The 127194-nt window shown below is 44.5% G+C and overlaps 1 protein-coding gene across 1 annotated transcript; it reads left to right on the forward strand.

Annotated features, from left to right (window-relative positions):
- Positions 1 to 44056: 44056 nt before the first annotated feature.
- RBM44 (RNA binding motif protein 44) lies at positions 44057 to 121172 on the forward strand. Its single transcript, XM_044304752.1, has 10 exons — positions 44057 to 44288; positions 55922 to 55947; positions 74636 to 74729; positions 74822 to 74876; positions 87218 to 87300; positions 87590 to 87663; positions 90460 to 91768; positions 92684 to 92811; positions 92887 to 93027; positions 119866 to 121172. Exons 1-9 carry the CDS (start codon positions 44079 to 44081, stop codon positions 93011 to 93013), a joined length of 2106 nt encoding a protein of 701 aa, XP_044160687.1. The 5' UTR covers positions 44057 to 44078; the 3' UTR covers positions 93014 to 93027; positions 119866 to 121172.
- Positions 121173 to 127194: the final 6022 nt, after the last annotated feature.

Genomic DNA, 127194 nt, shown 5'->3' on the forward strand with positions numbered 1-127194 from the left:
TGATGCATATATGCGTGACTGTGCGCAGGGCTGCCACCTCCGGACCGCACATCTGCGTTAGGCGGTCCGGAGGTGGTTAAAATGTTATGGATTTCTGCACAAATTGGTCATAAAATGTGATCTGATCTTCATCTAAGTCACAACAATAGACAATCACAGTCTGCTTAAACTAATAACACACAAACAATTAAATGTTTACATGGTGTGTTCAATAAAAACATGGTAACATTCACAGTGCAGGTGGAAAAAGTATGTGAACCCCTAGACTAATGACATCTCCAAGAGTTAATTGAAGTGAAGTGTCAGCCAACTGGAGTCCCATCAATGAGATGAGATTGGAGGTGTTGGTTACAGCTGCCCTGCCCTATAAAAAAACACACACCAATTCTGGGTTTGCTTTTCACAAGAAGCATTGTCTGATGTGAATGATGCCTCGCACAAAAGAGCTCTCAGAAGACCTACGTTTAAGAATTGTTGACTTGCATAAAGCTAGAAAGGGTTATAAAAGTATCTCCGAAAGCCTTGCTATTCATCAGTCCACGGTAAGACAAATTGTCTATAAATGGAGAAAGTTCAGCACTGCTACTCTCCCTAGAAGTGGCCATCCTGTAAAGATGACTGCAAGAGCACAGCGCAGACTGCTCAACGAGGTGAAGAAGAATCCTAGAGTGTCAGCTAAAGACTTACAAAAGTCTCTGGCATATGCTAACATCCCTGTTAGCGAATCTATGAAACGTAAAACACTAAACAAGAATGGATTTCATGGGAGGATACCACAGAGGAAGCCACGGCTGTCCAAAAAAAAAAAAAACATTGCTGCACATTTACAGTTTGCACAAGAGCACCTGGATTTTCCACAGCAGTACTGGCAAAATATTCTATGGACAGTTGAAACCAAATTTGAGTTGTTTGGAAGAAACACACAACACTATGTGTGGAGAAAAAGAGGCACAGCACACTAACATCAAAACCTCATCCCAACTGTGAATTATGGTGGTGGGGGCATCATGGTTTGGGGCTGCTTTGCTGCATCAGGGCCTGGACAGATTGCTATCATCAAAGTAAAAATTAATTCCCAAGTTTATCAAGACATTTTTCAGGATAACTTAAGGCCATCTGTCCACCAGCTGAAGCTCAACAGAAGATGGGTGTTGCAACAGGACAGCGACCCAAAGCATAGAAGTAAATCCACAACCGAATGGCTTAAACAGAAGAAAATATGCCTTCTGGAGTGGCCCAGTCCTGACCTCAACCTGATTGAGATGCTGTGGCATGACCTCAAGAAAGCGATTCACACCAGACATCCCAAGAATATTGCTGAACTGAAACAGTTCTGTAAAGAGGAATGGTCAAGAATTGCTCCTGACCGTTGTGCATGTCTGATCTGCAACTACAGGAAACGTTTGGTTGAAGTTATTGCTGCCAAAGGAGGTTCAACCAGTTATTAAATCCAAGGGTTCACATACTTTTTCCACCTGCACTGTGAATGTTTACATGGTGTATTCAGTAAAAACATGGTAACATTTAATTCTTTGTGTGTTTATTAGTTTAAGCAGATTGATTGTCTATTGTTGTGACTTAGATGAAGATCAGATCACATTTTATGACCAATTTGTGCAGAGATACATATAATTCTATTTTCATGACTATGAAAATTGTAGATTCACACTGAAGGCATCAAAACTATGAATTAACACATGTGGCATTATATACATAACAAAAAAGTGTGAAACAACTGAAAATATGTCATATTCTAGGTTCTTCAAAGTAGCCACCTTTTGCTTTGATTACGGCTTTGCACACTCTTGGCATTCTTTTGATGAGCTTCAAGAGGTAGTCACCTGAAATAGTTTTCACTTCACAGGTGTACCCTGTCAGGTTTAATAAGTGGGATTTTTTGCCTTATAAATGGGGTTGGAGACCATCAGTTGCGTTGTGGAGAAGTCAGGTGGATACACAGCTGATAATCCTACTGAATAGACTGTTAGCTGCTTTTTTCTTGCCATAATACAAATTCTAAGTAAAGAAAAACAAGTGGCCATCATTACTTTAAGAAATGAAGGTCAGTCAGTCCGAAAAATTGGGGAAACTTTGAGAGTGTCCCCAAGTGCAGTCACAAAAACAATCAAGCGCTACAAAGAAACTGGCTCACGTGCGGACCGCCCCAGGAAAGGAAGACCAAGAGTCACCTCTGCTGCGGAGGATAAGTTCATCCGAGTCACCAGCCTCAGAAATTGCAGGTTAGCAGCAGCTCAGATTAGAGACCAGGTCAATGCCACACAGAGTTCTAGCAGCAGACACATCTCTAGAACAACTGTTAAGAGGAGACTGTGTGAATCAGGCCTTCATGGTAGAATATCTGCTAGGAAACCACTGCTAAGGACAGGCAACAAGCAGAAGAGACTTGTTTGGGCTAAAGAACACAAGGAATGGACATTAGACCAGTGGAAATCTGTGCTTTGGTCTGATGTGTCCAAATTTGAGATCTTTGGTTCCAACCACCGTGTCTTTGTGCGACGCAGAAAAGGTGAACGGATGGACTCTACATGCCTGGTTCCCACCGTGAAGCATGGAGGAGGAGGTGTGATGGTGTGGGAGTGCTTTGCTGGTGACACTGTTGGGGTTTATTCAAAATTGAAGGCATACTGTTTGAAATCTCTTTTTATTAGATAAGCGAGTAAACAATAATCATGTCGCATGTAGCGCAGTACAGCGACCGTCACATCACAATGAAATCTAGGCATGAATCAGCGAAGGTAGAACCTGACAGTACAGGCTAGGGTGTGACAACCACTTTTCTAGGGCTAATGGCCCCTGAAATGATTGATCTTACAATGCTTCTGGATACATTCAACACATAACACATCAATAGGGAGGGAGAAAGGGAGTAACAAACCCAACAGTGTGTCGACCCAAGGATGGAGATTATAATCTGCTCAGACATATCCATAAAGGTACTATTGTTTACAGATATCCATAGAGGTAATATTGTTTACTATATCAAAGGCATGGTATAGCATATCCGAACTATATCGCCATCAATGGACAAATTAGAGAGGAAAGAGAGAAGCGGGAAGCGGAAATGGAAGGGGTGTTGACCATCTATTGTGAAAGGTGACCATCCACCAGCAATGCTAGTCAGATTCCCACAGTCGGGAATTGAGAAGGTTTGATCTATAGTCAAGCCATGGTTGCCAAACCTGCAGAAATCTATTTCTATTGTGATAAGCCCAACCTATCAGCTCCTCCATCCGACATATTTGATGGACCCTGTCACGCCACATCCTCAGCGTTGGTGGATCAACTGTTCTCCATTTAACTGGAATCAAAAGTTTTGCAGCCATAAGTAAGTGAGTAGCTAAATTATTTTTCCCGGGTCGGAAATCGGAGGTGGGCATCCAAAGAAGTACTAGCGGAGCAGAGAGCTTCAAGGTCATTGTACAAATCAAGTTAATGGCAGATTCTACATCCACCCAGAAAGATTTGATGGCAGGACAGGACCACCAGATATGAGACATGGAACCAGTGGCAGCATGACATCTCCAGCAGAGATCCGTGGATAGCAGACGGATTTTAAAGAGGTACTCGGGTTCTATACCATTGCATCGCTGTTTTGACAGAATTTTCTTGGATTTTAATGCATTTGGAAAAACCGTGTGAGGATTTTTGAATCCAATTGCTTTCAGCATCACTGAACACAAGTTGAAGCTCTCTTCCCCACTCAGCGACCCAAGGTGGTGTGTTAGAGTCTCTCGCTTTTAGAATCTGCCTATATATGAGGGTAGTGCATTTATGGGGTAGGTGAGGGAGCAACACAAAATTCTCTAACCATGACGGATCAGGCAATGGGATGTACTTAGATGACATAAATTGCTTACAAGCGTTCTCAAAGTCGTTAATTTGGATAAAGTCTGTACCAAGAGCAGGAGCACCCGAGAGGGCAGTATAGAAATCGCATGAGGTCTGTATCCTCTTCATGTCTCCTACTCTGTGATGTGACATTGATAACCAGATATCTGATGGAGACTGAATACGTGGAAATATTAATGTGGGGATGACTGAGGGGGCTAGTGGGGAAATCTTGTCCTGAGTGGAAGTTAACCCCGAGAACCTATGGCAATATTGAAGCATCGCTTTGGTAAGTACGCTTACAATTTTGATTTCTTCTCCTGCTCTCTCGGGTGCCCATAGCCTATGAAACAGCTCCCTACCCAACAATGCTAATTCAAGGTCGATATGCATACAGTGTGTCTCTTGTCTGGCAAGCTTAAGCCATCTTTCCAGGCTAATGGCCTGTATGTATGTCAATAGGTCAGGGAGGGAAATACCCCCATATTTCTTCCTTCGGGAAAGGAGACGGAAGGACATTCTGGGGCTCTTCTTGTCCCAAAGGTACCTGCTCATAATAGATTGTAGTTTATTGAGGAAGCTCATCAGTATTGAGATGGGCAAGGCTCTCAAGGTATAGAGAATCAACGGCAGGATATATGTGGTGAGTACATTTTTCCGGCCTAACCAGGTCAGGAAAGGAGAGCTGCTCCTAGAGAGAATTGAGGTAACTTTGGCTAGCAGCGGGGGGAAATTAAAACTGAAGAGCAACTTGGGGTTTGTCGGGATCATCACTCCCAAATATTTTATTGCATGTGCTGGCCACTTAAATGGTGCAAGGGCTTTGACTTTAGTACGCAGGGCAGTAGGAAGGGAAATGCCAAGGGCCTCCGACTTATCAAAGTTAATCTTAAAATTGGAGATGACCCCAAAGGACTCAAAAACCTGCATAACCTCCGGCAACGCCTGTTCCGGATTAGATAGAAAGAGCAGCAGGTCATCCGCAAAGGCGGCCATCTTGTGGACGAAGTTACCTAGTTTCACCCCTTTAATCGTGGAAGATTGGCGGAATTTAAGCAGAAGTGTCTCTAGAGTGAGGACAAATAAGGTGGGGGATAATGGACAACCTTGGCGGGTGCCATTTCTAATTTGGAAGGCGTTCGATAGGGTGCCGTTGACTAGTATTCTCGCTGATGGTGCAGAGTAAAGTGTAAAAATAGCACTGATAAAGTCCTCTGGGAAACCAAAAGCTTGTAATACTTTACCCATGTAGGTCCCAGCTGACCCTATCGAACGCCTTTTCCGCATCAGTGCCTAAAAGCACAAGGGGAGAATTAGATTTGATGGAGTGGGTAATCGTATGTATAACTCTGCTGCATGTTATGCCTGCCCTCTCTACCTGAAACAAATCCTACTTGTTCTTCGCCCACAAGCCCAGGAAGCAACACCGACATCCTGCTGTTAAGCAATTTAGCCCACCACTTCAGGTCAGTATTCAGGAGCGAGATTGGCCTGTAACTTCCACATGCCTCTTTATCCTTCCCGTCTTTATGTATAATCGTGATGTGTGCTTCCTGAGCCTGTGGGGTCAGAGAGCCACCCCTAAGGAGAAGATTACAAGCTGAAGCAAAGTGAGGTACCAATATGTCTTTATATTTTTTATAATAAGAAATTGGAAAGCAGTCAGGCCCAGGGCTCCTACCTGAGGGGATGGACATAAGTACCTTTTCCACCTCTTCTAATGTGAACGGCTGAAGTATCCTATGTATGTCCTCCACGGCTAACCTTGGGATGTTGATGGAGCTGAGAAACTCAGATGAACGAGCCTCAATTTGCTGGTCAGTGAGGGGTACCGGGAGGTTATATAAGTTTGAGTAAAAGGAGCAAAACTCCTGGGCTATCGCCGGGGTATTGATGAGTCGGAGGCCCGAAGCAGATTTGATGGCCTGAATAAAGGATTTGTTCCTTTGGTTTTTAATAAGGTTGGAGACTAATTTAGAACCTCTGTTTCCATGAAGATATTGTTTGAATCGTAACGTCTTCAAGGCCCTAGCCGCCCTAATGTTCAAAAGGTCGATAACCTTAAGCCTTAGACACTTAAGTGACACCAGGTCCTCTTCTCTTTTTGTTTTCTTGTGGAGAATTTCTAGTGTGGAGATCTGTTGAAGGAGGGAATCTAGTTGTTTCTGTCTCCGTTTCTTGGCACTAGAGCCTAGACTAATGAGCTCCCCTCTGATTACAACCTTATGAGCCTCCCACAATGACGTCTCCCTAGTAAGTCCGCTAGTGTTCTCTAAGAAGTAATTAATGAGGCACTGTTCAATGGCCTTTTTATGGGATTCCTCCTCTAGGAGCGTCTCATTTAATCTCCAGACCCAGGTTCTCGGAGGCAGCTCATTGAATCTCACCCTCACACTCACCGGCGCATGGTCGGAAATGGTTATGTTACCAATCTTGGCTTCAGTAACCGAGGACAGTAGGTGATTTGCAAAGAAAATGTAATCTAAGCGCTGATATGAATTGTGCGTCAGTGAGTGGAAAGTGAAATCTATTCCCTCAGGATGGAGGATGCGCCAGACATCCGAGATCCCCAAGTCCCTTAGAGTAATAAGTAATTTCCTCAGCTGCCTACTTGAGGTGGGGCGACCTGTAGAGGTCGAGTCTACAGAAGGATCGAGTAAGATTAAGATCCCCACCCAGAATGAGGAATCCCTCCTTAAATGTTTTTAAGGCCTCCAGGGTGTGAAGCAACCAGGTGACCTGCCTACTATTTGGGGCATATAGGTTGGCTATAGTGAACATAGTGTTTGCAACTTTGCCCTTTAAGAAAAGAAAACGGCCATCAGGATCCGCTAATTTGGCCTCCAGGGTAAAGGGGAAGTTCTGACTTAGGGCTATAGAAACGCCTCTGGCAGCCGAGGAATAAGAGGCATGATGCCAGACGGGGAAAAGTTTATTTTCTGTTTTGGGTATATGTAGGTGTCTAAAATGGGTCTCCTGCAGAAGGACTAAGTCCGCTCCTTCTCTTCGAAGTGTATGGTATATTTGGCTCCTTTTCTGTGGCGTGTTGATGCCATTCACATTGAGGGATAATACCTTTATATCAGACATGGTGAAAATGGTTGGAACTTAGCAGTAAAGCTATGTGACCAGGAGAGGGCGACACAGGGTAACAATAAAACAACGAATATGAACACAACATTTAAAGAAGGGATTAAAGGTAAGTGCTATATAGGTTACAATTACCTAGAGGGTAAGGACCCTGGCGGGGGAAAACTAGTGTGTAGACACGCCAGAGCCCACACCCCAGCCCAAACGCAAAGAATAGGTATAGACAGTGGATTTGTATGAGCCCTGATCAAAACACAGACAGCAGGTTCTATATCCTAGATAGCAACCAGATGGTGGCTCAAGGACAGGTAAGGGTAGAGGGAAAAAGGCAAACTGAAAGGAGAAAGAGAGGAAAGAGGCACGGACAAACAAAAATTGTAAAGTATTCCAATGGCCCTTGTATCAGCATGGCATAATGAAGAAACAAGCATAAGAGGCATTGGCGCAAAGATATAGTAATCGGGCAGAGGGCATAAGACCTGAGTCCTGTGAAGCTGGAACGCAGCAACAGCGGAGACCCTTAACGATAGGCTCCGGTGGTCCGGAACAATGCGAAATCCCAGGAAAAGTCTCACAGGAGCAGGTTAGGTAATTCTTTTCTTCGGGGACTTCTTCTTTTGCGCTAAGCGCCAGCCCTCAGACTGTGGCAGGTCAGGAAGTTCTGTAGCTGGATCGCAGGGGAGCCACGACTGGATATCGAGAGCTTCTGTGCCCAGGGCCTCCCAAATAGGTGGCAGATCTTCTGGGAGTCTCACTGTGAATTGTTTACCTCCTATGGCGGTGCTAAGGCCAAACGGGAACAGCCATCTGACAGGTAGCTTCTTTTCTCTAAGCATCGATGTCAGTGGGCGCAGATTTCTGCGCTTAGCTAACGTGCTAGCCGCCAGGTCTTGGAATAGAAGCACTTTATGGCCGTCTAAGGAGGCATCCCCCTTCTCCCTTGCTGCTCTCAGGACAGCAGCGGTATCTAGAAAGTTCATGAGGGCGCAGACCACATCTCTAGGCGGCTCACCTGCGGGCGGCTTTGGTCTGAGCGCTCTTTCTATCACGATGGCGGCGGCCTGTTCTTCTCCTACAAGAGAGGCAAATATACCGCGCACAGTACCTGTCAGGTCCTCTGCTGGAACCGACTCAGGTATGCCCCTCAGGCGGACGTTTTTCCTCCGACCCCTATTTTCCTGGTCTTCCAGGTTAAGGAAAGCTGTATTAATCTTTTTAGATACGATCTTCAGATGGTCTTGAACTCCTGCTTCCCGTTGAATCATTTGGTCGTGGCTTTCCTCCAGGCTTTCCACTCGGTGGCCAAGCTGTAGAAACTCGGCCTTAATGTCCGATAGTTCCCTCATGACCGGAGTAAGGGCCTGGGCCAGGGACTGCTGGAGAAAGCTACGGGTGAGAGGTAGGGAGTCCGACTCACTTTTGCTGTAAGTTTCGGCATCAGAGCTGTCTGCGTCCGAATCGGCTCCTTCCCGCTCAGAGAGGTTACGCGCCTCACGCGCCATCTTGTCTCTCTCGGGATGCGTCGTAGATCTCCTGTTAAGGAACTTATTCAAGTCCCCCTGGGTTTTCTTTGTCTTCAAAGTGGCCCCGGAGGCATTGTCTTTGTCTCTGAGAGTTTTCCCCATCTTGAGATCAGTTTCCACTGAATAAAGCTAAAATATCTGGGCTAGTGGTGTGGAGCTCTTGTGCAGACGACCTACACCATGGCTAGCTGGCTCCGCCCCCCAATTGAAGGCATACTGAACCAGCATGGCTACCACAGCATCTTGCAGCGGCATGCTATTCCATCCGGTTTGGGTTTAGTTGGACCATCATTTATTTTACAACAGGACAATGACCCCAAACACACCTCCAGGCTGTGTAAGGGCTATTTGACCATGAAGGAGAGTGATGGGGTGCTGCGCCAGATGACCTGGACTCCAGTCACCAGACCTGAACCCAATCGAGATGTTTTGGGGTGAGCTGGACCGCAGAGTGAAGGCAAAGGGGCCAACAAGTGCTAAGCATCTCTGGGAACTCCTTCAAGACTGTTGAAAGACCATTTCAGGTGACTACCTCTTGAAGCTCATCAAGAGTGTGCAAAGCAGTAATCAAAGCAAAAGGTGGCTACTTTGAAGAACCTAGAATATTACATATTTTCAGTTGTTTTACCCTTTTTTGTTATGTATATAATTCCACATGTGTTAATTCATAGTTTTGATGCCTTCAGTGTGAATCTACAATTTTTATAGTCATGAAAATAAAGAAAACTCTTTGAGTAGGTGTCCAAACTTTTGGTCTGTACTGTGTGTGTGTGTGTGTGTGTGTATAATATATATATATATATATATATATATATATATATATATATATATATATATATATATATATATATATATATATATATAAAGGAAAACCACAGGCGGCACCACCCTCCAAATGTAGCGTAAAAAATGGGTGCAAAATCCAAGTACAGCAGCAGGTGCTTACCCAGTAGTAGAGAGAGAAAAATTGGACTGCACTCCAAGTGCAGTCCAATTTTTCTATCTCCTAATCTCTATCTCCTAATCTCTATCTCCTAATCTCTATCTCCTAATCTCTATCTCCTAATCTCTATCTCCTAATCTCTATCTCCTAATCTCTATCTCCTAATCTCTATCTCCTAATCTCTATCTCCTAATCTCTATCTCCTAATCTCTATCTCCTAATCTCTATCTCCTAATCTCTATCTCCTAATCTCTATCTCCTAATCTCTATCTCCTAATCTCTATCTCCTAATCTCTATCTCCTAATCTCTATCTCCTAATCTCTATCTCCTAATCTCTATCTCCTAATCTCTATCTCCTAATCTCTATCTCCTAATCTCTTATCTCCTAATCTCTTATCTCCTAATCTCTATCTCCTAATCTCTATCTCCTAATCTCTAATCTCTTTGGGCCTGTTGCTGGAACGTTCACTGGGTCCCCGGTATTATGGCAGTCCTAAGTGCTGGGGTGTACGGGACTGCACATTGTTGTGGACACTTTTGGGCCAGGTTTCTTCTATTGGCCCCAGGTTACAGAGTATATTTAGTTTCGTATACAATTTGTGTTATCTGCAAATGGGCAAAAGGTTGGGGGGGAGGGGGTTACATGGTGTTGGTGATCTGCAACAGATAACTGTACAACGCTATATTTCAGCAGGACAGGGCGCGGGTACTGTTTATAGACTGCTCTTCCTTTACTGGATGAGGGTAATAAGGCATCTGCTAGACAGTTATATTATCAAATAAAATGTGATGGGGCCGGCTATAAAGGTACTTAGTTGGAATGTGAGGGGAATGGCGGATGCCACCAAACGACAGGGTATCTTTCAATATTTGTCAAGGTTTCAACCTGCAATCTGCTGTCTACAGGAGACACACATGACCAAGCAAAGAATACATTTAATAAACAAGTCATGGATGGGGTACTCTGTGCATTCTGTCTTCTCCTCATATTCCAGGAGGGTTAGTATTTTGGTCAATAGAAATGTGAAATTTGAGTGTTTGAAAGAATGTGTAGATTTAGAAGGCAGATTTATAGGAGTTCACTGTAATTTGCAGGGAGTGAGAATGGTACTAGTGACAATCTACATACCACCTCCTTATTCTTCGGTACCTTTGAGATTGTTGCTGGAGTTTTTGGCAGACTATCCAGAAATTCCAGTGCTGATAGTAGGAGATCTCAATAATGTATTAAGCGAATCTTTAAACAGATGCCATGTATCAGTAAGGGATGGAAGTAATAATGAAACTCCCTTTGGTAGGCTAATAAAGGAAGTAGGGCTGACGGATGTTTGGAGAGAGGCACACCCTGCAGACAGATAGTATTTGTGTTGCTCATCGACCTATAGCTCCCTGTCGAATAGATATGGGTCTAGCGAATGCTCACATGTACCCACTTGTCCCAAAATCGAAGTATCTAGCCAGGACCCTGTCAGACCATTCTATATTCAGTGTAGAAATGGATATTTCTGGGGGAAGCCAGGTCGGGGACGAAGTACTGGCGTATGAACGCTTTTTGGTTGTCCCTGATAGGGGATACTACTGATATAGCACAATCCCTGAGGGAATATTTTGAATATAATGAAGGTTCGGCCTCTATACATACAATATGGGAGGCTATGAAAGCCTTTCTTAGAGGAACTCTGATTAGACCATTAGTAGGATTAAATCCCAATCTAAAGAAAAAGATATACAAGTACATGCAGATATGAGGATGGCAGAGGAAGCCTTTGTAAATGCACCTTTCACAGAGACGAGTAATTAGTTAAAAGCCAAGCAGGAGGAATTAAGGTCTCATCTCCTGCAGGTGGCCGAGAGGATGCGTCTCTTCTATAAACAACAATTTTTTGTGGAAGGAGAGAAAGTGGGGCATATGCTCTCAATGATAGCCAAAGCACAGCAGGGTTCTCCGTGTTTTACGGGTCTGGTTGACTCTAATGGAATCTTGATAAGAGATACTGGGAGTATTTTGAATATATTGGGAGACTTTTACTCTTCCTTAAATTCATCTAAGACAGCATGTACTGACTCAGATATTGACGGGTTTTTGCAGGGTCTGAATCTTCCTCGGCTGTCGCAGGAGGATAGGTCGTTACTAGATGCCCCAATTGAATTGGACGAATTAAGAGTAGCAATGTGTTCCATGGCCAATGATAAAGCACCGGGACTTGACGGTCTCCCTGTGGAGCTATACAAGGCTTTCGCGGACACATTGCTCCCTGAGTTGTTGAAAGTATTAAACCACTCTTTGGAAGTGGGTGAGCTACCGTCTTCCATGCAGGAGGCGTTGATAGTGGTCATTCCTAAGCCAGACAAGGACCACTCGCTGCCCGACTCCTATAGGCCAATGTTAAGATGCTGGGGAAGGTCTTGGCCAATCGTCTCTCTCTAAAGTTATATTGTCCATTATACACCCAGACCAGACTGGTTTTATGCCCTAAAAATCGACTTCAATTAATATAAGAAGAGTCTTCACTAGTCTACAAATACCCGCTGATAATGTGGGGGACAGGGCTATATTTTCTTTGGACGCAGCCAAGGCCTTCGACAGTATAGAGTGGTAGTTCCTGTGGCGCACTCTAGTGCATATGGGATTTGGGGGCACGTTCATTTCATGGGTGAAAGTGTTATACTCTAACCCAAAAGCGAGTATTAGGGCGAATGGAGGTGTGTCCACGAAATTCCATTTGAGGAGGGACACACGCCAAGGGTGCCCACTGTCGCCCCGGTTATTTGCAGTGGCCAGAACCTTTGGCAGCGGCAATACGCAAATCCCCTAATATTCGGGGCTTTAGATATGGGGCGGTACATAACAAAGTGGCGATGTACGCTGCTGATACTCTATTTTTGGGAGACACTGAATCCTCTCTGGTTAGTTATGTCTATCATTGACCAGTCAATTGTCTGGCTTGACCATAAACTGGCATAAATCTGTGCTAATGCTCTTTGATGGGCAAAGTCGCGTGTGATAACAGACCGGAACATCCCCTGCGTGGAATCCTTTTAAATATTTAGGAATATATAGGTCTCCCAAGATTAAGGAATTTGAGCGACTCAATTTTGAACCTCTGCTGCTTAAATTTCGGAACAAAATTAAGGCATGGTGCAAACTATATATCAGTGGCTGGTAAGATGAATCTTCAGATGGTTCTAATGCCTCAAATCATGGATGTCAAACTCATGGCCCTCCAGATGTTGCAAAACTACAACTCCCATCATTCCCTGATAGCTGTAGTATGCCCAGGCATGATGGGAGTTGTAGTTTTGCAACAGCTGGAGGGCCACGAGTTTGACATCCCTGCCTCAAATGCTATATATTTTGCAAAACTCCCCGGTATGGCTTCCAAAGGATAGATTTGACAAGATTGACTCTATTTTCCGGGAACTCATTTGGCGCAAGGGCCCATCTAGGATTAAATTGGAAACGCTGCAATACGCTAAATCAGAGGGGGACTGGCGGTGCCGAATCCCTGGCTATATTATCTGGCTGCTCAGAGTTAACACTTCAAGGGATGGTTAGACTCCGTGTCTAGGGATGTGATCTGCCAGATAATTCAATATCAATTGAAAAGCCGAGACCTTTTGTTGCTCCTGGAAGGTGCAGAAATATGTCAGGGAGGACCAATGGGTGCTTTAGGTTACACAATGTATAAAAACGTGGAGTAGGATAAAACAGTTAAAGGTTGAAGGAACTACGGAATATACTCCTTTATGGGGTAACCTAGCGTTACCAGAGTTTGTCTCCTTAGAAGGATTTGGGGATTGGAGATGGAAAGGGATACTAAGAATAGGCCATTTACTAGAGGGGGAAGCCTTTGCATCATTTACTAAATTGCAGGAATTGTATGGTATACCTAAAGGCCAATTTTATAAATATCTCCAAATATGCGACGCGTATAACACGAGAATTAAAAAACAATGTTAGAGTGTCAGAGAGATGCGGTCCTGCACCACGTTATCTCCAAAGGGGTGAGGAGAGGGATGATATCCATGACATATATAAATTACTACTAGATAATTATTTGATGTCTTACCCTTTGTCCAGGATGCGCAAGTGGGAACAAGATGTAGGGACTATTTCTAATGACCAATGGTCAGACATTCTGGAAGCGATACAGTTATCCTCCCTGAGCGAAGGGGGTAAGCTCTCGCAGCTGTTTATTGTCCACAGAGCCTATAAGACACCAGTCTTTTTACACCGCTTTGGGTATAGACTCAATGCTGATTGTCCACGGTGCTCAGTGGACTCCAGATCTTATACACATGCTGTGGAGCTGCGAGAAACTGAGGAGGTTCTGGAGGAAGGTACTGAAGGTCATACATAATGTGTATAAGGTGCAAATACCGTATGATCCTAAGGTGTGTGTTCTGGGCTGTGTGTCAGAGATTGCAACTAAACACGTGTATAAAGTAGCAGTGGGTCGGTTATTATATGTGCCAAGGAAGCTGATAGCCTTGCACTGGATACAGGCAGAACCTCCATCCCTTAGAGAATTTATACGCACAGTTGACACAATGCTGGTTTATGAAAAGTGGGTGTCCCACAAAATTTGAAAAGCTTTGGGACTTTTGGCTCTTGTTTAGGCATTTGAATAACAATATTTGGTAAGGATCACCAACACCAATGGGAGGGGGGGGGGGGGGCTAAAAGTTGTATCATGATATATGCTACAATGCTAGATTGTATGTGTTATTGGAAAAACCTTTCATTGCTATATTCTGCTGTAAGACTGTATTACGGTATTTGGCGATGTTAATAAAAAGGATCTGATTTTATTTTATTTTTTAAATTGCAGTCTTTGTGCTTGGACTCCCATATTGTTGAATGGATTAGGCAGTGGCTGAGGGACAGACAACAGAGGGTTGTAGTCAATGGGGTATATTCGGACCATGGTCTTGTTACCATTGGGTACCTCAGGGATCTGTTCTGGGACCCATATTGTTTAATATCTTTATCAGCAAAATTGCAGAAGGCCTCGATGGTAAGGTGTGTTTTTTTGCTGATGACACAAAGATTTGTAACAATGTTGATGTTCCTGGAGGGATGCACCAAATGGAACAGTTTTTAGGAAAACTAGAGGAATGGTCAAAAATCTGGCAACTAAAATTTAATGTTGATAAGTGCAGGATAATGCACCTGGGGCGTAAAAACCCAAGAGCCGAATATAAAATCAGTGATACAGTCCTAACCTCAGTATCTGAGGAAAGGGATTTAGGGGTCATTATTTCAGAAGACTTAAAGGTAGGAGACAGTGTCATAGAGCAGCAGGAAATGCTGGCAGAATGCTTGGGTGTATAGGGAGAGGCATTACCAGTAGAAAGAGGGAGGTTCTCATGCCGCTCTACAGAGCACTAGTGAGCCCTCATTTAGAGTATTGTGCGCAGTACTGGAGATCATATCTCCAGAAGGATATTGATACTTTGGAGAGAGTTCAGAGATGAGCTACTAAACTAGTACATGGATTGCAGGATAAAACTTACCAGGAAAGGTTAAAGGACTTATTTATTTTATTCCCCCCCCCCCCCCCCCCCCCATCCTTAACTGCCGCACGCAGGATTGCGTCCTGGCGGCGGCCCTGTTATTCCTACTGGGTGCGTCTACACATGCGCAGTGCGGGCCGGAAATCGGTACAGGAGTATTTTGTCACCAGCCTGCCAGCCAATGATCAGCGCTGGTAGGTTGGTGACTTTTAAAAAATCAAATCAGAAGCCATATAACACCTTATATTTATAGATACAGTGAGGAACAGAAGTATTTGAACACCCGGCGATTTTGCAAGTTCTCCCACTTAGAAATCATGGAGGGGTCTGAAATTCACATTGTGGGTGCATTCCCACTCTAAGAGACAGAATAAAAATTTTTTTTTCAGGAAATCACATTGTATGATTTTTAAAGAATGTATTTGTCTTCCACTGCTGAACATAAGTATTTGAACACCTGAGAAAATCAGTGTTAATATTTGGTACAGGAGCCTTTGTTTGCAAATACAGAGGTCCTGTAGTTCTTGACCAGGTTTGCACACACTGCAACAGGGATTTTGGCCCACTCCTCCACACAGATCTTCTCAAGATCTGTCAGATTTCGGGACTGTCGCTGAGCAACATGGAGTTTCAGCTCCCTCCAAAGATGTTCTATTGGATTTAGGTCTGGAGACTGGCTAGGCCACTCCAGAACCTTGATATGCTTCTTACGGAGCCACTCCTTGGTTATCCTGGCTGTGTGCTTTGGGTCGTTGTCATGTTGGAAGACCCAGCCACGACCCATCTTCAATGCTCTGACTGAGGGAAGGAGGTTGTTGCTCCAAATCTCACAATAAACGGCCCCATTCATCCTCTCCTTAATACAGTGCAGTCGTCCTGTCCCCTTCGCAGAAAAGCACCCCCAAAGCATGATGTTACCACCCCCATGCTTCACAGTAGGGATAATGTTCTTGGGATGCAACTCATCCTTCTTTTTCCTCCAAACACGACGAGTGAAGTTTAGACCAAAAAGTTCTACTTTGGTCTCATCTGACCACTTGACTTTCTCCCATGCCTCCTCTGAATCATCCAGATGGTCATTGGCAAACTTCAGACGGGCCTGGACATGTGATGACTTGAGCAGGAGAACCTTATGTGCAATGCATTATTTGAAACAATGACGGCATAGTGTTCTACCGACAGTGACCTTTGAAACTGTGGTCCCAGCTCTCTTCATGTCATTGACCAGCTCCTCCTTTGTAGTTCTGGGCTGATTCCTTACCTTTCTTATTATCAGTGACACCCCATGAGATGAGATCTTGCATGGAGCTCCAGTCTGAGGGAGACTGACAGTCGTCTTTAGCCTCTTCCATTTTCTAACAATTGCTCCAACAGTTGATCTATATTCACCAAGGTGCTTGGCAATTGCCCCATAGCCCTTTCCAGCCTTGTGGAGGTCCACAATTTTGTCTCTGGTGTCTTTTGACAGCTCTTTGGTCTTGCCCATGGTAGTAGTTGGCGTCTGACTGACTGTGGGGTGGACAAGTGTCTTTAAAGAGTTTAGACAGGTGCTACTAAGTTAGATTAATGAGTGGAGTAGAGATGGACTTTTTAAAGGCACAGTAACAGGTCTTTGAGAGCCAGAATTCTTGCTGTTTCTCAGGTGTTCAACTACTTATGTTCAGCAGTGCAAGACAAATAAATTCTTTAAAAATCATACAATGTGATTTCCTGAAATTTTTATTTCATTCTGTCTCTGAGTGGGAATGCACCTACAATGTGAATTTCAGACCCCTCCATGATTTCTAAGTGGGAGAACTTGCAAAATCGCAGGGTGTTCAAATACTTCTGTTCCTCACTGTATAAGGTGTTAAATGGCTTCTGTGCTCCTCTGCTGGTCCTTTTCGTCGGTTGGTCCCATCAGAGGAGCACACATCACAGTGAGTACACCAAACACTACACTTAGCCCCCAGATCACCCCAATTAACCCCTTGATCACCCTTGTCAATCACTAGTGAAAGGGAAAAAAGTGATCAGTGTAAACTCGCTTCTTTTTTTTCCACTAGTATTGACTGTTAGGTTTTAGGATTTTTTTTATTTTTGATCACTGCACAATCACTTTACAAGTGCTGCGGCGATAAAAAAAAATCAGTTTTTTTATATATATATATAATTTTTTTATCAATCGCAGCGGCTTCTGGTACTTCGTTAGCCTCCCATTTGTAAGACAGGCTTGCTTTCTCGTGCATGGCATTGGGGGACACAGCACCATGGGTATATGCCCAGCTGCCACTAGAAACAAAGTGTTGGCTCCACCCAGGTGGGCTATACCCCTCTGCCAGAGCCAAAAGAACTCAGTCTAGTTCTATTGTCCGTAGGAGGCAGACATGACCTGCTATTCTTTTTTTCGCAGGTCATCCTGCTAATTTTGTTTTCTTTATTTTCATTTTTTTCTTTTTTCTCTACAGGTTGCAGGGGTGGCTCCATCGTGCTCCACCTTAGTTGCCCCCCTGCGGGCACGTACTCAGGTACCCGGCAGCCACCCAGTCCCCACGTGACCTGCTTCCGCAGTGGAATTCCTGCGGACCCACGGCTTCTGTGTTGAGTCCGCCGAGGGGGTGGTCATGCTGCGCCTGAACACGTCGGAAGGTGAGTATGGCGGTCTCCCTATTCCCTTCCCTGTTCTCCTGAGTCTCTTTGTGGCCTGGCCCCTTGTTAGGCACTGCATGGTCCTGAAGGCTCTGTATCAGCTCTCCGGAGGTCATTTTTGGGCAGGGACTCCTGCATGGGGTGCGTTTTTTCATGGGGCCTGGCCCTTTAAGATGGCCGTTTTTTTCTTTTCAGCCTTCTCCACCTACCTGGCCTTTCCGGTCCTCCCGCATCGGCGCTGTCTCCCCTCTTCTGCTGCCGCCGGACGTCACCGCGATCGCGGACGCCCGTCTCCGGCAGCGTTTTTTGTTCACTCTGGGCCCCGGCTTTGTTCTGGCCTAGGCCGCAGGTCACGTGGGGCAAAGCTCCGGCTTCCCGGGCTTTTCTTTCTGCGTCCCTCCCCTCTGTGGGTGGTGCCCTGAGAGGCATTTGTTTCGCCCAATCCAGCGCGGGCTGCTAGGGAGGGGCGTTTTTTTCTTCTGAACTGCCGATTCCTTCCTGCTTCAGGCTCTGTCTGGTCGCCATCTTGCAGACTTCCCTGCGATCGGTTCTCTGGGACACAGCATCATTGGTTCTGGTAGGCAGCCTTTGGCTGACTCTTTTTTTTTCTTTGCAGGCTCCACCATCATCCGCCCTCATGTCTTCCTCTGGTCAGGCCCCTACTCCCTCCGCTGCCATTTCCACTCATTACGCCTGCTCTGTGTGTAATAGAGAGTTCCCATGCGGCCAGCCTACTTCCCTCTGTGTGCAGTGTCTCAACCCCAGTCCACCCCCGCGGCCCGCTCTTTGTCGGTTTTTCCGGAATGGGCTGCTACCCTATCCCAGGCCATAGGTAACTTTGCCAGCCTCTCCCAATTCCTGGCGCAGTCCTTGGACAGTCGGCCTGCCCAGATTGCAGCCGCCTCTGGCAGGGGCCCTCCCGCTGGTGATGCGCCTGGCGAAAGTTCCCGTTCTCGCTCTGGCACGCGGTCCCGCAAGCGACCTTGTACGGTCTCGGCTGGGTCCTACTCCTCAGCTACCCCGGATCACTCCCCGGTTAGGTCTGAGTCGGGCGAAATTTCTCAAGGCAGTCTGGGACGCGCCCATGCAGGACGTTCCTCCTTCCTCCTCCCAGGAGTCGGTGTCCTTGTGCCGTTCTAAACGGTCCACTGTGGTCTTCCCGAATCACGAGGATCTGGACGCACTTCTCGCTAAGGAGTGGCGTCACCCTGATCGACGCCTTCATCTTACCAAGGCCTCTGATGTCCCTTATCCTTTTTCAGTGGAATCTGTCAATCTCTGGACGGTTCCTCCTCAGGTAGACCCTCAGGTTGCTCGCCTGGCGAAAGCTGCTACACTTCCCCTGGCTGACACGGCTTCCTTGTCGGATCCCACTGACAAACGGGTCGACTCCTTGGCCAAGTCTGTTTTCGTAGCGGCGGGCGCTGCCATCCGCCCTGCGTTTGCCGCCTCCTGAGTGGCTAAGGGCCTGCGCTATCTGGGCAAAACAGCTTATCCGTGCCTTACCTCCAGACTCGGACCATGGGGATTTGGCAGTGCTTGCCTCTCAAATTTACCAGGCGTCAAAGTTTATTTGTGATGCATCTATGGAATCTGCCGGCCGTGCGGCCGCCAACTCTGTGGCCATCCGCTGCACCATCTGGCTTCGTTCTTGGGCGGCAGATTCTGCCTCCAAGAAAGCTCTAATTTTCCTTCCCTTTCCTTGTGGGAAGCGTTTGGAGGAGCTCATTTCGGAGGCCACTGGCCCCCCACCCTAAGAAGTTGTGCAGGGATTGCATTTCTAAGATTGTCCGGGAGGAACAGCCGTCCCTCATGGAAGAGATTAAGTCTCTGATGCGGGAAGAGATTAAATCCTCCTTTGCGGCTTTTTCCTCTCTTCAAACAGAAACCTGTTGTTTCGGAGCCCCCCGCCAAACACCACAAATCAAACGATTATATTTCTTCCGATTCTGAGGTTTATAGGGGATCGGCTTCCTCCTCTAGCCATATGGAGGATGAAGACAAGCTCTCTGATCGAGAATTTTCAGAAAACTGAAGGAAATTTTATTTTTCCTCTGAGGATATGCCCGAACTTTTAAAAGCCGTCAGAGCTACTATGGGAGTAGAGGAGGTGCCTTCTACTCCATAAGTACAGGATGAGATGTTTGGAGGTCTCAGGGTAAAGAAATCCAGAGTCTTCCCCATTAACGATAATATCAAGGGGATGATTTTGGATGAATGGGCAGATCCGGAGAAACGGCTAGGAGTTGCCAGATCCTTCCAAAACCGGCTTCTCTTTGATCAAGAAGAAGCTAAGACCTTCAATACCATCCCTAAAATTGGCGCCCAGGTAGCTAGGGTCAATAAAAAAAAACAGCCTACCATTTGAAGATGCCTCTCGGCTCAAAGATCCACTGGATAGAACAGCTGATGTCTTATTGAGAAGGTCCTGGGAGGCGGCCATGTTCACGCTTAAGTCGAACATAGCAGCCACATCAGTTGCCAGATCTATGTTCATCTGGCTCTCAGAGTTAGAGAATAGGGCCTCCAGCGATCCCTCAACAGATGAGCTTTTGAGTGCTATTCCCCTGTTAAAATCTGCTACAGCTATTTTAACGGACGCCTCCGCGGAGTCGGTACGTTTTTCAGCAAAGGATGCGGGTCTGTCCAATGCAGCTCGCCGTGCCTTGTGGGTGAAATGCTGGTCGGGGGACAAGGTGTCAAAATCCAGACTGTGGCATCCCCTTTTCTGGAGAGTATGTCTTCGGACCAGAATTAGAAAAGATCCTAGAAAGGGCCTCCGATAAAAAGGGTTTTCCGGAGGAAAAAGTCTATAAAAGGAAGTATCCCTTTCGTGCCCGTTCAAACCAAAGTAGTCAGTACACTGGTAAGGGCAAGTCGGGCCGTTTTGGTTACCCCAAAGGGGGGAGAGGTAGGGCTTCCGCTTCTGCCCCCCAAAAGGGAAATGGAAACCAGTGACATCAGGGTAGGGGGGAGATTGAGGATGTTTTTTCCCCGTTGGGAGGAGATATCCTCAAACTCCTGGGCTCTGAGGATTGTAGAGTCGGGTTACAGAATACAATTCTCGTATTCTCCCCCAAAAAGATTTCTAGTCACCAGGGATGCGATCCCAGACTTCAATCATCCTATTCTCGTGGGTATTCGGGAACTACTCGCAAAAGGGGTAGTGATGAAAGTGCCACGATCCGAACAAGGAAAGGGTTTCTATTCAAACCTCTTCCTAGTGAAGGAGGGATCCTATCGCACAATAATGAACTTAAAGCGCCTGAACAAGTATATAACCTATCAAAAATTCAGGATGGAGACCTTAAGATCTATAGTTCCTCTGCTCCAGAACAATTCAGTAATGTGCTCGGTCGATCTGACCGACGCCTACTATCATGTACCGCTACATCCCAGCTCCCAACGGTTTTTAAGGTTCGCGGTCAGAGACCATCTGGGCAGAATCCTCCATTACCAATTCACCTCTCTCCCCTTCGGCATATCATCAGCCCCTCGAGTTTTTACAAAACTAATGATCGAGGTAGTGGCTTATCTAAGGAAGGAAGGTCTGACAGTTTTTCCATACTTAGACGATTTTCTGATCTCAAACAGTTACGCTCTTCTACAGAGAGATCTAAATTTTTTCCGTCAAACCCTAGAGGGTCTGGGTTGGCTGATCAACATAAAAAAATCACAGTTAGATCCGACAACAAATATCCAGTTCCTGGGGGTTATTCTGGATTCCCAGAAGCAGATAACCTGTCTACCTCAGAGCAAAATACAGGACATCCAAAAGAAAATCTCCATCTTCAACTCAAAAAGTTTCTGCTCCATCAGAGACTCAATGAGTCTCCTGGGGATCCTCACATCCTGCATACCGTCCGTTCAGTGGTGTCAGATCCATTTCCGAACCCTGCAGATGTGGATCCTCAGGGTTTGGGACAGAAGGGAATCTTCCCTAGACCAAAGGGTGATCATCCCTCAGAGGATAAAAACCTCCCTTCTTTGGTGGAAAGACAGGCTCAATATCTCCAAGGGGGTGCAGTGGTCAAAGAATCCCTATGCCCAGATCACCATGGATGCAAGCCAGTACGGTTGGTTGGGGAGCGATGGTCGGAGACGTTTATTACCAGGGAGTCTGGCCAGAATCTTTCAGTCTCCAGTCATCAAATCTTCAAGAATTGATGTCAGTCTGGGAAACTCTAAGGCAAGCAAAGATTTATCTTCAGGGCCATCACGTAAGAGTCCTGTCAGACAATACGACAGTGATAAGGTATTTAAACCATCAGGGAGGCACGGGTTCAAGCAGCCTGCTGTATTTGTCGGCAAAGATATTCACCTGGGCCGAAGCGAATGTCCGGTCAGTGTCTGCAGTCCACCTGAAAGGGTCCCTAAATGTGGAAGCAGACTACCTAAGCCGGGCAAGGATAGATCACTCAGAATGGTCCTTAAACGAGGAAGTCTTCCTGATGATAGTGGACAAGTGGGGGAGACCAACAATAGATCTCTTTGCCACTCGAGTAAACTCAAAATTGCCAGTTTTTTGTTCCCTACATCCCAGAGACAGCCCGAGATTTCTGGACGCTTTCTCTTTCAGATGGAACCGGGGTCTCCATTACGCTTTCCCTCCTCTTCCGTTAATACTGAGGGTGGTACAGAAGATCATACAGGACAGTACTTCAGTCATACTAGTGACACCCTACTGGCCAAAGAGGAGCTGGTTCCCAGTCTTGTGGAACCTTGCCAGCGAAGATCCTTGGATTCTGCCAGAGAGACGAGACATCCTTCACCAGGGTCCGATTCTACACCCCGACCCGGACTTCCTCAACCTAGCAGCCTGGATCCTGAGACCCAGATCCCAAAGCATCAGGGACTATCGGATGCGGTAATTTCAACCCTAAAGGCTTGCAAAAAGAAAGTCACCTTTTCAATTTACCTAAAGATTTGGAAACGTTTCTGCTCGTGGTCAGGCTTGCCCTCACCGAATACCTCATCTCCAAACATCCAAATGATTCTGGACTTTTTACAAAAAGGCTTTGACATGGGGTTAAAACCATCCACACTCAGGGTACAGGTATCAGCCCTCAGTTGTTTTTACGACACCGAACTGGCGAACCATAGGTGGATAAAGCGATTCATGAAGGCAGTAACGTCCGACTCTAAGGTCTCAGGTACCTTCCTGGGATTTAGACATCGTCCTTAGGGGACTATTTCATCCTCCATTTGAACCTCTGAGTGACTGCTCTTTGAAGCAAAAATCCTACAAAACTGCTTTCCTGGTTGCCATCACTTCAGCCAGAAGAATAAGTGAACTACAGGCCCTTTCAATTAGAGAGCCTTACCTACAGGTCCTGGACGACAGGATAGTTCTAAAACTAGACCCGTGTTTTCTACCAAAAGTAGTCTCGAAGTTTCATAAGAACCAGGAGATCACTCTTCCCTCCTTGTTTAACAACCCATCTAATGATTGGGAATCTACCCTTTATTCACTTGATGTCAGACAGGCATTACTGGATTACCTAGAGACCACTAAAGACTTTAGGAAGTCAGACTGCCTCTTTATCCAGTTTGGAGGAAGAAACAAGGGTCAGAAAGTTTCCAAGTCCTCCATTACCAGATGGATCAAAGCTACTATCGCTTCTTGTTATTCCCTACAGAATCTTTCCTGCCCTGATAATATCAGTGCCCACTCTACCAGGGCAATGTCATCTCAAGCAGAAAGAGCGGGTGTCTCCCTTGAGGAGATCTGTAAGGCAGCCACTTGGTCCAGTATCCATACTTTTGCCAAACATTATAGATTGGACCTTTCAAAAAGACTGATATGTCTTTCGGACAAAAAGTCCTTAAGTCTGTGTTCCCCCCCATAGATTCATATTTGATATACCTCCTTGTATGGCCGTCGTGGTGATAATATGGAAAGCCGGAATTAGTACTTACCTGTAATTCATTTTCCATGAGATCACCACGACGGCCCGTATTTCCCTCCCTGTTAATTACCTGGGGGTTGATATGATGAAATATCTTCTCCTGTTTATTTATTTTTCACGTGTGTATCCACCACCCTTTACTCTGGTATTTTGGAAGCACTGGTGTTTGGTGGTGGGAGGGGAGTATTTAAACCTTTCTCTGCTTCCTGCCCCTACAGTGGTCAGGGGTCAATCTCCTTGTATGGCCGTCGTGGTGATCTCATGGAAAATGAATTACCAGTAAGTACTAACTCCAGCTTTTTTGCCAATATTGATCCCTAGCTAATTCACCTAAAGTTTGTAAGTGCTGATTATACTGCAAAGGAGTACATCCCAGTGAACCCTTCACTCCACACCATGACTTCATAAAAAGATTCCTGGCAGATCTATATAGGGGATATATCATGAAGTTGTGTTTTCTCTGTGTGTGCAGTGCTAATTTTCAGATTTTCTTATTTGCAGAATACGGACATATATCTGAATATATTAAGGAAAACCCTTCTCTTTTAATAGTTGATGATTGGGTGCAGCTGAAAAGTAAGTGGCAGCAGGATAGAGGCATCCATTTTATTTAAATCTAGTGTATTTCTACAATGGTTGGATTCCAGTATCTGAGAGGAGCCTTAAAGAGGTATTCCAATAACAAGTTATCCTCTATCCACAGGACTCGGGATCCTTATTCTGATGCTCAGTAGGGGTCCCAGTGGACCATTAACAATCTGCTAGATTATTCCCCCTCTAGTAAACAGGGAATTACTTATTACCTTAATATCCCTTATATATGCAACTGTCTTCAGAGGGTCTGGCCAATGCTAGGATGTTTTCATTGAAGACTCCTATTGAACTTAGTTTTTGTGATGTTGATGACCTATCCTGAGGATAGATAATCAGTTTCAGACTGGTCGAGGTCTGACTTCTGGCACCCCTCACTGATCAGCTGTTTGAGGGGCCGTGGTGCTAGTGCGAGATCTGCATACTCTTCAGTGTTTATCTGCAAACCGTCTACGTTGTAGTGGTGGAGCAGTTGTAATGACAATAACAAAAACAAAAATTCTTTAGCGCTAAGAGAAGATGCCACAGAGGAGGAAGAAAACACTAAAGAAAGTGTACAGCGCTTCCTGCTGCCGCCGCTGCTGTACAGTAATACACTATACGAGTGTATTACTGTACAGGAGCGGCGGCATGAAGTGCACGACGTCATAGCAACCAATGACGCCGTGCGCTCCTGCTCTGAACAGGAATCCAGGCCTTGTTACCACGGACCGTTCTCGGACGCGGAACACGGCCGTGTGCATTCGGCCTAAGAAGGAGGAACGTGTTAATAATTCCCTTATTGGACCATCTGTTAATCGTAGCAAGCTCAAAAAGAATCTTAGAAAACAATCTGTTCATAACCTGTCAGACGCTATATCAGACAGGATGAATAATAAACTGAAAAAAAATCAAACCCCTGTCCATCTCAGAGTTTAAAATTTTTAGCGGTCTGTCTACACAACTCTACAGAAGATTTTTTTTTTCTTCAAATCCAGAAAGTGATACGGATAAGCAAAAAAGTCCGAAAATTTCAGTCAGTCAGTCAGTATGCACAATCAGAGAGGCTATGAAGCTATAAGGCTCTTTAACCACCTCCCGACCGCTGTACGCACGGATGCGTCCGGGAAATGGTTGATTTACTCCTCCTGGACGCATCGGTGCACCATCTCGCGATAGCCGAGATTTCCTGTGAACGCGCGCACACAGGCACGTGCGCTCACAGGAACGGAAGGTAAGCAAGTGGATCTCCAGCCTGCCAGCGGCGATCGCTCGCTGGCAGGCTGGAGATGTGATTTTTTTTTTAACCCCTAACAGGTATATTAGATGCTGTTTTGATAACAGCGTCTAATATACCTGCTACCTGGTCCTCTAGTGGTCCCTTTTGTTAGGATCGACCACCAGAGGACACAGGTAGCTGTGTAAAGTAGCACCAAACACCACACTACACCCCCCCCCCCCCCCCCCCCCCTGTCACTTATTAACCCTTTATGAACCACTGATCACCCCATATAGACTCCCTGATCACCCCCCTGTCATTGATCACCCCCCCTGTAAGGCTCCATTCAGACGTCCGTATGATTTTTACGGATACATGGATCGGATCCGCAAAACGCATACGGATGTCTGAATGGAGCCTTACAGGGGGGTGATCAATGACAGGGAGGTGATCACCCATATAGATTCCCTGATCACCCCCCTGTCATTGATCACCCCCCTGTAAGGCTCCATTCAGACGTCCGTATGATTTTTACGGATCCACTGATACATGGATCGGATCCGCAAAACGCATACGGACGTCTGAATGGAGCCTTACAGGGGGGTGATCAATGACAAGGGGGTGATCACGCATATAGACTTCCTAATCACTTCCCTGTCATTGATCACCCCCCTGTAAGGCTCCATTCAGATGTCCGTATGTGTTTTGCGGATCCAATCCATGTATCAGTGGATCCGTAAAAATCATACGGACGTCTGAATGGAGAATGACAGGGGGGTGATCAGGGAGTCTATACATGAACTCACCTGAACTCACCATGAACTATACATGAACTCACATGAACTCACCATACCCCTCACGGAATCCAAATGCGTAACATTTTTTAGACATTTATATTCCAGACTTCTTCTCATGCTTTAGGGCCCCTAAAATGCCAGTGCAGTATAAATACCCCACATGTGACCCCATTTCGGAAAGAAGACACCCCAAGGTATTCCGTGAGGGGCATATTGAGCCCATGAAAGATTTACATTTTTGTCCCAAGTTAGCGCAAAGGGAGACTTTGTGAGAAAAAACAAACAAAAAAAAAATTTCCGCTAACTTGTGCCCAAAATAAAAAATTTCTATGAACTCGCCATGCCCCTCATTGAATACCTTGGGGTGTCTTATTTCCAAAGTGGGGTCACATGTGGGGTATTTATACTGCCCTGGCTTTTTAAGGGCCCTAAAGCATGAGAAGAAGTCTGGGATCCAAATGTCTAAAAATGCCCTCCTAAAAGGAATTTGGGCCCCTTTGCGCATCTAGGCTGCAAAAAAGTGTCACACATGTGGTATCGCCGTACTCAGGAGAAGTTGGGGAATGTGTTTTGGGGTGTCATTTTACATATACCCATGCTGGGTGAGATAAATATCTTGGTCAAATGCCAACTTTGTATAAAAAAAATGGGAAAAGTTGTCTTTTGCCAAGATATTTCTCTCACCCAGCATGGTTATATGTAAAATGACACTCCAAAACACATTCCCCAACTTCTCCTGAGTACGGCGATACCAGATGTGTGACACTTTTTTGCAGCCAAGGTGGGCAAAGGGGCACATATTCCAAAGTGCACCTTTCGGATTTCGCAGGCCATTTTTTACACATTTTGATTGCAAAGTACTTCTCACACATTTGGGCCCCTAAATTGCCAGGGCAGTATAACTACCCCACAAGTGACCCCATTTTGGAAAGAAGACACCCCAAGGTATTCCGTGAGGGGCATGGCGAGTTCCTAGAATTTTTTAATTTTTGTCGCAAGTTAGTGGAATATGAGACTTTGTAAGAAAAAAATAAATAAAAATCATTTTCCGCTAACTTGTGACAAAAAATAAAAAGTTCTATGAACTCACTATGCCCATCAGCGAATACCTTAGGGTGTCTACTTTCCGAAATGGGGTCATTTGTGGGATTTCTCTACTGTTTGGGCATTGTAGAACCTCAAGAAACACGACAGGTGCTCAGAAAGTCAGAGCTGCTTCAAAAAGCGGAAATTCACATTTTTGTACCATAGTTTGTAAACGCTATAACTTTTACCCAAACCATTTTTTTTTTTTTGCCCAAACATTTTTCTTTTTTTATCACAGACATGTAGAACAATAAATTTTGCGAAAAATGTATATATGGATGTCGGTTTTTTTTTAATGTTTACTTTCGATTAATAACAAAAAAAGTAAAAATGTCAGCAGCAATGAAATACCACCAAATGAAAGCTCTATTAGTGAGAAGAAAAGGAGGTCAAATTCATTTGGGTGGTAAGTTGCATGACCGAGCGATAAACGGTGAAAGTAGTGTAGTGCAGAAGTGTAAAAAGTGGCCTGGTCATTAAGGGGGTTTCAGCTAGCGGTGTTGAAGTGGTTAATCTCATGCATCCCAGCAGTAAGATCCGCCCAGTTCCACACTCGGATTCTCCAATAGGGTGTTTAAACAGAAGTCAGGACTCGTTAAAGGAGACAATCGAAATTCCCTTACGAATAAATCAGGCCTTACAGTGCGGGAAAAATTCCAGACCTTCGGATTATGGGGTTTCTTGGAATCGCGAACATCTGGATGTTATTACCACAGACGCGAGCCTTTGGGGGGGATGGGGAGCGCATTGCTCTCATCTCTTTCCAAGGACAATGTCCAAGGATCAGAGGTCTCCCTCTTCAAATCAGTGGGAATTGTCTGCAGTCTGGGAAGCTATAAAGGCATTGTCCCATTACATCGAAAGGAAAGACATTCAAAAGTTCACTCAAGATCACTACCGGTGGTACACCAAAAAGGATCCCTAAATACAAAGGTGGACTTCTTTAAAGGGATTCTGTCATCAAGATTTTCAATATGGAGCTGTTCATATTATCCTTTGTCTCCATTATCTAATTAAAAATATACTAGTTTTACCCCCACCTGTCCTTTCATTTTGGATAAAAAGCTGTTTTAATAATATGCTAATTACCTTACTAACCTGCCCAAGGGGCTAACCCTCCGGCCGTTTGTGCCCAGCCGCGCCCCTCATCTCGTAGCCCAGCGCCGCCCCACTGCTAATTATGCACTCCTCTCATCGCCGATGGTGCGCCGTAATATCATGCATGCACCCTAAATCCACTGGTCAGCGCCCACGGAAGAATTGCGCAGACAGCTGGTGCATGCTTCGTTCGCCGAGGCTGCTGCCAGCACACCGCGCGGGCGCTGACCAGTGGATTTAGGGCGCATCCGCGAGACTACGGTGCACCATCGGCGATGAGAGGAGTGCATAATTAGCAGTGGGGCGGCACAGGGCTATGAGATAAGGGATGCAGCTGGGCACAAACGGACAGAGGGACATCCCCTTTGGCACGCTAGTAAGGTAATTTAGCATATTAATAAAACCGATTTTTATCCAAAATGAAAGGACAGGTGGGGGTAAAACTAGTATATTTTTAATTAGATAATGGAGACTGAGAGGCTGATATGAACAGCTCCATATCGAAAATCTTGATGACAGAATCCCTTTAAGCAAAAATCCACTGAGGTCAACAGAATGAAGCCTAGAAAAGGAAGTTTTTCTCCAGATTACAGAATTATGGGGTGCACCCCTAGTGGATTTTTTTGCCTTAGCAGAAAGTTTTCTCAGGTGCAGCCGTGGTATGCCTGCTATTAGACAAGAGCGTAGACATTCAGAGATCTATACTCATATTGCTCCAACGCCGCAATACATCTATCCGCAATTGCATGTGGGTGCTGGGCATGATGGTGGCCTCAAGGCCATTCCCTTCGCTCAATTTCACATGAGGTGTTTTCAACGAGCCATTTTGTCATCTGGATCGCCGGATCCAGCTGTCCCTCCAAACACGTACAGCCCTCTGTTGGTGGACAGAGTCTGCACATCTGTTGGCTTGAAATCCTTCCTTCCAGTGATAGGGACGATCATTACAACAGACGCCAGCCTTGGTGGTTGGGGCAGAGTTCTTGCCACACGGACGGTCCAGGGTGTTTGGTCTCCATCACAGTCCAAACTTCCCATCAACATATGGGAACTCCAGGCCATCTATCTCTCCCTTGTCCATTGGACTCCACTTCTGCAGGGTCGTCCAATCGGGGTGCAGTCGGCAATGCCACAGCTGTGGCCTACATCAACCACCAAGGAGGGACTCGCAGCCTTCCGGTGATGCAAGAGTCTGCAAAGATTTTGCAGTGGTTCATCCCGGGAGTGGACAACTGGACGGCAGACTTTCTCAGCCGGACAACAGTGGACCCAGGGGAGTGGTCCCTCCATCCGGAGGTGTTCGAGGCCACCTGTCTCAGGTGGGGACGTCCGGAAGTGGACTTGATGGCGTCCAGGTTCAATCACAAGCTCCCGTGCTTCCTCTCTTGCGCAAGGGATCCAACGGCACACGGCGTGGATGCTCTCGTGGTGCCTTAGGACAGCTTTGTGTTTCTTTACGTGTTCCCACCGTTACCACTTCTACCTCGGATCATACGCAGAATCAGGAAGGAAGGCATCAAGTCGATCCTGATCGCCCCAGACTGGCCTTGACAAGCTTGGTACTCAGAACTCATTCTTCTGCTAGGAGATGCTTCGTGGCCTCTGCCAATCAGAACCGATCTACTCTCCCAGGGCCCAGTCTTCCATCAAAGTTTAGCTACGCTACGTTTAACAGCATTTCTGTTGAAATGCAGAGGTTTTTCTGATGCGGTCATTTGAACCATGATTAGGGCCAGGAAACCTTCCTCTTCTAGGATTTACTATCGGACCTGGAAATCCTTCTTGTGTTTCTGCGAGGAACGAGCTCTTCCTCCCAGGTGTTTTTCACTTCCGACGGTTCTAGCATTCCTTCAGTCAGGATTGGACCTGGGCATGGCTCTCAGTTCCCTCAAAGGGCAAGTCTCGGCCCTGTCCACCTTTTTCCAACTTACTCTAGCCGTCCTATAGTTCGGTCAAGACTTTCTTGCAAGGAGTAGCTCACACCGTTCCCCCATTACATTCTTGGGACCTGAATCTGGTTCTCGGGACACTCCAGACAGCACCGTTCGAACCTCTGAGTGAAGTTTCCGTCCGTCTACTTTCCTGGAAAGTGGCCTTTTTAGTTGCCATTACCTCTATTTAATGGGTTTCGGAACTGGCAGCTCTCTCCTACAAGGAACCCTTTTTGTGTTTCACCAAGATAAGGTGGTTCTTGGTCCAGTGCCAAATTATTATTATTTTTTTTTTTTTTTCTCCAATTGTTCATTTTTTTTTTCCCAAAGGTTGTTTCTGCCTTTCACGTGAATGAGGACATTGTTTTGCCCTCAGCCTTCTCATCCGCGGAGGTCTCCCTCCATCGTCTGGATGTAGTACGGGCCTTAGTGAGCTATCTGTTGGTGGTGGCCCCCTTTTAGAAGCATTGACGCTCTGTTCGTTATCTCGAAAGGCCCTCGTAAATGTTTGGCGGCTTCAAAGGTGACTATTGCTCGGTCAATTCGCTCGGCCATTGCTGAGGCATATCGTTCCAGGGACAAGGTTCCTCCACCCGGTATCACGGTTCACTCTACGAGAGCGGTCGGGGCTTCTTGGGCACACCTACACCCGCTTCTGTGTGTCAGTTGTGTAAAGTAGCGACTTGGTCCTCTCTACACACCTTTACAAAATTTTACAGGGTGCATTCTTTGGCCTCGGCGGATGCTTCTCTCGGCCGCAGGGTTCTGCAGGCCGCAGTTCAGTGACTTCCATAGAGAGTTGGTTTGGGAGAATTTTGTTTCCCTCCCCGGGGACTGCTTTAGGACGTCCTTTGGTCCTGTATCCCCCAATGATATGAGCGAGAAAATATGATTTTTGTGAACTCACCTGTAAAATCTCTTTATCGCTTGATTCATTGGGGGACACGGCACGCACCCACATATTGTTGTGAGGCAAGTGTGGTTCCTGTTCTGTCTGTTAGGACCTTCTGTTTGGTTCGGTCTCATGAGTGTACAGTTTTCTGTTGATTTTTACTTTAATTTGTTCTCTCCTACTGCTGGAGCACAAACTGCTCTCTCCAGGCTGGAGGGGGTATAGCCTGCAGGGGAGGAGCTAACAGTTTTCAGCCTAGTGTCGCCTCCTAGTGGCAGCAGCAAGCTATACCTACGGTCCTGTGTCCCCCAATGAATCAAGCGAGAGAGAGATTTTACAGGACAGGTGAGTTCACAAAAATCTCATTTTACACTGCACTTCTGAGACGACAGGCAGTGTAATGGAGAAGAAGCGGCACTCACATGGAGCTGATTGGTCGGGATATCGCATGCAGGACCCATGCTGATCTGATACTGATGACCTAGCCTGATGATAGGTCATCAATATATATGGCAGGAGGGGATTGGAAAAAGCTGCTTCTCACTGGAGAGGCTTTCTGGGATTTTACTTTGAATACAGTTGCACCATATGGGTTGACTCAAAGATCGGAGTCATTATACTGTTATTAAGTTGCAGACATTTGTAGATATTTTCATATTTCTAGCATATTTTGAAATGGTCTTTACCTGTTTGCATACACAAGTGCTGCTGGTTACGTAGACGGCCTCGAGAAGGTAGAACTGTTGAGGTAACAATTAGTCTCATTAGTGGAGTGAGTATGTATTCAGTAGCACATTATTATTCACAACATGACTGAAGTCACAGAGATCTAAACGCCCAACCGTTACTTGGATGTGCAGACCATATTTGTAATCTGAGGTTTTTCCCCTAATAAAGCTTTGTTTATAATTTGCTACTTGTGATTGCTAGATAGCCCCTACAGTGAACTAGGAGCACTATTTCACCCAGGACACTTCATGTAATTACACTACAATGTAGATGGCATGCAGGTAAACATTGGAGAGAACGTAGATTTCATGCTAGCACCGCAGCCCCTTCAGACAACGGAGTCGGACGTCCACCAGGCACTTTTTGAAGGTCTTGTTATCAAGGGGTTAAGCAAATTAAAAAGGGAATATCGAAGGCTGTCTAGTAAGGAAATACGTTTTGCCACTCTGGATACTTTACAGATGTATTTAGCTGATGCTGAGCAGCAGAGTGCCAGTTTATTTCAGAAGACCCAAATCTGGGGCACTCAGCCATAAATGGTGCATATGGCACTCAGCCATAAAAAGTCCACAGTCAGTGTTTGGAAGATAGGTACAGGCTGTCTTCTGGATAAGTAGTTTCAGGTTGGAAACTTTTTTTTTTTTAAGCTACTGTCAATTCATAAAATTATTTCCTACGTCTAAATTTTTTGCAAGCTGGCCTGTATTACAGGGAACCAGCTGCACTATTCTGGTCTCTAGTGACATAACTGCTGATTTCAGCGGTCTGACACTTCTGTTATGGCAGTCAGTACTTTTTGAGTACTTCCTTGCCGAACCCTGCAGTGCGCACCAGTGCTACGCGGGAGATGAGGCTCGCTGCCCCCTCCTCCATATAATTGACCGGTTGCTTTCCTATACACAACCGGAAGTAAACCTGTCATTTGTTGTCTGGAGGTGGAGGCAATGAGCCTCATCGGTCTCATGTCCCTCGTAGTACTGACTGTCACCACATAAGTGACAGACCGCTGAAATCATGCCACTACACTATGCTGCCCTTGATGGGGGAAATGTAGTGCAGCTGACAGGTTGCCTTTAAAACGCATGAATGGAAGGATGTAATGACAATATCCCAACAAGCACTCTGGGTATGATTAAATAAAAATGTTTTCTTTTTAAATTGTTTTTTTGTGGTTTGTAATTGTTTGCTTACTACTTTAAAAATTCTGTCTCTTTAAATCAGTTGAAAGTACAGATATAATTGAGAGCTCAAGTAACACCTACTCCTTCTCCATGGAAAAGTCACCAAGTCGTGAAGATAACTGTAGTACGAGCTACACCCAGGATTACTGTGACAGGATGCTGCGGAGCTTTGGACACACCGCTCTCAACCCTCTGAGTGACACCTTGTGGTTTGAAGGGGCTAATGACTTAAAGAAAGCAGACTTAGATGCAAGGAATTCAAATGCGGGTGCTTGTGATGCAAAATTATTGCAATTAGAAATGTGGAACACCTCAAAAATTGGGCAACATAAAATTGCATTTGACACTGAGAACAATAAGGACTCTTCAAGTCCTGTCTTTTCTTTGGATGTTCCAAATAATAAGGACACTGCATTTGTTACATCAGATGTAACAAAAGAACCATTAACCGAGAAGCAGTTTAATAATTACCGAGTGGTGTCCAAAGAGTCTTCTGAATGTGACTTGTCTCGTCACATGAAACTTAAGACGAACCAGACTTCTAAGGAACGCGAATATTCAGTTTCCAGTTATGAAAATGCTAAAATTATTGATAGAAATTTTGTTACTGATAATCTTGTAGACTATGATTGTTCTTCGGTTGATGATGAAACCTTTTTCTCTGTTAAAAGTGGCAGTTTTTACAGTAGGTCCAGTTCACAGTGTTCCTTGGATGACAGTACAGATGTGGAGCAGTGTGATTTTGAAGAAGCGCTTGAAGACCTTTCAAGTTCCTCACTGTACAGACAATCTCGCTGTGGTGATGTTCAGTCTCCAATGTGGGACCTAACCAATGAACAAATAACTTTTGTAGAGAGAAATTCTATGCGTAGTAAAGCCAAACAGAAGAACGTGTCATGTAATACTGATATTTCATGGGTGTCGTTGTCTTATGATAAAGAAACTCAGACCAATGAAATAACCACTCAAGATACTGGACTAAATACAGACCCAATAGGTGTATTATTCTCACAGACTCGGGTAAGTAGCTGCAGTATATAGTACAATTCAGCTAAAACAGTTCTGCTTTGGTCAGACCCCAAAAGTTGTAGTTTCCTTTGTATAAAAAAAACACCCCTTCCCCTAAAAAAAAAACACACAAAGTTGTGAAAAGTAGGGGGGAAAAAAAACCTGAAATATTATTAGGTATCGCAGTGTTCGTACCGACTTGCGCTATAAAAAATATCACGTGATCTACCCCCTCAGGTGACGGACTAATAAAATAAAATATGGGCCAAAACAATTTTTTTGGTCACCTTTTCACAAAAATACCAAGCAAAGTCATATGCACCCCAAAATAGTTGTCACCTCATCACGCAAAAAAGGAGTCCCTACATGAGATAATTGCACCAAAAAAATAAAATAAAATTTGGCTTTCAGAAAATGGAGACACTAAAACATTTTATTTTTTCTAAAATGCTTTTATTGTGTAAAACTGAAATTTAAATAAGTAGACCTATTGGGTATCTCTGCGTTTGTAACAATCTGCTCTATAAAAAATATCCCATGATCTACCCAGAAGTGTAAATCCAGTGAAATTTTTTTTTTTCTAAACAACCAGTTTTTGGTCACCTTGCCCCATAAAGTATAATATATTGAATGATCAAAAAAATCATATGTACCCAAAAATGGTACCAATAAAATGTGGTACTGCGCGTATGTATGTGTGTGTATATATATATATATATATATATATATATATATATATATATATATATATATATATATATATATAAATACTGGGCACTCTTCAAATATATGTACCTCACAATTTATTAAATGACATAGCATGGGCAGACAATTCATAAAACACTAGGGAGGTCTGATTTGAATACAAATCAGAATCGGAACCTGCGCTGATTCCAATCTGTGTCCGAGTATTAGCTCACAGTACGAGAGATAGGGGAAAAGAAAGTTTCACAATTTTCTAGTGAGAAAGACAAGAAAGGATGTATTCACAGTAGTTTTTCTGGTGGTTACCTTATTTGACAGGTAATTTATCTGTCCGTGGAGTATAATTCTTTTCGGATCCGGTGGGTTGGTTTACAGGTCGCCTTCAAGTTCAACCTCTAGTGTGGGTGGTGCTCCGGCCGGCAGCAAATCACTCACACGAGGGAACCCTAGTTGGAGTCCGGGAGCTTGGCGTGTGACGTCACCGCACTTGAGTATGGAAGCCTTCAGGGGACAAATTCAATCCGACGCGTTTCTGAGCCTAAACGGGCTCCTCAGGTCTCCGGTTTAGACAGAAATGGCTTGGGGTATAAGAAATCCTTTTAGTTGGCAAAAACGATGTCCATAGGGGGATTCTTTGCACCTAAAAGAATCCCCCTATGCAAAGAATCCCCCTATGGACATCGTTTTTGCCAACTAAAAGGATTTCTTATACCCCAAGCCATTTCTGTCTAAACCGGAGACCTGAGGCGCTTTGATACAGATGTACTAAAGGGGCGCATGACGCTCATCTGAACTTACAGTCCAGCGCTGCAAAGGGAACCGGCAAATACAACAAGCGCCGGAGCTCATATATACTGAGCGGAGCTTGAAAGACAGGAGGGGAAAGGATCGAATTAAACACCGATCAGAAATACAATCCCTAAAGGCATCGGTATAACAGCGGAACCTTGCATTGCAATCTAACAGTGAGTAACAGCGGGACGCCGCATGAGTTAAATCACTGTAATTCACCAGCTGCACTATCGTCTTGTTGCTTGGAGGATACATCTACTGTGGGTTCTATATACCTGCAATATAGACTGCATTCCAACTAAAGCTGAACGGACATCCACATTAAGTCTTTCCCACTTACATCGTTTGGAGGCTATTATATATTAAGGCTCTTTATTTTTCACAACCTACCCAGATTTTACACAGTTATTTTATATATGTAATAATAAGTGTGTTTTATGAATTGTCTGCCCATGCTATGTCATTTAATAAATTGTGAGCTACATATATTTGAAGAGTGCCCAGTATTTTACTTATATATTCTTTTAAAAGGAAGGGTGATTCCTTTTTTACTGAGAGCACCTTCTTCATTGTTTGCGCCAATCCTGTGCGTCACTTCTTGAAAGCTTTTTCATATATATTTTATTTTTATTTTTTTCAAAAATGGCTTATATAAAATTGAAGCAAAAGAAAAAAGTAGACCTATTTGATATTGTCGTGCCCGTAACAACCTGCTCTCTAAAAATGGCACATGATCTAACCTGTAAAGTGAACATTGTGTGTGTGTGTGTGTGTGTGTGTGTGTGTATATATATATATATATATATATATATATATTTACTGTCCCAGAACAGACCTTTTTTTGTTACTTTGTCTCACAGAAAGCGTTATATAGAGTCATCAAAAATTATATGTACCCCAAAGTAATACCGATAAAACTGTCATCTTATCCCGTAGATTTCAAAACTGTCATTTTTTGGGGAGTTTCTACTGTAGGGGTGCATCAGGGGGTCTTCAAATGTGACATTGGTCTCTAAAATAACAGTCAAGCAAAATCTGCTTTCAAAATCTATATGGTGCTTCTTTTCTTCTGCGCCCTGCTGTGTGCCCATACATCAGTTTACCACCACATGTGGGGTGTTTCTGTAAACCGCAGAATCAGGGTAATAAATATTGAGTTTTGTTTGGCTGTTAACCACTTCACATCTGGGCCATTTGCCCACTTCCTGACCAGGCCTAATTTTGCAAATCTGACGCATCTAATTTTATGTGGTGGTAACTTGGGAACACTTTTACTTATCCAAGCCATTCAGAGATTATTTTTCTCGTTACACATTGTACTTCATGTTGTTCATAAATTTGAGTCAATATATTTCACCTTTATTTATGATAAAATCCCAAATTTACCAAAAATTTTGAAAAATTCGCAATTTTCTAAATTTCTATTTCTCTGCTTTTAAAACAAAGTGATACCTCATAAAATATTTATTACTTTACATTCCCCATATGTCTTCTTTATGTCGGCATCATTTTGGAAATGTCATTTTATTTTTTTAGGACGTTAGAAGGCTTAGAATTTTAGAAGCAATTCTTTTTAAGGTCTGAAGTCACTTTGTGGGCCTTACATAGTAAATACCCCCTATAAATGACCACATTGTAGAAACTACATCCCTCAAGTTACTTAAAACTGATTTTACAAACTTTGTTAACCCTTTAGGCGTTCCACAAGAATTATAGTAAAATGGAGATCAAATTTTTAAATTTCACTTTTTTGATAGATTTTCAATATTAATCCATTTTTTATTTAACACATCGAGGGTTAACAGCCAAACAAAACAATATTTATTACCCTGATTCTGCGGTTTAGAGAAACACCCCACATGTGGTCATAAACTGCTGTATGGGCAAATGGCAGGGCGCAGAAGAAAAGGAGCGCCACATGATTTTTGGAAGGCAGATTTTGCTGAACTGGTTTTTAGATGCCATGTCCCATTTGAAGCCCGCCCTGATGCACCCTTACAGTAGAAACTCCCAAAAAGTGACCCCATTTTGGAAACTAGGGGAAAAGGTGCCAGTTTTATTGGTACTATTTTTGGGTACATATGATTCTTTTTTTTTTTTGAGCATTCATTATAACACTTTATGGGGCAAAGTTACCCCAAAAAATTGGTTGTTTTGGCAGTTTTTATTTATTTTTACATTACAGCGTTTACCTGAGGGGTTAGGTCATGTGACATTTTTATAGAGCAGATCGTTACGAACATGGCGATACCGAATATGTCTACTTTTTCTTAAAGGGCTTCTGTCAGCCCACTAAACTGTTTTTTTTGTTTTGTTTACTAATAATCCCTATACTGCGAGCTGTGCATACATAAGTTAAATAATCATTTTGGTTCAGTAGAATTTGATAAAAAGCTATTTTTAAAATATGCAAATTACCTTGCTACCAGCAAGTAGGGCGGCTACTTGCTGGTAGCAGCCGCATCCTCCGATCCTAATGACGCCCCCTCCGCATTGTGGTTGGCAGGGCCAGGGAACGGAATCGTTCTCTGCTGGCCCTGCCTGTTTGCATTCAAAATCTGGCGCCTGCGCCGCGGCCGTACCTATCTTCAATCTGCGCAGGCGCACTGAGAGGCGGCCGCTCCACCCTCAATGCGCCTGCGCCGATGATGTCACATCTACACCAGGCGCATTGAGGATGGAGCGGTCGCCTCTGTGTGCCTGCGCAGATTGAAGATAGGTACGGCCGCGGCGCAGGCGCCAGATATTGAATGCAAACAGGCAGGGCCAGCAGAGAACGGCGGTGGTCCAGCGAAACAGAGGAAGGACTGATCAGACCAGCCTGCCGGATCCGTCCTGCCGCAAGTGTGAAAGTAGCCTAACAAAGCAAGGGTTAACAGCCAAACAAAACTCTATTTATTACCCTGATTCTGTAGTTTACTGAAACACCCCATATGTTGTTGTAAACTGCTGTACGGGCACACGGCAGGGCGAAGAAGAAGAAAAAGTAACGCCGTATGATTTTTGGAAGGCAGATTTCACTGGGGTAATTTTGATTTGCCGTGTCACATTTGAAGACCCCCTGATGCACCCCTAGAGTGGAAGCCCCATTTTGGAAAATACACCCCTCAAGGTATTCAAAACGTATTTTACAAACTTTGTTAACCCTTTTAGATGTTCCACAAGAATTAATTGAAAATGTTACCGAAATTTCAGAATTTCACTTTTTGGCAGATTTTCTATTTAACCTCTTTAGGGGACCAGGCCATTTTTTGCAAATCTGACCAGTGTCACTTTATGTGGTGATAACTTTAAAACGCTTTGACTTATCCAGGCCATTCTGAGATAGTTTTTTCGTCACCTATTGTACTTTTTTTTAAAAAAAATACCAAATTTACCCCAAATTTTGAAAAATACCAATTTTTTTTGTTTCAGTTTCTCTACTTCTATAATACATAGTAATACCTCCAAAAGTTATTACTTTACATTCCCCTTATGTCTACTTCATGTTTCGATTACTTTGGAAATGACATTTTATTTTTTGGTGATGTTACAAGGCTTAGAAGTTTAGAAGCAAATCTTGAAATTTTTCAGAAATTTTCAAAAACCCACTTTTTAAGGACCAGTTCAGGTCTGAAGTCACTTTGTGAGGCTTACATAATAGAAACCACCCAAAAACTACACTCCTCAAGGTATTCAAAACTGATTTTACAAACTTTGTTAACCCTTTAGGTGTTCCACAAGAATTAATGGAAAATAGAGATACAATTTCAAAATTTCACTTTTTTGAAAGGTTTTCCATTTTAATAATTTTTTTCCAGTTACAAAGCAAGGGTTAACAGCCAAACAAAACTCAATATTTATGGCCCTGATTCTGTACTTTACAGAAACACCCCATATGTGGTTGTAAACTGCTGTACGGGCACAGAAGGAAAGGAATGCCATAAGGCTTTTGGAAGGCAGATTTTGCTGGACTGTTTTTTTTTTTTTGTTTTTTTTACACCATGTCCCATTTGAAGCCCCCCTGATGCACTCCTAGAGTAGAAACTCCCCAAAAGTGACCCCATTTTAGAAACTACAGGATAGGGTGGCAGTTTTGTTGGTACTAGTTTTAGGTTGCATATGATTTTTGGTTGCTCTATATTACACTTTTTGTTGGGCAAGGTAACAAGAAATAGCTGTTTTGGCACAGTTTTTTTATTTTTTTTATTTACATTTATCTGACAGGTTAGATCATGTGTTGTCACGGACGCGGCAATACCTAAAAAAAAAATATATATATATAATACAAATTTTTTTATTTAAGTTTTACACAAGAACAGCTTTTTTTAAAAAAAAAAAAAGGGTTAGTGTCTCCATATTCTGAGCCATACTTTTATTTAATTTTTTGGGCGATTTGTCTCAGGGACTCATTTTTTGCGGGATGAGGTGACTGGTACTATTTTGGCAGACATACACCTTTTTGATCGCTTGCTGTTGTACTTTTTGTGATGTAAGGTGACAAAAAAATTATTATTTTTTTACGGTGTTTATCTGAGGGGTTAGGTCATGTGATATGTTTATAGAGCCGGTCGATACGAACGCGGCAATACCCGATGTGTACTTTTTTTTTTTCAATTTTTTTTTTTTTTGGTCCCACTTTGGGACTTCAACTTTTGGGGTCTGATCTTCTTTACAATGCATTCCAATACTTCTGTATTGGAATGCATTGGCTGTATGATTAATACAGTGTGTATTACTCATACAGCTTCCTGCCTGTGAGATCCAGGGGGCTGGATCTCACAGGCTTATCACCGGAAGGCAGCGCCATTGCCTAAGGAATGTATTGTGCTGCCTTCCATGCCATCGGGTCCCCCTTACAGCTGCACGGGGACCCGATGGCATCGCCGCCGCAACCTTCTGTAAAAGCCACCCGTCCGCACATTGAACCAAGGTTCCAGCTCAATGATTTGAGTAGGCAACTTGTTCCAATCACTACCCGCCACGCGTCCTTAAGAGGTTAAAACCATATTTTTTTTTCGATAGCAAAGAAAGGGTTAACAGCCAAACAAAACTCAAAATTTATTACCCCGATTCTGTACTTTACAGAAACACCCCATATGTTGTCGTAAACTGCTGTACGGGCACATTTTTCTGGGGGGGGGGGGGGGGTCTGGTGTCTGAAAGATGGAACACCCAAAGTTTTAGATAAGTTTTAGTTTAGGGGGGAAAAAAAAACTTTTCCCTTCTTTCCCTGCCTAACAGTGCCTCTCCCTCACTGACCCTAACCTACCTGGATGGCGATGGGTGCAGGAGGGTAATGGATGGCGATTAGGGGGAGCTGGTGCTCGTGCAGAACAGGAAGAGGAGGGGAGAGAGGAGCACAGGAAGTTTGAATCTCGCTCCTCTCCCCTGCACACCAATCAGCACCCTGGACAGTGGTGTTCAGCACCAGGGCCAGCACCGCCTCTTCAAATCTTCGTACTGCGATTGGTGGTGTATAATCACGCCACCGATCGCAGTCTTTTTCCGGTTCATCGGGTCACCGGAGACCCGAATGGACCGGAAACGCAGAAAACCGCAGGTCTAAATTTACCTGCAGTTTTCTGCGATCGCCGAATGAAAAATTAGTTTTGAGGGGGTGTGACAGAAGCCCTTTAACCCCTTAAGGACTCAGGGCGTACCGGTACGTTCTCACTTTTAATCGGGTTTCCGGTGCCGCGGGGGTTAATCGGGGAAACCGTTCCGATTAACCCCCGCGGCACCGGAATCCCGATTTAAAGTTAGGACGTACCGGTACGCCCTGAGTCCTTAAGGACTCGGGGAAATAGGGCGTACCGCTACGTCCTTAAGGGGTTAAAGGGCTTCTGTCACACACACGACTATTCCTCTTTAAAGAAGCCAATGAAATTAAAAAATTGGAGGGGGTTATCCATTTTTGCTGCAGTATTTCTAAATGGAAACTGAAAAATACTGAAGACAATACAGATGGTGTGAAATAGAAAATGCTGAATTAACTCAGCACCTGATTAAAAAAAAAAAAAATGAGCAAATACGCAAGTCTGAATTCTTTGTGTATGTTTAATATTGGAATAATTGTTCATGGCCAGATATGTTCATTTTCAGGTGAAAACCTAAACTGTATTTTACTTACTAGGCTACAGCACTAAAAGACAAGAAACTCGCCAAAGACGTGGAAGAAGTGAAGGGGTATGTATCATGACAACGAAGGTAACTGTTGTCCTTTTACAACTATGGGGCTGCCAACAGCACAGGTACAGCAGAGAATGGAGGTAGTTTGCTTCCTAATAATGGCGCCTCCCCTTACTTCCAAATATTTTTTAGTTAGTCTTAACAACTTTCAGTGTTCTTTAGGCCTCATGCACATGACCGTTGGGCGGCCGTGGCCATATCCCGGCCCGCAAACAGCGGGTCGGGAATCCACGGCCGCTAGCCGTGTGCATCACGGATGCGGACCCATTCACTTGAATGGGACCGCAATTCCAGAGATGCCGAATAGTCACGGAACTACGGAGTGCTTCCGTGGTGTTTCTTTCCGCTTTTCCTCACCACAAAAAAATGACATGTAATTTTTTATTTTATTTTTTTGCGGTGCGGACAGACCATGGACCCATTCAATTTGAATGGGTCCGGCCCGCTGCACGGATGTTGCCCGTGCATTGGGGACCACAATTGCTGTCCCCAATGCACAGAACGGCTATGTCCATGAGGCCTTACTCTACAGACTACTGCTCTCTGCCTCACACTGAATCCATCAGAGAACTGCTTTGACGGCTTGATCTGTAGCCCTTTAACAAGATTTTATGTTACCATCTTGTTTTAATTGGACCCCTTTAGAAAAAAAGATAGGGACAACCACTTTAACCCTTTCGCTAAGGGCCAATGAGGATACCAGTAATTGAATTCTATACGCTGGGTCTCTGCCTTTTTTTTTTTTTTTTCATTGATTCTCTAATTTTTTTATAAAATGTGATCAAAAAGTCAAACACACTCCAAATGTTATCAATAAAAACTACAGACCATCCCGCAAAAAATTAGCCCCCACACAGCTCAGTAGATATAACTGTAAAAAAGTTATGGGGGTCAGAATATGGTGGTGATAAAAAAAAAAATGTTTCAACGTTTTTACCGTATTTTTCGCCGTATAAGACGCACTTTTTCCCCCCCAAAAGTGGGGGGGAAATAGCAGTGCGTCTTATACGGCGAATGTAGCCGATTTTGCTTAGTTTTCAATGATACACCCGCCGCGATGCCGTGCGGCGGGTATATCAGCTGTGAGGGAGGAGGGGCTGGGGGCCGGCGTCTGCATTTATAATGACAGCGGGGCCCGTGCAGTGACTGTATTCTACTACACGGGCCCCGCTTACTGTACAATCATATCCCTAATACCGTAGTTAATTGTTGTGTGCACTGCATGTAAAAGCATAATGAGCGATGATGAGCGCTATTACTTACAATTAGAAGCGCTTGCCGTTCGGAGCAGGGAGGAGGCAGGAGGCAGGCCGGGAGGACGGGCGCTGGCAGTGTGAGTCATACGTCACGCGCCTGCGCCGCCTGCTTCATGAATGAAGCAGGCGGCGTGGGCGCATGACGGATGACTCTCACTGCCAGCGCCCGTCCTCCCGGCCTGCCTCCTGCCTCCTCCCTCCTCCCTGCTCCGAACGGCAAGCGCTTCTAATTGTAAGTAATAGCGCTCATCATCGCTCATTATGCTTTTACATGCAGTGCACACAACAATTAACTACGGTATTAGGGATATGATTGTACAGTAAGCGGGGCCCGTGTAGTAGAATACAGTCACTGCACGGGCCCCGCTGTCATTATAAATGCAGATGCGACCCCCACCCCCATTATAAAAGCAAATGCGACCCCCACACTTATGGAGGGGATCTGTGGATGACACATAGCATAAGATGCTATATATGTGTCATCCACAGATCCCCACCATAACTGTCATACACAGATCCTCATAACAGCGCCATCCAGAGAGGATCCCCTATAAGTGTCACCCACAGATCCCCCATAACAGTGCGTCATCCACAGATCCCCATAACAGTGCATCACCCACAGACCACAATTAGTTCAAAATATTTTTTTTCTTATTTTCCTCCCCAAAAACCTAGGTGCGTCTTATACGCCGGTGCGTCTTATACGGCGAAAAATACGGTAATTTATTCTTACACTACTTAGAAAGTTTTTCCACAACGGGAACACTATGGACAAAACCTGTAAAACGGTGGGGGAATTGCATTCCAATTCCACCCCATTTGGAATTTTACGGCTTCCCACTACATTGTATGCCATATATGGTGGCAATAGAAAGTAGAACTTGTCATATATGGTGGCTCGAGAAAGATGGGGAAGAAAAATAAAAAATAAAAGCAGAGGAGCATTTTAGATAAAGGAAGATGGCCTTCACCATAGAAAAAGTATCAGTTCGGTAAAAGTACATTTCATTAGTTACTTATTGTTCCTTGTATCATCTGCAGGTATTGAATGATTTAACCATTAGCTAAATTAAAGTTTTTCTTCCATAGAACTGGGGGGAGCTCATCTCCTGAAGATCTTCTGCAGAGAGCAGTGAAGGCTGAGCTTCAGCTTGTCGACGTACAGCGTTGGCTGTGTTGGCAAATGTGCTGGAAAACTCAGCAGCAAACTATAGAGAAACAGTCATTCTTTAACTTGCCTAAAGAACCTTCAGAACCGTCGATCCAGTCAACCTCCATGACAAATTTCAGCCTCTCATCAGCTCTTGCTGAAGTGGAAGAGAAGTATCAGGAAATGAGGGCAAAAATTCAGTCTGGCATCCCACTTGATACACTAGTTTCTCTCCCTATGCAAGTAAGTGCAATTATGCATTTTTCTTTAAATCTTTAAAAAAAAAATTTTTGTTTTATGTGTATTTATTTTAGAGAATTACTTGTCACCTCCTTGACACTATATCATTATAATATACCATATTAGCGAATATAACGGCTGTTTACACAATCTGTATCCCATTCACGGAGGAAGAGGTTTTTGTGAGCTTATGATGGCTTTGAATAAAATTCCATGCTCTATTGTGCAAGACGCCTGACGCTTGAGTATTTCGGGCCCCCAGAGTGCTCCCCTCCTCCCTCCCCTTCTCAGGTTACCTTGAGCGATTTCCCCCCGGAGGCATTGTCACCTCCATGCGCCTTTTTCCTGTTGGGAGTGCAGGGCCCTTCCTCCTTCTCAGCGTTCCTGCTCCTTTGCTCCGCTGGGGCCACTGCTAATTGAGGCCCGGCTTCTCTGCGGCCTACTTCCACATCGGCTCCCCGCGGGTTCTTCTCTGCCAGCCTGCATCTCCGTTTGGCCGGGGCTTTAGCGACAGCTCTGTTTTCCCGCAGGCGGGAAGGAGGAGGTGCTGAGGCCTCTTTAGCAGGGACTGCAGAAGGGTCGGGCCTGCGCTTCCCTGCAGTTTCGCCAGGGACTGACTCCACCTCAGCGGGACTCTGGCTCAAGGCACCTCTGGACAAGCTGCATTGAGGGACACAGGCTGGGTAAGCTCTATCTCCCATTCGTACAGGGTTTAACCTACCCCCTCATCCTCCTACCTTTCACTACAGTGTACTGATTATGTCCGAGCCCAGGCCCCAAAGCAGGTGCGCCATTTTGCTTGTGCTTCTTGTCGCTCAAAATTTCCATTTGGTCAGTTAGATCCCCTCTTCTCTTCATGCTCTGCTCCAGCGCCAAGTGGCTCTGCACCTGACCCAGTTGCCCATACTGCCCAGCCTATGGTATAGCCGGAGTGGGCGCTCTCCCTGTCAAAGATGGTACAGGAAGTCTCCCATACCAATACAGCCATTGTGGAAATACTGGGGTGCATGTCCACAAGGCCATCCTCTGGCCGGTCCGACTCTAGGGATCCTGGGGCTCATTCCCATTGCGACCGTCCCGCTAAACGAGCCAGACCATACTCCCCCAAAAGGGTGTCTGCGTCTCCCGTTTCCTCTGCCTCTCCGCCAACTCCCAGAGAGTCTCACTCCGAGTGTCCTCCTTGGGAGAGGCATGTTCCGAGGAGAGGTTTTCAGATGAGGATTTTCTCTCCTGAGGGTCAGTCTTCAAAGCTCTCCTCCATGGTCGACAATCTCATTAGAGCGGTTATAGAGACCTTACAGATTGAGGAGCCCGCACCATCGGCCGGCTTGGATTTTTCCTTTAGGAGGTCCCGTTGCTTGCCCAAATGTTTCCCCAACCACCAGGATTTTGATTCCTCTTTACAAGGAGTGGAAGTTTCCTGATGGACGTTTTGCCTTGTTGGGAAATCTATCCGTTCAAGGTGTGTGGTCACGAAGAGCGCTCTCTCCCAATCAACATTCTGGAATTGAGAGCGATTAGTTTCTCTCTCCTGCATTGGACCGACCATCTCTGGGGATGTCTGGTTTGAATTCAGTCCGACAACTCCACTGCTGTGGAGTACCTCCAATCACCATGGCGGCGCCCAGCAGCTGTCGGCAGTTCACATCCCCAGCATTAACAACTGGATCGCCGACTTCCTCAGCCGGGAGCGTCTCGATCCCGGCGAATGGGCTCTTCACCCGCAAGTTTTTCTAGCCATCTGTGAGCGATTGGTTCGGCCGGATGTGGATCTCATGGCCTCCCGCTTCAACCACAAGGTCGAGAATTTAGTTGCGCAGGCCAGGGATCCCATGGCCCTAGCGTACGACACCCTAGTGATTCCATGGAGTTAGTTCACGTTTCCTTCAGGGCTGTGGAGTAGGTAGATAAATGCTCTGAATTCTTTCGTTTTTGGTACTTCCGACTCCTCTGTATTTAATATGCAAATGTATTTTATACATTCCTTGAAGGAAAGAAAGGCAACATACATCATGTCATTACCACAGAAGTACTGGCTAGGAAGCTGCTGCCTTCTACTTTGTGTGCTGATCTTCTGCTGAAGATAGGGCAGTGGGAGGATGCGGGGGAAGGGGCATTTATTTTAAAACATGATTTTCCTAGTAGAATCCCATAGTGATGTTTAAAGTTTAAGCTAACAATCTGAGTTTGCAAGTTTTTATAGCCTTAGCTGAATGACAGCAGTTTTTCAAATGGTTTTACAGCTTCAGTCTTGAACTATTGACTATCCATTCCCTTCACTTATACAAGTGTCTAGTCCTGCAAAAAACATATTTAGGCCTTGTGATGAATATCACCCCTCGTGCCCGCTGACGTCCACCACGTCGGGCTCACGAGACCTGGTATGATCACAGGGTTTACCAAAAACGTGAAGTTATGCCCTCCAGAGGAGCACGTAAGGTCAGGCTGGTATAGTTTACACACACAAACCTCCTGTCCACGCGGGCACAGAGAAGGCAACAAGCTGAGAGAGCCTTTTCACTGCCGCAGTGAAAACAGCACGCCCTCAGCCCGGGTAACTGCCACCAGTTCTCGTTTGATATAAGCCAGGTCCGCTAACAGGATTATATAGGGTCAGAAACCAACCCGCGGTAGCTTATAACTAGGCCAAAACACTGACGTGGGGATTCGTGTTCGGGATACAAGATGGCACAAGATTAAATTATAGATTTAATTGCCGTAAGAGCACACTAGATATAACACAATATATACAGTGGTCTGAGGTTACAGATACAGGTTATATGGTTACAACAGGGTTAACCAGTGTAAGTCAGTTACCGAGTATGATGAAAGTTCCTTTGAGATGTTCTTTGCTGGAGTCCACATGAAGGACCGTGAACTCAGCTATTTCCTGGGTCCCTCTAAACACATGTGTAGGATGTGACCCCTGTTCAGAGAAAGACGCGCCTACTTGCTGGCACCAGACTTTTAACCTGCAGCCGGCCCCTCAACTCCCTGCCTCAGGGAGGGGTCCACTCCCCCTCTTCTGGGCTGGCAGCAAATGACCCACAAAACCCTTTAGGGTTCATAGCTCCAGACCAGAGAGTCACAGGGAGATGGTTCTGGGACTAATGGACCTGCCTGGGTTCCGGCTACAAGTAGAGCCCAAACCTGTTACCGTTATGTGGTTTCTATGGGGAGATATGGGTATCTCCCTACCCCGACTGTGTCCCAGTAAACAAAGACCATGGGAACGTACCTCGTGGCCACCGGGACACAAATATGTATCTGTATCTAAATTCCTTATGGAAGGTAGGTGCCAACATGTCTGGGAAGTCTCATTGATCCTGGGGAAGGGCAGATACCCCATGCTGGGGGTTTTCCTGCAAGATTCAGTTGGCTCCAAACTGGTGCACAGAGGTGTGACCTTCTCCTTGAAGCCTGGACCCCCTGGGGCCTCTGCTCTTGCCAACTGGGTGTGGAAACCCATTTTGCATGTACACTGAACATGCCAAGAGGTGCATCAAATTACCCTCAGGGCTGGGGCCTTAAAGCAGGGCCCTCCTGTGGAGCTCCCTACCTCTGCTGTCTGTCAGCACATGGGGGGTGTGAGGACATGGCCGACAGTAGATATTAATCCATATTCCTCACAGGCCTCATGCACACGAGCGTATTTTGTTTCCATGTCCGCTCCAATTTTTTTGCAGATAGGATGTGGACCCATTCATTTCAATGGGTCCGCAAAAAAAGCGGACAGCACACAGTGTGCTGTCCGCATCAGTATGTCCGTTCCGTTGGACGGACATGCACTATTTTTTTTCTAGTTTGCAGACAAGGATAGGCATTATTACAATAGATCCGCAAAAAAAAAAGGGATCCGTAAAAAAAAAAGCATGCCATACGAAACGTCATCTATTTTTTTTTTATGCTGACCGCAAAAGACATACGGTCGTGTGCTTGAGGCCTTACTTAATCAGTTATCAGTGAGAGGCTAGGTTAACCATGGGCCTGTAACAGTGGAACACAACGCAATGGAAAGTATAAGTATTGCCGCTGTTATGGGGGGGGGTAGATCTGTGGATGACACATAAGATGCTATTTATGTGTCATCCACAGATGCCCCCACAATGATCCCCCATGACTGTGCCGCCCACAGATGCCCCTATGACGGTGCCGCCCACATATATTTTTTCTTATTTTCCTCCTAAAAAACCTAGGTGCGTCTTATGGGCGAAAAATACGGTAATGAATTATAACGTTTTGTGAATTGGGACGTTTAAACTTGCTTTTTTTAATTTTTATTCCAATTTAAATCTGGCAGGAGTCGGTTCATTTTTTTCCGACTCCAGATACCCAAAATTGCCTCCGACTCCTCGTCTCCGATTTTACAGCCCTGGTTTCCTTACGTGTTCCCTCCTCTTCCTCTCATTCTGCGTCTCCTCCAGAAGATCAGGTCTGAAGGTCTGCCTGTCATTCTCGTGGCCCCCGTTTGGCCACGGCAAGTGTGGCACGCATCTCTTGTTGCAGGGACTGATCTTCCACCCGAATTTAGGGTCTCTCTATTCCTCCGTTCCGCCGTTTTCTTTAAAAAAAGCACTTTTATATTTATGCAAATGAGCCTCTAGGTGCTATGTGGGCGTCTTTTCAGCACCTAGAGGCTCCGTCTACCTTCATAAACTGCCGCCCAGCTCCTCGCTCCAGCACGCCCATCTCCTAGTGAAATCGATCCTCCCCCTGCTTCTGGCGTCCGAAATCTCGCGCCTGCGCCGTTCGTCTCTGCATTAGGCGCAGTCAATGTCTGACGCGAGATTTATGTCGGACGCCAGAAGCAGGGGGGAGGATCGATTTCACTAGGAGATGGGCGTGCTGGAGCGAGGAGCTGGGCGGCAGTTTATGAAGGTAGACGGAGCCTCTAGGTGCTGAAAAGACGCCCACATAGCACCTAGAGGCTCATTTGCATAAATATAAAAGTGCTTTTTTTAAAGAAAACGGCGGAACGGAGGATTATAATACTTGGCTTGTATGGTACATCAGACACTAGCGGATCGCTAATGTCTGAAAACGAAATGTGTCCACAGCAAGTGGTAGAAACCCTTTAACGGCATGGCTGTTGAAGCCGCCGTACTAAGAGCTCGGGGTTTCTCGGATGCTGTTGTCCAGACCATGAATTGTGCCAGAAAGCCGCCGTCTTCCCGAATCTACCACTGGACCTTGAACTCCTACTTTAGTTGGTGGGAGCGTCACCAGCTGTCTCCCATTGGTTTCTCGTTGCCCCGACTCTAGTCTTTCCTGCAGTCGGGCATGGACTTGGGGCTGGCATGAAAGGGCAAGTTTTGTGTCTCTCCATTCTTTTTCAGCAGAACTTGGCTTCACTTTCTGCAGTTCGGACCTTTCTGCAGGGGGTTGCGCACACTGCACCCCCTTTCCGTCCTCTGTTGAATCCTTGGGATCTTAACCTAGTGCTCAGCACTTTCTAGTCTTCACTGAGCCTTTGCAGCAGGTGTCGCTTCACTTCCATCCGTAGGGTGTCGGAACTCGCGACTCTTTCCGGTCGGTCGCCCTTCCTGATCCTACATCAGGTCAAAGTAGTCTTTCGCCCTGTTCAAATTCTTTCTTCCGAAGATTGTGTCGGCATTCCATCTCAATAAAGAGATCATTCTCCCTTCATTTTGTCCTGACAGTCTCATCCTCGTGAGCATTCGCTCCACTCTCTGGATTCGGTACGAGCCATTTACATCTATTTGTCCCAGACGTCATCCTTCCGGCGGACGGATTCCCTGTTCGTCATTCGAGGGGCCAAGACGAGGGCTGGCTGCGTCTAAAACTTCCATTTTCCGATGGATTTGTTTGGCCACTGTGGAAGCGTATTGCGTCAGTGACCGGGCCCCACCCTTGTGGCTTACTGCTCATTCTGCTCGGGCAGTGGGGGCCTCTTGGGCAGTGCATCACGGGGCTTCAGCCCATCAGGTATGCGAGGCAGCTACCTGGTTGTCTTTGCACACCTTTTCTAAATTTTACAGAGTACACACCTTTGCGTCTGCTGACGCTTCTCTGGGGCGTAGAGTTTTGCAGATGACGGTTCTCTGATTGGCTGGAGGGTTCTTGTTAATGCCCACCCTTGGGACTGCTCTGTAACGTCCCATGGCCAAGCCTGTGTCCCCCAATGATACGGATGAGAAAACTAGATTTTTATACTTTCCCTAAAATCTGTTTCTCTTCCATTCATTGGGGGGACAAACTGTTCTTTCTGGCCTGCGTGGTTCTGGGTTTCTAAATAGTTTGGTTTTCTTATTTTTATTTTATTTTTTCCTTGCTTCTCCTACTGCTTTTGCACTAACTGATTTAGTTTAGTCCCTGTAGGAAGGGTATAGTTGAAGGGAGGAGCTCACACTTTTGTGCTTAGTGTCCGCCTCCTAGTGGTAACAGCTATACCCATGGTCAAGCCTGTGTCCTCCAATGAATGGAAGAGAAACAGATTGTACGGTAAGTACAAAAATCTATCTTTTTTTTTTTTTTTTTACTCCCTATCTTCCCTGAGCCAAAATTCACATAGATGTATGAGGGCTTGTTTTTGGGGGACAAATTGCATATAATGTAGTGGGAAGCTGGAAAAAAAATCTAAATAGTGTGAAATAGGTATTCAGCCTCAGTTTGAAGAGATTTGTTGTCACAGCGTTCATCATGCAGTAAAACTAACTTTTGCTCTTTATTCTCCAGGTCAGCATGATTATGGAGATACCACATATAGTTTTTCTTGCGCTTTAAGGGCTCATGCACACGGCCGTTGCCTGGCTGTGGCTGTATTGCGGCCTGCATACGGTAGGTCCGCAATACACTGCCACCGGCCGTGTGCATCACGAATCGCGGACCCATTCACTTCAATGGATCCTGGAGATGAGGTACGGAGGCAAGGATCGGAAGCACTACGGAGTGGGTTTACTGTACGTGCCTCCGCACTGCAAATAAGTAGTGCATGCACTACTATTTTGCGGTGCGGACAGATCACGGACCCAATCAAGTTGAATTAGCCTGGATATGTCTGCGGCAGCCGCACGGATGTTGCCGTGCATTGGGGGCCGCAAAATAGCAGCACAGCGGCCGTGTGCATGAGCCCTAATACTGAAATAAATAGAAACTTGAAAAAAATGAATTTGTTTTCATCGCCATATTCTGACCCCCAAAACTTTTTTATAGTTATGTCTTCGGAGATGTGAGGGCGGATTTATTGCGGGACGATTTGTAGTTTTTGTTAATATTATTTTGGGGTGTGTACGACTTTTTGATCACTTTCTATCTAACTTTTTGGGAGATAGTGATGAAAAGCCATTTTTTTTCCCATTACGCCATTCAATGTATGGGACATGTTTTTTTTTATATTTTAATAGTATGGGCGTTTTCTCATGAGGTGATACCTGTAAAAGGGGATTATTAATCACCAATATTTATGCAAATATCGATAAATTAATATTCATAAATAGGAGGAGCCATCTATTAATGACTCCGCCTATTTATACCTTTATATAACAACAATACAATGCTTTGACTATACTTTGCCTTACACTAATCACTATGCTAGCTGCATGCGCCTTACTAAACTATCATTAATAACACGTTACACAGATAGTTGTACATAAAACACAGTATTTATTAAAACCTAATACACTAGGCACGCAATGCACTAACAATACAGCACTAAATATACAGTACTCAACTACACTACACTACACTACACTACACGTTCCCAAATTCCACCCATAAACTAACTATACAGTTCACACATACACATATTAACAGCCCGCCCACCTGGTTCTATTTACTATCTCTATGGGGTACGATAAGGGTTAACAGTGGTCTTACAGGGGTGTAAGCAGACCACAAACACAAGTAGATCAGGGAAGGGTTAACAATGGGGGGTGATCAGGGCTGTGCAGCAATTCAGGGGTTAATACCCTGCAAGTGTACAGTGAGGGGGTGTGTGGCAGGGCAGCATGCAGGGGTTCTGTGCTGCAGGGGTTGCCATCAGGGGTTATTGCAATGGGATGTGTTGGTGGCAGGGAAGGGGTTATAGGGGGTATGTGAGGGGTAGATAGGGGCTAGACAGGTAGATACTTAATCCTTCCAGAGTTAGTAGGCCTTTTCCAGGTGGTCATCATGTACCTGCTCTCTCCCATGTGTCTCTAATTCTAGTCTGGTTGCAAGAGAGCCTCTTCCTTGCTTGGGGCTCCTATATCAGCCTCAGAAACAGCCCACCTCCCCCCTCCTCGGGGATGTGACATCATAGTGTGCCTTCCTCAAATCCCCAGAGTCCTCCCCCCTAGTCCCAAAATGCTGGGAGTAGAAGCATGGCGCAGAGGATGTCTTTGGTTAGAAAACGCCCTGACAAAGTGCCAGAGTGTCTGTCTGATTGTTTGGGGCCTGAACAAAAGAGGACTAGATACTAATCAGCTGTTATCCTACAGGCTATCAGCACAAGTTTTACTCTAAACATGGGGGATTAACTGTTAAGAGTTCATAGGGAATTGAATACACTTCCCTATATATATATATATATATATATATATATATATATATATACTTATTTGGGGGCTCATATTTTCCACAGGGGCCACAATGAGTCCCTGTAGACTACTAGGGGCAGGGCACATCTGCGTACATCGTCCTATGACGTGGCAGTCAGTGCATGCATATATATCACACATGCACGCACTTATTTGCATGCATGTATGGATATATATATATGCATACGTCTCAACCCTTCCTCAACAATACCCAAGATGATGATTTTTTTATTTATTTTACAACTACAACTTTTTTTTTTTTTTTTTTTTAGGTCCCCAATTGGACCACAACATGCAATCATCAGATTGCAATTATCATATACAGAAATGGCTATATTACAATTCAGTGCGGGCAACCAGCTGGCCTGAATTATAATAAGCTAGTTATGAGCCGGGTTGCCTAGTACCCTGACTTTCAAGGAACGTCTTCCCCTGATCTCCTCCCGGTGAAAGCGTTCCTGCCCATGAAGCGCACATTTCCTGCTTCTCAGATGACATGGTCACACCCACAGGGGCATCTGCGTGTGAAACAGTAGGCATCCAGTAGCTGTGGTAGTCGCTCCACTCCGGATTGGGCACCATCTTTATAGACCTGACATCCGCCATACATGTACGGTGGATGTTGTGAAGGGCTTACTATTGCATACCATGTAGTGAGAAGCTAGAAAAAAAATGGGGTGGAAATTGAGGTAAAATTTTTTATTTGTTTCAACAGCTTTCACTATGGGGTAAAACCCACATGTTCCCTTCATTCTTTGTGTCAGTAGGATTACAGTAATACCACATTTGTAAAGTGTTTTTTTTTTTTTTTGGGGTGTATGTTTTAATACTGAAAAAAAGCTTATCTTTGGAAGAAAAATTATTCTTTAGATATTCTGATCCGCATACATTTTTTTTTTTAAATGTTTGTCTACGGAGATGAGTGAATGCTCATATTTTTGTGCTTTGTACTTTAAATTAGGCGTATCCTCTAGCAGAGCAGGGGATATCAAGACTGGTGCAGAAAGTGCCAGTCTTGCTGAATCTCCCCAAAGTGCACACAGGTATGTTTGGAATGCATTTGTGATCTTCTGTGGGCCAATGCTGTTAGCCGTTTTGGTGTCTGTCTCCAAAGCCGAATGGAGACTAAACTGATGCATTCTGAGCTGATCCTTTTCTATTCAGAATGCAAACTGATCCGTTTTGGACCGCTTGTGAGAGCCCTGAACGGATCTTGCGAACGGAAAGCCAAAACGAGAGTGTGAAAGTACACTCCTTCCCGACCTGCGCCGTTATAAGACGGCGCTGGCCGGGTCTTTAAAGATAGCCGCCTGCTGCTTCTAGCAGATACCCGCGGCTCATGTCCGCAACCAGCAATAATGCAGATCGCAGACATTTAACCCCTCAGATGCCATCATCAATCCTGACCACGGCATCTTAGTGTGTGAAACACCGGAAGCGTGCACTTCCGGTGATGCTCCTATTTTACCCGTGTGGAAATCGGAGGAGCCGAAGCGTGTATGCAGCAGCCCGGGTCTTTGTGAATGACAGGAGGCTGTTGCATAGTATTTCCTATGGAGCCCTTGCCTGTTAATAGGGCTCCAAAGGAAACAAGCAATTTTCTCAGACTCCAATGCTAGTGCATTGGGGTCTAAGAGAACAGCAATCTAATGATTACTTGTTATAGTTCCCTATGGGAACTATAAAAGTGTGTATTAAAAATACACGCTTCCGTTCACGAACAACTCGGTTCACGAACAGAAAAGTTCATAAAAATATGCTCTGGTTCACGAACTCCGCCTCGGTTCACGAACAGGAGCCGCGGCCATTTTAATGCTATTTCCAGGCTGTCACGTGGTCGTGATTTCCTGTAGGAAGACCGTGGAGAGAAGAAGAGACACAGAAAGAAGTACTGTGAGTACTCTGCAAACATTTTAAGTGATTTTTTTATTTTTGGTGTGCTTTTTAGCACATACTGTACTGTACTACAGTACTGTACTTACTGTATTGTACAGTTCCCCCAGATGTCCTTATGGAGGGGGACTCTCCCCCCAAACAATAACGGCCTCCCACCTGCCTTCCTCCATGCCAGAAGTCATCTCAAGCAAGGTTAGTGTCCTCTCTTTATACATTACTATACTGTACTAATGTGTATTGTAATTTGTTTCATATTTTTGTGCTTCAAAAACCCCCAAAAAAAGGTCAGCACGGATTAACCGGATTTACATTGAACCCTATGGGAAAATGTGCCTCGGTTCGCGACCAGAGTCAGTTCACGAATTAAGTTCGTGAACCGAGGTATCACTGTATATATATATCCCCCATCTTAACACAAAATAAAAGAACTAGAAAAATGAAAAAAATGCACATCGTGGGTGTCGCAATGTGCGAAAACGCACATAGTATAAAAATATATTCCGCAAAACAGAAAAAAGCGTCTAAATGGCTAATTCGCCATTTTTGGTCACTTCATTTTATAAAGAAAAAAAGTTAATAAAAATTTATCAAAAAGTCATACACACCCCAGAATGCTATGAATAAAAAGTTCAGATCGCCCCACAAAAAGAGCCCCCATACAGCTCCGTACACATAATGACATAAAAGTTTTATAGTGGTCAAAATACAGCGACAAAAAAAATAAATCAAAATGCAAGAAAAACTATACATATAAGGTATCGCCAGATTCGTACTGACCTGTAGAATAAAAGTAACCATAAAAGTCAGTTTTATCATACATCGAACTTCGTAAATAAACAAAAAAAAACGTAAAACTGTGGTGGAATGGTGGTGTGTGTTTTTATTTTTTTTGCAATTTCACCTAATTTGTAATTTTTTTCCCCCGCTTCCCACTACATCATATGCAATATTAAATCATGGCGTTGGACAGTACAACTTGTCCTGCAAAAATCAAGCCCTCATATGGCTATGTGAACAGACAAATATAAAAGTTATGGCTCTGGGAAGGCAGGGAGCGCAAAACAAAAAAAAACTCCGGGGGTTGAAAGGGTTAAGGGCACACAACAGATTTTTTGTGGACCGAATTGCACATTCTGTACATAGTTTTTCCTGGATAATCGGAAAAGCACTAACCTGAATAATGTATTATTTTTTTTATTTCAGCTCACTACAGTTAAAACGTCTACTGAGTAAGTACATTAAAGTAAAATAAGGGTTTGTGTGGGCGGCTTCAACTAAGATGATGCAGATCTTTTTAATGTTTTCTTTTTTGTGATTCTAAATGGTATTTGCTTGATTATAAGGGCTGATTCATACATCTGCCATTAGTTTTCCGTTCTAATCAATCAGAAGAACAGAAAAATGAAAAATAACTGATCCATCTTAATTTTTAGCATTGTTTGTATCAGTTCTGTCTGTTATTTTTGACAGGAGAAAGTCTACCATCAAAAATAACTGATCACAACTAATGTTCAAGACAGATTATTTTATTTTCATTTTTCTGGTCTCCTGATTACATGGGAACTTAACAAAAAAACAAAAACTTAAAGCATGCAAAGTCATAGTGCCTCTGAGAAAAAGACACTCAGTTTACATAACATGTTACCAGGGTTTTCTGTAGTCATTTTCATGCAGGATTGTTCGGATATACATTTATAATGTTGATTTTGCTGTGGATTTCAACCCTATACATTAAAGGGGGTAAATCGAAGGTAAAATCTTCAATATTTGTAAATCTGCAGCATGCTTGATTTTCTGTGCCGTTTTTTTTTCTTTTTTTTTTTAAACCATTTTTACATGTATTGTGCTGTAATATGGTGCAGATTTGTAATATGGAATGTGCACCACAAATGTGGCGTGTATGAACTCCCCGTACGTGTCTTAAAGGGTTTGTCTCACTTCAGCAAGTGGCATTTATCATGTAGAGAAAGTTAATACACGGCACTTACTAATGTATTGCGATTATCCATATTGCCTCCTTTGCTGGCTGGATTCATTTTTCCATCACATTATATACACTGTTCGTTTCCATGGTCACGACCACCCTTCAATCCATCAGCTGTGGCCATGCTTGCACACTATAGGAAAAAGCACTATAGGCTGGTGCTCATTTCTATAGTGTGCAAGCACGGCCACTGCTGATGGATTGCAGGGTGGTTGTAACCCCCATGTATAATGTGATGGAAAAATGAATAGAGCCGTCACAGGAAGCAATGTGGAAAATCACAATACATTAGTAAGTGCCTTAAATGCTATTTGCTGAAGAGAGACAACCCCTTTTTAAAGAGGTTAGCCTACAGTTTTAAAAAAAGTAAAATAACTGAAGTAATGCAAACTAATATTTTCGCTACATTAATGCATAAACAGCTGCTCTTTAGAGTAATTTTTACACTTTTTCGTTTTGTTAGGCTACTTTCACTCTAGCGTTCGGGGCTCCGCTTGTGAGTTCAGTCTGGCAGCGTTTGGGCTCCGCTCCGCTCCGCTCAGCAGACGGACACCTGAACCCTGCTTGCAGCGTTCGGGTGTCCGCCTGGCCGTGCGGAGGCAAACGGATCCGTCTAGACTTACAATGTAAGTCAATGGGGACGGATCCGTTTGAATTTGACACTATATGGCTCAATTTTCAAATGGATCCATCCCCCATTGACTTTCAATGTAAAGTCTGGACGGATCCGTCTGAAGCTACTTTCACACTTAGAATTTTTTCTACAATATAATGCAGACGGATCCGTTCTGATCGGATCCCATCGTCTGCACTATATGAGCGGATCCGTCTGAGCAGACCCCAGACGGATCCAATCTGAACGCAAATGTGAAAGTAGCCTAACTCATCTGCCGTTCTGGTCTCTTCACCTTCATGAATATCCCAGGAGCGCAGCGCAGTCAGCTCTTGTGAATTCGTTCTTCCCTTGTATCAAAATAGTCCCTCAAACACACAGACCCAGCAATTCCACTAATAGCACTATTGCTTTCCTTCTCGGTTGTCTAGCGAGAGATACGGCTATGTATTTAGAGGTAGGGATGAATGAAATGTGTCTGGGTCACTTCACCTACATCACTATCAGATCTATATGCCAGCACTGAGAGGAGAAAGAAGGAAAACCTCTGAGCATGACAGCCCACCACTGTGGAATAGGTAGACCAGAATTTCAGCCACAGGACAAATCGCAGGGAGCGCGAGAGAGGAGAATGTAATGTAGATTTTTTTTTTTTATAATTATTTTGTGTGTATTTTGCAATAAGTTATTTTGAAATGCCATATTCATTGTATAATAATACCTTGTGTGAGATAACCTTTAACACATCAAAAACTGAAAAATTGGTCAGAAAATATACAGTACATTTTTCTTTGTCATAATTTTTATTTTACTGTGGTAACCTTCTTATCCACTGTCAGATTTGCCATGGAAGAAATCTGCTGCAGAAACTCTCGTTTCTGCTGTGAATTAACACCATTGTCATTCAGTGGCGTTAATCCGCAGGTTTTCCATGCAAAATTTGTGGCCATAATGAACTTTTTGTGGATCTTTAGCAACCATTTTTCCTCATACGCTGCATGATCTTGGTGCTGACAGCTGGAAAATACTATATTTGGTTCACATATTCACTAAGCTTCTCATAATGCATTCTTGTCATTTACTGTGAAGCATACAGTGCCTCATTATTGCTGCAGCTTGTACTGCAGTAGTAAGAATGGTTTGTCCCTCTGCAGGCAAACTTCCCAAATCTGCATTCAGAAATGTTGCATTGTGCTGATGAGTATAGCAAGCAGCATGATTGGTACATTTACAGAATACGGTATTTTGTATGTGGTGCCTGCATTTCTGTTTGCTGGGCAGCTGCAGGGAATTTGACTTCTCCGCAAGGTCATACACTGCCTGTCCAAAAAAAGTCGCCACCAAAAAAAAGCTGTGCCATCAGGGAAGAACAAATCCATTGATGGAATAACCTGGCCATTCAGTATGACCTCATTCTTGGAGCACATACTGTTTCTGAACCTAGACCTGACCAACTGCAGCAACCCCAGATCATAGTACTGCCCCCACAGGCTTGTACAGTAGGCACTAGACATGATGGGTGCATCACTTCATCTGCCTCTCTTCTTACCCTGATGCGCCCATCACTCTGCAACAGGGTAAATCTGGACCAGAGTCCAATCTTTATGCTCCCTAGAAAATTGAAGCCATTTTTTCTGGTTTGCCTCACTGATTGTGGTTTTCTTACGGCTACACAGCTGTTCAGTCCCAATCCCTTGAGTTCCCTTTGCATTGTGCATGTGGAAATGCTCTTACTTTCACTTGTTAAAACCACCCTAAATTAGGGCATTTTAGATACACTCTGGTGTTCCAGATCAATGTACCCCCCCCCCCCCCAGGAGTTAATATCCACGCGTGGCTGAGAGACTAGACACTGACACAAAAGTTGGTCAAAGCAATCTCTAACTTTATTACATGGGCTGAGCGTATATGAATCTTCAGAAGAGGGCAGTCCTCTCTGAGGCTAAAACATTGTTTCATTGGTCAAAAAGGAAAAAGTGATAAGAGAAACAGAGATAACACTTCAACATCTGCGCAGTGAGTACCACTTTGGAATGTGAACTAATGTAAACATCTGGTTACCATCGCCATTTTGTAATGGAGTTTATTCTAACAAGAATACTGCCTACGTCATATGTGACACTTTAAAGAGGTGCTTCTCTATAGGCAGTGAATAATATATACATATCATCAAGCCATATGATTGGCTTACGCATTCCACCTGTTCATGCATAAGGCAATGCCTGACACTCTATGGCAGTGGTCCCCAACCTTTTTTGCACCAAGGACCAGTTTCATGTCAGACAATTTTCCCAGGGACCGGGGAGGGGGGGTGTTAGGTCTTGGGCGGGGCTTAGGGGGTGATGGTCGGCGCTGACTGATTCACGCGCAAAACACAAGGTTCATGTTAAAATAGATAACTATTACATTTATTATTTAAATGTGACTCAAAACTGACTAGGGTCTCTGCTGCACTGCTGATATTTTCAAGGTGACATGAAAAAGGAACTGCAGGTCATTTCCTCCCCCCCGCCTTCATGTTCATTTCCATTGGTGGGGCAATGAGACCTAACCAATCCCTCCCTCACTAGCCCTTTTCAGCTTTTATATTGGTGGCAGTGGCTGGCCGGCATCACAGTTGGAAGGAACACTCTCCTTCCGACCCGCTGACAATAATAACCACGTCGGCCACATGAGGGGCCGACGTGGTTATTATTGCCAAAGTTTTGTCAGTCGCCCCCTTTCTCACTATATTTCATTTTGCCCCCACTCCTATATATTTCATTTTTTGCCCCTCTCTGTATATATTTAATTTTCATTTTGCCCCCTCATTATTTGCTGCCCCTGCCCTCATATGGCCGACGTGGGTCCCCCTTTCTGAATTCAGACATTAGTGCCGGTTATTATAATGTGATATGATATTAGGGCAGGGGCAGCAAATAATGAGGGGGCAAAATGAAAAGCAAATATATAAAGAATGGGGGCTAAATGAAATATAGGTAGAGGGGCCACTGACAAAACTTTGGCAATAATAAACCAGTTAACCCTCCACCTATATTTCATTTTGCCCCCATTCTCTATATATTTCAGTTTTTGCTCCTCATTATTTGCTGTATCTGCCCTGCCCTCATATGGCCGATGCGGGCTCACCCCTTTCTGAATTCAAACATTAGTGCCACTGATCATCATCTCCCCCCCCCCCCCCCCCCGTACTTGCAGGCTGTGGCGGGCTTCAGTTCGGTGCGCAATCCCGTGGCTCTGCCTGCGGGATTGCCGTGTCATTCCAGCAGTGATCCCGCGAGACCCGCAGCAGGAGGTCACGGGTCTCACGGGATTATAACAGGTTATGAAGCGCAGCGCAGGCGGGCTCAAAATATAAGGAGGGCCCGGCCGCCGCACTGAAAAAAAAAGCACTTGCGGGGCTACAGGCCCTCCCCCCTGCCTTGGCGTCTCCCCTCCTCTGTATTGCCGCGGCCCGGCAAACAATCTTCCAAGGCCCGGTCCTGGGCCGCGGCCCGGTGGTTGGGGACCGCTGCTCTATGGAACACATGTAGAAAGATGAGAAATCAGACACTTCCCACAGCACAGCTCTTTGCCCCCCTCTCTCTCCTCTCCAGTCTTGAAACAAAGAGGGGGGTGGGTGGGCACTTGGAAGTAGAAAAAGTTAACTCATTACAATCCTAGATATACAAAATATAGAATAAAATTCTCCCATCTTTAACACACTATTAAACATAGCCCTGAGTTCTACTGTTGTTTTTCTTCGATTTGATTTCACCAAATGTTTGTGATTGTGTTGTGCCGATCACCATCATTCAGGATTTTTTTCCTGCCACATTTCTTCCTCGAATAAGATGGGTCCCCGCTATCCTTCCAGTTTTTAATAATGCGTTAGACAGTTCTTAACCCAATTTTAGTAGTTTCTGCAATCTCCTTAGATGTTTTCTCTGCTTGATGCATGCCAATGATTTGACCCTTCTCAAACAGACTAACATCTTTTCCACGACCACGAGATGTGTTTTTACGACATGGTGGTTTAACTTCTTTCCGACCGCCTAACGCACGGATGCGTCCTGGCGGCGGTCGATTCATTCCTCCTGGACGCATCCGTGCGTCATCTCGTGAGACACGAGATTTCGGTCTGAGCCGTCCCACGCATGCGCATTGCGGGCCGGCAAAAGTTAACCCCTTAAGGACCAGGCTCATTTTCACCTTAAGGACCAGGCCATTTTTTGCAAATCTGACCAGTGTCACTTTAAGTGCTGATAACTTTAAAACGCTTTTACTTATACAGGCCATTCTGAGATTGTTTTTTCGTCACATATTGTACTTCATGACACTGGTAAAATAAAGTCAAAAAAATTAATTTTTTTGCATAATAAAATACCTAATTTACCAAAAATTTGGAAAAATTAGCAAATTTCAAAGTTTCAGTTTCTCTACTTCTGTAATACATAGTAATACCCCCAAAAATTATGATGACTTAACATTCCCCATATGTCTACTTCATGTTTGAATTATTTTGGGAATGATATTTTATTTTTTGGGGATGTTACAAGGCTTAGAAGTTTAGAAGCAAATCTTGAAATTTTTCAGAAATTTACAAAAACCCAATTTTTTGGGACCACTACAGGTCTGAAGTCACTTTGCGAGGCTTACATAATAGAAACCGCCCAAAAATGACCCCATTCTATAAACTACACCCCTCAAGGTATTCAAAACTGATTTTACAAACTCCGTTAACCCTTTAGGTGTTGCACAAGAGTTATTGGCAAATGGGGATGAAATTTGAGAATTTCATTTTTTTCCCTAATTTTCCATTTTAACCCATTTTTTCCACTAACAAAGCAAGGGTTAACAGCCAAACAAGACTGTATCTTTATTGCCCTGACTCTGCCGTTTACAGAAACACCCCATATGTGGCCGTAAACTACTGTACGGCCACACAGCGGGGCGTAGAGTGAAAGGTGCGCTGTATGGTTTTTGGAAGCCAGATTTTGCTGGACAGTTTTTTTGACACCATGTCCCATTTGAAGCCCCCTGATGCACCCCTAGAGTAGAAACTCCATAAAAGTGACCCCATCTAAGAAACTACACCCCTCAAGGTATTCAAAACTGATTTTACAAACTTTGTTAACCCTTTAGGTGTTGCGCAAGATTTAATGGAAAATAGAGATACAATTTCAAAATTTCACTTTTTTGGCAAATTTTCCATTTTATTATTTTTTTCCCAGTTACAAAGCAAGGGTTAACAGCCAAACAAAACTCATTATTTATGGCCCTGATTCTGTAGTTTACAGAAACACCTCATATGTGGTTGTAAACCGCTGTACGGGCACACGGCAGGGCGCAGAAGGAAAGGAATGCCATACGGTTTTTGGAAGGCAGATTTTGCTGGACTGGTTTTTTGACACCATGTCCCATTTGAAGCCCCCTGATGCACCCCTAGAGTAGAAACTCCATAAAAGTGACCCCATCTAAGAAACTACACCCCTCAAGGTATTTAAAACTGATTTTACAAACTTTGTTAACCCTTTAGGTGTTGCACAAGATTTAATGGAAAATAGAGATACAATTTCAAAATTTCACTTTTTTGGCAGATTTTCCATTTTAATATTTTTTTCCCAGTTACAAAGCAAGGGTTAACAGCCAAACAAAACTCATTATTTATGGCCCTGATTCTGTAGTTTACAGAAACACCTCATATGTGGTTGTAAACCGCTGTACGGGCACACGGCAGGGCGCAGAAGGAAAGGAATGCCATACGGTTTTTGGAAGGCAGATTTTGCTGGACTGGTTTTTTGACACCATGTCCCATTTGAAGCCCCCCTGATGCACCCCCAGAGTAGAAACTCCAAAAAAGTGACCCCATTTTATAAAGTACGGAATAGGGTGGCAGTATTGTTGGTACTAGTTTAGGGTACATATAATTTTTGGTTGCTCTATATTACACTTTTTGTGCGGCAAGGTAACAAGAAATAGCTTTTTTGGCACGTTTTTTGTTGTTGTTATTTACAACATTCATCTGACAGGTTAGATCATGTGGTAATTTTATAGAGCAGGTTGTCACGGACGCAGCGATACCTAATATGTATACAATTTTTTTTATTTATGTAAGTTTTATGGTTCAATAAGATTTTATTATAATTATCAATTACAATCATAAGAGAACAACACAAATTGCAGTATACATATCGCATACAAAGATACATTGCGACAGGCAATCATGAACCGCAGTACAGCATAAAGGACAAGGTATAAGCATGTATCTGAATAACAAACAGTCAGCTGACAAAAAGTCAACAGAAACAAAGGCCCTGAAGGGCTATATAAGGCCTCAAACCAATGATGTACAGGCCAATAATTCTAGACAAACTTGACATATAAGGGGGGGAGACAGGAAGACACACAAGAGGAGGGGGGGGGGGGAAGAAATCATAGGGCATAACTAGAGAATGGCTAGGTATTATTAAGGAGGAGAATCAGGGAGTACCCCAGATGCCAACCAAACCGCAAATGACGTAGATGATCTAAACCTGGACCATGGCTCCCAACCCGTAAGAAACGCCGGAATCTTGTTGAGATCAGCGGCACACATCTCCTCCCTGTGTATCAGCTCCTCCAATGCAGAGGTCCAAGTAATCCTTTTCAACCTCTCGGTTGACTTCCAATTGCGTGGGATGATTTGCCTCATGGCCAGAATGAAGAGCCGCAATGAACCTTTCTTAACCTGTGAGATCCGCCCCGGGAAAATACATAGCAGAGCGATGGAAGGGGAAAATGCTATGGAGGCCCGGAATAGAAAATTATAGAGCTTGAAGACATCTATCCATAGTGGGTTAAGCCTCGGACAATCCCACCATATATGGGTCATAGTCCCCCTAGCACCATGGCACCGCCAACATAGATCAGAAACCGAGGGGAAGAGTCGATGCAGTTTCTCCGGTGTCCGATTCCATCTGGTAAGTATTTTATAATTGAGTTCTTGTAAATTACACGATATAGAGATCTTATGCGTAAAAAGCAATGCACGTTTCCATTGATCCCCAGTAAAAGTAACACCCAATTCCGTCTCCCAATCAAGCATAAACTTGAGTTTGGGGTAGGAATCCACAGATTGGCTGCCCTCAGTCACCTCGGCGTTCAGCATGATGTAAAGTAAGGAAATAGCATGGCCAGGGGCCGCCTGAGCAACACAGCTTTTCAAAATCTGTTAGAGATGTGTGGGACCGCAAACCAGGCATCAGAGAACCAACAAATCCCCTGAGTTGAAAATAAAGGAACCATCTTCCAGGAGAAGAAGGGAGTATGTGCGATAGGTCTTCGAGAGGGCGTATCCCAGTAGAAAAACAGACGTCTCTCAGTCTGACAGTCGATGTGTGGTTAGTTCGGAGGGCGGGCACCTGTCTCAGTCCCATAGGTAAATCTGGATGGTCAGTGAGCATAGAGAGGGGACCTGGGATCTTAGCCAAATTTAGTTTAGGCGCAAACTTTATCCATGAGGCTGCTAAAGTAGGGAGAAGCATATCAGATTGGGCATGCGGGAGGTTGCATAGGGAGTTAGGGGGCAGCCAAAATATGCCTGTTGCAAGGTGGGGATTTGTAACATGCTCAATTTCTACCCAAATCTTGGTATTCTTATTGTGAAAAAGATCTAAGACGCAGTTCAAGACTGCAGCCCTATAATAAGTCAAAAAGTTAGGTAAACCTGTCCCTCCCTTTAATTTAGGGCGAGTCAAAAGACTATGACCAAGCCGAGCTCTGGATTGATTCCACACGAATTGAGAAGCCAAGCGCCGGAGGCGAGTAAAGTAGATCAGGGGGATTTTACATGGAATAGTTTGAAATAAATAAAGCAGGCGCGGTAATATGTCCATTTTAAGGGTATTAATTTTACCAAACCAAGAGATTCGTAGGGGCAACCATTTTTGAAGGCTCTCTGTAATGGATTTGAGGAGAGGAGTATAATTCAGTTTAAATAGGTGTGACGGATTGGCAGGTATGTGAACTCCCAAATATTTAATAGAATCTTCCGCCCATTTAAAGGAGAAGGATTCTCCAAGGGATTGCACTTCCCTATGGGGAAGGTTAATATTCAGAATTTCGGACTTGTGTACATTAACTTTGAAGTTACTGACGCGTCCAAATATACCAAATTCCTTGAGAACGGACGGAAGGCCTATTCTGGGGGACGTAAGGTATAAAAGCAAGTCGTCCGCAAACAACGATAACTTATGTTCGGTTTGTCCTATTCGAAAGCCTTTGATTGCTGAGTTTGCCCTAAGGGCGTTGGCCAGGGACTCCATAGTCAGTATATATAAAAACGGGGACAAGGGACAACCTTGGCGTGTACCGTTTCTAATCTGAAACGGTGAGGATAGAGTGCCATTGACCCGCACACATGCTGAAGGTGTAGAATAAAGAGCCATGATACGCTGGAGCATCTTGACACCTAGGCCTAGGTGGACTAGGGTTTCAGCTAGAAACCTCCAGTCCACCCGGTCAAATGCCTTCTCGGCATCAATCGATAGAAGACATAAGGGTGATTTATATTGCCTAGCTCTGGCTATGAGCCCCAGGGACTTCAGAGTATTATCGCGGGCCTCTCGGCCGGGGACAAATCCCACCTGTTCCTTATGAACACTGCCAGGGATGTGTGGGCGCAATCGTATGGCTAAAATCTTAGCAAACATCTTCAGGTCGACATTGAGAATAGAAATGGGCCTGTAGTTTCCACAAACCGTAGGATCTCTACCCGGTTTAGGGATGACTACTACGTGTGCCTGTAGGGCCTGATATGGAAAGGGACATATAGCAGAGATAGAATTAAAGGTCTCAGTAAGAACTGGAGCTAAGTCCTCTGCCAGGACTTTGTAAAAACGGGGGGTGAACCCATCAGGACCCGGGCATTTCCCTATTTGCAGGTCCTGGATTGCTGCTTTAATTTCTGATATGGAAAGATCCCTCTCCAGGTCAGAAGATGTCACCGTATCAAAGGGCTTGGGACCGTGGGAGGCAATGTACTGACGTATGTCCTTCGGCGGAAGTGCCGAAGACATGTCTCGGGAGGCCTGCAAGTCTTAAAGGGCAGAGTAATAATTTTTAAATTCCGTGGAGATCGCTGAAGGGGCATGGACCAAACAATTTGTGGATGTATTAATAGCCTGCACGTGTGTTGCTAGGGGTTTGGGATGGAGGGCTCGTGCTAACCATTTGCCACTTTTATCCCCATACTCATAAAAAACATGTCTAACTCTATCCCTGGTGCATAAGGATTTCTGATCTAATATCTTTAAGATCTGCTGACGAAGGGAAGAAATGTCCGCCCTCAGGGAATCCGTAGGAGACAGCTTATTCCGCTCCTCACTCCGAGAAAGCTCAGAGAAAAGATTGGACAGTTTCAAGGTACGCTCTTTTTTCAACCTCGTCCCGTGTGAGATAAAGAGGCCTCGTAACACGCATTTGAGGGCTTCCCATTTTATCGGTTGAGCAGTAGTGTCGGATTCGTGGTTTACAGAAAAATCCGCCACGGCTTTCCTGACGTCAGCCATACACACCCCATCGTTCAGCAGATTGTCGTTTAGCCGCCATGAGGACGCCCCATTTCCTAGCGTGGAACCCTTCAGGAGACCATATACAGGGGCATGGTCGGACCACACGATAGTGTCTATGGAGCATTTGGGATCAAGGTCAAGCAGTTTCTGCGATATGAAAAGATGATCCAGCCTGCCGTAGCTATTATGACTATGGGAAAAATGGGTATAATCTCTGATGCCTGGGTGCAGGACCCGCCACATATCCACCAGACCAAGGACCCCTAAGTCCTTTTGGAGCTGACGTACCGACACCGAGGAAACCGAGGACTTACCAGTGGATGAGTCAAGGGTCGGGTCCATTACTAAGTTAAAGTCGCCACCTACGATGATCGGGGAACCATCCGCGAATTTAGCCACTTTCTTCAAGACCTTGGTCCCGAATGCGGATTGACCCTGGTTGGGGAAATACACGTTAGCAATTGAAATAACAGATTGGTCAACCGAGATCTTTAGAAAGAGATATCTGCCTCTAGGATCCATCTCAGAGGATAATACTGAGTGGCGGAGGTGTCTATGCAAAGCAATAGACACCCCGGCCACTTTTCTCTCAGGATTGGGAGCATGAAACCAGGTTGGGTAATATTTAGATTCATATTTCGGAATAGCAGTAGCTTTAAAGTGCGTTTCTTGCAACAAAGCGATCAATACCCTTTTCCTATGTAATCTATACAGGACCTGACTCCTTTTTTGTGGTACATTGAAACCCCTAACATTGTAGGTACAAAAGGAAAGAGGTGCCATCTCTCTGGATCTCTAGGGAAACCTGTATGGGAAGAGGGATAGGGAGGAACACTAGGGAGGGATGTGACAAATGGGACTAGGGACTAATACACTGAATACAGGACTAGACAAGACACATATTTATGTAAGTTTTATACAATAACTTCATTTTTAAAACCAAAAAATTGTTTAGTGTCTCCATAGTCCGAGAGCCATAGTTTTTTCAGTTTTTGGGCGATTATCTTGAGTAGGGTCTAATTTTTTGCGGGATGAGATGACAGTTTGATTGGCACTATTTTGGGGTGCATGTGACTTTTTGATCGCTTGCTATTACACTTTTTGTGACGTAAGATGGCAAAAAATTGCTTTTTTTACACAGTTTTATTTTTATTTTTTTTACGGTGGTCACCTGAGGAGTTAGGTCATGTGATATTTTTATAGAGCCGGTCCATACGGACGCGGCAATACCTAATATGTATACTTTATTTTTATTTATGTAGGTTTTACACAATGATTTTATTTTTGAAACAAAAAAAATGATGTTTTAGTGTTTCCATAGTCTAAGAGCCATAGTTTTTTCAGTTTTTGGGCGATTATCTTGAGTAGGGTCTCATTTTTTGCGGGATGAGATGACGGTTTGATTGGTACTATTTTGGCGTACATGCGACTTTTTTGATCACTTTTATTACTTTTTTTGGGAAGTAAGGTGGGCAAAATTTCAATTTTCTCATAGTTTTTATTTTTTTATTTTTATGGCGTTCACTGTGCGGGGAAAGTAACATGACCGTTTTATAGATCAGGTCGTTACGGACGCGGCGATACCTAATATGTGTAGTTTATTTTATTTTTTTAATTTTTATTCAGTGATAAATGTTTTTTTTTTTATCTTAACTTTTTTCACTTTATTTATTTTTTTGACCCAGACCCACTTGGTTCTTGAAGATCCAGTGGGTCTGATGTCTGTAAAATACAGTACAGAACCTATTTAGGTATCTGTACTGTATTTTACTTACACTGAACAGATCTATGCTTTCAGCACAGATCTGTTCAGCACCATGGACAGCAGGACGCCTGAGCAGGCGTCCTGTTGCCATGGGAACCTTCCCCGTCTGCCACAACTTCGCAGACGGGGAAGGGTGAGGACTGGGGTGTCTGGGGGCTCTCTCCCTCTCCCATCGGGGGGCTGCAAAGGCACAGCAGCCCCCCGATCGGAGAGGGAGGGAGCTCCCTCTTACTGTTAACCTTTTCCATACAGCGGTCCGTACGGACCGCTGTATGGAAAGGGTTAAACGGCTGACATCGCATCAATGATTTCAGCCGGCATCCTGTTCAAATTAACCCCTGCGGCGCCGGAATGCCGATTTTAAAGTCAGGACGTACCGGTACGTCCTCGGTCCTTAAGGACTCGGGAAATAGGGCGTACCGGTACGTCCTCGGTCCTTAAGGGGTTAAAGAACAATTTCGTCACCAGCCTCCCAGCCAATGATCGTTGCTGGCAGGCTGGCGATTTTCAAAAACTCAAATCAGAAGCCATCTTACACCTTATATTTATAAATATAAGGTGTTAAATGGCTTCTCTGCTCCTCTGCTGGTCCTTTTCGTCGGTTGGTCTCAGCAGAGGAGCAGGCATCACAGTGAGTAGCCACCAAACACCACACTTAGCCCCAGATCACCCCAATTAACCCCTTGATCGCCCCTGTCAATCACCTAGTGAAAGGGAAAAAAGTGATCAGTGCAAACTGTCACTTTTTTTTTCACTGGTATTGACCGTTAGGTTTTAGGATAGTTTAGGCCCCTTGGTTAGGTAGTTTAGGGATCAGTTAGCGCCCAGCCCACCGCACCGCAGTCCCTTATTCGCTGATTAGCATATCGCTAATCAGCTTTTGTACTTTTATAGTATCTGTAAGTGATCAAAACTGATCACGGTCAGATCTATAATAGTATTAGTGTCACCTTAGCTCGCCCTCTACCCAAATCGCAGTGTTTGCCCGATCAGGCCTGATCGGTCGCCCACACGTGCGTTCACCCACGCCCGCCCCACCGCAGTGACAAAAAATATATACTTTTTTGATCACTTTACAAGCACTGCGGCGATAAAAAAAAAATCAGTTTTGATATTTTTATCAATCGCAGCGGCCTCCGGTACTTTGCTAGCCTCCCATTTGTAAGACAGGCTTGCTTTTTTTCTTGGGTAGTCTCAGGGAATACCCCTAAATTTAGTAGTCCAAATGTCAAACAGGGGGTATTCTTCTGAAGAGGCCTACAGGCTTCTGACCCAGTCGGATGAGGAATGGGAACCCTCATCTGACGAATCCAGCGGGTCAGTATATGAACCTGTAGAAAGCAGTGGCAGTCTGACCCAAAGTTCGGACGAGGAGGTTGAGGTCCCTGATAGCACCAGGCGTACCCGGCCCCGTGTCGCTAGACCACAGGTTGCGCAGGATCCGCTTCAAGGGCAGCAGAGTGGGGCTGGCGCTGGCGGATTACGTGGTGAGGCATACACCAGCAGCGCAGCCCATCCTGGACCTAGTACCAGCACTGCCGTACAACATGGTGAAGTGGCGAGCACCAGAAGGGCAGTTGAAGCTGGTACGGTGGCACGTGCAATAGTTACCCCGTCGCAGCCACCGCACAGACAAGCCCGTACAGTCCCTGAGGTTTTGGCAAACCCTGAATGGCAGTCCCTAACTTCAGCCGCACCTGTAGTTCCCCCTTTCACCGCCCAGTCTGGAGTTCGGGTTGAGACAGCTCAGATCGGTTCGGCACTGGGATTTTTTGAGCTGTTCTTGAATGCGGAGCTCTTGGACATAGTCGTGGCATGAACAAATCGGTATGCCACTCAATTTATAGCCGCCAACCCGGGAAGCTTTTATGCCCAGCCTTTCCGGTGGAAACCAGTCCCAAGTTTCCGAAATTAAATTTTTTCTGGGCCTTCTCAACATGGGTCTAACCAAAAAGCATGAATTGCGGTCATATTGGTCCACAAACCCAATTCATCACATGCCCATGTTCTCTGCTGCTATGTCCAGGACACGATTTGAGAACATCCTGCATTTCCTGCACTTTAGCGACAACACCACCTCCCGTCCCAGAGGCCACCCAGCTTTTGACCGACTCCACAAAATTCGGCCCCTCATAGACCACTTCAACCAGAAATTTGCAGATTTGTATACCCCTGAGCAAAACATCTGCGTAGACAAGTCCCTAATACATTTTACCGGGCACCTTGGCTTCAAACAATACATCCCAAGCAAGCGCGCCCGGTATGGGGTCAAATTGTATAAGCTCTGTGATAGGGCCACAGGCTATACCCACAAATTTCGGATCTATGAGGGTAAAGATCAGACCCTGGAGCCGGTCGGTTGCCTTGACTACCTGGGGAGCAGTGGGAAGACAGTCTGGGACTTGGTGTCACCCTTATTTGGCAAGGGGTACCATCTTTCTGTGGACAATTTTTACACAAGTGTGCCCCTCTTTAGGCATTTGTTTTTAGAACAGATTGGCTGCTGTGGCACCCCGCGACCTAGTCGCCGTGGCTTCCCCCAATGGCTCGTTACCACCCGCCCCGGGAGCCGCACGGACGGTAAGTATACTGCTCCCCCACTACACTTTACCATGGCTGCCAGGACTTTAGCGTCCCGGCAGCCATGGTAACCATTCAGAAAAAGCTAAACGTCGGATCCGGCAATGCACCGAAACGACATTTAGCTTAAGTCCGGATCAATGCCTTTCAATGGGCATTAATTCCGGATCCGGCCTTGCGGCAAGTTTTCAGTATTTTTGGCCGGAGCAAAAAGCGCAGCATGCTGCGGTATTTTCTCCGGCCAAAAAACTTTCCGGTCCGGAACTGAAGACATCCTGATGCATCCTGAACGGATTTCTCTCCATTCAGAATGCATTAGGATAAAACTGATCAGGATTCTTCCGGCATAGAGCCCCGACGACTGAACTCTATGCCGGAAGAAAAGAACGCAAGTGTGAAAGAGCTCTTATGATTGCGGAGACCCTCAAATGCCAGGGCAGTACAAACACCCCACAAATGACCCCACTTTGGAAAGAAGACACCCCAAGGTATTTGCTGAGGGGCATAGTGAGTCAATGAAAGATTTAAAATTTTGTCTCAAGTTAGCGGAAAGGGAGACTTTGTGAGAATAAAATTCAATTTCCGCTAACTTGTGCCCCAAAATTTTTTTTCCTATGAACTCTGCATGCCCCTCATTGAATTTCTTGGGGTGTCTTCTTTCCAAAATGGGGTCTATTTATACTGCCCTGGCTTTTTAGGGGCCCTAAAGCGTGAGAAGAAGTCTGGGATCCAAATATCTAAAAATGCCCTCCTAAAAGGAATTTGGGCACCTTTCGGATCTAGGCTGCAAAAAAGTGTCACACATGTGGTATCGCCGTACTCAGGAGAAGTAGGGCAATGTGTTTTGGGGTGTCATTTTACATATACCCATGCTGGGTGAGAGAAATATCTTGGTCAAATGCCAACTTTGTATAAAAAAAATTAAAAAGTTGTATTTTGCAGAGATATTTATCTCACCCAGCATGGGTATATGTAAAATGCCACCCCAAAACACATTGCCCTACTTCTTCTGAGTACTTCAATACCACATGTGTGACACTTTTTTGCAGCCTAGGTGGGCAAAGGGGCCCACATTCCAAAGAGCACCTTTCGGATTTCACAGGCCATTTTTTACAGATTTTGATTTCAAACTACTTTGCACGCATTTGGGCCCCTAAAATGCCAGGGCAGTATAACTACCGTATTTTTCGCCCTATAAGACGCACCGGCCTATAAGACGCACCTAGGTTTTTGAGGAGGAAAATAAGAAAAAAAATATTTTGAACCAAAAGGTGTGCTTTTGGTGGGTTTTGAACTAATTGTGGTCTGTGGATGGCACTGTTATGGGGGATCTGTGGGTGACGCACTGTTATGGGGGATCTGTGGGTGACGCACTGTTATGGGGGATCTGTGGGTGACGCACTGTTATGGGGGATCTGTGGGTGACGCACTGTTATGGGGGATCTGTGGGTGACGCACTGTTATGGGGGATCTGTGGGTGACGCACTGTTATGGGGGATCTGTGGGTGACGCACTGTTATGGGGGATCTGTGGGTGACACTTATGGGGGATCTGTGGGTGGCTCTTATTGGGGTCTCTGTGTATGACAGTTATGGGGGGGATCTGTGGATGACACATAGCATCTTATGCTATGTGTCATCCACAGATCCCCTCCATAAGTGTCCCTGTAGTGAATGACCCTCAATACAGGGCTGGGGGCCGGCATCTGGCTTTATAATGACAGCGGGGCCCATGCAGTGACTGTATTCTACTACACGGGCCCCGCTCACTGTATAATCGTATGTCTAATAGTAAATAGTTATGTGCATAATCGCATAATGAGCGGAGTACTTACAACTACAAGAGCTCGCCGAGAGGAGGAGGCAGGAGGCAGGCCGGGAGGACAGGCACTGGCAGCGTGAGTCATACGTCATGCGCCCACGCCGCCTGCTTCATTCATAAAGTGGGCAGCGCAGGCGCGTGATGTATGACTCACACACTGCCAGCGCCCCGTCCTCCCAGCCTGCCTCCTCCCGGCGAGCGTTTGTAGTTGTAAGTACTCCGCTCATTATGCGATTATGTACATAACTATTTACTATTAGACATACGATTATACAGTGAGCGGGGCCCGTGTAGTAGAATAGTCACTGCACGGGCCCCGCTGTCATTATAAAAGCAGACGCCGGCCCCCAGCCCCTCCTCCCTCACAGCTGATACACCCGCCGCGCGGCATCGTGGCGGGTGTATCATTGAAAATCGCAAAATAATTTGCGCGAAAATTCGCAAATCGCAAAATAAGCTGCATTCGCCGTATAAGACGCACTGCTATTTTCCCCCCACTTTCGGGGGGGGAAAAAGTGCGTCTTATATGGCGAAAAATACGGTACCCCACAAGTGACCCCATTTTGGAGAGAAGACACCCCAAGGTATTTCATGATGGGCATAGTGAGTTCATGGAAGTTTTTATTTTTTGTCACAAGTTAGTGGAATATGAGACTTTGTAAGGAAAAAAAAAAGAAGAAAATTCATCATTTTCCGCTAACTTGTGACAAAAAATAAAAAGTTCTATGAACTCACTATGCCCATCAGCGAATACCTTAGGGTGTCTACTTTCCGAAATGGGGTCATTTGTGGGGTTTTTCTACTGTCTGGGCATTGTAGAACCTCAGGAAACATGACAGGTGCTCAGAAAGTCAGAGCTGCTTTAAAAAGCAGAAATTCACATTTTTGTACCATAGTTTGTAAACGCTATAACTTTTACCCAAACCATTTATTTATTTATTTTACCCAAACATGTTTTTTTTTTTGTTTTTTATCAAAGACTTGTAGAACAATAAATTTAGCGAAAAATTTATATATGGAGGTCGTTTTTTTGTTTTTTTTTATTACAACTGAAAGTGAAAAATGTCGTTTTTTTGTTTGTTTTTTTGTGCAAAAATTTCGTTAAATTTTGATTAATAACAAAAAAAGTTAAAATGTCAGCAGCAATAAAATACCACCAAATGAAAGCTCTATTAATGAGAAAAAAAGGAGGTAAAATTCATTTGGGTGGTAAGTTGTATGACCGAGCAATAAACGGTGACAGTAGTGTAGTGCCGAAGTGTAAAAAGTGGTCTGGTCATTAAGGATGTTTAAGCTAGGGGGGCTGAGGTGGTTAAGAAATGGGAAGCAACTCATTGCTCCAGTTGGGGCTAAATAACTTATTGCCAGCTGAAAGATGAAATCGCCCATGCAGTAATTATCCAATAGGAGGCTCATAACTATTTGCTTAGTTAAATCCAGGTGGCGACTTTTTTTTTTTTTTTTTTTTGGACAGGCAGTGTATTTCTTGGCTTATAACGTTTCCTAATGTGATTTCTATTACATGGTAATAAAATGCCTATCCTAAAAGGCAAAAAATTGCACCAAAGAGCCTCAAACATTGTAGCTTTTGGCTTCATAAATTTCTTTGTCTTTTTTATAGTAACTTGCTGAAGGAGACATCTGGGGACAAAGAAAGACAGGATGACCCTGATGTTCCAGCAGAGGACTTTAATGGATCCAGGTTTATGAAAAATGTACTTCCTACCTAATGTTTATTTTTTTTAAGTCAATCCCCCCCCCCTTCCCTCCCTTTTTTCCCCCTAACCTGTGCATTTTACTTTTTTAGGATCTAGAAACGCCATTTATGCCTTGTGGGGATAATTGTGAGCAGAAACCAAGTGGTGGGTCTAATATAAATTTATGTATATTTTATGTATAAATGGCCTATATATATCGCAAGTAATTCTCTGCTTGTTCTCTGTGGGCTGGCGAATCAGAATAAGTGGCACCCCTCTCACTGGGCCGTTGCTTTTCTTTGCGTTCCTTTCCAGTAATGTTCTTAATTTTCATCTACTCTGAATAGCTGTCTGTGTTTGAAAAAGGACCATTGTGATTTAAAGCGACCCTCAAGGTCCAAATAAAAATGTCAAATTAGCAAGAGAATGTATAGTGCACCTAACTTGTGTCGTTCATTTCACTGAATGAGGTGCAGATCTGCCTATTCCCAGTCCCCTCTCCTGTCACCCAAGATGGCTGTGTCACTTCTCAGACTTACCTGATGCGCACTGTTTATTAGTAGTCCAGGTCACTTCCTGCTTGTCCAGCGCTGCACACAGGAGCAGCACTGGCCAATCCGAGAGCTCAGTCTGCCGGTACAGTGTGTACCTTATAGTCTGGGTACCGATGCAGCCATCTTGGATGACAGAAAATGGGCCCAGGAGCTGGCGGATCCGCAGCTTAATCAGTTAATTAGAGGGCACAGTGTAGGTGTACTATACATTTCCTAGCTAATTTGAATTTTTTTTTTTGAAGGGTTGCTTTAATAAAATATGACACATTTGTGGATTGTATGGATAATACAGCACCATTAAAAATCTAGTTCTTTGGTTGCAATTGCGGGTTGGGATCCTACTCTTGTACCATAACCTCTTGAAATTGAAATCCTATGATGTCCAGTTCTATCAGCATAGCGTATGCCTAAGACCTCATGCACACGACCGTTTTTTTTCACGGTCCGAAAAAACGGGGTCCGTGATCCGTGACCGTTTTTTCGTCCGTGGGTCTTCCTTGATTTTTGGAGGATCCACGGACATGAAAAAAAAGTCGTTTTGGCGTCCGCCTGGCCGTGCGGAGCCAAACGGATCCGTCCTGAATTACAATGCAAGTCAATGGGGACGGATCCGTTTGAAAATTGAGCCACAGTGTGTCATCTTCAAACGGATCCGTCCCCATTGACTTACATTATAAGTCTGGACGGATCCGCTTGCCTCCGCACGGCCAGGCGGACACCCGAACATAACTTGAAGCGTCCCCATCACCATGGGAACGCTTCTGTGTTAGAATATACTGTCGGAAATGAGCTACTTCGTGAAACTCATTTCCGACAGTATATTCTAACACAGAGGCGTTCCCATGGTGATGGGGACGCTTCAGGTTAGAATACACTGCAAACTTGGTACAAGACTGCCCCCTGCTGCCTGGCACCACCCGATCTCTTACAGGGGGATATGATAGCACAATTAACCTCTTCAGGTGCGGCACCTAAAGGGGTTAATTGTACTATCATATTCTCCTGTAAGAGATCAGGGCTGCCAGGCAGCAGGGGGCAGACCCCCCCCTCCCCAGTTTGAATATCGTTGGTGGCACAGTGTGTGCCCATCGCCCCCCCCTTCCTCCCTCTATAGTTAAAAATCGTTGGTGGCACAGTGTGTGCCCATCGCCCCCCCCTTCCTCCCTCTATAGTTAAAAATCGTTGGTGGCACAGTGTGTGCCCATCGCCCCCCCCCCTTCCTCCCTCTATAGTTAAAAATCGTTGGTGGCACAGTGTGCGCCCACCATCGCCCCCCCCCCCCCCCCCCCCCCATCATTGGTGGCAGCGGAGTTCCTAATCGCTGGGGCTCCGATCGGTAACCATGGCAACCAGGAAGCTACAGCATCCCTGGTTGCCATGGTTACTTAGCAATAGTACAATTGTAGAAGATTCATACTTACCTGCCTGCTGCTGCGATGTCTGTGACCGGCCGGGAACTCCACCTACTGGTAAGTGAAAGGTCTGTGCGGTGCATTGCTAAAGAACTGTCACTTACCAGTAGGAGGAGCTCCCGGCCGGTCACAGACATCGCAGCAGCAAGCAGGTAAGTATGAATCTTCTACTATTGTACTATTGCTAAGTAACCATGGCAACCAGGGCTGCAGTAGCTTCCTGGTTGCCATGGTTACCGATCGGAGCCCCAGCGATTAAACTGGGACTCCGATCGGAACTCCGCTGCCACCAATGATGGGGGGGGGAGATGGAGGGGGGCGATGGTGGGCGCACACTGTGCCACCAACGATTTTTAACTATAGAGGGAGGAAGGGGGGGGCGATGGGCACACACTGTGCCACCAACGATTTTTAACTATAGAGGGAGGAAGGGGGGGGAGATGGGCACACACTGTGCCACCAACGATTTTTAACTATAGAGGGAGGAAGGGGGGGGCCATGGGCACACACTGTGCCACCAACGATTTTTAACTATAGAGGGAGGAAGGGGTGGGGCGATGGGCACACACTGTGCCACCAACGATTTTTAACTATAGAGGGAGGAAGGGGGGGGCGATGGGCACACACTGTGCCACCAACGATATTCAAACTGGGGAGGGGGGGGTCTGCCCCCTGCTGCCTGGCAGCCCTGATCTCTTACAGGAGAATATGATAGTACAATTAACCCCTTTAGGTGCCGCACCTGAAGAGGTTAATTGTGCTATCATATCCCCCTGTAAGAGATCGGGTGGTGCCAGGCAGCAGGGGGCAGTCTTGTACCAAGTTTGCAGTGTATTCTAACTAGAAGCGTCCCCATCACCATGGGAACGCTTCTGTGTTAGAATATACTGTTCTGGTTCTGACAAAGCTGCCAGTTCAGTTGATGTACTGCTCCAAATTAATTAATTAAGATACGTGCACGGAGAGATCAGACAGACAACTCACTACATGGAGTTAATCAGTATCTCTGGTTTATTTCTGAAAACAACATGGGTTTCATGAGAGGAGGGAGTGGGAGGGGGGTGAAAGATAAAGTATATATTTTCTATTGGCTATGAACTCTCTACTTTTCTGTAACCTTGACGGCCAGAGGAAATTCCTTCTCCCTCCCCCCCTTGTTCCTGGGTGAAACCGTTACTTCTTTCTTTGTAGCTGCTTGCTTGAGCTGAACAGAAACCACAAAGAAACACATGATAAAAACACAAAGTAAGATTCTAGTTTATAGGTGTTGGCTGAATGCCTGGCCACCATCTTAGCTCAACAAGCAAGTATCCATTTTGTATCAATAGTCCATAACAGTCCCCCCTTGGAGACTTGATTGTAGACTTTCCCTTCGCCTAGCGAATCCCCTGGGCATACCATTCGTATCCTCTTCACCCGCAGTGGCGACAACCTACCCCTTATAGGTAGGCTCCCGGTTGCTCGGACTTGTGGTAATACCCTGGGATTCATCTCACCCTATCTCAGCCAGGCATCATTGTGAGGAGGGGGAGCTGTGTTGAACGATGTTTCCTTCTGTCCTTCCTCATCGTAGAGGAGCATAATAGGTCGTTCATCAGTTTTCTTCATTCTTTTTGAAAAGCGGGTCACACAAATAAGAACGAGCTTAATCACTACATATATCACCAATATTATTAGGGCTACCTGCAATATTACCTGGACAATTCCCATGAGCCAACCCCCAATACCTTTGAACCAGTTATTGGGGTTAAGGGAAGAGAAGGTATCAGACCACCATGTATCTTTACCAGCTTTATGTGCGTCCAGCCATTTATCTCTTAAATCCGCCATTTCCTCTATACCCACCTTAACTTGCAAATTACCCTGTGGGTCTATGTAATGGCAACAAGAGGGTCCCACAACCTGGCACATACCTCCATCTTTAGCTGTAACATAATCTAGAACTAATGTGTGTTGGTTGGTGACAATGATTAACTGGTTTTGCACAATGTTTGAGGTATTCATAAGTCTCATCACTTCCCATATTTGGTCATCCAGGTAGTCTGTTGCTACTACCAGATGATCCCACATCTGCGCTATCATGGGATATATGAAGATGGAACTAACAATTTTGTTGGTAATGCTCATCTCTACTACATGTGGCTTGCCATTTGGTCTGGGTGTGTTATCTTTGGCCCTATGATACAAGGTGTGTTTAGGTACTGCATTTATGCCAATTTCAGAGTGTGGTACTATAAAGGTGGCAGGAGTAAGCCTGGCAATGGTGCACAGTCCTGTGACATTCTTGGATAACCATTTGTACACTTTGTGTCCACAAACTAAGTATATGTCGTCTGGAACTGCTACTGCTGTGCCATTGAATAATCGGGTAATTAGTTTGGCTAATTGTGTCCCTTTCGCCAACTCATATCCTTTTAACTGACTTTCGGTGTCGTTAGCTAATATACCTGTCAGGAGATCCTGTACAGTACGGTTGTTACAGGGCAGATCCTTTCCGTTCTCAGCATCTACACCAATACACTGCACGTGGCTGTCTGTTTTTGAATCATTGCAACCTGAGTGTATGTGTGGACTAAATGTCATACCTTTGGTTTGTACTTGGAGACAATAACAGTGTGTCCAGCTAGAAAAACATGTGACATTAGCCCAGTGTCCCTCTTGCCAAGGAGTAGAGCTATAATCTACCGAGGGGCCTGATCTGTTTATCATGAGCCATGGGGCATCTGCCCACCCTGCAACAGGTAAGGCTACTTCCCTGTCCTTGTTTGTACTGGATTTAACTTGGTGTATGCTAGTGAGAAATATGGTAGAATTAGACAGGTCAATCAGTTCAGAAAGGTCCACGGGAATTGCAACATAAGGCATACTGGTTGAACTCACGGGACTGTGGGTACAGATCCAACAATCTCTGAGTGTCTCAACCCCTGGACTAGAATTTGATGGTGCCGTGTCAGTGAATTGTCCCATTCATCACCCAGTGGTGTGAACACTGCTGATATGCCCACTGTCAAAGTCATGATCAGTATGTGAATCCTCATGGCTTATTGTTCCAGGATCGTCGGGACAGCCTTTACTCTTTTACAATGTGAGGCGTGGATCCAGGTAAGCCTCCATCGAGTTTCACAGAGGTCGGGGTAGTCAGCAACACCTGGTACGGCCCCTCGTATCGTGGTTCGAGGGTGTTTCTAACGTGTTTCTTGACCAGCACCCACTCTCCAGGTTTGAGAGTGTGTATTCCCTCTAGGGAGTCAGGATCTGGAATGGAAGAGAAAACTTGTGCACATATGTTAGACAATTGTTTACTATGGGCAATCACATATTTAGCAACAGATTCATAATGCATTTGCAATTGCTGTGGGAAGTACTGTCCCATCCTAGGCCGTGTCCTAAACAAAATTTTGTGTGTGGAGGCCTAGGGGTGTGTCTAACTGAAAATAGTGCTATTGGCAGGCATTGTACCCAACTGAGCCCTGTCTCCCCAGTCATTTTCAGCATCTTGGACTTCAGTACCCCATTCAGTCGTTTGACTTTGTCGCCGCTTTGGGGTCTGTAGGGTGTGTGATAGGCTAAGTGTGACCCTACCATCTTCCAGACTTCTTGGGTTAATCTAGCAGTGAATGCTGGGCCCTGATCACTCTCAATGACCTCAGGTACTCCGAACCTACAGACAAGCTCCTGCATCAGTTTTTTTGCAGTAGTGGTTGCTGTCTGGTTTCGGACGGGGTAGGCTTCTGGCCACCCAGAGAACAAGTCTATCACTACTAGCACATATTGAAACCCTTGGCACATTGGCATCTGGATGTGGTCAATTTGAATCCGTTGGAACGGGTACTGGGCTTTGGGGAGACATTTGGTTGGTGTAGGCTCAGGTCTTCCCGGGTTGCACTGCGCACAGATGAGGCAAGACTGAGTATGCCTCACCAGGACAGGGGTTATCCCTGGGGCCATTGTCTATTAGTTCTTTCATGATGGTCTTAGATTGGTGGGTGGGCCCATGAGCTATTGAAGCTATCAGAGGATAGAGAGCTTTGGGCAGAGATGCTCTCCTTCCTTGGGTCCACAGTCCAGATTCTTTCTCTTCTTGGGCTGACTCTTTTAGCCAATCCAATTTTTCTTGTGGTGTGGCCTGTTTCTGTATTTGTTTCAGGAGGTCCCATGTGATTTCTTCTTGTTCCAGGTCTTCCTGTGTTATCATAATCTGGTCTGACTGGACTCTTTCCTCTTTCACTGCTGCTTCCTTGGCCGCTTGGTCAGCTAGGGCTTTTCCTCTGGCTTCAGAGGTGTCAGCTCGAGTGTGCCTGTAGATCAATAAAATCTTCAGATTCTCCAGTATACTCCCCCCTTGGAAGAGGAAGGAGTGCAGCAGGATTGAGGATGTGGCACCTCTGAATGGCGACATTATCTGGCAGAAGCAAACTACACGGAAGCCGGAGGTGGCGCTGTGCAGTGAGGTGTTTAGGTTGAGTCTGCTGGAGGATGGCAGAAATGTCATGGGGAGCCAGAATAGTGAGGGGATGACCCAGCACAACGTCAGATGTGACGTTTAGAAGAGAGCTGGCAGCATGGATAGCTCTGACACAGGAAGGGGCTTCTCTGGCTACTGGGTCCAGTCTCTTTGTATGGTAGGACTTTGGGGTCCTTCAGGGTCACAGTGACTGGTGGGACACTGAGGTATCCAATATCCTGGGGTCCTCTGGCCCAGAGAGTATTGGGGATGAGGTGCAAAATGGTTTGCAGCGAATCCCCTTGCTCATATAAATCAGTGCAGAATTTTATTGTCAGACATCCGGCAGCCGTGGGTGTCACATAATTTGAGTGAAAACCACAAAGACCAAGAAGCGAGACAGTTTCTTATCAGAAAGAGGAGCTTAAACTAACACAGCAGAAACTAACATTTCTGTGAAAAGAAAAAAGGTGGGGGTCAACTGATCCCCCGCAGCTGTCCTGCAATGTGGTGGAATGATCTGCATGGAATGATCTGCAAATTTAGCTTTTGTCCATTTCTGTAGTTGTTCTATAAAGAATTCTCCAGACTCATGATCTTGGGGGTCAAAGTTAGCACCTTTTAAGTTCAGGGATGTGGATTTGATCCATTATCAGTGAGGAGTATTCACCTGTCTTGTTTTCCACTATACTTTGCAGGTCCGACCATGTGCACCCATAGGTTTGATGCACTTGGGACAGCTTCCTGAAAAAGGGCATGGGATGGGTCTCAGGGTCAGGCAGTAAATTCACTATGGTTAATAACTGTTGTGGGGTGAAAGACACATATTTTGGTGGTCCCTGTGGCCGGTTAAGTGCTAGGGCTTCTTTCAGTGTCTCAAGGTTTCCCTGCTCAATTTTCTGTAAGTTCTTTTGTAACTCTGTAATCCGACCCTGCAGTATTTGATCTTGTGAACGTCGTGATGGGCGCACGGTCATGGGTACAGTCCACTGTGGTGCCAGGGGTAAAGTTGGCGGATCCCCGTAGTCTGTCGGGGTACCCCGCGAAGGAGTCTGCATATTACCCGGTGCATTTTGTATGCCCATTGTGGATTCTGCAGCACCGTCTGCATCCCCCTGTTCTGCTTCATCAGGTTGCCCCCCTACCATTATAGGAGTAAGGGTGGCAGGTGAGTGGGGTAGCATGAATGTACCGTCCGGGTTTATCATCGGGTACAAGGTAGTAGGAAGGGGCAAGGGTGACATAGGAGTGACGGGGGGGGTCCGGACCGAATGATATTAAAGGTCCGTTCATGGGCGTTGCCTGGGGACAAGATGGCGCTGTAGCTAACACGGGAAGTGATGGGACGTGCCGGGGAGTAGTTACCAAGGTGTGGTTTTGTGGGTGGGGAACCCCACAGGGAAGGCACGTATCACGGGAGGAGGGATTCTGTTGACCACATGTTTTGCAGGTCCACCCACCTGCTTTCTTCCCGGCGCCATTATAGGGTGGTGGCAATTCATGTATCAATGCAACACCAGGCTTACAGAAATATCTCTGTCTTTTCTCATCAAAATTTAGTTCCCCCCCGGTCTGTTCAAATTCTTTACTACAGTCCAACCACACACGGACCATGTCTGTCAATTAATCATCTTCTAACTTCCCTCTCTTCTCGTTTAACAGCACTTGCCAGGTAGCACTACATAGGATGCCTCCTTTACAGACACCTTTAACTCTTCTCCAACTTACTTAATCCTTTTATGAGGATGCCTCCTTTACAGACACCTTTAACTCTTCTCCAACTTACTTAATCCTTTTATGAAACGTTTGCCTCTCCTGTCCGCCACGTACTGTTCAGGTGAACAGTAACCCTTCGGGACACTTTCCTCATTTCCCATTATCTCTCGTACCTACTGAAGCCGCCTAAAGACCTCTGCATAGAGTAATCACTGGACGTGAAGACCTTTGAGTCCCGGTCAGCACACTCTGGGCTACCGCGAACCGCTCTCCACCCATCTGTGATCGTCCCCTTTATGGAGATTCGAGTCAGACACCGGGCTGAACTCCGATACAGGAACACAGGAGAACTCCGTGTCTCAGTCAATGATACTTGTCAACAGGGTCTTCACAACTTATAGGCACAACACAGTACATCAAGACTTTAAGAAAACATATGGGGTTCTTACTTTCATGCCCTCGAGGACGTCCCAGACTGCTTCCGCACCCCTCCCTCAGACGAACACCAAGAGGCTACACCAGGGGACACTTTATAGGCAAGATGACTCAATTTTCCTACCTCATATCACGGGTTGCGATCCCGGTGTCCGTTAGTGCGCCTCTCCTCGTCTGGTCTCTGGGGGTACGGGAACAGAGGGTCCAATCCTCGAGCCCCACGTTGGGTGCCAAAATTGTTCTGGTTCTGACAAAGCTGCCAGTTCAGTTGATGTACTGCTCCAAATTAATTAATTAAGATACGTGCACGGAGAGATCAGACAGACAACTCACTACATGGAGTTAATCAGTATCTCTGGTTTATTTCTGAAAACAACATGGGTTTCATGAGAGGAGGGAGTGGGAGGGGGGTGAAAGATAAAGTATATATTTTCTATTGGCTATGAACTCTCTACTTTTCTGTAACCTTGACGGCCAGAGGAAATTCCTTCTCCCTCCCCCCCTTGTTCCTGGGTGAAACCGTTACTTCTTTCTTTGTAGCTGCTTGCTTGAGCTGAACAGAAACCACAAAGAAACACATGATAAAAACACAAAGTAAGATTCTAGTTTATAGGTGTTGGCTGAATGCCTGGCCACCATCTTAGCTCAACAAGCAAGTATCCATTTTGTATCAATAGTCCATAACAATACTGTCGGAAATGAGTTTTCACGAAGTGAAAACTTAGATCAGAAAAAGCTTTTATGCAGACGGATCTTCGGATCCGTCTGTATGAAAGCAACCTACGGCCACGGATCACGGACACGGATGCCAATCTTGTGTGCATCCGTGTTCTTTCACGGACCCATTGACTTGAATGGGTCTGTGAACCGTTGTCCGTCAAAAAAATAGGACAGGTCATATTTTTTTGATGGACAGGATACACGGATCACGGCCTCGGCTGCAAAACGGTGCATTTTCCGATTTTTCCACGGACCCATTGAAAGTCAATGGGTCCGCGAAAAAAAACGGAAAACGGCACAACGGCCACGGATGCACACAACGGTCGTGTGCATGAGGCCTAAAACAGTACAGGACAATAAAACGAGTGCCTACAGCATATGGGACATATTGGCAATATTCTAGTACAGTACACTAAAGCAGTCCTGAGAAATCAACCCATAAGGAACACAACTTGGAACCTTTACTACTAGCACCCCTTATCATATACGCTCCATTCTTTAATATCTGTAACTAATTTATGAATAAACTCCTGTATAGATGGGGGAATTTTATCTGTCTAGTGTTGCACTTGTATAGTGGTATTCTTATCATGTAAGGTAATGGTATATTGCTAGGATAAGCCATCACTTTATAAGCAGTGGGGATCCGACCGACCTCCTGGAACCCCAAGCATCCTGATTTAGCACTGAATCTTCATCTGCAGAATGGCGCTTCTGTGAAGGGAACTGCAGTACAGCCTCATTCAGGTGAATCGTGTCGGCTGCAGAGTGCCCTGGCGCACAGGAATGTGGATGTGCAGGGAAAACTGCAGAGCTAAATCAGCACTTAAAGGGGTTGTCCAAGTTATATTTATTGATGACCTAGCCTCAGGATAGGTCATCAATATCAGATCATCTGGGGTCCGACACCCGGCACCCCTCAGATCAGCTGTTTGAAGAGAAGGCGTGCGCGGTGTCAGCGCTGCCTCCTCTTCACTGTTTACCTTCTAGCAGTTGCATCTGCAGTGGTGAGCAGGTGTAATTACACCCAAGCCTTCCTATTGAAATTAATGGGACGGCTTGGGTGTAATTACACCTGCTCACCACTGCAGATTCAAACAGCTGATCGGAGGGGGTGCCGGGTGTCGGACCCCCGCCGATCTGATATTGATGACCTATCCTGAGGATAGGTAATCAATAAATATAACTTGGGCAACCCCTTTAAGGGCTCATTTAGACAAACATAAGGGCTCCGTGCCTGTATTGCAGACCACAAATGGCGGGTCCGCTGTATACGGGCACTCCTTGCTGCAGACCTATGGACTTAAATGGATCCGCAAGATATGGTGAACGATAGGCATGTCCTATCTTTTGCGGAGCGGAGGTACGGATTGGATGCCCACAGAAACGCTCAGAAGTGCTACCGTGGGCTTTCGGGTGTGCACATGGCCAGTGCCCGTATATTGCGGTCTGCAGCACGGACACAAAGCCCTTATGTCTGAATGAGCCCTAAAGTGAATGGGAGCAGCACTCCAGTAAGCACCTCCATATATCTACTACACAATAGGTGGAGCTGTGTAGTTCTGGCTCTGGAGCTACTCCCGAACAGCTGATTGGTGAAGGTGCAGGGTGTTGGGCCCCTGCTGATCAGATCTTAATGGACTAAGCTGATGATATGCCATTAGTATAAAAGTGGACCACTCTGGTTTTAAAATGATCATTTATGACGGTAGTCACAGACTACCACCCTTAAAACATAGCCTTTATTGTATATCATTAAAAATCCAAATAACCCATATTAAAATAACATGTAGAAAAGAATGGGGGGAAAAATCATAAATTTTAAATGAATAAACTAACATCAATAGGCGGGTGTGGACCAGGTATATTAAACTGATGGGCTCTGACCCTAGAGATAGTATACCCTGCCTGCCCAAAAATCCTTCTTTTTGGTTACTGTGTGCTACTCATCATTGTAGCGATAGTTCTGGTCAGCATATATTAGCTGGTATCTTATCCCTCAATCAGGGCCATCTTAGGGCGCTCAGGAGGTTCCTGATACGGGATCGCCCCTATCGGGGCGGCTATTCTGTTTGCAGGCAGGGTAAACTATCTATAGGGCCAGCACCCATCGGTTTAATATACCTGGTCGACACCCGCTTATTGATTTCCCAGAGTATTGAGTATTTACTCATTAAAATTTGATGAAATATAGATAGATAGATAGATAGATAGATAAATTATATAGATAGATAGATAAATTATATATATATATTATTTTTTCATTCTTTCTTACATGTTATATAATATGGGTTATTTGGGTTTTTAATGATATAAAATAAAGGCTATGTTTTAAGGGTGGTAGTCTGTGAACTACTGATTTTCTGTATACCACCTTTGTTATATTGTACCCACAGACGGGTTTTTGTCTGAACTGTGAATTCATTTATGACGGTAGCTGTAATTCTGAAATGTATTTCTTTTTACTTTTTATTGCTCCCATTTTCAGTTCTGGGCTGTGATCACATGAACAGTACACGCGGCTTTTTCTTATTTCCGGTGATGTTATGTTCATGGGCGCGGCAGTGATCAGGGATGGTCTATGTAACTAGCTGGGCAGGAAAGTCTTTAAATGAGGTGTTTGGGACGGGCTGCCGGAGCTGTAGCAGAGCATGGAGAAGTGCATCATGGGTTTGGTTAGATTGAGCAATGGAAAGTACTACATGCAGGATGTAAGCAATATGTACATATGGGTCAGGAGAGTCCAAATAGAAAAAAAAAAAAGCACGGTGAAGATGTACATGAGGTAAGCAACTACATGAGTAGATCTGTTAAAACTATGATAATCTAACAAATCTTAATTTCAGTCTAACCTAAAATACTAATAATAAAAAAGGCTGTTTTGGACTGTTCGTTATAAACCTGATATGACTGTTAATATATGAAATGAAAGTGTTTATTACTTGAATTTTCTAAAACAGTATGATGTGGAAGTGTGGCAAATTAAAGGGGTTTTTCAACCTCCAAAAATAATTAGTGGCAGCCAGTAAACTGTTTCAAAAGGTGTGCTTCTTTTCTTAGTCACTCTGTTCTGTTTTTTTTTTTGTTTTTTTTAAATGACTGCAAAATTCTTTTGATTATTACATTTAATTCCTTTGTCTTTGGCTAGCTGTAATGTTTAATTTTAGCATCTGTATGTTTCATGTGTGATTGTGGTTGTTTTTTCTTTTCTTTTTCTTTTTTAAGAAATCCATTCTACGGAGCATTTGTCAGAGAAACCTAGCCATTACTACGTCCATGTGGGGAATATAGCTCACGGTGTTACAGAGGTATGCATATAGAATTATCGGCATCCTATATATTCCATACCCTTACCCTTTAGCTTGAGGATACTGCTAGGGTTTGTTAGGAGATTCGTCCAGGATGACAAAATATAGGATTTATTGGGGCTTACATCTGAAAAATGTACTTTATGGTGTGTCTGCCATGCAGCTAGCATTTTTTTGTGACAGCTAAAAAATTGTTTTGTAGTCCGCTGGTATACCTGTAAATGATTTAAAAAAAAAATTTTTTGTGGCTTTCCTTATTTTTCTCTTTATTGAATATATTACGCTGTAGGTTGAACTGATGGATCTCTTCCAAAAATACAATGTATCTAGTATTTTCCTTGAGGCATCTTCTCTGACTTGCAGGTAAAGTGTTGGCATTTTATATTTCATTGTAAAATACTGAGAAAATAGGGAGGCTCAACACTCTAGATGAACGGATAGCGGTGGGTTCGCTGCTGATTGGGTCACTCACCCAATTGTGAAATGAAAAATTGTAACAAGGAAGAGCAGGCACACCACCTACTGGAAAATGAGTGGACCACTGGAAATACTCTATTGAAATTATTATAAAATTTTATTCTGAGATATCACACATAAAATGGCCAGTAAATTACTCTAAACAATAAACAATAAAATACATTGAGATAAAATTGATATAAAAAGAAAATATCACATAAAAGCCAAGATTGGTATGTAGTCTCCTGAAATTATGTCTCTAAGACATAATTTCAGGAGACTACATACCAATCTTGGCTTTTATGTGATATTTTCTTTTTATATCAATTTTATCTCAATGTATTTTATTGTTTAGAGTAATTTACTGGCCATTTTATGTGTGATATCTCAGAATAAAATTTTATAATAATTTCAATAGAGTATTTCCAGTGGTCCACTCATTTTCCAGAAGGTGGTGTGCCTGCTCTTCCTTGTTACAATTTTATATTTCATAATAGTCTGTTTTATATTGTACTCTAAGTGTGGAAGAAGACGACTGCTGAATCTTATATAGCGGCACTTTACAAATAAACAGGTCCATGTACAAACAAAATCATTACATAGTAACGGACTAACCAACTGTACAATACAAGTGAGGGTCCTGCTGGCAGGGTTTTACAGTTTGTGGAGATATATGGTGGTACAAAAGGTAAAAAGTGGCCAGGGTCACATCTACATTGTGAACTCTGACACTTTAATCCGGTCACTGTATCCAGCATGCCAGCATTCAGCCAGTAAAAAAAATGGTACATGCAAAAAAAAATTGTACGAACAAAATTTGGCATACATGCTGGAAAGCGGCCGGATTACCTCCACATCGCATTGCAGTGAATGGGGATTCAACGGTGCACAGTGTTATCCAGCTATGTCAGATACAATGATCTCTGTTGGAACAGACTGCTGGAGTTCAAAGAAGTGGCTCCTTAAAATGGCTTTGATTGCCTTACCAGTAGCCGCTCCTCCTAATTTAGGGCCTTTGCTGACCTGTTTCAATAGTCGGGGAATGCATTCTAATTTAAGCCCCTGGCCTTGTGGCCTTCTGGGACCTGTGATTGCAGGCCGCGGCAAATGCGTATGGGGCCTAGTTTCTTGGATCCCAGTGGTGTTTTCCCTCTGCAGCCATAACCCCCCCTCCCCCATTTTTTTTCTTGCTCTTGGAGTCCTGGTGGGTAAAGTTGCTACCTTCGAGGGTAGAGGACTTGTCTTTTCCAGCAGCCCACTTTCAGAAATCCTTGTTGGAGTCGCTCCTTTCTCCTCTCTGGGTGGTTGACATCAACATCATGGTGAGGCTTCTTACAATGCCTCTACCCTTAATATTTCAAAGGCTTTCTTTTTTTCCACCCTTTCTCCTCCAGCATGAATAGAAGAGGCCTCTCCCCAGGACCTCCCTCTTTAGATCCTTTCCCCTTATTTTGCAGCCTTGCTTCACCACAACTTTACAGCTCCAGAGATTAGGCAATAAATGGAGGGGGTAGCTCGACATTTTTCTTAGCGGATGTCACACGGACAGCATATGGAATGGTTTTCCTTGGTGGTCAATTTTATTTTTTAAGGGGAGAGGCAGGTTTATGAAAACAAAGCTTGCTCTAGTGTGCCAGATTTTATTTTTCAGGTGTTTTTCTCCATAGGTTAGACACTTAAAGGCTATGTACACCTTTTGGAGTCAATTGTTTTTCTTTGATTGCATTTCACTTATTTTTGGCTAAAAATCATATTTTCAATTGGTCTTTATTAAAAATATTGAGCTGTTCAGCCACAAAGGGTTAACTGTTTTCCTAGCTCTGTTAGTGGTACATTTACTTTATCATGGTCATCTAATAACCCTTATCTCTAAACTAATAAGAGGTCATAAACACTTATTTAAGCCACAATCTTATCAGTAAGATGAGAACTGAGCTATAATGAGTGTTTATAATGTGAGAGAGCAGAGATAAGAAGTCCATCTACTTCTCAGATGATGGAAAAGGCAAAAAATCCACAGGAGCTGGTAGAGCATGTCAGCTCTGTACACAAAAAAGGATTCCATATTGTTAATAAAGACCAATTGTAAAAATGAGTTTTAGCTTAAAATAAGTATAATGCAATCATAAAAATTTCCCCCAAATGTGTACATAGCCTTTAATGATCTGATTTGCACCTATTCTGTTTTTTGACCCACACCTGGTTTTGGCTCACAATAACTGAAATGTGAACCCAGCTTTTCTTCAGCCATTTTTTTGATGGCGAGTGGTGCAGCTCCTCAGTCTACAGAGCCAAAATACTTATATTATTTTGTCCGCCCTACAAATAATAAAGTAATGGCTATTAAACCATCATTTGTGCAATATCACAAAAAACAGTTTAGTCCAGGGATCATCAACCTACGTCACTCTAGCTGTTCTGACACTGCAATTCCCAGGATGCTCCATTCACTTCTGGGGAGGTGCTGAGAAAAGCTGAGCAAGTCAGCATGCTGGTAGTTGCAGTTTCACAACAACTGGTGTGTCGGAGGTTGCTGACTCCTGGTCTAGTCCCTTAGGTCCAGAACACTGTGGTCATTAAGGAGTTAAACGTTAAAAATGTCTGAAAAAAAATTGTTTAAAATTACATGATTAAAAAAAAATAAAAAAATTTAAGGTTTGATCGCGATTACTGTTTTACATGTTGCTTATTTTTCTTCTCAAGTTATGCGGTACTGACTTTCTCTAAGTCAGAAGAAGCAGAAGCCGCCATAAGAGAGATGGATGGGAAGATGTTGTATGGCAAAAAGTTTAAAGTTCGTTCCATCAGGACCACCAATTACAATCTTTCAGTAGCATTTCAAAAAATAAAATCTGTTTCTAGAGAGATCCCTCCAGAAGGAAAAGGATTTCATTCCACCAAGCAAAAAGAAAGTTTGGTGCTAGAGCCACCAAAGAGTGACTGTACCCAGTCCGTCCAGGTCCCGAGTGATCACACCCAGTCCGTCCAGGTCCCGAGTGATCACACCCAGTCCGTCCAGGTCCCGAGTGATCACACCCAGTCCGTCCAGGTCCCGAGTGATCACACCCAGTCCGTCCAGGTCCCGAGTGATCACACCCAGTCCGTCCAGGTCCCGAGTGATCACACCCAGTCCGTCCAGGTCCCGAGTGATCACACCCATGTCGCATCAGTTGGAAATTTGCCCAATGCGTTTGTTAATTTCCCAAGCAATAAATGTTATCCTTTCACGAATACAAACCAAGGAATTCCGGCTGCTCCACCGAGCACTACTTCTGGCTGCTCTAACTTTATGCCTCCAGGTTATCAGTGCATGTTGCAGTCGCATCAGTCACACTTGATATCATACAACAACATGCCAAATTTTATGTATGTTCCTTTTTCTTATCCTTTATATCAGATGCCTAACCACCTTCCTTTTCAGCCTTCTGTGGCACAACCTAATAACTATGTACCAGGTATTAACATGGCATCTAACATACATATTGCAGTTGATAAAGATGCTGGCTATCCTGCACGTGCAAAGCCAGTGAGATCCATTCATAGAATATACAGAAAAAGCAGCTCTCAGACTTCACCATCCATTGTGCAGAGCAAGTTGACCTCCTCAAATGACCAAACCAAATTATTGGAAAGAGACATTGGTGCAAAGTTTGTGGAAGATAAACCTGCAATTGTAAAACCTGCCAACGAACCAGCACTATCTTGTACCACATCAAGCAATGCAGAACTTCACCATTCAGAATCTGCATCTCAAGACAATCCTCTTAAACTGTCAGCTACTACTGCAAGCGTTTGTGGTGTAGGAAATACTGTCACTGACAATTTAGCGTCTTGTGATGGACCATCAAACTTCAAATCTGCAGCTCCTTTAAGATGTCCAACATTTGTTCCGCCTAGTGTCACAATTCCTGAAACCATTAAGCCATCTGTAAATCGCAGCTCAGCAGATCAGACTGAAGTTAAATCTACTATCACATCAAAGCAAGGAGATTCTCTGCCAACTAGAATAACGGTAACATAAAACCTATCCGTGGCATACATTGTGGAATATCCAGATTTAATTATTTTTTTTGCTCCATAAGATGTATAGAGGAGGAAAATAAGAAACAAATTATATTTTTCATCAGACCTCTATTCCTCCTCAAATCAGACCCCCATTCTTTCTTATACTGCAGATCAGACCCGTATCATACCCCCATTCCTTCTCAAACCTCTGTATGAGACCCCCAAGCTCCATCAGACAAATTAACTTGCCTCTTCTGCTCTGACAATTGCAACTCCCTTGTCGTTTCCTGGCCTGAGCTGCACTGTGACCTTGGGTTGCACAGCGTCAGGTCATAGTGCACACCTACATACACTAGGTCCTGATGCGATGCTGTATGCAGTCAGAACATGTGCGGTGCCCAAAAGAAGACCAGGGAGCGGTGAGTACAGCCAGAGCAGTGCTTTACTTACCGCTCCCTGCATACCAATGACTGCTTCCACCCCCCCCCCCCCCCCCCTTGCATTTGAAGGGGGAGTGAGTCTTATAGTCTGAAAAAATGCTGTAATGATGCATTTTAATTCCCTCTGATCATCAACAGTTGTTTACCTGCCTGTTTATTAACATAGCTGTCAAAGCAGCTTTCCCCTCCCTAGTTGTCAGCTGCTGGTATTGCCATGTATAATGATATGGGGTGGGTTAGTTTGTCAGTTTTTCCAGCACTAGTTGTAGTATGAGGCCCAAGGGGTTTTTGCACAATAATACAGAATATTGAGGGAAATTATATGTATGCTATAAAAGATAGTTGCATAAGATTCTTTGGCTCTGCCACCCGGCAACACAGAATTTTACTGACCTTATCAAATATCATATAGTACATATATAGTGTGTAAAGAATGCACTATTGCAGTAATACCTTATCTAATTAGAATTTCTTATCCTAAGGATTGGGGTGTATACCCACGACTTACATCTTCTGAGCTTCCAATCACCATCATTCCTAACCAGTTAAACTTCTCCCAGTTCAAAAAGGTTGTAAAGCATCTGTCAGAACTGCACAAAGGTGCTAAGAGGTGAGTCATTAATGTTCACTTGTTAAGTTCAAATTCATTCATTTTTTTAATAAAAAATAAAAAATTTATTTCTAGAGACCAGATTGTCAGGACACTGGAAGAAGTTAGAATGAACAGAGGAGGGACCTTTGGTGGTTTGACCATTCCAGAAATTATATATGCTGCATCTTCAAAGTTAGCTGGACATATTCCTCCAGCATAAAAGTTACATGACAGGTATTACTTTGTAGGATTTGTTTAGAGCTTAGGGTGGTCGGTTACTCTAAGGCCTCTTTCAGACGGGCGTTGCGGGAACACCCGCGATTTTTCCGTGCGAGTGCAAAACATCGCGCAGAAGTTCGGGCTGGGGATTGATGTTCTGAAGATTGTATTATTTTCCCTTATAACATAGTTATAAGGGAAAATAATAGCATTCTGAATACAGAATGCATCGTAAAATAGCGCTGGAGGGGTTACAAAAAAAATAGAAAATTATTTAATGCACCTTGGTCCACTTGATCGCGTAGCCCGGCATCTCTTCTGTCTCCTTTGCGGAACAGGACCTGTGGTGACATCACTCCGGTCATCACATGATCCATCACCATGGTAAAAGATCATGTGATGACCGGAGTGACGTCACCACTGAACAGGACCTGACTAGATGCCGGGCAGCGCGATCAAGTGGACTAAGGTGAGTTAAATTATTTTTTATTTAACCCCTCCAGCGCTATTTTACTATGCATTCTGTATTCAGAATGCTATTATTTTCCCTTATAACCATTCATTTCTATGAGGCCTGCGTTACGTGAAAAACGCACAAAATAGAGCATGCTGCGATTTTCACGCAACGCACAAGTGATGCGTGAAAATCACCACTCATGTGAACAGCCCCATAGAAATGAATGGGTCGGGATTCAATGCTGGTGCAATGCGTTTAACTCGCGCATCGCATCCGCGCGGAATACTCGCCCGTGTGAAAGGGGCCTTAGAGAAGGTCAATTCTCTGTATTGTGCAGGTTCATTGTAGATTGTAGCCAATTGCACGTAATCTCAGTTCCTACAGGTTGATGAACAGAGGAAATGACACGAGCAGTTTACAGTAGCTTGCTATTCGTCATTGTCTTTTCAGTTAGACTTAAAGTGTATCTATTGAGCATTTTCAGTTTTTCTTCTTTTTCTGTGTCCTGGCTAACACAGTACAAAGATATTATTGTAATAAATGAAAAAATTTACTATGCTTTCAAAAAGTGTACTACTTTCAAGTTTGTAACTAAATTGGACAATTAATATTGTTCAGAACCAGTTACTGGGTAGTTTTCAGTAACTGACAGCTACAGTGTCTATGTATACACTTATACATGGAATGCTATCAGTCACCAAATACACCTCACTCATATACTGAGCTGTTTATGGGGTTGGCCTTAAAGAGGTTGTGTCATTTCAGCAAGTAATATTTATCATGCAGAGAAAGTTTATGCAAACCACTTACTAATGTATTATCCATACTGCTTCCTTTGCTGGCTGGATTCATCTTTCTATTACGTTTTAAATTGCTCAGTTCCATGGTTGCAACCACCCTGCAATCCCATCTGTGGTGGCCATGCTTGCACACTGTAGGAAAAGATGTCGGCCTCTCTGGTGACCGGAAAAGGCTGGTGTTTTTTTTGTATAGCATGCAAGCACAGCCACGCTGATGGATTGCAGGGTGGTCGTACCAATTGGGGATGAGCGAACCGACTTTGGATGAAACATCCAAAGTCTATTTGCATAAAACTTCATTCTAATATTGTACGGAGCTCCTGCCAATGGAAACTAGCATTGTACAATATAATATGATAGAAAAATTAATCCAGCCAGCAAAGGAAGCAATATGGACAGTCAATAAATTAGTAAGTGGCTTGTATTAACTTTATCTACATGATAAATGATATTGAAGTGATAAAAACCCTTTAACTTCTTAACCCCTTAAGGACACAGCCTTTTTACACCTTAGGACCAGGCCATTTTTTGCAAATCTGACCAGTGTCACTTTAAGTGCTGATAACTTTAAAACGCTTTGACTTATCCAGGCCGTTCTGAGATTGTTTTTTCGTCACATATTGTACTTCATGACACTGGTGAAATGAAGTCAAAAAAATATTTTTTTTTGCACCAAAAAATACCTAATTTAACAAATTTTTGGAAAAATTAGCAAATTTCAAAGTTTCAGTTTCTCTACTTCTGTAATACATAGTAATACCCCCAAAAATTGTGATGACTTTACATTCCCCATATGTCTACTTTATGTTTGAATTGTTTTGGGAATGATATTTTATTTTTTGGGGATGTTATAAGGCTTAGAAGTTTAGAAGCAAATCTTGAAATTTTTCAGCAATTTACAAAAACGACATTTTTAGGGACCAGTTCAGGTCTGAAGTCACTTTGCGAGGCTTACATAATAGAAACCACCCAAAAATGACCCCATCTAAGAAACTACACCCCTCAAGGTATTCAAAACTGATTTTACATACGTTGTTAACCCTTTAGGTGTTGCACAAGAGTTATTGGCAAATGGGGATGAAATTTGAGAATTTCTTTTTTTTGTCAAATTTTTTATTTTAACCCATTTTTTCCACTAACAAAGCAAGGGTTAACAGCCAAACAAGACTGTATCTTTATTACCCTGACTCTGCCGTTTACAGAAACACCCAATATGTGGCCGTAAACTACTGTACGGCCACACAGCGGGGCATAGAGTGAAAGGTGCGCCGTTTGGTTTTTGGAGGGCTGATTTTTATGGACTGGTTTATTTACACCATGTCCCATTTGAAGACCCCTGATGCACCCCTAGAGTAGAAACTCCCTAAAAGTGACCCCATCTAAGAAACTACACCCCTCAAGGTATTCAAAACTGATTTTACATACGTCGTTAACCCTTTAGGTGTTGCACAAGAGTTATTGGCAAATGGGGATGAAATTTGCAAATTTCATTTTTTTGTCTAATTTTCCATTTTAACCCATATTTTTCCACTAACAAAACAAGGGTTAACAGCCAAACAAGACTGTATCTTTATTGCCCTGACTCTGCCGTTTACAGAAACACCCAATATGTGGCCGTAAACTACTGTACGGCCACACAGCGGGGCGTAGAGGGAAAGGTGCGCCGTTTGGTTTTTGGCGGGCTGATTTTTATGGACTGGTTTATTTACACCATGTCCCATTTGAAGACCCCTGATGCACCCCTAGAGTAGAAACTCCCTAAAAGTGACCCCATCTAAGAAACTACACCCCTCAAGGTATTCAAAACTGATTTTACATTCGTCGTTAACCCTTTAGGTGTTGCGCAAGAGTTATTGGCAAATGGGGATGAAATTTGCAAATTTCATTTTTTTGTCTAATTTTCCATTTTAACCCATTTTTTCCACTAACAAATCAAGGGTTAACAGCCAAACAAGACTGTATCTTTATTGCCCTGACTCTGCCGTTTACAGAAACACCCAATATGTGGCCGTAAACTACTGTACGGCCACACAGCGGGGCGTAGAGGGAAAGGTGCGCCGTTTGGTTTTTGGAGGGCTGATTTTTATGGACTGGTTTATTTACACCATGTCCCATTTGAAGCCCCCTGATGCACCCCTAGAGTAGAAACTCCCTAAAAGTGACCCCATTTTGGAAACTACGGGATAAGGTGGCATTTTTTTGGGGACTATTTTTAGGGTAAATATGATTTTTGGTTGCTCTATATTACATTTTTGTGACGCAAGGTTACCAAAAATTGAAATTCTGAAATTTCATCTCCATTTGCCATTAACTGTTGAGGAACACCTAAAGGGTTAATGAAGTTTGTATAATCAGTTTTGAATACCTTGAGGGGTGTAGTTTCTTAGATGGGGTCAGTTTTGGGGAGTTTTTACTCTAGGGTACATCAGGGGGGCTTCAAAAGGGACATGGTGTCAATAAAAAAGGCCATCAAAATCGGCCTTCCAGAAACCATGTCGGTCCTTTCCTTTTGCGGCCTCCCTTTTACTGATACAGCAGTTTACGACCACAAATGTGGTGTTTCTGTGAACTGCAGTATCAGGGTAATAAATATTAAGTTTTGTTTGGTTGTTAACCCTTGTTTTATTACCGGAAAAAACTGATTGAAATGGAAAAGTGCCAAAAATAGCGGTTTTGGCACTGTTTTTTTTTTTTTTTTTTACTGTGTTAATCTGGGGGGTTAGGTAATGGGATATTTTTATAGAGGAGATTTTTACGGACGCGGCAATACCTAATAAGTCTACTTTTTTTTTTACAATTATTTAGGTTTTTGACTATATTATCTTTTTTGATACAAATCTTTTTTTGGGTATCTCTAAAGTCTAAGGGTCATTTTTTTTTTTTTTTTTATCCAATTATCTCATGTGGGGACTCATTTTTTGCGGGATGAGCGGACGGTTTTATTGGCACTATTTTGGGGGCTATATGACTTTTTTATCGCTTGCTATTAAACTTTTTGTTATGTAAGGTGACAAAAAAATTATTTTTTTGCACCTATTTTTTTTTTTTTTTGACCGTGTTAATCTGGGGGGTTGGGTCATGGGGTATTTTTATAGAGGAGATTCTTACGGACGCGGCAATACCTGATAAGTCAACTTTTTTTACAATTATTTTGGTTTTAGACTATATTATCTTTTTTGATTCAAATTTTTTTGGGGGTATCTCTAAAGTCTAAGGGTCATTTTTGTAAAAAAAAAAAATTATCCAATTATCTCATGTGGGGGCTCATTTTTTGTGGGATGAGCGGACGGCTTTATTGGCACTTTTTGGGGGGCTATATGACTTTTTGATCGCTTGCTATTAAACTTTTTATTATGTAAGGTGACAAAAAAAACCTTTTTTTGCACATTTTTTTTTTTTTTTTCCTTGACCGTGTTAATCTGGGGGGTTAGGTCATGGGGTAGTTTTATAGAGGAGATTATTACCGACGTGGCGATACCTAATATGTCTACTTTTAATAAATTATTTTAGTTTCTTTTGGGTGTCAAGTCTGAGAACCAGTTTTTTTTATCCGATGTCAGTGCTAAATTGGGATATAAATTTAGTACTCCATGGAAGTGTGATACTCCCTGAAGCAACCGTCAATGCAGAGGCCCGGATGATCGGGGCAAGTGTCGCACTGAGTAGTTGTGTCCTTCCGTATACCCCTCCTGCGACACACTCTGCACTTTTTTTGGGTTCGTCCCTTCTTTCCAGTATGGGGGACCACACCTGGAAAGTGTTGGCCAGGGACGATCCGGGCACCTACAGTTCCCGAGGTACTCCGGCCTGCTCTTTCCCGGTCCGAAAAGATCAGGGCCTTGAGGACTGCCTCATAGAACTGGAGGAATGTCCCTGTTAGGGCTGCAGCTAACGATTATTTGAATAATCGATTAGTTGCCGATTAATTTCTACGATTAATCGATTAATCGGGAAAAACGACAAAATTACAAAACAGAGGTTTATATGATCTTACTTGAAAAATTATGTTCAAAGGCCATATTAAAACAAATTGTGGACGACACTTATGGGGGATCTGTGGACGACACTTATGGGGGATCTGTGGACGACACTTATGGGGGATCTGTGGACGACACTTATGGGGGATCTGTGGACGACACTTATGGGGGATCTGTGGACGACACTTATGGGGGATCTGTGGACGACACTTATGGGGGGATCTGTGGACGACACTTATGGGGGGATCTGTGGACGACACTTATGGGGGGATCTGTGGACGACACTTATGGGGGATCTGTGGACGACACTTATGGGGGGATCTGTGGACGACACTTATGGGGGGGATCTGTGGACGACACTTATGGGGGGGATCTGTGGACGACACTTATGGGGGGGATCTGTGGACGACACTTATGGGGGGATCTGTGGACGACACTTATGGGGGGGATCTGTGGACGACACTTATGGGGGGATCTGTGGACGACACTTATGGGGGATCTGTGGACGACACTTATGGGGGATCTGTGGACGACACTTATGGGGGATCTGTGGACGACACTTATGGGGGATCTGTGGACGACACTTATGGGGGGATCTGTGGACGACACTTATGGGGGATCTGTGGACGACACTTATGGGGGATCTGTGGACGACACTTATGGGGGATCTGTGGACGGCGTTTATGGGGGATCTGTGGACGACACTATTATGGGGGATCTGTGGACGACACTATTATGGGGGATCTGTGGACGGCGTAGTTATGGAGAGGGGGATATGTGCACTGTTATGGGCATAACAGTGCACAGATCCCTTTCCTCATAACAGTGCACAGACCCCCCTCCCCATAGCAGTGCCATACACAGACCCCCCCTCCTCCCCATAGCAGTGCTATAGACAGATCCTCCCCCCTCCCCATAGCAGTGCTATACACAGACCCCCCTTCCCCCTAACAGCCCCGGCGCTTGCATCTTTATTTTACCTTTTTACAATGACGCTCCCGCTCCTGTAACAGCCAGGCAGAGCGGACGGCGGCGTAACGTCACTCAATCACGTGACGCGCCTGCTCCGCCCACTTCATGAATGAAGGAGGCGGAGCAGGCGCGTCACGTGATTGAGTGACGTTACGCCGCCGTCCGCTCTGCCTGGCTGTTACAGGAGCGGGAGCGTCATTGTAAAAAGGTAAAATAAAGATGCAGCGCCCGCCCGCATAGCAACGAATCGGCGATTATTCGATAACTGGATTCGTCGACAACGAATCCAGTTATCGAATATAATCGATTACATCGATTAATCGTTGCAGCCCTAGTCCCTGTGCTGCCAGCGCTTCGGGATAGTACAAAAGAGTTGTACATGGCAACCTGCACCAAGTAGACCAACTTTTTTGTACCATGCCCGGGTTTTGCGCATGGCGTTATATGGCTTGAGGACTTGATCAGAGAGATCAACTCCTCCCATATACCGATTGTAAGCGACGATACAATCGGGCTTGAGGACCGTTGCCGCGGTACCTCGCACAGGGACAGGGGTGATGCCGTTACCATGAATTGTGGACAGCATAAGGACATCCCTCTTGTCCTTATACCTGACCAGCAACAGGTTTCCAGTGGTAAGGGCACGGGTCTCACCCCTGGGGATAGGTACCTGGAGGGGGTGGGCAGGGAGGCCACGTTGATTTTTCCGCACGGTCCCACAAGCGGACGTGGATCTGGCGGCAAGGGACTGGAACAAGGGGATACTGGTATAAAAGTTATCCACGTAAAGGTGGTAACCCTTATCCAGCAGTGGGTACATAAGGTCCCACACAAGTTTCCCGGTAACACCCAGAGTGGGGGGACATTCTGGGGGTTGAATCCGGGAATCTCGCCCCTCGTACACACGAAATTTGTAAGTGTACCCTGAGGTACTCTCACAAATTTTGTATAGCTTCACGCCATACCTCGCCCGCTTGGAGGGCACATACTGGCGGAAAATGAGTCTCCCCTTGAACGCAATGAGAGACTCATCAACCGCGACCTCTCTTCCAGGTACATAGGCCTCCATGAATTTGGCCCCAAAGTGATCGATGACCGGCCGTATCTTGTACAGACGGTCATGGGCAGGATCACCTCGGGGGGGACATGCTGCATTATCGGAATAATGCAGACATTTCCGGATGGCCTCAAACCGGGAGCGTGTCATGGCTGTACTGTAAAGTGGGGCCTGGTATAGGACGTCCCCACTCCAGTACAGCCTGACACTGGGTTTTTTGACCAGGCCCATATGCAGCACGAGGCCCCAAAATGTCCTCATTTCGGCTGCACTGACCGGCGTCCAGCCACCGGGCCTGGCCAAAAAGGAGCCCGGGTGTTGAGCGACGAACTGTTGGGCGTACAGATTCGTCTGCTCCACCATCAGATTTACCAGTGGGTCACTGAAAAAATGACAAAAAAAGTCATATTCAGTGTAGCCCACTGTGGAAATCTGGATTCCTGATTGGCCTACAAAATCAGGAATCACAGGCTCGTATCGCTCTGGGCTACACCAGACAAGTTCACCGGCAGGGGGCTCCGGTGGATTTAACTGGTGGGCCGGGAAACCAGTACGAGCCCCAGAGCTGCTCGTACTAGTGTGGGCCACAGGGTCCCTAACATGGCGGTCCCCTTGCTCCGCCTGGCGGCGTCTCCGCCGCCTTGGGGGCTCATCATCATCGCTAGATGATGAGGAGGATGCGGATGACAACAGGAATGTGGGGTCATCCTCATCCTCACTGGGACTCTCGGAGTCAGAGGCAATCTGGGCGTATGCCTCCTCGGCCGAGAACGTCCGGCGGGCCATAGGGGAGTGTGTGTCTGCGTGTATATGTGCGTGTGTGTAACTCTTTATTTTGTGTGCGTGTGTGTGGGGGCACGGGTGTTCACGAACTCACCCTAAAACTAACAGAAAAAAAATAAAATAAACTAACTAAAAAAAAGGGCAAAAAATGTGGGGAAAAAAATTCAAAACCGCTGATCAACCGTCCGAAGTTGATCAGCGGTGGGGTGTGCGATGCGCTAACAGTGGCCGGACACTAAGTGCCGGCCACAGTCAGCGTACACGAAAAAAAATAAAATGCACCCCAAAAAAGGTGGGGGGGGGGGCAGGTGGCAGCACCCCTGGGGGGTCTAGGGTCACACAGCTGTGCTGTGGACCCCAGACACCCTAACTTAGGGTGATGCAATCAAAGTTGAAAAACTAACTTTCCCTTTTTTTTCCCTGCCTAAACCAAACTTTCCCTAGCTGTCCCTATGTACCTGATGGGGCACAGATCGGGTCCTGGGGGGCACAGATCGGGTCCTGGGGGGCACAGATCGGGTCCTGGGGGGCACAGATCGGGGTGCAGGCAGCGGTGGCAGACACGTGCAGGCAGCTCCTCTCTCCTCCGGCTCCGGAACACAAAAGGAGGAGGAGAGGAGCGCCTGCCTTTTTTGAATCTGCCGCCGGACCGCCCACAGACCAATCAGAAAGCGATCCTGAGTGGTGATGTCACCATCACCACTCAGGATCGCTGGATGGTGATTGGTGGGGTGAAATCACACCACCATCACCATCCTGTTCCGGGTTATCGGGACTTCAGAGACCCGAATAACCCGGAAACGCAGAAAACCGCAGGTCTGAATTGACCTGCGGTTTTCTGCGATCGCATACGTGGGGGGGTCACCGGACCCCCCGGCGCATTTGCTCCAAGTGCCTGCTCAATGATTTGAGCAGGCACGGGGTTCCGATCACCGCCCGCCGTGCGGCGGTGATCGAAAATGCACAGGGCGTACATGTACGCCCTGTGTCCTTAAGTACCAGGGCACAAGGGCGTACCTGTACGCCCTATGTCCTTAAGAGGTTAAGGACCGGGCTCATTTTCACCTTCAGGACCAGGCCATTTTTTGCAAATCTGACCAGTGCCACTTTATGTGGTGATAACTTTAAAACGCTTTCTTATCCAGGCCATTCTGAGATTTTTTTTTTTCCATCACATATTGTACTTCATGACACTGGTAAAATGGAGTTAAAAAAAATCATTTTTATTTATGAAAAAAATACAAAATTTGCCCAAAATTTACAAATTTCCAAGTTTCAATTTCTCTACTTCTATAATACATAGTAATACATACAAAAATAGTTACTTTACATTCCCTATATGTCTACTTCATGTTAGGATCATTTTGGGAATGCCATTATATTTTTGGGGGACTTTACAAGGCTTAGAAGTTTAGAAGCAAATCTTGAAATTTCTCAGAAATTTTCATAAACCCTCTTTTTAAGGACCCGTTCAGGTCTGAAGTCACTTTGTGAGGCTTACATAATAGAAACCACCCACAAATGACTCCATTCTAGAAACTACACCCCTCAAGGTATTCAAAACTGATTTTACAAACTTTGTTAACCCTTTAGGTGTTCCACAAGAATTAATGGAAAATAGAGATAAGTTTTCAGAATTTCACTTTTTTGGCAGATTTCCCAATTTAATTTTTTTTCCAGTTACAAAGCAAGGGTTAACAGCCAAACAAAACTCAATATTTATGACTCTGATTCTATAGTTTACAGAAACACCCCATATGTGGTCGTAAACTGCTGTATGGGCACACGGCATGGCGCAGAAGGAAAGAAATGCCATGCGGTTTTTGGAAGGCAGATTTTACTGGACTTTTTTTTGACACCATGTCCCATTTGAAGCCCCCCTGATGCCCCCTTAGAGTAGAAACTCCCCAAAGGTGACCCCATTTTACAAACTACGGGATAGGGTGGTAGTTTTGTTGGTACTAGTTTAGGGTACATATGATTTTTGGTTGCTCTATATTACACTTTTTGTGGGGCAAGGAAACAACAAATGGCTGTTTTGGCACAGTTTAAATTTTTTGTTATTTACAACATTCATGTGGTATTTTGGTCATGTGGTATTTTTATAGACCAGGTTGTCACGGACACGGCGATACCTAATATGGATACAATTTTTTTATTTTTTTTAATGTAAGTTTTACACAATGTTTGAAACAAAAAAAATCCTGTTTTAGTGTCTCCATATTTTTTTCAGTTTTTGGGCGATTATCTTAGGTAGGGTCTCATTTTTTTTGCGGGATGAGATGACTGATTGATCGCTTGCTATTACACTTTTTGTGATGTAAGGTGACCAAAAATTGTTTTTTCTTACTTTTTTTTTTTTTACGGTGTTCACCTGAGGTGTTAGGTCATGTGATATTTTTATAGAGCAGCTTATTACGGACGTGGCGATACCTAATATGTATACTTTTTATTTATTAAAGTTTTACACAATAACAGCTTTTTTAAAACAAAAAAAAATAGTTTTAGTGTCTCTATATTTTGAGCCATAGTTTTAAAATTTTTGGGCGATTAGGGGCTCATTTTTTACGGGATCAGGTGACTGTTAGATTGGTACTATTTTGGTGGACATATGCCTTTTTGATCGCTTGCTGTTTTACTTTTTGTGATGTAAGGTGACCAAAAAATTGTTTATTTAGCACAGTTTTAATTTTTTATGGTGTTCATCTGAGGGGTTACGTCATGTGATATGTTTATAGAGCCGGTCTATACGGGCGCAGCGATACCTAATATGTATACAGATGTATTGTAATGCATTGCAGGAGGGGATCAGACCCCCAAAAGTAAAGTCCCAGAGTGGGACAGAAATAAAGTTTAAAAAAAAAAAGGTTTTTAATAAAAAAAAAAGGTTTCAAGTAAAATAGGAAAAAACGCCCCTTTCCTCAGATTTTTATATTAAAAAAGAAAATACACATATTGGGTATCGCCGCGTCCATAACGACCTGCTCTATAAATATATCACATGGTCCGATGAACACCGTAACAAAAATAAAATAAAGACTTTTTTAAAAGAAAGCTATTTTTGGCACCTTACATCAAAAAAAGTGCAACACCAAGCGATCAAAAAGGCGTATTCCCCCCAAAATGGCACCAACCAAACCGTCACCTCATTCTGCAAAAAATAAGACCCTACCTAAGACAAATCCCCCCCCCCCCAAAAAAAAACTATGGCTATCAGACTATTGAGACACTAAAACATTTGTTTTGTTTCAAAAATGCTGTTATTGTGTAAAACTTAAATAATAAAAAGTATACATATTAGCTATTGCCAAGTCGGTACCAACCTACTGTATAAAAATATGACATGACCTAACCCCTCAGTTGAACGGTGTAAAAATAAATAAATAAAAACTGTGCCAAAACAACCAATTTGTTTGATCACCTTGCCTCATAAAGTGTAATAATGAATGATAAAAAAAACTCTTCTATACCCAAAAATGGTACCAATAAAAACGTCAACTCTTCCTGCAAAAAATGAGCCCCTGCACGAGACGATTGGCAGAAAAATAAATAGAATATGGCATTCAGAAAATGGAGAAGCAAAAACATTTTTTTTGTTTCAAAAATGCTTTATTATGTAAAACTGAAAAAAACAGATATCACTGCATCCGTCAATAATCAAAAGGGGAGTGAGAGGTCAGATCTGAGGTATGTCTGCACATTTACCTGGAGTAAATACGTAAATCAGAAAGGATAATCCTAAAACATAACATTTAATTCAATATGCAGATAAAAAATCCTAAATGTAGTGTGCGAAAACGAACATTGGGATACACTGTTAATAACCACTAATCAATAATGCCAATGATTAACCCGAAAACTAAGTACAATAATTTAGAGTGCACGGCGGCTGGTACCCAGGGACGGTCCTCAGATGCTACACCACACAATGTGTTGATAGTTGCTCATCCTGTATGGATATCCGGATACACATCAGGGAAAAACAAAAAAAGGCTGGCAATAATACACATGTGTGCAGGGTCCCTACACGGTCCCTATAGCTGTCTAGCCAGTCCGCCCTGATACTAAAGGTATGGTAGCAGCCTGACCACAGGGCACTCGTCCTTATAAGGACGACTCTGTCCGGAACCTGTCCCTCAATCTGGAATTCTATATGTCCCTAAGAATGCATGAAAAAATCCCTACACGCATGTTTCACTGCCAGGACATAGAGCAGTTCACCAGGGGAGATGAAAGAAAATCAAAATCGATCCCTAGATGAAATGATCAATCTTACAGACCAGAAATGACAGTCAGTCAGCTAGTCTTGAGGTACGCCGAGATAGTCGGATCCTCCGTGGGCTACCTCATAGATGAGAGGTGAAGAAGTAATGCAGTATATGGATAAATATGCCTGCACGTGGGATGCCAACTAACCTGGCGTTCCCTCCTCGTTTAAATAAAAGTGTCCCCCCCCCCCCAAAAAAAAAATTGTTTTAAGTAAAAATAAACAAAAACCAAATTTTCCCCAAATATAGTTAAAAAAAATAGGGGGGGGGGGGAAGTATACATATTAGGTATTGCTTCGTCCGTATTGACTGGCTTTATAAACATATCACTTAACCTAACCCCTCAGATGAACACTATAAAAAATAAAAACTGTGCTAAATAAACCATTTTTTTGTCACCTTACATCACAAAAAGAACAACAGCAAGCGATCAAAAAGGCGTTTGCCCACCAAAATAGTTACGGTCATCCTGCAAAAAATGAGCCCCTACCTAAAACAATCGCCCAAAAAAAAAAAAAAAACTATGGCTCAGAATATGGAGACACAAAAACATCTTTCTCGCCCAGTTTCCTTGGGGGACACAGAAGACCTTGGGTATAGCTCATCTCCATAGGAGGCGTGACACTAAGTGAAGACTGTTAAGCCCCTCCTCCACAGCTATACCCTCAGCCTGGAGAGAGAGACTGCCAGTTTTTGCTTAGTGTCCAAGGAGGCAAGACACTCCCTGCTCTGCAGGGCTCTTTTCTCCTGGTTAAATTTTAGATTTTTACTTTTTTCTTTTCTTTTTGTTCCAGAACATCAGGGACAACAGAGACGCACTAGACCTCTCTGTTCTCCCGGGGTTGAGCTGCGCCAGTGCCGGTCTCCGCACTGCTGCCTCCCCCACAGAAGGCAAGGTGGATCAGGGCAGCCTAGCTCCCCTACATCCCGCCAGCGCAAGGGTCGCCCGCACGCCAAGTCCCTCTTCCAGCGTCCTGCCACTACGGTGCCAGTAGCTGAAGGGGCGACCCTGCTGGAATGGACCGAGGGTGAAGACGGCTGTGGTAAGAGAGTGGCTTCTCCAGCCCTACGTCCCCCACCCCCCACCCAATGGTCTCCTGCGTGCCTGACCCCCCATACTGGGCCTCTGGACTCTTCCCCTGCTGGACCTAGGCTGGCCCCTGGGGTGCCGCAGTGCGGCAATCTGCTCTTTCACATTGGGCCTCACATTAGGGCCTCACCCCCCCCCCCCCCCATCACATTGGGCCTTACCGGAGTGTGCACTAATATTCCGGTGCGGCAGAAATTTTTAGGCTCCGCGGCTCCCGCGGCCAGCAAGCCGCCATTCCGGCCCCTGTCTCGTCCGGCGGCGGGGTGGGCTCCCGCGGCCGGCAAGCCGCCATTCCGGCCCCTGTCTCGTCCGGCGGCGGGGTGGGCTCACGCAGCCGGCAAACGCTATTCCGGCCCCTGTCTCGTCCGGCGGCAGGGTGGGCTCCCGCGGCCGGCAAACGCCATTCCGGGTCCCTGTCTCTTCCGGCCGGCGGGGTGGGCTCCCGGGCCGGCAAACGCTGTTCCGGCCCCTGTCTCGTCCGGCGGCGGGGTGGGCTCCCGCGGCCGGCATTGGGCTTGCCTATGCCCCAGCAGGTGCCGGTCGGCGGGGCCCGCAAATTTGGTCCCATGCTTCGCGGCCTGCTGGGCCGCATTTCCGACCGGCCCGCGGGGTGGGCTCCCGCGGCTGGTTTGAGGCGGCAGGACGCCGCAGCATTCCGCCTCAGGTCCCGGCGGTATAACGGGCCGGGGCGGCAACTTAGCCCCCGGCTTCGCGGCCTACTAGGCCGCAATATTCCGGTCTCTGGTGGAGGTGGCGGGAACTTCTCCAGGCGCAAATTTTTCCCGCCTGGAGGTTCCTCCGCCCCCAGGGGATCGCACGCCGCCCTCCAGGCCGGATTCCTGTTAACCCTTTGGGGTACAGGCCGGCCCCCAAAAAATGGGTCTGTTTAGTTGGCCCCCTTTTCTCCTGTGTCTCAGGTGCCCCTATATGGTGGCTCCCCTTTAGCCTCAGAGGCTGTGTTTCAATAAATAAGTAAATTAAAAAATAAAATAAAAATTAAATAATAATAGATCATGATTTCTATTAGACTGCGCAGGACGCTGCAGCCTCATCAGTGATGCTGCATGTCTGCATGACCTCTTTCCACAGGCGGCATGGTGTTGCGCTCCCAGCCTGCATCGCTGCTAGGGTATTTCCCCTTTTAGGCGGTTTTTTCTTGCCTCTTCCAGGATACGGTGCTGGCCAAGTGCGTTCGGCCCTTCTGCAGGCAGCATTCATCGTCTCTCCAGTTATGGTGCCTGCCATGTGCATCCCCCCCCCCCCCCCCTCCTAGGCGGGCTACTGCACTCTCCCTGGCTGGCCATGTGCATGACCCCCTTCTTAGGCGGAATACTGCACCTTCACCGGATACGGTGCTTGCCATGTGCACGACCCCCTTCCATAAGCGGAACGCTGCACTCTCTGGTTTTTGCTGCCGGCCATGTGCGTGACCCCCTTCCGTGGGCGGTACGCAGCACTCACTGGATTCGCTGCCGGCCATGTGCGTGGCCGGCCATGTGCGTGACCCCCTTCCTGGGCGGAACGCAGCACTCTCACTGGATCTGTTGCCGATCATGTGCATGACCCCCCCCTTTTTAGGCGGAATACTGCACTCTCACCGGATACGGTACTGGCTATGTGCACGACCCCCTTCCATAGGCGGAATGCTGCACTCTCACTGATGTGCTATGATGTACTTATGTACTATGTTATTATGCTGCACTCTCACTGGTTTCGCTGCCGGCCATTTCTTAGGCGGTATGCTGCACTCTCATTGGATTCCCTGCCGGCCTTGGGTATGCCTCCTTCCCTCAGGCAGCTTGCATACATCCCTCTGTCTGTGGTTGTTTCCTCGCAGGTACGTCGCTGGCCATGTGCATGTGCCCCATACATGGCAGGGTGCTTGCACTCTCGCTGGATCCGCTGTCGGCCATATGCATGACCCCTCTTCCGTGGGCGGTGTACGCACTCTTGCTGGATTCGCTGCCAGCCAGGGGCTTGCCTTCCTTCCTCAGGCGACATGCACGCATTCTTAGTGACTGTTTGTCTCTCGCCAGTACGTTGCTGGCCATGTGTATGACTCCCATGCATGGCGGTGTGCTCGCACTCTCCCTGGATGAGATGCTGGCCATGTGCTTTACCCCCCTTTTTTCTGGGCGGCATGCTACACTCTCACCGGATACATTGCTGGCCATGAGAATGGCCCTCTAACAGGGGTGGAACGCTTGCACTTCCTTTGGATACGGTGCTGGCCTTGTGCGTGACCACCTCTCATTTCAAGGGCAGAATTTGGCACGCTCATGAAATTTACGGCTGTCCTTATATGGCTGTGCTGGACTTGTACATGTCCCCCTTCGTTGGCAGAGTAGTTGCACTCTCGCTGAGTTCAGTGTTGGGTGTATTGTGGCACACTCACTTAATGCTAGGATACCCTGTTCATGTTACCCTTTCGCTAGGTGGACCTCCTGCGTTCCTGCTGGTTTATAGGGTATGTCCTGCTTCTCTGAAGTGGGTACGGCCTTAGGCATCACTTCCTTTTGGGACGGGCCTTTGCACTCTTGCCGACTGCTGTTGGCCAGCTACAATTCCCCCCTTAGGTTTGTGCATAACTCCCTTTCAGGTTGCACTTTGCAATTCCGTACATGCTGTGGCACTCTGGGGCGAGCCCCCCTTTTTCTAGGTGGGTTGGCCTTCTCGCTGCTTACGGGGCTGCTCGTACGTATGCCTCACCTGCTTCCTGCGGCATACCTTTGTTTCTTGGGATGCAATGCTTGCCGCAAGCCTTGCACTCGTCCCTAAGGAGTTTCATTCTGTCCTCATGACCGAACAGGTTCTATTGCTCTCTGCTGCACCGAGCTGGGTGGTGCTCATTCACATTCCAGGGAGTGTTCGTGGGTCCTAGATGCATGCCCATTCGTCCTTCTGCGGCATTGCTTCCCTGCGCTGGTGGTCACATAGTCGAGAGTGCTGTTGTCTGCAGCGCCTCTCGAATTCTTCGTTTGCTCTGGCGGGACTGCGGTTCCCTTGCCTGCTGCAATTTCCTCCTCTTCGGATGCAGTGTGGTATGAGTCCTTCCTCTTGGCGCCTCTACGCTTCTGTCTGATCTGCTACCAGGTTCGGGCTGCTCTTCTCGGGAGGGTCACCCAACTTCTCTTGGGTGCTCAGTTACCCGGGTCCGGAGGACCTCCGCCTTGGGTTCTTCAAGGTACTCGCCTTCTGCGAGGCGGTGGACCGGGCGTCTCACAGTATAGCGGGTTCTGCTTTTGAGCGGTCCTATGGCTTCCCTGTTGCCCACTCCTCCTCCTTTCGGTTGGAGGGTGTTATGCCGGCCTCTGTCTCGACTGCCTTATCTCGCCGGCCTTGTTTGGCTCCCGCTCGGTACAGATCGCTCCAATGTGGCTTCCCGCCAGATTTCAGAGGCTGTTCTTCGCTGTCCTCCCCTCTGGGGAGAGCATGGTTGTTCATGTGGATGGTTCCGGTGTTCCTTTTGGTCTCGTACTGTCTCCCTTGTTCACACTGGCTGTATTAGCTGTGTGCCTATTTACCGAGTCTACCGCGTTCTGTCCTCCCGCTGGGTGCAGATTGCGTGGCCCATTCTAAGACGATGGTCCTGCTGTAGACTTACCTTCTCGATAACTTGGGGGGACTACCTTTTCGGTCCAGATTGTCCTTGATCTCCCACACCGGGACGGTACAACGTGGTTACATCAGCATGGACTTTAGCCTGTCTTCTCCTGGCATCTGGCGGATCCTTTGGGTTCTTTCCATCTGTCCTGCTCCCCCACTCGGGTGGATACGGGATAACGTTGTTCGAGGGCCGACGGGTCTAGTTTTGTCGACCCTTCTGCCTGTGTTGCTGGTCTGCGCCTGATCACATTGGGTCTTCGCCCGCTTGCCAGGCGACTCTAGCGGGTTCGCTACTGTCCACTCCTGGCTGTGTTTCGTCCAGGATCTGTCGTAAGACTTAGGTTTTTTTGTCTGGGTTTCTGTGGGAAGCTGTGCATTCCCCACTCTGAATTTCTCTCCCCATGGTTCGGTCTTTTACTTGAGGTGTCAAGTGTCGGCGCTGTTCTTCCTCTTCCAGCGTTCTCGGCCCTCTGGGCCTGCCAAGACCTTCTTCCTCGGAGTGGCTCTTTGGTTCCTCTGTGCTGTCCTTCGGTACCGCCCTGGGGACTATATACTGAGCTCTCGGCGCTCCAATCTTGTCCTTGGAGCCGTTACAGAAGTTCTCTCTACCCCTTCTGTCCTGTACGGTTGTGTTCCGTATCAGTCGTGTCTCTGACGGGTGCCGGGATGGTCCTTTTTTTGTTACGAGCCTTCTGTCTTTTCCAGGACAGGGCTGTTCTACATCCCGTTTCTTCCTTCCTTCCTTCCTTCCTTCTGTAGGTGGTGTTTGCCTTTCGCTTCAACACCTCACCTGTTTGGGCCTTGCCGTTTTTACTTGGGGATCTCCGACTCTTGTAGCCGTTCGGCCTCTTGGGTTTCCAGGAGGTCTGTGCATAGGGTTGACGGACTCCAGGGTGGTTTTCCTCCGCTTGATCGGTTTGGCTATCGCTGAGGTTACCGCACCGAGGGCAGGATTCTGTCTTTGGTGTCACCGTTCATTTCACCAGAGCGGTTGGTGCCTCCTGGGCCGGAGGCATTGGGCTTCGGCCATGCATTTGGGCAAGGCGGCCACGGGTCTACCTTACGCGCCTTACCGAGTTCTTCAGGGTGCATACTTTGACTTTGGCAGATGTTGCCTTGCCCCGTCTGGGTTTGCAGGCGGCGGTTCATTGGTGCCTTTCGGGTGCTTCACCTTGGTGCTGTGGTCCCTCCCCCTTTTGGACTGCTTTTGAACGTCCCAAGGTCTTCTGTGTCCCCCAAGGAAACTGGGCGAGAAAACGAGATTTTTGTATAACTTACCAGTAAAATCTCTTTCTCGCTCTTTCCTTGGGGGACACAGCACCCACCCATTCATTGTTTTTTTTCTCTGTACGGTTTCCGAGTTTTTGTTACCCGTCGGCTTGTTGGTTCCTTGTTGGACTTTGCCTTTTCTCACTGCTTGGACACGCAACTGGCAGTCTCTCTCTCCAGGCTGAGGGTATAGCTGTGGAGGAGGGGCTTAACAGTCTTCACTTAGTGTCACGCCTCCTATGGAGATGAGCTATACCCAAGGTCTTCTGTGTCCCCCAAGGAAAGAGCGAGAAAGAGATTTTACTGGTAAGTTATACAAAAATCTCGGTTTTTTGTTTTAAAAAAGCTGTTATTGTGTAAAAATTACATAAAAAAAATAAAAAGTATACATATTAGGTATCGCCACGTCCGTATCGACCGGCTCTATAAACCTATCACATGACCTAACCCCTCAGATGAACACCGTAAAAAAAAAAAACTGTGCTAAATCATTTTTTTTTTCACCTTACATCACAAAAAGTGTAATAGCAAGCGATCAAAAAGTCACACGCACCCCAAAATAGTGCCAATCAAACCGTCATCTCATCCCGCAAAAACATACCCTACCCAAGGTAATCGCCCAAAAACTGAAAAAAATATGGCTCTCAGACTATGGAAACACTAAAACATAATTTTTTTTTTTATTTGTTTCAAAAAAGAAATCATTGTGTAAAACCAAAAATCATATGTACCCTAAACTAGTACAAACAAAACTGCCACCCTATCCTGTAGTTTCTAAAATGGGGTCACTTTTATGGAGTTTATACTCTAGGGGTGCATCAGGGGGGCTTACAATGGGACATGGTGTAAAAAAAAAAACAGTCCAGCAAAATATGCCTTCTAAAAACTATATGGCATTCCTTTCCTTCTGCGCCCTGCCGTGTGCCCGTACAGTAGGTTACGCCCACATATGGGGTGTTTCTGTAAACGACACAATCAGGGCCATAAATATTGAGTTTGGTTTGGCGCTTAACCCTTGCTTTGTAACTGTAAAAAAAAAAAAATATTAGCATGAAAAATCTGCCAAAAAAGTTAAATTTTGAAATTGTATCTATTTTTCATCAATTCCTTTGGAACACCTAAAGGGTTAACAAAATTTGTAAAATCAGTTTTGAATACCTTGAGGAGTGTAGTTTCTAGAATGGGGTCATTTTTGGGTGGTTTCTATTATGTAAGCCTCGCAAAATGACTTAGAACCTGAACTGGTCCCTAAAAATTGTTTTTTTGAAAATGTCTCAAAAATTTCAAGATTTGCTTCTAAACTTCTAAGCTTATTGCACACGGGGGGCTTCGAATGGGACATTGTGTAAATAAACCAGTCCAGCAAAATCTGCCTTCCATAAACCACATGGCGCACCTTTCCCTCTACACCCTACGGTGCGCCGTGTGGTTTATGGAAGGCAGATTTTGGTGGACTGGTTTATTTACACAATGTCCCATTCGAAGCCCCCCTGATGCACCCCTACAGTAGAAACTCCATAAAAGTGACCCCATTTTGGAAACTACAGAATAAGGTGGCAGTTTTGTTTGGACTATTTTTAGGGTACATATGATTTTTGGTTTATCTATATTGCATTTTTGTGAGGCAAGGTTACCAGAAATAGAAATTCAGAAATGTAATCTCCATTTGCCAATAACTCTTGTGAAACATCTAACTGGTTAACGACATTTGTCAAATCTGTTTTGGATACCTTAAGGGGTGTAGTTTTTTTAGATGGGGTCGCTTTTATGGAGGTTTTTACTCTAGGGGTGCATCAGGGGGGCTTCAAATGGGACATGGTGCAAAAAAAAAGCTATCAAAATCTGCCTTCTAGAAGCCATACATAAATATTAAGTTTTGTTTGGCTGTTAACCCTTGCTTTGTTATTGGGGGGGGGGGGGGGGGGGGATTAACCACTTCCCATCTGGCCATTTGCCCCCTTCCTGACCAGGCCTAATTTTGCAAAACTGACATGTCTCACTTTATGTGGTAATAACTTTGGAACGCCTTTATTTATCCAAGTCATTCAGAGATTGTTTTCTCGTGACACATTGTACTTCATGATAGTCATAAATTTGAGTCAAAATATTTTACCTTTATTTAAGAAAAAATCCCAAATTTACCCAAAAATTTCAAAAATTCACAATTTTCTAAATTTCAATTTCTCTGCTTTTAAAACAGAAAGTGATACCTCATAAAATATTTATTACTTAACATTCCCCATATGTCTACTTTATGTTGGCATCATTTTGGAAATGTCATTTTATTTTTTTAGGACGTTAGAAGGCTTAGAAGTTTAGAAGAAATTCTTCAAATTTTTAAGAAAATTGCCAAAACCCACTTTATAAGGACCAGTTCAGGTCTGAAGTCACTTTGTGGGGCCTACATAGTGGATACCCCCATAAATGACCCCATTTTAGAAACTACACCCCTCAAGGTATTCAAAACCGATTTTACAAACTTTGTTAACCCTTTATGCGTTCCACAAGAATTAAAGGAAAATGGAGATCAAATTTTTAAATTTAACTTTTGTGGCAGATTTTCCATTTTAATCCAGTTTTTTCTTTAACACATCGATGGTTAACAGCCAAACAAAACTCAATATTTATTACCCAGATTCTGCGGTTTACAGAAACACCCCACATGTGGTCATAAACTGCTGTATGGGCACATGGCAGGGCGCAGAAGAAAAGGAACTCCACATGGTTTTTAGATGCCATGTCCCATTTGAAGCCCCCTGATGCACCCTTACAGTAGAAACTCCCAAGAAGTGACCCCATTTTGGAAACTAGGGGATAAGGTGCCAGTTTTATTAGTACTATTTTTGGGTACATATGATTTTTTGATCATTCATTATAACACTTTATGGGGCAAGGTGACCAAAAAATTGGTTGTTTTAGCACAGTTTCTATTTATTTATTTTTACAGCGTTCACCTGAGGGGTTCAGTCAAGTGACATTTTTATAGAGCAGATTGTTACGGACGTGGCGATACCTAATATGTATACTTTTTCTCATTTATTAAAGTTTTACACAATAGCATTTTTGAAACAAAAAAATTATGTTTTAATGTGTCCATGTTCTGAGAGCTATAGTTTTTTTTTTTTTTTTTGAGAGATTTTCTTATGTAGGGGCTCATTTTTTGCGGGATGAGGTGACGGTTTTATTGGTACCATTTTGTGGGACATATGCGTCTTTTGATCACTTGGTGTTGCTCCTTTTGTGATGCAAGGTGACAAAAATTGCTTGTTTAGACTTTTTTTTTTTTTTTTTTTTTTACACGGTGTTCACCCGAGGGGTTAGGTCATGTGATATTTTTATAGAGCTCGTTTTTACGGACGCGGCATTACCAAATATGTCTATTTTATTTTCTCTATTTTTAAATTAATTTTTTTTATTCCTTACTTGGGGACCTTTTTTTTTTACATGTGAAACTTTTTTTATTTTTTTATTTTTCAGCCCTTTATTTTTTTTAATTTTTTTTTACACTTTTCGTCCCCCATAAGGTCATACAAGACCTCTGGGGGACATTTGCTTCACTTTTTCTTTTCTTTTTCACTGTTGATTTCTCCTGTAACGGGCTGACATAGTAGCCCCAATTACAGGAGAAATGCACCCCCCAGAGAGGCTGTACAGCATGATTCTGAGCTGTACAGTCTCAGAGCAGGGCTGATCGAGGTCTGTGAGAGACCTCACACAGCTCCTGCACTCTCCGGTCCCGGCGGTCACATGACCGCCCGGCCGGAACAGGAAGCGCATAGCGCTTCCTGCTCTGCATACACAGCGCTCGGTGAGCGCTGTGTCTGCAGCGATCTAGAAGGCAGGGACACCTGGGCACTGTCCCTGCCTTATCTCTGGGTTGCCCTGCTGTCACTGACAGCGGGCAACCCGATCAGCAGCTGCACGATTAGCGTGCAGCTGCTATTTCTGAAAGGACGTTTTAAAACGTGCTTTCAGAAATAGAGGTTTATATCCTATGGGCGGACTTAAAGTGGTTAAAATGGAAAATTTGCCTAAAAATTGCTTTTATTTTTTGCTCTTTTTTACACTGTACATCTGAGGGGTTAGGGGGGTATTTTTATAGAGCAGATTCTTTCGGACGCGGCGATACCTAAAATGTCTACTTTTTTAAATGTATTTGTTTTACACTATACTATCATTTTATTTTAAAAAATATATACATTTTAGTATCTCCATAGTCTAAGAGTAATTTTTTTTTAGTTCTTTTTGTTTTTAGCCGATTATCTTAGGTAGGGGCTCATTTTTTGCGGGATGAGAAGATGTTTTATTGGCACTATTTTTTTTGGGGGGGGGGGCATATGACTCTTTGATCGCTTGCTATTACAATATTTGTGATATAAGGTGACAAAAAAAAGGTTTTTTTTTTGCACCGTTTTTTTTATTTTTTTGACTGTGTTCATCTGAGGGGTTGGGGGGGGGTATTTTTATAGAGCAGATTCTTACAGACGTGACGATACGTAATGTCTACTTTTGTTTATTTTAGTTTTACAAAAATTTTATTATTTTTATTAATTTTAGTTTTAGTGTGTCAAGTCTGAAAACCAGTTTTTTATCCGTTTGTCAGTGGCAAAATTGGGATATAAATTTAGTACTCCATGGAAGTGTGGTACTCCCTGAAGCAACCAATAATGCAGAGGCCCAGATGATCGGTGCACGTGTCACACTGAGTAGTGGTGTCCTTCCGTTTCTCCCCCCCCCCCACCCCTCCTGTGACACACTGCACCTTTTGGGTCCGTCCCTTCTTTCCAGTATGGGGGACCACACCTGGAAAGTGTTAGCCAGGGACGATATGGGCACCTCCAGTTTCAGAGGTACTCCGGCCTGCTCTTTCCTGGTCAGAAGTTCATATCCTTGAGGACTGCCTCATAGAACTGGAGAAATGTCCCTATGTTGCCAGCGCTCCGGGACAGCAGAAAAGAGTTGTACAAGGCAACCTGCACCAAGTAGACCGCAACTTTTTTGTACCATGCCCGGGTTTTGCGCATGGCGTTATATGGCTTGAGGACTTGATCAGAGAGATCAACTCCCATATACCGATTGTAGTCAATGATCCAATCGGGCTTGAGGACTGTTGCCGCGGTACCTCGCACAGGGACATGGGTGATGCCGTTACCATGAATTGTGGACAGTACAAGGACATCTCTTTTGTCCTTATATCTGACCAGTAACAGGTTTCCACTGGTAAGGGCACGGGTCTCACCCCTTGGGATAGGTACCTGTATCGGGTGGGTAGGGAGGCCGCGTTGATTTTTCCGCACGGTCTCACAAGCGGACGTGGATCTGGCGGCGAGGGACTGGAACAAAGGGATGCTAGTATAAAAGTTATCCACGTACATGTGGTAACGCTTATCTAGCAGTCGTATTCAGTGAAGCCCACTGTGGAAATCTGGATTCCTGGTTGGCCTTCAAAATCCGGAGTCACGGGCTCATAACGCTCTGGGGTATACCAGACAAGTTCACCGGCAGGGGGCTTCGATGGATTTAACTGGTGAGCCAGAAAACTAGTACGAGCCCCAGAGCTGCGCATACTAGGGTGGGGCCACAGGGTCCCTAGCATGGCGGTCACCTTGCTCCGCCTGGCGGCGTCTCTGCCGCCTTGGGGGCTCATCATTATCGCTAGATGAGGAGGGGGACGCGGAATACGAAAGGAAAGTGGGGTCATCCTCGGCCGAGAACGTCTGGCGGGCCATAGGGGAGTGTGTGCGTGGGTGTAAATCTTTTATTTGGTGTGCATGTGTGTGGGGCGAACTCGCCCTAAACCTGACAGACTAAATAAATAAAAACAAACTAACAAAAATTTAAAAAAATGTCTAAATCGCTGATCAACCGTCTGAAGTTGATAAGCGGTGGTGTGTGCGATGCTCTAACAGTGGCCGGACGCTAAGAGTGCCGGCCACAGTCGGCGTACTCACAAAAAAAAAACTGCTTGCGCCCAAAAAAGTTGGGATGGGGGGCAAGCTGCAGCACCCCTGGAGGGTCTCACTAACTTTCCCTAAAATATCCCTGCCTAATCTAACTTGTCCTTAGCCTTTCCCTAATTACCTGGGTGCTGGGGCACAGATTGGGGTGCTGGCTCTGATGATCCTTGCGGCGATCTGACGTGCAGCGTGTCCCGGACACAAAAGGAGGAGGAGAGGAGCGCTGCGGTAGTTTGAACCTCCCACCTCTGCAGCTGGCCAATGAGAGAGCGATCCTGAGAGGTGATGTCACCATCACCACTCAGGATCTAAGGATGGTGATTGGTGGTGTATTATCACACCATCGATCACCATCCTGTTCCTGGTTATCGGTTCCCCAGAGACCTGAATAACCTGGAAACGCAGCAAACCGCAGATCTAAATTGACCTGCGGTTTGCTGCGATCGCAGTCATGGGGGGTTCACAGCATTTAGCCAAGGTGCCTGCGGCGGTGATCGGAACTATACATGACTTACCGGTACGTCATGTGTCCGGAACAGGTTAAAAAGTAGTTTTTTGAAATTGTCTTAACATTTTTTACAATTGCTTCTAAAATTCTAAGCCTTCTAATGTCCTAAAAAAATAAAATGACATTTACAAAATGATGCCAACATAAAGTAGACATATGGGGAATGTTAAGTAATAAATATTTTATGAGGTATCACTTTCAGTTTTTAGGCTACTTTCACACTAGCGTTGTTTAAATCCGGCGTTCAATTCCGACACCGGAACTGCCTGCCGCATCCGGAAAAACGTGTGAAAACGGATTACATTTGAATCCTGATCAGGATTTTGATCACAATGAAAAAATGCATTGGAAAAACGAATCCGCCATTTATGGACTTTAACAATTTTTTCGGGTTTAACCTGCAAAAGCCGGTTTGACTGAACACACGGCGCCGGATCCAGCATTAGTGCAAGTCAATGGGAAAAAGTGTTCAGGATTTTTGGCCGGAGGTAAAAATACAACATGCTACGGTTTTCTGAAAAGCCTGATCAGTCAAAAAGACTGAACTTGAAGACATAAGACTGAACTGAAGACATCCTGAACGGATTACTCTCCATTCAGAATGCATTAGGATAAAACTGATCAGTTCTTTTCCGGATTTGAGCACCTAGGACGGAACTCAGCGCCGGAAAATAAAAACACTAGTGTGAAAGTACCCTAAAAGCAGAGAAATTGAAATTGTGAAAATTGCTAATTTTCCATTTTTTTTTGGTAATTTGGGGATTTTTTTCATAAATAAAGGTTAACTCTATTGACTCAAATTTACCACTGTCATGAAGTACAATGTGTCACGAGAAAACAATCTCAGAATGGCTTGGATAAGTAAGTGTTCCAAAGTTATTACCACATAAAGTGAGATGTGTCAGATTTGCAAAAAATGGCCTGGGCAGGAAGGTGAAAACTGGCCTGGGGTTTGAAGGGGTTAATGAGTGTTTATAATGTCAGAAAGCAGAGATCAAGAAGTCCATCTGCTCCCCAGAGGAAAAGACAAAAAGTCCACAGGAAGCTAGTAGAACATGTCAGCTCTGTACACAAAAAATAATTCCATATTGTTTAGGCTACTTTCACACTTGCGTTTTTCTTTTCCGGCATAGAGTTCCGTCACAGGGGCTCTATACCGGAAAATAACTGATCAGGCATATCCCCATGCATTCTGAATGGAGAGTAATCCGTTCAGTTTGCATCAGGATGTCTTCAGTTCAGTCGTTTTGACTGATCAGGCAAAAGAGAAATCCGTAGCATGCTACGGTTTTATCTCAGGCGAAAAAAACTGAAGACTCGCCTGAATGCCGGATCCGGCATTTTTTTTCATCGGAATGCCGGATCCGTCCTTCCGGTCTGCGCATGCGCAGACCTTTAAAAATGAGAAAAGAAAAAAAAAACGGATCCGTTTTGCCTGATGACACCGGAAAAACGGATCCGGTATTGCAATGCATTTTTCTGACTGATCAGGCATTTTTCAGACTGATCAGTCAGAAAAAATGACATCCGTTTGCATACAGTTTGCCTGATCAGGCAGTCAGTTCAGGCAACGGAACTGCCTGCCGGAATCAAACAACGCAAGTGTGAAAGTACCCTAATAAAGACTAATTGGAAAAATTATTTTTAGCTCAAAGTGAGTACAATGTAATAATAAAAAAAAATTGCCCCCAAAGTTGTACATAGCCTTTAAGTTGGCTAGTTTGTTCGGATTGATGCTGACCCACTCATTTCTATGGCTGCCGCAAAAGATGTGTAGAGCACACTGTGTGCTTGTCCGCATCTGTATGTCCGTTCCACATCTCTGCAAAAAAAGAACATGTCCTATTGGTTGGCATCTGTGCTTTGCAGATCTGCAGTTTGCGTATATGGATGCGTGCATGGGGTCTTAAAAATACTATATGAACTACATATTTTACTGAACAGACAAAAACTATATATTAGTCTGCTCAGCTCCTTCTGCTCTAGGACTTGCTGTCTGCAGGTTGCACTGCATTTAGTGTTGATAGGTTCTCTTTAACATGCACGTGACTATTCTGCAGAAATATCTGTTCTTTTAGCAGTGTTGTACATCATGTTTTTCTTCCACAGGTTTCCCCATAGACTTCCACATACATTTTGCTACTGAAAGTGGAGTGAAAAGCTGAAAGATAGTTGGAGCTGACCGCAGCGTCACAGAAAGGATCTCTTGTTTCTTTTCTCCTAGCAGTTTGTTTAAAAAGTCATCTGTATTTTTTTTCTACCTTCAGTTTATTTTTGCAGAAACAGGTTCAAGGCTTTAGAAAATTCAGTTACAAATTTAACATGGTTACTTAATGCCTGGTGCACTGTTAAGTGGGAGAGGCGCTCTGTACGGGTACATCCACACAAAGCGGCTGGGATGCAGTTGCTTTGCAGCCGAGTACCGCATGGCCATCTGCAATGAAGTCCAAATAAACTGCGGTCCTAATCGGTTAATATAATGCTGTTGTCACTTGTACTGCCACATGGTACTCGGCTGCATCTGAACCGCAGCACACCACTCCATATGGCTGTACCCTTAGGTAGACTTCCTACACTGGAGTCCCTAGATGATTGGTTAATGACAAAAAACAAAATAGGATAACTTCCAACCCAATCAGTTTTGCTTTAGCTATCACTGCACATTAAACCGGGGCAGAATATTTAAATATAATTTTTTTTTCAGTGTAGTAAAACAGCCTAAAAATAAATATTACACTTAATTTCCTTTAGACAAAGGGCATCATGGACAAAATCTGAAAATGTATCTTGTGCCCATAGTGGAAGCATCCTTCCTCATGCTCCCACCAAGTGGTCTCTGCTGATCAAATAATCTCCTGCTTCCATCATTCGGGAAGCTGTATAGGGAATGACTAACTATTGTGACAGTAAGTCATCCACTATAAAGGTTCCAGACAAGGAGCATTCGACCTAGCCATAAAGTTAGGCAACTATAACTGCACAGCTGAGACTTTAGAGGTGGGTGGATGCTTCTATTGTGGATGAACCTAGATTTTTCATTTTGCCTGAAATGTTGCATTAAACTTTTTTTTTTTTTTTTCACGTTTTGTGTATGTCTTAGAGCTATAAAAACTAAAACACGCATTATCAGTCCAGGTCCCTGACATCTATGAGGTGCCAAATTCAGAGGTGTTAATAGGTAAAGTTTAACTATTGAAAGTGACCACTTTGTGTTTTAACTCTTTCCAACACACCAGTTATTACAGTACTTGCAGTCAGTGAATGGAAATAATCTATAAACCTATTACAGTACTTGCAGTCAGTGAATGGAAATAATCTATAAACCTATTGAGGGTCTGAGAACCCTGTCTTTTTCATGTCCAGAAGACACACAGTTCTCAGGTACACATCTGTACACATAACCCGAACCTTGTACTCTGAACTTTAAACACAAGTTCGCTCATCTCTAGTCATGAGTATCTGATCGGTGGGGTCCGACACCCAGGACCCCTGCCTATCAGCTGTTTGAGAAAGCACCACCTGTGAGAGCCGTGGCCTTCTCTGTGCTCACCAAGCACAGCAGTGTACATTGTATAGTGGTTGTGCTTGATATCGCAGCTCAGCCCCATTCACTTCTATGGGACTGTGCTGTGTCTAGGCCATGTGACCGATGAACGTGTTGTCAGTCAGCCTAGGAAAAGCTGAAGGCCGCAGCACTACTGCGTGGACTGCTGCCTTCTCAAACAGCTGATTGGCGAAGGTCCAGGGTGTCTGACACCCACCGATCACATACTGATGACCTATACAGAGGATAGGTCATCAGTATTAAAGTCTCGGAAAACCCCTTTAACTTTCTTATTCAAGGGAAATTCCACGCCAGTCAGTAAACCTAAAATGTTAATAGCTTTGCAATATACTTTTTATATCTCAACATTTTACCACGGTGTAATTTATTAGAAAAAATTCTTACTACGTGGACGCCACCATCAAACTGCTGTTTGTCTTGAATCTTCTTTGTGTGTCTATTCAGTACACAGTTTAGAACATAACTATAATTACCGATGTATTCTGTTTCTTGCTCATTAAAGATGTCTTTGCAAAATACAATTTTCAAAATGCCAATTTACAAAGGGGAGGAGGGAGAAACACTCTCATATCCTGATGGAAAGCAGCTACTTTAATGCCTCTCGCTTAGCAGAACCCTGCACATCCTTTGCCCATTGATTAGAATGTAATGCTTAATTTTCCCTGTGGTGACATTGCATAGGAATTAAGCACTGCCAGGTTCCTTCAGAATTCCTTCTACCAACAAGGGGTTTTCCAAACTCGAACACTTTAGTATTTCGGTGCCATAGCTTGTAGAAACTTGTAAATGCGGACTTTTGGTTGATACGGTAATAAGCATAGCATGTACTGCATTTATGTACTGAGCCTGGGTGTTCACATAAGACACAACTTTGAATACATTTAAAAGGGTTGTGCAGGCTTTATAGTGATGACCTATCCTCAAGATAGGTCAACAATATCTAATCTGCGAAGTCCAACACCCAGTACTCCTGTCAATCAGCTGTGTGAAGAGGGGGCGCTCTATGCGAGCGCTACTTCCTCTTCATTAGGGCTCATGCACACTAGAAGATCGAGAAAGTGAAATGCTTGTTCCTAATCATTGCCCCTCATAAATGTACCCCCTGGCAAATTATGGTTTGTTGGGTGATTTCCTCTTTTATGTGGTACCAAAAATAGTCATTTGTTGTCAGCAGCACATTGTCCCATGTAAAGAGAATGTGCACCAACAATATGCAGATTAGGCAACGGTGCTATACTGCTTGTATGGCCCTGAAGCTGCCCAATGTAACAGGACCCCCTACGTGAGAACATAGGTATATTTAAAAAATGTTCCGCTTTATATCTGCTGACCTTTTTTTTTTTTTTTTGATCACCTTCACCTAAAAGATTTTTTTTGTTTTGCTGACTCCTGATGTAAAGAAACTCTAAAACCAAATGCATGATAGAAGATGGTGCTTAAGTTTGATCTGCTTCTTCCCACCACTTTTTCCTGAGTAGCTGTTTGATGCCTTTGTACTTTATTGCTTTACTTTGTAGCTCTAGATACTACATTATGTTTGCCAGTGTTTGTTTTCCAGTTGTATTTAATAAAATAATTGCAGAAAAATCAGTATTTTTGTGCTTTTTTTTTTTTTTTTTTTTTAATGCAAGGTTTAAATCAAATCACTGTATTTGCCTCTAAAGAGGTAAAATGATAGTTGCTAAATCACCTAGCATCTGAAGAGCAAATTGTCACTGCAAATTCAGTTTTATTCACAAAGATGATCTGTGTTTAGCAGGAACAGTCATAGTTTATGTAATCACATAAAATGATGTTTTAGTTAAATGAAATGTTCATCGTATATGCAACCCTGCAGTATTTTAAATGGATTTAAAGGGAATTTGTCAGCAGTTTTGAACTGATCCTGCTGGTTAAAACGATCCATGTATTGTCATAATCCGTTGTGCCATTGAATAATTCTTGATTGACAGGGCCAGGATGAGTTGACAGTCCTAGTCCTGTCAACCGAGGAGGAGGGCTGGCAGGAGGAGCAGGGGTGCACAGAGAGCCTCCATAAAATGGAAGGGGATAATTTTGTCTGTTTCTCAGAAAGGCACAAATGTAAAAAAAAAGGACCATATTGAAGTTTTGCGTAGACCTTTTTGTAGACTATACATAAGTGGCTGGTACAGCCTTGAAACACGTAGGAATTTTCATTAAAAACGATTTACCTATAATTATGTGAAGAAGCATCAGACAATCAGCCCTCACTTTGGCATCCATACTAGACCAGAACAACCAAGCTACAGTATTGGGGTACTTTCACACTTGCGTTTGGAGCGGATCCATCTGGTATCTGCGCAGACGGATCCGCACCTATAATGCAAACGACGGTATCCGTTCAGAACGGATCCGTCCGCATTATATAAAAAAATCTAAGTGTAAAAGTTATTCAGACGGATCCGTCCAGATTTTACATTGAAAGTCAATGGGGGACAGATCCGTTTGAAATTGCACCATATTGTGTCAACTTCAAACGAATCCGTCCCCATTGACTTACATTGTAAGTCTGGACGGATCCGTTTAGCTCCGCACGGCCAGGCGGACACCCGAACGCTGCAAGCAGCGTTCGGGTGTCTGCCTGTTGAGCGGAACGGGGGCCAAACTGTGCCAGATGGAGGCATTCGGTTCAGGGCCGCTTGTGAGAGCCTTCAAACAGAACTCACAAGCGGAACCCCGAATGCTAGTGTGAAAGTAGCCCTAAAATGTCTGATTTTTATACTTCCTTGCCAGTACAAGGCCAAAATTGTTCTGGAAATGGGTATAACTGCCATGGCCACAAGATGGCGGCATGTTCATATGTTGTGTATAGTACAATTTCAAATCTAGATGAATGTTTCACAAGCCATTTGGAAGAATGTAATCGCAGCTACTTTACACTGCAACTGATTTGTGTGTGTTTATTGGCTCTAGTGTGTCTGAGATGGAGAAATTAGATTGTGAGGACAATGTGTACATCCCTTCAGAATATGTTAAAGTTAATGAATCGTCTCATTGGAATTGTTCGTAATATAGTTATAGGGGTTGTCCAGGATTTGAAAAAAAACATGGCTGCTTTTATCCAGACACAGCACCACACCAGTCCACAGGTTCCGAGGTACTGCTGCTCTGCCTCATTGTCTCAAATGCTAGCTGCAATACCCGACACAGCCCATGGACTGATGTGCTGTTTTCTAATTCTGTACAACCCCTTTAATGGGTTTGTGTTAAAGGGTTTCTGTCACCTGAAAATCTTGCGCCGTTCAGTATTCGGCGCAGTGAGGAAGCCAGCAGCAGCAGCTGCGAGATTTACACTGACAGGGCCAGGCAGCGCTGCTCTCCTCCCGCTGGCCGTGTCTGCAATCAAGAGAAGGGCCTAAAAGGGGTGGTTCAACACCACCCTGCTCCCAGAGGCTAATTAGCATATTATAAAAGTTTGTTTTTCTCAATAAAGGCTTCAGGCAGTGAGATGGCACTAATAATGTCAGCCAGCTTAATACCCATTTTTCAGGTGACAGAAACCCTTTAACCTCTTAAGGACACAGGGCGCACCCTGTACGCCTTGTGTATTTCCGATTACTGCCGGGTGAGCAGCCACCTTGGCTAAATGCGGATTCTGTTTTTTTGCAGAACCATTGAAATGAATGGTTTTGTATACGGAACACAAAAAACTGTGTGAAAGAGGCCTAATACACACAGTATTACTCATACAGCCAATACAGAAGTATTGGAAGGCATTGTAAAAGACATTGGACCCCAAAAGTTGAAGTCCCAAAGTGGGACAAAAAATAAAGTAAAAGAAAAGTTGATAAAATAAAGTTTTCCCCCAAAAAAAATTACATTTCAAGTAAAAATCATGACCTAACCCCTCAGATGAACACCCTAAAAAATTTAAACTGTGCTAAATCATTCTTTTGTCACCTTACATCACAAAAAGTACAATAGTAAGCTATCAAAAAGGCATATGCCCACCAAAATAGTACCAATCTAACCGTCGCCTTATCCTTCAAAAAAATTAGACCCTACCTAAGACAATATGGCTCATAATATGGAGACACTAAAACATTTTTTTATTTTTTTTAAAGCTGTTATTGTGTAAAACTTTAGTAAATTTAAAAAAGTATACATATTAGGTATCGCTGCGTTCGTATCGACTGGCTCTATAAAAATATCACATGACCTAACCCCTCAGGTGAACACTGTAAAAAAAAAAGTGTCATAAAAAAAGCCATTTTTTTGTCATCTTACATCACAAAAAGTGTAATAGCAAGCGATCAAAAAGTCGTACGCACCCCAAAATAGTGCCAATCAAACCGTCATCTTGTCCCGCAAAAAATGAGACCCTACCTAAGATCGTACAAAAACTAAAAATACTACGGCTTTCATCAGACTATGGAGACACTAAAACATGATTTATTTTTTTTTGTTAGGCCCCTTTCACACGAGCGAGTATTCCGCGCGGGTGCGATGCGTGAGTTGAACGCATTGCACCCGCACTGAATCCTGACCCATTCATTTCTATGGGGCTGTTCACATGAGCGGTGATTTTCACGCATCACTTATGCGTTGCATGAAAATCGCAGCATGCTCCTCTTTGTGCGTTGCGATAATCCACGCAACGCAGGCCCCATAGAAGTGAATGGGGTTGCGTGAAAATCGCAAGCAAGTGCGGATGCGGTGCGATTTTCACGCATGGGTTCTAGGTGACAGTCTATTCACTGTATTATTTTCCCTTATAACATGGTTATAAGGGAAAATAATAGCATTCTGACTACAGAATGCATAGTATAATTGTGCTGGAAGGGTTAAAAAAATTAAAAAAGTTAACTCTCCTTATCCTCTTGTTCGCGTAGTTCCCGGTCTGTTCTTTGCTAGCTGTGGGCTTGGGCTAAAGGACCTGTGGTGACGTCAGATCACATGCTCCATCACCATGGTGATGGACCATGTGATTGGAGCATGTGATCTGACGTCACCACAGGTCATTCAGCCCACAGCTAGCAAAGAACAGACCGGGAACTACGCGAACAAGAGGAGAAGGTGAGTTAACTTTTTTATTTTTTTTTAACCCTTCCAGCACTATTATACTATGCATTCTGTAGTCAGAATGCTATTATTTTCCCTTATAACCATGTTATAAGGGAAAATAATACAATCTTCAGAACATCATTCCCAAGCCCGAACTTCTGTGAAGAAGTTTGGGTACCAAACATGCGCGATTTTTCTCACGCGAGTGCAAAACGCATTACAATGTTTTGCACTCACGCGGACAAATCGCGCATTTTCCCGCAACGCACCCGCCTCTTATCCGGGCAAAAAACATGACTCCCGTGTGAAAGAGGCCTTACCTTGCCTCACAAAAAGTGTATAATAGAGCAACCAAAAATCATATGTACCCTAAACTAGTACCAACAAAACTTCCACCCTATCCCGTAGTTTCTAAAATGGGGTCACTTAGAAACATAGAATGTGTCGGCAGATAAGAACCATTTGGCCCATCTAGTCTGCCCAATATATCTGAATCCTATGAATAGTCCCTGGCCTTATCTTATATGAAGGATAGCCTTATGCCTATCCCATGCATGCTTAAACTCCTTCACTGTATTTGCAGCTACCACTTCTGCAGGAAGGCTATTCCATGCATCCACTACTCTCTCAGTAAAGTAATACTTCCTTATATTACTTTTAAACCTTTGCCCCTCTAATTTAAAACTGTGTCCTTGTGGTAGTTTTTCTTCTTTTAAATATGCTCTCCTCCTTTACCTTGTTGATTCCCTTTATGTATTTAAAAGTTTCTATCATATCCCCTCTGTCTCTTCTTTCTTCCAAGCTATACATGTTAAGGTCTTTTAACCTTTCCTGGTAAGTTTTATCCT

Source organism: Bufo gargarizans, chromosome 8 (assembly GCF_014858855.1).
Source record: "Bufo gargarizans isolate SCDJY-AF-19 chromosome 8, ASM1485885v1, whole genome shotgun sequence".
Classification (NCBI taxonomy): Eukaryota; Metazoa; Chordata; class Amphibia; order Anura; family Bufonidae; genus Bufo; species Bufo gargarizans.

Coding starts and splice junctions, on each gene's coding strand:
- RBM44 (XM_044304752.1), top strand. CDS start 44,079: ATGTGCTGGAAAACTCAGCAGCAAACTATAGAGAAACAGTCATTCTTT. Junction 74,877..87,217: donor TTGTGAGCAGAAACCAAGTG/GTGGGTCTAATA, acceptor TTCTTTTTTAAG/AAATCCATTCTACGGAGCAT. Junction 87,301..87,589: donor TAGCTCACGGTGTTACAGAG/GTATGCATATAG, acceptor ATTACGCTGTAG/GTTGAACTGATGGATCTCTT.